The sequence below is a fragment of the Phyllostomus hastatus genome, unplaced genomic scaffold (assembly GCF_019186645.2).
Source record: "Phyllostomus hastatus isolate PE091 unplaced genomic scaffold, TTU_PhHast_1.1 phas_contig_1021, whole genome shotgun sequence".
NCBI classification, from domain to species: domain Eukaryota; kingdom Metazoa; phylum Chordata; class Mammalia; order Chiroptera; family Phyllostomidae; genus Phyllostomus; species Phyllostomus hastatus.
In genome coordinates this window covers 511,322-629,158 of record NW_025333505.1, presented here as the reverse complement: position 1 = coordinate 629,158, position 117,837 = coordinate 511,322, and the positions used below count along the sequence as shown (strand labels likewise).

Sequence of the window (117,837 nt, the reverse complement as noted above, 5' to 3'; positions counted from 1 at the left end):
GCCCTGTGGCCCCTCCACTCCAGTTCTAACAGGTTCTATCCGGTTCTGACCAGTTCAAGATGGACTTGAGCGACGGCTGGGGAACTCCCCGAGTCCCAGCCAGCGGCACGGGTGCCCCTGCCCCTGTCTGAAGAGCCCCCGCCTTGGGGCCGCCGTTCGAGCTCAGGCACCTGCCGGTGAGTTGGCGTGTTGGGGAGCTGTTCCCAGCGTGGGGCCTGGGCTGCAGCCTGCCTGTCCCCCAGCTGCTCCTCTGTTCTCCGTCTGCAGTGAGCCCCGCGGCCGGCGCGTCACATCATGTCACTCGTCGCGTCACCCGCCTTCTGGCCGGAAGACAGAAGACACGGCGGGAGCCGGGAGCAGGGCCGCTCTCCTCCTCAGCCTCGAAGCTCCAAGCATAGACGGTGGCACAGCCCAGAGGAGCACACGGAGGTGAGTTCTCACGGGTTTCCCGGAGTGGTCTGGCACATAACAGGTTTTTTTTGAAGGTTTGAACACACACAGTATAAAAAGAGTAGTTAAGCACTTGGGTCATGGCTTCCACACCTGTTTATAGGCATCTTTCTCACACGATTCCCAGAAGAAAGCAGGGGGACCACCCGGGCACCTCCCCGCCCCCCACGTCCCGAGGGCCCCGGGCCCTGGACTGGGGAGCAAGCGAGGCTGCAGCTCACCTTCCCTCCCTGCAGCTCCAGAGGTCGGGCCCCATGGTGGGGGCGGAGGGTCATTCAGTGAGATCGCGTGGCCGCCCTTGAGTCCCTCCAGGACGGGAGTGCCCTGGGGTCAGCCCCTCGGCCGAGTGAGGGTTCGGCGCAGGCGGCCGAGGACCAGGGGCGGGCGACCCGGCCGTCCCCCACGTCCTCCGATGCCGTCCCTGCGCCTGGCCCTCCCCTCAGGCCACTGGGCTGCGTCACGGGGCAATTCACAACTTTTTCACGTCACTCCCCAAACGAGGTCCTCGCCTAACGACGGTCAGGAGCCTCCACACTCGAGCCAGAGGGTCCAGGCCCCGTGTGCTGGCCTGCCGAGAGGCGGGGGGAGACACTGCCACCGAGTGTCCTGGGAGGGCCCGGCTGCTCCCGCAACCCCCGCCCCGCGGGCCCACTTCCTCTCACCCAGGGGGCTGACCAGGCGAGGAGGACCTTCCCCAAACGAATGTTGGCCGGCAGCCGGGGTCAGAGGCCTCCTGGGCACGGGCGGGACCGCAGGCCCGGCCCTTGCCTCCATGGGGACACAGGACAGGGAGACGCTGGCCCAGGAACCAGCAGGGGAACAGCTGACACAGGGACACGCAGCAGCACCTGGGGTTTGCAGCACTTTCACTGACGGGTCAGCCACTCAACGATGCCCGGCCTCGCTGCTGAACACCGGTCTCTGGTTTCCAGAAAAAACTCAGGACTCCACCACGAGCAGGTGGGGACGTGCACGGGAGCTGAACCTGCTTCCGAAGACTCGCCTTCTCCTCGTCTCGCAGCGGCCACCGCAGCTCTCCCTGGCCGCCCGGTGGCCGACCAGGCGGTGATTAATCACAGGGGTGAGTGGACTGACACCGAACACACTTGGTGGAGGCGGGAGTGTCTGCACGAGCCGACCCGCCCGGACGACTGCAGCCTCGCGGGCGTCTGCAGCAGGGGCCCAGGGCCCTTCCTCGCCCACCTGTCCGCACGTCTGCGTGCTGCGACCTGACTCGCGGGGCAGCAGACGGACACCCGGGCTCCGGGTCCCTGAGCAGGTGCACGGGAGGCTGGAGGCCGCGTGCACCGGGGCAATATTGAGAAACGATTAAGCAGCAGTTTCTGGGTAGATGATGGTTGATACTGGAAAACATGACAAAATACCGGTTGAAAAGAGGGGCCAAGCAGAACAGTGTCGTTTCACACTGCAGAGGCTGGTCAGCGGGCAGCCCCTGCGGTCAGTCAGACAACAACACGTCTGAGCTCTGCCACGGCCCCCGGGGCGGTGCCACGCCCTCCCAGTGCCGCGCTCACCGGCAGGGAGGCAGACGGCACGCGGCGGCGGGTCCCGCCAGCGCGCCGCTGGAGCTCGGAAACACCTGACTGCTCCCCGGGGCACTGCCCCCCCTTCCCTTAGGCCGTCAAACTGGAAAATGGCTGTCAGGTGTGAGTGACTCAAAGTGACTTCTTTTTTCAGGTCACACCGGCAGAAAGTGTATTTCCTGGAGAGCCACGGAGTTCCAGTGACGAGTGTCTGTGTGCCGTGAGATGAAAAGCGCGGAAGACCCCTGGTGTGCGGTGATCGTGGCGGGGGACGGGCGTGGGAAGGAGGGGAGAGCAAACTTGTTAACCAGCTTTTTGGGGTCCACGTTTTGCCTTCGGTAATTGGGTATTTGACTACCTTACGTCTTGCTCTGAGCCCCTCCTCCCCACCCTGGCCCCCCCCACATAAAGGCCAGTCTAAAAGGAAAGTCCACAGTGACCAGCTATCATGAAGACGCCCAGGATCCCACAGGACAGAGTGTGTGTGTGTGTCCTGTAGCGAGTGCGTCAGGAAGAGGCGCGTGTCCAGCCAGGGCACAGAGAGCTTGTTGCGTGTGAACAGTGACAGCTCTCCATCAGCACCTCTCCGCGTGGCCGTGCACAGTGCACCTGGGAGGGAGGGAGACGGGGCTGTAAAACGGAGCGTGGCCGAGACTGGCGTGTGAGACAGCTGTGTCTGCTGCCGGCCGCGGGGGCAGCTTCATGTGGGACTCGCAGTGCTAGGGCTGGTGCACCGGCGCGACACTAGCCACAGCCTTGCCAGCGCCTGCACGGTGGGCACCGAAGCCTTAAGCGCCATCGCGTCATAGAGCAGAAAGCAGGCACACGCAGACTGACTGCGGCCGTCTCCATCTCCAGAGGTGCCCAGGTCAGTGTGTCCCGGTGGCCGAGGGAGGTTTTTTTGTTTGTTTTTTTAAACCCCCTTCAGGAAGCTCGAGAACTGGTTTGCCTGTGGACACCACCTTCTGTAGGTAGGTAAGGGACACCCCCACCCCCGCAGTGTCCAGACTGAAGAACTTGGAGCGCCCCAAGGCCAGGGCCGCCGTCGGGCTGGAGGCGGAGGCACCTGGGGAACTGACCGTCCAGGCCTCTTGGCTGACCTCCCACCCCAACCCCGGTCTCAGGGTGCAGACAGTGTCACTCCCTCAGTTATTAATAAGTGTAACTAGGCAAAATACACAGTAGCACATGTAGCACATGTGTGTATTACACACGTGTATACAGCGGTAGGCAAAAGTAGGTTTAAAAGTTGAGGTACAAATAATACAAGAATAAACAACTGTTTCGTGACTCACGACTATAAATCTACTTTTGCCAACACCACGACTATAAACCTACTTTTGCCAACACCCCGTGTTGAACATATGATGTTGTGATAAGCAAATTAATGCTAATAAGCAAAACCAAAGGTGTTTACTGTGCGAGTTCGGTCACAGGCCTTTTCTAACAGCAGCTGAGGCTCGCGATGGATGCCAGCCAACCCCAAGCAGAACTTCAAGTATTCTTTATTCAAAGTTCAAAAATGTACCACACTGCGTCATTGCAAAAATTCACTGGTACAAAACACTTTGCAGCTGGTGAGAAGGCAATAAAAAGTTGATTTTTAAACTCATTACTATAAATTATTCTTACAGTACTTTGCAAACTCAGGATTTCACACTGCATTTTCCTCTCTGCATTGCCCGCAGTACTCGAGGGTCCTGAAGCTAAAGGCAGCCGTCCCAGAAGAGGAGGGGAGGTAGCAGACGTCAAGGGATCTCCATCTCGCGCTCGATGCCCACGTACTTCAGCGCGTCAGCCTGGCTGTATCTGGAAGGCAGGAGACAGGCATGGCCGCAGCCCGTCCAGGTGAGCGCAAGCCCAGCCACCCACTCACCAGAGACAGGCACAAACACCCAGTGTGTCCCCGGCACTGTCACACCTGCTTTAGATTGTGCTTTCAAAGTGCCAACACCTGGGCCCCAGTTCAGGAACAACTCAGAACGCCAACACGGAGCTTCTGGATGGGCCGCATGAGTGGGACATGGGCTCAGCCACGGGGTTTACCCAGACTGGCATCTGACTGCCTTCAAGTAAGTGGTAGGCAGCTTGTCAGCCTGACCCTCGGCCTGACCGTAAATGGCCAGCCTGGTGCCTAACGCTATGACGCACCACGGGCCCCGTGTCCTCAGCTTCTGGAGCTGCCGGGAGACCCCGAGTCTGCCTGCACTGAAACGTCACAGACGCGCCCAGCACGCCCTCCCGGGAGCACGTCTGGCCCCACAGCCTGCAGCAGGGTGAAAACCGGGGCTTCCTGCGTGCTTTTTGTTTGTTTTTAAAAGAACCAGTGCTTGTATAACAGAAACGATATCCTCCAACTCCTGCCGAGGCCAAGAATGACCCAAAATCAGTCCCTCCAACACCACCAGGCCCAGTGAAACGCAAAAAGACAGCCTCTGCCCCCAGCTCCCAGTCCAGGAGGGAGAGCCCCCAGGTTACACCAGAGCCTGCTCTGTTACCAACCTGTAATCAAAAAACAGCTCTTCTCCAGTCTGGATGGCTCTCTTCGCAAAGATCCCTATCCTGTGGTCACCGTTCACCATCATCACTGCAAGGAGACAGGCTGGGGTCAGCGCGCCGGGACAGATTTTACGGGGTCACTACAGGAATCTTGAGTCCAGAAGCACCTACCTTTTGCATAGCAATTTGGATTGACTGAATGATTTGCAAAACGGATTTTGTTACCCTTGCGGGTTGCGTCCACCACAAAATCTAAGGAAAAAATGAGCACAATGCAGTAAACAATTGCAGCTTCAGCTCAGTAAACACTAAGGTACTACGATTCTGGAAATACTTGGGGTTTGCCTTCAATAGCAAGTAAATCACGCAGTATGAAATGACATTTGTAAGAAAATGCTGCTCTAGGTAAAATTGCTAATTCAGGACAACTGTCTCTCAAATACTGTTACCTAACTGTAAATATGTATTAGTAAGCAAAATATTGCAAAAAAATGGAATCTGACTTAAATTCTTCACATTAAGAAAATAAGCATTTTAAGTAAAAAGTCAATCTTTATCCTGTTTGTGGAACCTGTTCACAGAAAACCCCACCCTCGTTTCAGCCCAGGGTCAGTGAAACACTGTGGGTGCGCGCCACCTGCTCTCATTGCGGATCACCCCCACGCCCAGGGACGCCACCGCTTGGGAAAAACAGCACCCTTCAGCCCCTGCTGCGTGTCCTCCAGGAACGCCGGAAATGCCGGAGAGGCTCCGGAACACAGCGCCCCCGGGGTGAGAGGCAGGCACTGGAGGACGTGCGCCCGGCTGGCTCGAGACCCCAGCCGTCAGGACGCAGCAGTGGGAGCCCCAGCATCTCCTGGGGCTCAGAGAGGGGCCGCGTCCCCTGACCCAGAACCGCTCTGCCACAAAGGGGTTCCTCCCTGCAAGCGACGGCAACAGCCCACGCATATGCCTCTGCCGGGGAGGAGGGCTCCCAGGGCCACGCGGGCCCGACTCGGAAACATACCGTTGTTCAGGTTGAAGAGAAAGCTGCACATGTACTTGTCGTACACCTTGCCTCTCCTGTCGGCCTCGTCCTGGGAAATTATCTGAGGACGAGACGGCGCCGGGTTAGGGAGCGAACCAGGCGGGGACACGGGCACACACTCTTCGGCAGAGCTGGCCCTGCTGAGCTCCGTCTGCCGTGCGGACGCCGGGGACTTCGACCCGGACGCACTTCCCCATCAAAGGGAGCAGACTTGGAGAGAGTGCTGGGCGAACACCTCCTCTACCCTTTTCTACCCACTGGAAAATGCGGACAGTGCCGTTTCAGGGACCGCAACTGAGCGGCCTAAGGTAAACGACCCTCACTGCTGGGTCCTTGAATTGAGGCCGGGGGTTTAAGTAGGACAGACTCTTCCCGAGCAAACCTCCTGCCCCCCCCTTGTCCCCAGAGAAAGCTGCGTGACCAGGACTCAAACAGCCCAGGGACCCACGACGAAGCGGCTGCACACTTGGGCCTTACCTCCCCGCAGTACTCGGAGATGAACTCGTTCTTCTGGACAGGGTCTTTGATGAAGATGCCCCAGCCTGCCACGTCGGACGGCGCCAGCAGGAGATGCTAGAGAGTGGAGCACAGCCGTTTAGTCAGAGCAGGGCCCGGCGGCCTGCCTGCACGGGAGACCACGGGGCGAGTGTGACTCCTCAGGCCCCTTCTCAAGTCGGGGGCAGGAAGCCACCAGGTCGCCCCCTTCCATCCAAGGGGTGACACACCGCGAGGACACCACTTTGGGTGTTTGTGAATAAGCGGAATATAAGCTTTACCGGCCCCCAAAACCATGGTGGCACCGGGCCCTCTGCTGGCCATCCAACAGGGCACCTGCGAGGGCCGCCCTTGACCCCCTTAATGATGCACCTCCAGTGTGGATTTCACACGAGGACGCCAAATCTGCCGTCTCCACACCGCCCCTCACTTCCTCTCACCAGCTCCTCCACTTCCCATTCGGGCCCTTGGCTGCGTTAGTGCCACGGAAGCCGAGCTCAGCTGTTCCTGCACTGCAGCTCCTCAGAGACAGCCTGGAGGACTGCCAGGAGGTGCTGTCTCATCTCGCCGGCCCAGCAGACGCCAAGATGACGAACACGGCCAGTTCCAGTCAGGGTGCATCAGGAATGAACCCCTCACTTTGCACCAGGTTCATTATGACGCAGTCCCACTAAACTTCTTGTGTCTTTTAGAAAGGCCCCTGATCACCCGGGCTCCCACTCTGTTCCTACTCTAATCCAGTCCCACTCCCGTCAGGGGACTTTCCCGAACAACTTCCTGATCAGAAACTGAATTAGCTCAGTAACATTGTGAAGCTGTGAAGCAAATGAAACCCAGTTGGTAAGAAAGTATCTACAGCTGTCTTCCGAGTGCCAAGTAGTGCCACTGCGAATAGCGAATAGCGTTGCCCCCTTTCTGAGCAGAGCTGGCCCCACAAGGTGAGTGTGGGGTGGGGGAGAAATGATGGGGTGTCAGGGCTCATGGGTATGCCGTGCATCACTGTGACAGAAGGACCTCGATGGATGTTAACCACCCAGGAAAAGCTGTCCAAACACTTGGAAACATCAGAGCCAAAAATCAAGGCACTGCCAGAACCAGACCTCCTGGTGGAAGGGGCAGGGCGTCTAGCTGCACGGTGTGCGCTTCGCCGCATCGCGGGCAGCCGGGACCCGAGGTGGAGGGAACGGCAGGGCCTGGGGCTCCTGCCAGGTCCACTGACTCTGGATTCCCCAACCTGGAACACGGGCTGCTGAGGACACTGCCTCGGGGAGCTACGAGGACTGACGAGTGAACACACAGCACTTACCCCAGGCCAGCTACATGGTAAGTAGTAAATGCCAGCTATTATAAGAGTTATTAATTGGAGAAATGCACCATCCACCCTAAAAAAGTAAGACACTGCATGTGGTCCCTGCAATTACAAAGCACCTGCGTGCAGCCCCCAGTCCTGTGATCCCGGCTGTGATGTTTCCAAGGCGATTAAAGGAACAGTGCCTGCAAAGACTACTGGGGGAAACTGCACCTCTTGCTCTGCACAAAAAGGAAACTTGGCTACTATATAAAAATCTCTAGATTCTGACAGGAACACATTTGCATTAAGGAGACTAAGTAAATGACTGCTTCCATTAACTAAAAAATTCAGCCTTGGCTGGTGTGGCTCAGTGGACTGAGTGCCAGCCCGTGAACCAGGGGGTTGCCAGTTCGCTTCCCGGTTGAGACACATGCCTGGGTTGCAGGCCAGGTCAGATCGCTGGTGGGGGGGCACATGGGAGGCAGCCACACACTGATGTTTCTCTCCCTTTCTCCCCTCCCTTCTCCTCTGTATAAAATGCATAAGGAAAATCTTGAAAAAAGGGTTTCAAATCATCTACTGAACTAGGAAAAAAGAACATCTCTTACTCCAAACAGAGAAAGCTGGTCCTGGTCCCTTCTACCCTACAGAGCACGGGCTGCCACCTGGAGGCCCCGCCCCAGGCCCTACCTTCTTGGAGCCCCGCTGGATGCTGCAGTTCTTGCAGGACACGTTCTTGCTGTCCCAGTGGTCAGCAGCTCCGCAGGTCAGACACAGGTCGGGGTCGCACTCCCGCACGGCCAGGTAGCAGGGGCACTGCTTGGTGTTGCACTGCGCCTTGCAGCGGCAGCCGGGGAAGCGGTTCTGACCTGCAGAGACCATCTCCGCGGTTACTGCCACGTGACGGCGTGGAGCCCTCCCAGCAGCCTCCCCGTCCCACTGCACCTGAGGAGAAACGCCCTGCGTGCCCAAGCTTCCGTGTGGCTTCGTTCAGGAGAGAGTCCCCACCCCGACGACGAGCTCCTCTGTGCTGAGCACTGGACCCTCGACTCGGACGGCTCCCAGGGCCCACAAGGTACTGGGACAGCTACTCCTAGACTCCCTTACATTCTGGGCCAGCGCTACTACGGTTTAACTTAAACCACCAAAGAAAAAACAGCTCCTTTAGCCCCGTTTTGCCTAACCTGTCCACATGACACATCAGCCAGGACACTGGCTGGACACGGGCGCTGGGGGCTCTGGGCCCCGCACTCTGGGTCTCCCCAAGGAAAACCAGCAGGAGCTGCCATGCCGCGTCGACTTTGCTTACTATTTCAGTCCTCATGCAACTGCATTAAAGCAACAGATACTTACACTCTGAACTACACTGACAAAACTTTTCACAAAAATTCTGTGCTATCACGCAAGGGCACGAACTGTCGCAAGGCTGCCGCGGATGGTCACAGGGCTGGTAGTTGTAAACGTGGTTCGAGGAGCCGTCTGCATCAAGACAACAGCGTGCGGGTCAGTCGGCAGGGGGAGGGGGCACGCACGAGCGAGCACACACCCCTCCCGCGTCCCCGCAGGGCGGCAGGTTTCCCTGCCCGACGCCCACTCCTGTCCACACGACGATGGCCTGAAGGAACTAGGGCACTGTCCCCACGTCTCAGGTCCCCAGGGTGCTGCACCTTTAACCACCGGAGGACTGGCTGGCAACAGAACCTACAGACGTCCTCCATGCATCAGAGGACCCTCAACTCTAACCCCGTCACTATTCTGAACACGACAGGCATCTTAGGTCCCTGGGGTGCAGTGGAAAGGCACCGACCTTTTTTCAGCTGTATCTTCCTGCAGTGGGCAGCCCACAACCTGCAAGACAAAGAAGCAAACGGTCTTCCCCAGGAAGCGAGGGAGCGTGGCCGGCGCACAGGAGCTCCTGAAACGGGTCCGTCTGTGCCATCAAGAGGGCAGCGCCTTCCGTCCGAGTGACTGACCAAAGGGGCACTCGGTCCCCAGTTTGCGTGTGCCAGGTGGCAGTGACCGGGAAGCCGCGTGACCACCAGGCCCCGCTGTGCGCCGAGAAGCCCTTCGTAAGCAGGCCGTCAGGACTGGGGCGGCCAGGCCTTCCCGTGCAGGGCAGTCCACCTACTGGGTTCGTGCTGAGGCGGTAACACTGGCACTTCTTCAATCAACCCACTGGGCTACGTGGTCAGATAGTGCAACCAAAAAACTTGGAGGTTACTACCAAAGCCTAACGCCTGTCGGAGAGACAGCTAAGTTCTTCCAGCCCCAAACCACTGAGGTGGGACAGCACGCAGGAGTTTCAAAGGGCAGTCTGGACGCTCCCCGACCCAGCACCCACCTCTGCTTCTCTCTGAGGAGCCGGGGGGCAGCGGGGATGAAAGCCGGCAGTCCAGCCACTGTCTGCTCGCTCTGCACCCACAATCGAGCCGCCTCCCCACACATGGCCACAGGCTTCGGGGCAGGGGACACACCCACGGCCTGAGCCCGTCCACCACGGTGACCAGTGCACCGCCACACACCCGGGAGATTCCCGCTCCTCAAACACAAACCAGCTCAGAGCTCTCGTCACCACTCCAAGATTCATGCTCAGGAAAACACTCAGAACACATTGATTGTTTGTGTAGCCTTAGCTGCAGAAGATACTAGGTTTTTCTCGACTAAACACAGCAGAGTGAGCTTGCTTCTTCTGGCTCTTAAACCAGGCCTGCACACGCTGCTGTGCTCTGACCGAAGTGCACACCCGCACTGCCGTGCAAGCTCCACCTGTTTTTAAGGCACTTTAGGTTCCTTTTATTACAGACAAGGTGGAGGCGGCCAGCCACTGCCCTTGGTCATGCCTGGCCCACGGCGTCCTGGTGGCATCTCAGCACGGCCGCAGGCAGACTTACCGGTGTTTCCTCTTCTTCTTCCTCGGAGGCGTGTCGACATCCTCGGCAGGAGCCGGAGCGATGATACTGGACTCCTTGACCCGGAACTCATACACCTGGCGAGAGGCCCATCAGGGTGAGCAGACTCACAGCCTTACACTGGTCCCCACCAGGAACACGGTCTCTGCCGTGATACTGCGTGGGTGCTGGGGACAGCGGAGCCGATGCTGTCCCCACCCTCGGGCAGCTTCGATGACATTATGGTCAAGGGTCCCAAGGCTGAATCTAGATCCTTACTGGCTCTTTAGGTCGATTGTCACCCAGCCTGAAACAGCTAAAGGCTGAAACCAGTTCACCCTCAGTACACGGACAAAACTCCTTCCCAGGAGCGAGCAGAAGGTAACGATAACTGAGAGACGCCCTCGCATTCGGACAACGGCTGCACGTGCTCCCCAGCCCTGAGGCTCTTCAGACCTGCTCACCTGCCTGCACGTTTTGGTCCCGATCAGCCTGGCGATGGCACAGAAGTTGTCGTAGTAGGTGCCGATGAGGACCCGGAACATGGAGGCCTCAGCCCCGCTCCACTCCACGTTCTCCGGGGGCTCGCTGTTCGGCTTCATCTTTATCGGGGTCTGACACCGAGAATTCGCTTCTGCAAGCCAAGGGAGGCCCCAGTCAGAAGCGGCCCCAGGACAGCAGGGCACACGCAGGACGCTCGCGCCCGCCCAGGCAGGAAGCAGGCGGTGAATCGTGTCTGAGCACGAGCGGAGGCTGCCGAGTGTCACCAGGCCGTCGTACGGGACCTGTGCGCCTGGGCCCCCTCCGCAAGGAAGGCGAACGGGCTGCCCTACTGGTGTTTGTGGTTAAGCCGCAGGGCAGACGGGCACCTGACTCCGGTCAGGAGGAGGACCGGCACGACCCACAGGACCGCAAGGACACTAACCTGAGTGGCCTGCACCTCACGGGCCCTGACTGAGAACAGCGGAGAGGATGACACACTGGACAGAAATGGCAGCTCCGAACCCCAACCACCCAGTCGGCACACACTGCGGCGGGCCACATAGTGCAGCGGGCCGGGGCGGGAAGGGCTGCGAGCACTCAGCCCCAGCCCTCCTGGAGCACACTCTGCGCACGGACAGAAGTCCCGCCCTCCTGAGGACTGAGCCCCCAGGGGAAGTGCTCCCCCCGGCCGAGCGGGCGGGCCTCACCAGAGGAGCTGGAGGTCTCGTCTTTCTTCTCCTCCTCCTCCTTATCGTTATTCTCGCCGCCAGTCTCGGCCCCAGCTTCCCGGTCGCTGTCCGTGTCCTTGGACTCCAGCACATTGATGGTGGGGGTGCTGGGCCTGCTGCTGTTGTTGGGAAGCCGCCCCCGTCTGCGGCCGCCCGGGCGCTTCGGTGGCGTCTTGATCCGCTCGGCGGTGAGGGCGGCGGCGAACTCCTTTGCTCCCTCCTAGAGTGAAACATGGAGGCCTCAAGGTCAAGTTCTACAGCTCATCTTCATGAGGGAAAAAAACCTGCACAAGCAAGTTAGTCAAGAAATTCAACACGATATCCACGTTCTACAATTAATTGGTTGCATATCTACGCACGCTTGTTTCCTTTCCATCTCCTCGGACAGTTGGGAAACCTCAGACGGGCTCTCGTTCTATATATTGCTAGAGTGGTGTGACATCAGTGTATTTGTGAAATACACTGATTAGTACGTCAAAAAATAAAATATGCTTTACGTAACATACAGTCCCTTTAATAAAAAGTGAATCTTGGTGAGAATCACATACTTATTGTGCACCTGGCGGCAAACACCCCCGTCCTGGGGTTTCTAAGCGCATGCGCTGCGGCCGCCTTGCAGGGCACAGGGACGCAAAGCGCAGGAGCATGCCCAACGCGGCCGCGGCCTGCCCTGCCACGAGACCCCGTCCCTCCTGCGAGGGGCGCGTGGCCCCGGGAAGACACGGCGGGAGCCTGAGGACAAGGCTGGGCACAGGGGAGACATTCTGCACTGCGAAGGGTGGCGCCCCGTCTCAGAAGTGTGGAAGACCGGCAGGAGCACGGATCACAGAAGACCCAGAGAGACGCTTCAGATGAGCCACATAAAACTACGCAGCAGTGCTCGAGAACCCGTGTTTAGTGAAGGGAGAAGTCTGAGAGCAGCCAACAGTTCTATACTTCATTCTACAAAAACCAAATTGCTTAAAAATAGGATACCTTCTGTAGGTGCCATTCAATGAATCTTCTGTCCAAAATCCAACAGGCAATATATACCCACTTAGTTCCTAGGTAGGAGTGGCTTGGTTCAAAAAGGGGAAATGGTAAAAATAAGATAGTAGCCATAAAAAATTTTTTTAAAAAACTACTTTTCTACCTCTTGTTTTCCTAAGCCTTTACCCTTTCTCTACCTGTGGGCCCTGAAACACGGCTTAAACCACAGGGGCCTGAAGCTCCCAGAAAGGCCCCGGCTCTGAGAGAGGCTCAGACCGGACGTGGGTCTGGTGGTGAGGTGGCTACCTGTGCTGCACACGCTCCTGAACTTCGTGGGAGGTGTACTCTAAGCCCTGGATCCTAAAACCTGGAACTGTTGCTGAAGAGAGTAGCACAGACACACACAGACTAATCGAGACCAGCGTAGGACTGGAGTGTGCGTGTGCAGTTCGTCGGAGACACGACCCAGGTCGGACCCCCTGCCTCCCCTGTGGCCAGGAGAAGCGCGCGGGAGCCACAGAGCTTACGGGGACGTGCGCGCCTCCCCAGGGTCAGAGTCCTCCTCCAGCGCCCTCCGGCCCGCGCGGCACTCAGGCTTACCAGGTGCTGGTAACACTGGGGCCCACAGGGCTTGTTGTCCAGAGCTGTTTCTGTGTTCTTCCGCTTGTAAGTGTTGGGTGTTGCATGGAAAGCTGCAAATAAAGGTAGTCATATTTGGATATTTTCTACACTATTTACTTCTTCATCTTCCCCAGTTTCAATGGAAAAAGTTAATGATTACATCCCAGTCTTGCTACTCTGTGGTTCACACCGCAGAACCTCCCTTCCGGCTCCCAGTGACCCTCCCTGCGCGCCCCCAGCGACTCCCACGGAGCACCCACGCTCCTGCCCCCGACCGAGCCAGGGCTCAAACACTGCATTCTGGAATGACTAGTGGTTGGTTCTTCTCCTTGCAAGTATAATTGACGCATGTAAACGCTAAATTCTCACCATAAACATTCATTTGAGTCATTAATATCGCCATAGAAACAATTGATATGTCCTCTACAATGAAACCAGATTTCCTATTTTTTACCAAAAGAATTCTGACATCTACAATTTTTTAACTTCTAAAGGTCATCAATCTGTCAAGTGGGGAGAAAAATAGAATACCACTTACTAAAAACTGATTTTTTTCAAAATCCTCACCCAAAGATATGTTTGTTGGTTTAGAGAGGAGGGGAAAGACAGGGGGAGAGAGAAACGTCACCTGTTTGCCTCCCATTTGCGCTCTGACCAGAGATCGAACCCGAAACCTAGGCGTGTGCCCTGACGGGGAGTCGAGCCCATAACCATTTTGGTGTACAGGACGGTGCTCCGACAACTGAGCCACCTGGCCAGGGCAGGCTTGAAATATTTTTAATAACTTACTTCAAGTATTATGATGCCAATTTGAGAAGTTAGCTTCCTAGAAATCTAAAATAGTTCTAGACATTTCTAGAAGAGGGAATTCTTTGTTACAGTTTTCTGAATGATAAACTTGTTTGACATTCTGCTGAGGGAATCTAGTCATGAAACTGGTGTTTTAATTTACTGAAGTACCTTTGATTATAAGCATGTTAATTTTTCCTTCATAGCCTGCACTGGTTCCTGTCTCACGCTGGAGACTGTGCACTGTCCCCCAGCTCGCACTCAGGACAGTGGCGGCCACTGCCCTCACCTGAGCCGCGTGTGAGCCGTTCTGCCCACAGACACACGTGCGCCTTTACCTGCCACGGCGTCAGGGTGAGCGCAGCAATCTGTAAACACAGCACGTGCCAGAGGCGGCACCAAACTGAAGACAAGTCCCCCAAACACGTGTTACTCACTACGGGCACTAACTCTGGCTAATGACGGCCTTGCGTTTTGGGCTGATGTGACTCCTGCCGCCGATGCGGCCTTGACCGTCCACAGGCTCAGTCTGGCGTTACAGGGGTCCTCACCTGTTCAGAATGGAACCCACGGCTCAGTCAGTCATACGGCATCAGGCTCTGCTCTGGGGACAAACTCAAACACTTGAGAAGAATTTGAGCCTTGAACTTCTACTTTAAAAACATAACTCGGTTGTCTTTTTTTTCTCCCCTTATTAGTCTGTCTTTATTTTCCTTAAAGTTCTGTGGAGAGTACAGCCTTTTACAAACATTTTTTAAATGACTTGTTTCGTGAATATGTCACTTGTTCTCATCCCAATTAAAGCAGTTTACATCCTGTGTAGTTCTGAACGCCCCCTGGACGCTGGCACTCACAGGCCCTCCTGAGCTCTCACTGCTGCGCACTCACACCTGGGCAGCGGACCAGTGGGCTGCAATGGGAATTTTAAGTTCCAAACAGTTTTAAGCTATTTTATCTGACCTGTATTTTCCTGTAACAAGGTGCTGACTGAAGGGTCTCACTAGGTCCTTGAATTGTGTAGGATTCAGAGAAAATGCATTTTAGAATTGTGAGGCTCTCCTCTTTACACGTGAAAAGCAGTTTTAAACCCTGGCTGGGTGACTTGGTTGGAGCATCGTTCCACACACCAAACATGGCCACGAGTTCAAGCCTCCCCCACACCCCCCACTTCCTCTCACTCTCAGGTCAATAAACATATCCTCCGGTGAGGAGGGTTTTTTTAATATATTTCAAGCTAAATATAAAGAGAAAAAGGTTATATGAAATTCCATTATCAAGACAATTAAGCCAAAACACCTTTAAATTTTATAAGGACAGAACACGAATATTGAGGGTTTTATTTCTTTTAATGTGAAAAGCAACCTATAAAATCTTGATGAAAAATCTATCTAAAGGTTTTCAAGCAGAAATAAAAAGGATCACATACAATTCCAGCTAGTCTCTACACCTGTCTTTGAGATGACCCTGGCAACACTAAAAATTGGCTAAAATGCACTGAGTGGCCCCTTAGAGCCCCACAGCGTCTCACCAAATTCCGCGCTGCCTCCCACACACGACCAGTGGTCCGAGGAGCAGCCCTGGAACAAGCGCCAGCGCCCCCCCATCTCCAGGGGTTTACAAAGTAGGAGCGGGACACAGGGAATGTCCATGGAGCCACCTGTCTGGCAGCAAGTGTGACCAGACCCTCCCTCGCCGCCTTCGCCTCAGGGACCAAGAGAAGGGCTTCACAGCTCTGGGACCACACACACGTCGTCACCATCACACCCCGCTTCTCTTCCACACCCACTCCAGCTCGTGCTCTCGCGACCAACGCTCCGACCAGGACAAAGGGTCGGCTTCACACACGGACTGCTGCTCAGAGCACGACTCTCGTCTCTTCTGGTTAGAACTCAGTATTAAGAACAACTCCTTACTGAACAGTGAAACCATGTAAATTCTCCTGTGTATAATCAGACCTTTACTGAAAAGCACCTCAGAAAACACCAGTGCTGACATCTGAGCAAGGGACAGCAGTGACAGCCGCTGACGGTGGTCCCGGGCTCGAAGCACACACACACTGACCGAGCAGCTTCAGGCACTGTCGCCCTCACCCCCGCGAAGCCACCGGGCATGACGGTGTCCTCCTGCCCATTTCCCAGGCCAGGAAAACTGAGGCCGAGGGAGGCTCAGTCACTCTGATGAGTCCACAACCAACAGAACTCCAGTACACCTGAATCTCCTTAACCATCACACCGCTGAAACACTGGAAAAGTCAGCCACCAGCTATAAACTTGGAATAGCTTCCTTGAAATCCCAACCCTTTAAAATGTTAAAATCTCCAGTCAACATTAATACACGTTCCAAAAAGAACATTCAAACAGACTGTCACGTAATTTCAAAAAAGACAAACTGACACAATTGGGTTTTATGCATAAAATGGATTCTTCTGCAGGCTGTTCAGACACCAGCTTATCAAACATTCCGTTCAAAGCTCTACTTCAGTCCCACACACGCATATGCAGACAAACCCACTCATATTTCCTTCACGACCAGAAATGTATTACCAAAGCCACACCAGACAGTAAATTTTAGGCTGGAACAATGGTTTGGGGCTTTTTTTTTACTCACTTATTTTTTAATCCTCACCTGAGGACATTTTTTCATTGCTTTTAGAGCAAGGATGAGAGAGAGAAGCATCGACTGGCTGACTGGCTGCCTCATACACACTGGGACTCCAAGTGCCCAGACTGGGGACGGAACCGACGGCCTAGTGTGTGTCCTGACCGGGAGGGAACGGAGCCCTCCGCCTCCCGGTTACCTAGGCGGTGCTCCCACCGAGCCACACCAGAGCTGGGCTAGAGCTTCTATAAAGAAACTGCTGTGATTACAACCTTGTGGAACAACCGGTTTCCAATTTACAAAATGGACTAGGGCCTATAAGTTACCTGGAATACAAAGTGGAATCAGCTCGCTGACCAAACCATTTACCCTTCAGTGAAAGTATTCCAGTCCCTCTGACAGGAGACATGCAGTCAGAGACGTGGAACCTCTAACACCCTCCCCAGATCAAACGGGAGATGCCCCTAACCACTAGAGGACAGTAAGGCCTGACATCAGTGAGCTGGCTTTATATTTCGCTGTTGGTAGCCTAACATCCAAAAAGGCCTTTGTAACCAAAAGTTTTGAAAATTCTCCCTTAAACAATGAGTTAAGGAGAAAATATAAAGCATTTCTTATCATTACTCAAAACATATAGTAATAATACCAAGTATTAGAACTGAAGAGGAAAGTTTGAAGCGGTGCTCTAGACAATTCAGTGTTAAACATATATCCAAAAAAAGGAAAGGATGAAAACAAAATGTTTTCATGAAAGAATGTAAACATAATCAGACTCATCAATAGAAAAACAGAGCTTCTGGCCAAGATGGAGGCATAGGTAGACACACTGTGCCTCCTCACAGAACCAAAACAAGGACCAAACAACAACAACAACAACAACAACAAACCACCAGAACTGCTGGAAAATCAAGCAGCAGGGAAGTCCGAAAACCAAGGCGTTAAGGAAGAAACATTCACCCAAACCAGTAGGAGGGGCGGAGATGGGCAGCCAGATGGAGAGGACTCGTGGCAAGGCGGCGGCAAGGCGGTGGCTGGCGGACCGGGCAGTCCCACATTCACACGTGGATAAACTGGGAGGAACAACTGGGGAGAGAGACAGACCCGCAACCCAGGGCTCCAGTGCCGGGAAATAAAGCCCCAAACCTCTGACTGAAAACACCTGTGGGGGCTGAGGCAGAAGTGGGAGAAACTCCCAGCCTCACAGGAGAGGGCGCTAGAGAGACCCACAAACTCACCCACGCGAGAGCCAGGGCCCAATTTGCTTGTGGGAAGCGGAGGAAGTGACTGAAAACTAGAAGAGAGCAAGCAGCACTGTTCCCTCTCAGATGCCTTCCCCAACGGACAGCGTCACAATGCAGCAACTGGGTTGCCCTGCTCTGCTGAACACCTACGGCTCCACCCCTTACAACGTTAACAGGTGCACCGAGACAAAGGAACATGCCCCAAATGAAAGAACAGACCAAAGCTCCAGAAAAATACAACTGAGCAACTAAGAGATAGCCAACCTGATCAGATGCAGAGTTCAAAACACTGGTAATCAGGATGCTCACAGAATTGTTGAGTATGGTCAAAAAATAGAGGAAACAGTGAAGGCTATGCAGAGTGAAACAAAGAACAATGTATAGGAAACCAACAGTGAAGGGAAGGAAAATGGGACTCAAATCAATAGTCTGGACCAGTACGAAGAAATAAACATTCAACTAGAACAGAATAAAGAAATAAGAATTTAAAAATGAGTAGAGGCTTAGGAACCTCCAGGACATCTTTAAACGTTCCAACATCCAAATCATAGTGGGTGCCAGAAGGAGAAGAGGAAGAGCAAGAAATTGAAAACTTATTTAAAAAAATAATGAAGGAGAACTTCCCCAATCTGGCAAAGGAAATAACTTTCAGGAAGTCCAGAAAGCTGGAATCCCAAAGAAGTTGGACGAGGAGGAACACACCAAGGCACATCATAATTACGTTACCCAAGAATAAAGATAAGGACAGAATCTTAAAAGCAGCAAGAGAAAAGGAGACAGTTATCTACAAAAGAGTTCCCATAAGACTCTCAGCTGATTTCTCAAAAGAAACCTTGCAGGCAAGAAGGGGCTGGAAAAAAGTATTCAAAGTCATGAAAGGCAAGGACCTACATCCCAGATTGCTCTATCCAGCAAAGCTATCATTTAGAATGAAAGGGTAAATAAAGTGCTTCCCAGACAAGGTCAAGTTCAAGGAGTTCATCATCACCAAGCCATTATTATGTGAAGTGTTAAAAGGACTGATCTAAGAACCAGAAGATCAAAACTATGAACAGTAAAATGACAACAAATTCACAACTATCAACAACTGAACCTAAACAAACAAACTAAGCAAACAACCAGAATAGAAGCAGAATCACAGAAAGAGAGATCACATAGAGGGTTACCAGTGGGGTAGGGGAACAAAGGAAGAAAAGGTAGAGGGAATAAGAAGCATAAATGGTAGGAATAAGAAGCACAAAATAGACAGGGGGAGGTCAAGAATAGTATGGGAAATGGTGCAGCCAAACAACCTATATGTACGACCCATGGACATGAACTACGGTAGGGGAATGCTGGCGGAAGTGGGGGCTGCAGGGAGTAAGGGAACAAAGGGGAGAAAAAATGGGACAACTGTAATGGCATAAAAATCAATAAAATATATTTTTAAGAAATAGTAAAACTAGAAGGAGGATCCAAGATGGAGGCGTAGGTGGTTGCACTGTACCTCCTCGCGCAACCAAAACTAAGGACAACAAGAATTTACAAACAAAAAACAACCAGAACAGAGAGAAATGAACCGAACGGAAGTCTGAATACCATACATCCAGTCGGGTAAGGAGGGGCGGATTCGGAGGCCTACGGAGAGGGGTCGAGGGGTCGAGGGGTCCCGGCAGGAAAAATCGGTGGCTGGCAGACCGCGCAGGGCGCAGACCGCAGCTGACGGACCAGTGGCAGGCCCTGGGCGCGGGAGGCAACGAGCAGACCCAGTGAGGCGCGCAAGGCAGCTGGCCGTCCGCAGCCACACAATCCCATACAGACAAAATAAGCGAAAACGGGCAGCGCGACACAGACCGCGCAACCCAGGGACCCAGCGCCGGGAAACAGAGCCTGAAGACACCGATTGAAAACACCTGTGGGGGCTGAGGCTGGGAGATTCTCTCAGCCTCACAGGAGGCTCCCTGGAGAAACCCACAGAGTCCGAGAGAGTGCACAAGCCCACCCGCCCGGGAGCCAGCACCAGAGGGGACCAAACATTACCGTTTGCTTGTGGGAAGCCGCAAGGGGGACTGGAGTCCTGGTGAGAGCAGAGCGGGCGCCATTGTTCCCTCTTGGACCCCGCCCCCACATACAACGTCACAACCCAGCGACTGAGGTGCCCCGCCCTGGAGAACACCTAAGGCTCCGCTCCTCATACGTAACAGGTGCCACCAGACCAAAGGAAAACAATAAAATAGATGGCTCAGCGTTAAAAGCCCCAGAGCCAATTTTTTTAAGTGACCGAGAAACAGCCAACCTATCAGATGCACAGTTCAAAGCACTGGTGATCAGAATGCTCACAGAATTGGTGGACTTTGGTCATAAATTAGATGAACAAATGCAGATTACAGTACGTGAAATGAAGAAAAATGCACACAGAACCAATAGTGATGGAAAGAAAACTGGGTTTCAAATCAATGGAAGGGACCAGAAGGAGGAAAGGAACAACCAAACAGAAAAGAATGAAGAAACAAGAATTCAAAAAAGTGAGGAGAGGCTTAGGGACCTCCAGGACACCTTTAAACGTTCCAATATCCAAATTATAGGGGTACCAGAAGGGGAAGAGGAAGAGCAACAAGTGGAAAACTTATTTGAACAAATAATAAAGGAGAACTTCCCTAATATGGCAAAGGAAATAGACTTCCAGGAAGTCCAGGAAGCTCAGAGAGTCCCAAAGAGGATGGACCCAAGGAGGAACACGCCAAGGCACATCATAATTACATTACCCAAGATAAAGATGAAGGAGCGAATTCTAGGAGCAGCCACAGATAAGGGGACAGTCACCTACAAAGGAGTTCCCATCAGACTGTCAGCTGATTTCTCAAAAGAGACCTTGCAGGCAAGAAGAGGCTGGAAAGAAGTATTCCAAGTCATGAAAGACAAGAACCTATATCCCAGATTACTCTATGCAGCAAAGCTTTCCTTTAGAATGGAAGGGGAAATAAAGTGCTTCCCAGACAAGGTCAAGTTAAAGGAGCTCATCATCACCAAGCCCTTATTATATGACATGTTAAAGGGACTTATCTAAGAAAAAGAAAATAAAAAATATGAACAGTAAAAAAAGACATCAAACTCACAGTAACAACCACACCTAAAACAAAAGCAAACTAAGCAAACAAAGAGAACAGGAGCGGAACCACAGAAACGGAGATCACATGGAGGGTTAGCAACAGGGGAGTGGGAGGAGGAGAGAGGGGGAAAAGATACAGAGAATAAGTAGCATAGACAATAAGTAGAAAATGGACAGGGGGAGGGCAGGAATGGTGTGGGAAATGTATAAGTTAAAGAACTTATGACACATGGACATGAACTAAAGGGGGGGAATGGGGGTGGGAGGGGGTGGGCAGGGGGAGGGGAGTGAAGGGGGAGAATGGGACAACTGTAATAGCATAATCAATAAAATATATTTTTAAAATGTGGAAAAAAATAGTAAAATACAGTAGTTGAATCTGAGGGGAAAATATGAAAAACAGGTTTTTGAAGATAAAATATATAAACCACTTAATCTCAAGGCAAAAACCAGAAAATACATAATAAAAGAATAATCACCAAAATAAAAGAATCAGAAGATGCAAATCAACTTTATACTAATAAATTTCAATACGTGGAAAAAGGGATAATTTTCCGAAATGACAGAAAACTTATCTACTAAGCACCATTGTTACTTAACAATGTCATGGAGATACAAGCCTACATAGCTAGGCAAGAAAAAGAAATTAAAGTTACCAAGTTGGGAAAGAAGATGAAACACCATTAATAACCGCAGAACTTTCTGGCCAACCCAATACACGAGCTACATGAAGAAAATCTGAGGTCATTTAAGGACACAAACTTAATTTTTATTTTTAAATGTCAATTTCCCTTTAATTCATAAATTTAATGAGATTCCAATAAACATACCACCTGAACTTTTTTAATTAGACAAACTGACTAAAATTTGTATTAAAATAATACACAATTCTAGCAGGAGATCTCTGAAGAATGCCTCTGGACAGACAGACAGACTGAAGGAGCAGAACACAAAGGCCAGAAGCAGACCCCGGGACCCAAGGGCAACGAGGGCAGGCTCTCACGGCGAGCGAGAGAGGAGCTCGCTGATCCCTGGGTATGAGGCAACCAGGCCACCTCAAAGGTGGGAGGGTCGCTGGAGTCTATCGGAATTCCCAATGGACCGGAGAGTTAAATGGAAAAAATGAAGCCTAAAACATACCTGAAAAAAAAAGTAGGACACCATTTATAATCTTGGAGTAGGGAAAGCAAGCTGATAAATTCAACTACCCTTAAAATTTCAATAAACACTGCTTATGGGAATTTTAGACTTTGCGGCTGTCCAGACAGGAGTAACACCCACAACATTAAGTCAGAAAAGAAAAACGCCTGAATAACATGGCACCACTGGGAGAGGGCAGTCGGGAAAAACGACGTTTGTATTTGCCAGAAGAAACCACTGAAAGATACAGGAGAGGTACGGAGACTCCACTGGACACCTTTTAACACAATTTTGAAATATAAGTAATGTGAATGATGACCTATTTAAAAAATAACAATACCTAAACACAAGCCAAGTACTATTTTAAGTATTTTACAGACAGTAATAAATTTAGTCCTCATAACAGCTTATAAAGTATATATACTGGGATGGCCAAAACATTTGTTCCATTTTTTCCATAACATGGCTCTAGTAGTGCTTAGTTGTCTTTAACTTTATTCAAAAACAATTTTGTTAGATTGCATGGTAACAGCTGTCACACCAACATGCATTGTTATACAGTCATTTTAATATTGAAGATGGAAAATATTCAACATTTCCAGCATTATGTTTTATTATTTCAAGAAAGGTAAAAATACAACTGAAACACAAAAAAAGATCTGTGCCATGTATGGAGGGGGCGCTGTGACTGATCGACCGTGTCAAAAGTGGTGTGCAAAGTTTTGTGCTGGAGATTTCTTGCTGGGTGATCTCCAGTCAGGCAGACCAGCTCAAGTTGACAGCAATCAAATCAAGACATTAATTAAGAACAATCAATGTTATACCATGCAAGAGATAGCCTACATACACAAGATATTCAAATCAATAAAGTTACTGGTGAAAATGAAAAATGTGTCTTATTTTACAGAAAAAACCACATGGATTTTTTGGCCAAGACAATATATAGTCTCATCATGTAGACAAAAAAAAGGAAGCACAAAACGCTGTCCTTATTCTAAGTGTAGTAGCTGACTTAATGGTGTGCTTTACCCAAGGGAAACACACAGTGAGAAGCACTGTGTCAGGTGCGATGACGGACCGTGTGGCGACTGCGTGCGGAGGACACTGGCTCTGCGACAGGAGGGCGGCACGGCCACAGCTGGACCCCCACTGCCCAGCACTTCCAGTGGGCAGCCCTTCGGTCCCACAGAAGCCGACGCCCCAAGACTGAAATAGGTCTCTCTCTCTTTCTCCCCAGCTTGAATGGGATAATCAACAGGCTCAAGGTTCATCAAAATCACTCAACTCTGAACAGCCCAATAAAATAACCCGTAATATTTAAAAGTGGCATCCTGCTTCCTTGGTTCATTTGTACAGCAAAAAGGGACGTGAAATGCTGCATCTACAACCAGCAAACTGAAGGGACCACTTCACTCCATTATTCCGCTACGGTGCTATGTGAATACAACTTACAATATTCTTTTCTTCAGAGTGTGTGTGTGTGTGTGTGTGTGTGTGTGTGTGTGTGTGTGTTGTTGATGTTAGAGAGACACTGATGCGTCGTTCCACTTACTGACGCGTTCGCTGGCGGACTCCTGCATGTGCCCTGACCGAGATCAAACGCACGACCGTGGCGTACCAGGGTTGTTCCACTCCCACCAACTGAACTCCCTGGCCAGGGCTACAATATGCTTAGTAAGAATTGGACATATTTTATAAAATGACCATGTGTAAAGGGCAATTAAGCGCAATTCAAAACGACTATTGCAAGGGCTGCGTGAAGACAACACTGCCACACCCAAGTAAGACACGTGTTGGACAAACACCCAATGGCCACGATTCTCAACGCTGCCAAGTCGCCCATTTTCACTAGATAGGAGATACAATAATTCTAAAAACCTACTTTAAGCTTTTCTAACTTAACCACTAATACTTCACACACACAGCCCTGACCAGCAAGGCTCAGTGGGCTGGGCGTCGTCCCGCAAACCTAATGGTCACCAGTTTGATTCCCAGTCAGGGCCCATGCCTGGGCTGCAGGCCAGGTCCCAGGTTGGGGGCGTATGATCAGTGTTTCTCTCCCTCTCTTTCTCCCTCCCTTCCCCTCTCTCTAAAAATAAATAAATAAATATTTCACACACAGAAATTATTACTTCCAGACCAAGCTACACATCACACAACAAATCCCAAGCTCTAGCAGATCGAAGTAGACAGAGCAAAACTCAACATGAGGCAAGAACTAGCTGCTTGGGCAGGCTACCTCACATTAAGACACGTGACAGGAAAATGAGGGGGAAAATTCCGTGAGAGGCGGGATCGGGAACTGAAAACAAAGAAGCGACACAGGACCACTCAGTGCAGGGAGATCACACAGGTCCGAAGCCCCCATTCACACAGGTCCGAAGCCCCTACCGCATTACCTTGCCACCAACATCACACTACCTGTAACAGGGAGAACGCTAAGCGATATTAGGTAAACTAGGCTGAGTAAACTGGGCGGCATCAAACATACTTTCAAAGTATGTTCCTCAGAAGTAGTTGGTACTTTTGAAACTGTTCTTAAAGAAGCTCCAGTACCAAGAAACCTCATTCCCCAGCATGTCAGAAAAATTAAGTTATATTGCTATGTGCCATACTTCAATTTCATTAGGAACATTTTATGCTTTACCTGTATTCAAATGAGGGGTTTCTTTTAAAGAACCAAAAAAGAAAAAACATTTAGCATTAGGCAGATAACAGCGTATGTAACCATCATATTAGCCAATTTCCTCAACAAAACTTGCCCGTCAGTGCTGCATGGCTAGCACTTCCGGGAAAACCACGGACCTGTGTGCGCCCCACGCTAGTGGGAGGTGGCAGCTCGACAAAGCGTGCCCAAGACTCTGGAGCAACCCTCAAACAGCCAATTAAAAAATAACTGGACACTGCCCTGGCCAGGTGGCTCAGTTGGCTGGAGCATGAGTGCCCAGTCAGGGTGCATACCTGAGTTGCAGGTTCGATCCCCAGTAGGGCATGTACAAGAGGCAATTTCTCTCTCACACTGATGCTTCTCTCTCCCCACCCCTCTAAAATCAATAAACATATACTTGGATAAAGATTTAAACAATAATAACGAGACACTGAAGCCAACATTTTTTTGAACTTAACTGACACAACAAATTGTAAGTTCTAGTTGTGAAGAACGACTGCAGCTTTCGAGCGGCCCTAAGACCCCACCCCACAACGGAGGCAGAAAGCGGAAACGTACAGTAGTGGCACTTACGGTGGAGGAAGCAGTCGTACTTGAAGCACCGCCGGCAGAAGAGCGTGTGGAAGGAGTGCAGGCTCTGCTCCCTCTGAACGGATTTGGCGTTTGGTCCGTCTATGTTTGGGGTGCACTCGGGAGGGAGGGCCCCTGGGAGCTGCTGCTCGGTGAGTTCCTTATACCTGACGGGACCAAGAACACAAGTCAATGGGAAGGGAAGGTTCACATTTTAAAAATAAAGTTTCTCAACAGATTCCATGTGTTGTTTTTTTTTTAAATCTTTCCTGAAGCATAGAAGAAAAGTCCACAACCATCTTGTGAAGAAACAACTGAACATTACACGTGACACATCAAGAATGGAATTCACAAGGTGCAGCCTGGGAAATGTTCTTGTATTAAGCTGCCCACCACCGCACCAAAATCCCTGCGAGTGTCCGGAGAAGCCCCCCTGCACGGACGACTGCTGCCCGCTATGTGCGCGTCTGCTCTGTCGACAGCAAAGGTCTGGGGGCCAGAGGGCCGCGGGCTCCGGCATCACTCCGAGCACCTTGGCAAACGTGTGACAAACGGAGTGAGCGGACCCTAGGCAACACCAGTTCCCTCTCCGATTAACCGCATGGCAAGCGGCATCCCAGACGAGCTGAGACGGCCTCAAGAGAACACATCTTACTTTTCCTTCAGTTCTTCTGCCGTGCCCTTATCTGGAAACATGGAGGAAATGGCTTCAAAAATTTTGTCAGAAGGAAATTTCCGAGGTGGGCGGCTTTCTTTATCTACACAGGGAAATACAAAAGGAGAAAAAGAATGAAAGTAAACAAGTTTTCAGTCTTTCATTTTCTCCACAGCACTGTATGTAACACAGCTCATCTTCTAAGAAATTATCAGCTTTGTGTTCCACTTCTAACATAATTTCCATGTACCGATGGCATAACAGTAGGTCACACAAACAAAAGTTTTAACCAGACTGGGAGACAGAAAAATATGGGTTCGAATCCCAGCTCTGCTGCTAAGTGTTTCTGTGACCGTGGCTGGCCACTGACCCGGATGTGTTTCCACATCTGGAAATGGATGCACAGAACTACATGAATCACTAAGGTGCCTGTTATAAAAAATTTATGCTTCTCTGAAACTGCACTTTTCCCTCAAATCCTTCTATATTGTCTTAATGAGCTTTGCCAAGTCTCCACCAACTCTTGGCTCTGCCTGGGGACCCTGGTTTTGGGTGTGGGGGTGAAAAGCATAGGCCCTGGAGCCACCAGAGCTGGTCACCATCATGGTGTGCTGGGCTGTCCCTCCCCAAGAGTGTGAACTTAAAAGTCACTTCACTGCATTAAACCTTTCTCCTCCATGACGACACAGATCCACCCTGCAGGGCATTCTGAGGACTGAGCTGGCGCACACAAGGTGAGGAGCACATGCCTAGCACACAGAAATGATCAGTGTGTTATCGAATGATCACTGGGATGGCCCCGTGAAACCCGAAACACAGAATACTCTTTTGCTAGCCAGAGGAAATAAAGATGCTCAAGTGCAGAGTACAAAGTTGCAAATAACACTCTAATTTCCATTATACTGCTATCGATGTGATTGTAAACCCCCCCCCAAAAAGGAGTTAAGATCCACTCGTACTCGACTGTTTTTTTCTTAAACTGCTGTAATGGCCACACACAAACCTAAGAGACATACCGTCTCGGTTCTCCTCCAGATCCTTCTGTTTTTCTTCTCTCTCATCAGGCTCATCTCCATCATCGTCGTCATCCTCATCATTGTACTGACCAAGAGCGTTCACCAATTCCACAAAGATCTCATCATTTATGAACCCACATTCTGAAATTCACCAAGTCAGACATCGTAAACATACAGGGGGAAGTGGCAACGACAAGAGCATGTGTGTGTCATCTTCCAATCTGGAACAGCCAGAGCCCACCAAACGGCACTGCAACGCTCCTGTCAAAATGAGGGGAAATGACCCTCTCCGGGACTGGCCAAAGGCCAAGTTGGGAACAGAATTTGCCTTCAGCACCTGTCATTTTCTCGTTCCTCATCCCTCCCCCAAACATTCCCAGTGCCTCCGCTGTAACCTGATTCACTAGAAACTAACTGTGGCCTTGGCCTCCTTCAAATCAGTGTTCCTGGCAGACCTCGCTTTCCACTAGTGATGAGGATGGCTGGTGATAGTGCACGAATCACCCTCCTGCCAGAACCAGCTGGCAGGCTCTCGGGGACACAGGACACCGAAGCCAGGACTCCGCCCGTGGAATCCAGGTGCTGCAGTGGCCTGGTGGGGAAGCTACGTGAGAGTGGGGGGGCCTTTGGGATCCCACGTCCCACAGGCAGAGCTTCGGCTCTTCTTACTTTCACTGCCGAAGGATCTTAAAATCTAGGGATGCTCAAACGGTTACATTTAATTTATGTTATTGATCTAATTTATGTTATAACCCACTATGCATAAATTTCACATGGCAAACATGGTCCTTCAATTTATAAATAGGGAAAACAATGAAAATTTTAGGCTTGTGAGACAGACCAGCCCAGCACAAAACTTAATTTATACATTAAAAAAATATTTTCCATATCTATGCTTAAAAAAAATCAAATTATCTCACAACCCCTCAGCCCCCTTTTCCAGGAGAATAAACCCATGGCTCACCTCTATCCCCGTGTACTTTTCCATCGTAATTTTTTATTAGTTCTTCAATGAAAGTTCCATCCTGGTCTAAAACTTCATCCCCCATGTAAGGAATATTGTGTAAAACAGTTTCATCTTCCACCTAAAAGTTAAAAAATAGTAAGTTTAAAAAACACCCTTATCTATTGAAAGTTTTAAAAATCAACGTGATAAATGAAAATTGTGACAATTTTTTTCACAAGCAGGTATCTTTACTCGGATCTCCAGACCTGAAATAATAGACAGCAAACTCTCTAAAAATGAAACACCTCTCCTGCCCTGTGACAAGCTGTGACTCGGTTGGATATCATCCTTCAAACCAAAATGTTACGAGTTTGATTCCTGGTCCCAGCACAAGCCTAGGTTGCAGGTTCGGTTCCCAGGTGGGACACGTCAGAGAGGCAACAGACCAATGTTTCTTGCATCAATACTTCTCTCCGTTTTCCACTCCCTCTTGCCCTCTCTCTATAAAATCAATAAGCACATCCTCTGGCGAGGGTTTAAAAAAAAAAGATCCCATTCTCTAGTAAGTATAACTGAAACAAATTCAAAGAAAACTACTGAGCTTACCTAATCTAACATGCCATCAATCATTAAAATTTCCCATTATTTTATCTACATGCTCTTATTTCCACTGATAGTGTCTTACAATTGATGAAATAAAAAACACTACCATAAGAGTTTCTAAATTTCACTTGATCTAGTTACTGACATTCAATCTAATAAAAGTCTAGGGTTAATTCAACAGAGTATCCATGGTCCACTGAAGTTTATGCCGAAAGGATTTACTCATTTACATAAGAAAATTCTAGAATAACAAAAAATATGTCAACACGGGGCTGAATATAATGCACACCAGAAGTGATAATGCTGAGGAAAATGACAGATGAGTTTATGTCAAGATTTGGAAGACCGCAGGGAGGATGAGGTGCCAGCCTAGCTGGGAAGAGCCAGAGACAAGCCCAGAGAAGGCGGGGTACTTCGGCACACAGGGGACAGAAAGCAAGCTGGCAGCTGTGGGAGGAAGAGAGCTTTCAGCAGAGGACAGAAGGGCAGTAATGACACATCAGGACCCGAGGGCTCTAAAGTCCGTACTGAAGAACACTAACGAACAGTGAGGACAGCTCTAAGTCTTAGGCCTTTAAACAGGGCTGTCCTGGTTAAAAACAGAATTTTAGAATGATAATTCCGATAAACAGAAAGGACAAGCTAACTCCTGAACCAGGAGGTCAGGGCGCCTACTTCAAGTGTGAGGTGCCTTGCCCCAGCCGGGTGGCCGAGCTGGCTGGACCGGGGACCCGCACACGGAAAGGCGGCGTGTTCAGTTCCGGCCAGAGCACACACCTCCCAGGTCCTGGGTTTGGCCCTGGTCAGGGACACACGGGGGCAACCCTTCAACGTTTCTCTCTCCCGTCGGTACTTCTTCCTCCCTTCCTGCCTCTCTGAAATCAGTAAAAACACGTCCTCGTGGGAGGTGCCTCAGGCTGGGACCGAGACCGACAGGGAAGAAGACACAGGGGCTGTCGAGTACTGGAGTGGCAGTAGTTAAGAAAGGGAGTATTCCCCAGTAATCCCTGGACAACAAACTGAAGACAACTGCGGAGTTCATACCATAGACAGAGAAAAGGAAAATCGGGGCGGGGGGGCCGGGGGGGCGGGGAGTACATAGTGTATAAATGAAAGTTCAAATTTTAATGTGCTGATCTATTCAGATTCAAGCTTGTGTACAACTGGAGTCCAGTTTTCATTACATCTCACTTGCCCTAGTCCTGTTTAAACTAGGCAGGTTCATTTTTCTGGATGCGAGAAAAAATTAAGTGACAATGGCTATTTTGTCTTCCCAATCATATCCATATAATCCTGTCCCCACAACACACCCAGCATAATAAAGACAGTCTGCCTAATGTGCTTGGTCAGTGTCCAGGAGAACCCATGGATGGCTCACAAATAGTATGTATTGGCAAGTTTAAACACAACATTCTTTCAGAATTTCAGTCTGTGAAAATGTGAAACTTCCCTTAAGCTCTTGCAATATGAGCCTCAACTAAATGTTTCTGGTTCTGACTGGTGTGGCTCAGTTGGTTGGACATCAGCCCATGAACTAAGGGTACCGGTTCAATTCCCGGTCAGGGCACTAGCCTGGGTTGCAGGCCAGGTCCCCTGCTGGGAGCGGGCGAAAGGCAAGTGACTGATGTGTCTCCACCTTTCTTTCTCCCTGCCTTCCTCTCTCTCTCAAAATAAATACTTTTTTTAAAAAAACCTAAATGTTTTTGAATAAAGCCTTAAACACACAAATGTATGCAACTGCGGAAGAGTATCCAAATTCTGCCTTTAACCCTCCCCTATAAAATCTTTAAAAGTTATTAAGACAATAAAATACAAGCAATTCTCTATAAGCTCACCAAAGATGTTCATCAACATTATTACCCTTACTATTTTATATATCAAGTAACAGAACTATATTTTTATGCTTGTTCCCCTGGAGTAGCTATCTTTTCTGTGAAGTCTGTTATATGTAAGGATATCTTCAACTCTTGTATCTTTAAATGAGAAAAATCTTATTTAACCCATTTGCATTCTAGATTTACTTATATAGCACAGAGCTCAATTTTAGTTTTAACATTGTGAAAATATTAAAAGAATCTTGTAACTTTTTTCTTTTTTTTCTCCTGCTAGGAAAAAAAGAAACCAATCATATGAAAGCTTGGGAAAAAATAACACTATTTCATATATCCAGTAATAAAACCACATTTCTATTGAACGAGTCAAGAATGCACACTCAAAGTTCTCTTCTGCTCCGTCCTCCACCCCACTTCTATGCGGAACTACGCACTAGCATCTCGCTATGAAGGCTGTGGGGCTGGGGGGTTACCTGTGGCGATGCTTGCGTTTTATAAGCCCTAAGACTATTCCACAGTGCACATTGTCACTTAATAACATGCTGCCTAAATTGCTGTAAAGAAGTTCTCAATTAACAAAACCTCAAAGTCAGACTGACCTCTTCCAGGCTAAAAACTGTAAACTTCATCTGTTAAGTATGTTTACATCTATCAATCCCAGGTGTGGTTTTTGCTTAATGCTTTTCCTTTGAAGAATATTTTAAAACTCGAAAGGACTAGGAAAAGAGCAACACTACAAATGCTTAAAACAGATACATATAAAAATCGGTTTAAAAACACTACTCTGATCATTTTGATAGCTTTTTTTACTCATATTATCTTGCCATTTATTTAGAATAGTGATTATCAAATAAGCAGAAGCTACATTATTTACACACCATGAAATTCTGCTGTAGGGGAGACCAAGAATACATTATGGGCACTGAGGCGACTGCATTCAGCGTCTTTAAAGGGATGACTTGTGTTGGGAAGCCCAAGTCACTGGTCACCGAACACTAGAACAGAAAAAATAAAACGACCTGTAAGAACAGACAACCTGAAGCTATAGCAATTGTATCATTAAGAGATGCTGCCTACTTACATAATTTTTAAATGGAAATTTTTTAATTTAAAAATGACTGTCTTTACCTAAGGCAGTACAGTTCATAAAACCCAAAAATAATTCTCTCCTCTTTTACTTAGGATAAAAAAATGCTTCAGATTTTGCAAATTTTTAATTAACAAATTTTTAATTCCACCCCTTCTCATACTTACCAATCAAAACCTGTATTTACATTAGCCTCAGATTAACTGCTCAAAATTTCTTCCACACCTCAACCATATGGATTAATAATATAGATACCATATATGCCACTTAGATCTAGCTTAGTAAGAACAGGGAAACTTGTTAGGTTAAGCTTTATCTTTATCTTCCCTTTTAAAAAGCCCAGGTGTCATGTGCTGAGTTATCAGGTGATACACAAACATTAAAGGGTAACAGAGCTGGGTTTCAATCACAGCAAAATGGACCGAATCAATTCGGCAAAGCACATTCTCTAAACTAATAATAATAATAAGAGTCAATGTTATCAAGCCTTTTGCACGTGTTAGGCACCACTTTACACACACCAGGTCTGACCATATTCAGTCCTCATTGCAACCCTGAGAGATGGGGCCCACCCTTCGCCCCCGTTTTACAAGCGAGAAAACAAAGGTGAAGAAGGTAGAGGGTAAATAACCGGCTCAAAGTCACACCGATGGGGCTGGAATGTAAGCCCAGCGAGTCTGACTCCGGAGCCCTGCACACGCGGCCGTGACAGCTCACCCCTACAGGGTGTCCGTGCCTGCGCTCCCTGCGAAGACCGTATTTCATCCAATCCACGATGACACCAATCTCGAGGCATGCCTTTATCTTCTGTGTCACAACCACTGTTCCAGTTAAACTGTAACATAATGCTTTCTTATTGCAGAGATTCTAAAATGCATGATGGCTTCAGATGTTAAAATGTTAGAAAGTTTGCATCTTTGATTCTATGAAATACGGTAAAAATCTGTGCCCAGATAACCACAACAGTTTCCATCCCGTCCAGGGATCCAGATTTTCTTAAAGAGTAAGTACCTTTACCCAATTATCAGGCCTCCAGAGCCTTCTCAAGAATACCCTGGACACGCATGCATAATCTATAATCAATGAAAATAGAGCAAAAAAATAGTAGAATTGAAGTGGTAAAATAAAGCAAATAATAATGCTATATACACATAATTATTAATCACTTAATTTTTATTTAAGAGGTCTTAAAAATAGCAGGACTAGATTTGGTGACATCAGAGTGGACACTGTTGGCACAGAGGCCACGCCTGGCCCTCGGCATTTCGCCAGGCCAGGGGTCATCTGTCAACAGTCAGAGTCACTGCAGCACAAACACAGTCCCTTCCTCAGTGGAAGGGAAGGTTAAAGATAGAGTAGTTAGGGAGAACTGTGACAGTGATTCATCCATTAATTTGCTTTCCAAAAGGGCAAAGATAAAGATAATACCAGAAAGCTTCACACTCCCAAACCCACAATCTTTCCCAGTCCCCCTCTTTAGTCTCTGATGCAATTCTTCATCCATCCGTCCAACCACCCAGTAGTAACAGTAGTTAACATTTATTGAGCACGTACTATGTTGCAGGCACTGTGCTAAGTGCTTTCTAGACATTATCTTAACCACTCATCTCAGCCGTTAGCTTCACAACCTCACAAATGAGGAGACTGAGGTTCAGAGAAGTGAAACCACTAGCCTAGTCAGAAAGGTAGTAAACGACCAGGCCAGGCCAGGACGGAGGCCTAATTCTGACTCCGGCACGGAGAGCTTCATCAATGTTACAGACGTGGAGTGGGCACCCCACGCACCTCCTCCCCCAGACCCTCCTCTGAGTCCTGGCCCTGCCGAGGCTTCCTTCCTTCCTGAACAGGAATACTGACCCGGTAACTCTGGGGCAAGTATCATACACTGTCCAGTGATTTTAAGTACGGAGTAACTTTTGTTTCTTGCAAAACTATGAGTTTTTTACTTTTATTTTAAATTTGGCAGGGGTAATCATTCTCTGGCTTTAATTCTGAAGATTAGCCCCCTGTTAAGCCTGGGGTTTGGGGCGGTGCATGCAGGGGAGTGGGTGGCCTCTCCAACCTGTGGCTGATTTACCTGCTTTAACATTAAATCCAAGACCACACCTAAGGTCAGACAGCCAGGTATTCTATTCGACTACTAGGCGGGAGGAATGCTGGCGTCGCTTCATCTGGTTGCTCCAGCCATGGAGAAAGTGCTCTGGGTCTACTGCATGAAGCCACCTGAGTCTTCTCGTGAACCAAAGAACTGACAGAAGCACAGAGATAAGACGGCAAAGGCTAACCTCGGTGCTACCTCCACCCGCACCTGCCGTCCTCCCACGGGCCATCGCGTCAGTACAGCCACACGAGAGTCGCCAAGCTCTCGGGAGGGCAGACGCGGCAGAGGCAGAGTGTGGCTTTACCTCTCTGTCTCACAATGATACTCAGCACAGTGTCTCAAAAAAGAGTAGGCACTCAAAAAATGTTTCTGGAATACACAGACTGCATTTGCTGATTCTCCCTAATGGAGAACTCATTATTTGAATTTCTCTTTAAAGCTAAGAGAGCGTCTAGTTAGGAAACTAAAGGTCTACATCGCTTAATTATCTGCATAGTATCTCCAGAAACCTATCCCACTCTTTAGCTATCAACCTTAACTAATAACCATTTCTCTCACTCATGAAATAATATTCAAATGCAAAAGCATTTGTTGGTAAAAACAAGTTTGGGAATTCTTATTGACTTATAGGAAAATTATTCAAAAATCCCAGTTACTTACCAGTAACTTTTTTTCTTTGAAAATGTATCATCCTTGACAGTTTATGTAATTAAGCCTCCTATCACACAGAGCAATGACAAGGATTTTGACCTTGCGGGTCTCCACAGCATTTTACCTGATCAGAGGCGCGTGTCCTGCACTCAGGAGCTCACTAGGAGACCACCTATAGCAACAAATAGATTCTCTAATTCTAGTTTCAACTTGAGCATCACAAGGAAGTTACCATATATGATTTATCATCAGTGATAAAGAAAAAAAAAACTACATTAAGTATCAAGGATGCTACATTTTCAGAGAAACACAACTTACTGGTAAGTAACCAGGTTCCTCTGAGGATGGATAGACTTACATCAACCAGCTGGTACAATAGGCGACTGTGTGGCTGGACCACTGGGAGCTGGAGAGGGAAGTCAAGCCAAAAATAGGAGTTGTAGGAGTACACAACCAAACTGAGACTCTTGGCAGAAGGCTGGTTCCAAGTTAAAACTGTGTTATGGAAAATCGTAGAGGGAAGAGCAGGTGAATGGCCTGCAGGGAAGGGAAAGAAATTAACACACCCTACTATGTGCCAAGCACTGTGCTACAGACTTTACCAAAGTTAACTTCTTTACGACTCACCACTACCCTAGGAGGCAGATAACTCCCCGTCTTACAGTGGCACATCCCACAGGACAGCAGCCATAGCTCTCCGGGCTCGGAACAACCTTAACATCGGAAGGGTCAAGTCCGACTTTGTGTAGTAGGAGGGAAAATACAGTCAGTTAACCAAATTAAAAGTACTCTTGGATACTGGTTGGTCCGTTTGATTCACTCCAGAGACACGGTGAACTGCTGGCATTGTCTAATATCCTTTCGCTTTTCTAAGCGAAACAATAAGGACTGTCTCACATTTAAGGTGTGGGAAAGAACAGGTCAGGAGGAAGCATCAGCCACCACCCAACTCCGGAGAAAAGCTGGCCATCGTTTCTGGAACTACCCATGTTCTTCGAGATCAGAGTAAAGACAACACAGCCAAGTTCTAAATTCACTCGCCCTTCCGGTGAAATGAGAGCGTATGGAACTTGAGTTCAGACTGCTCTTACATGAAGAAAGTGCTGAAGAAAACTGTCGGGATCAAGCCTGGGTCAAGTTAAGAGAAGCTCAATAGTAAGTGACTCATTACCAGGTTAGGAGGATGCTTAGGAGAAGGTGATTCAAACAGACGAGTGGCTACATCAGGCAAGTGTCAGAAGCAAAAATGCAAAGAAAAAAGTCCTGATTGACACAGATGTTTTTAATACAAGCACCTAATCAAGGGTCATGGAACTAAGGAAAGAAGGAGTGGTTCGCTCTAACTTGCACACTATTTCTATTTTGTTGTTAAACATTTGTTATGCTGCAGAGCCATCTGGACTGGGGATACCACCTCCACCCTGCGACACAAGGCTCTTCCCGCAAGTTCACATAAGCATAATAGAAAGAGGTCATCCTGTACGCATTGGCTCTTACACTTCTGGGGGCAACGGGGGCCCATATGTAGCATTTAACACACAACATATAACATCTGGAATACAAACTCAGGGAATTCAGACACTTAAAGCTCTTCCCTGCATCCTAGCTTCAGACACCTGGTCCTGAATGAAAGACATCATAAATCTACAAACCTAGTAAATACATCAACTGTTAGAACCCCACACAGTCTGGGTCTGAAGGGGCTGTTAGGGTGAATCGCCTCCTCATAATCTGCAGTTTTGCTAAAATACTGGAGGTCAGACACAGAACCTAAGCTGGTAAAAGTACAAAAACACTCAACAAAGGACATTAAGCAGGTAACAGAGCCATGATCATCCATTACATGCAAACTCAAGTACCTAATTCAAGAACAGTCCTGTGAGTGGAAAATAAGACCATTGTGTCATGGAAAAACAAACAAAAACTAAGAAACCGAGCAAAGAATATTATACAAGTCCTCAGTTTCCATAAGCTATGGCAACACATTGCTGTGAAGTCTTGCTTCCATGGGGTCAGGGTCAGGGTCAGGCTTAGGCTACAGAGCAGCAGAGGCCCCAGTTAAAGAGCAGCAAGACTGGCACCCAGCCAGAGTGCCCAAGGAGAATCACCAAGTCCTTGCTCGGGTGGTAAACCTGCTCAGGTGACCACCAATCAGATTGATCTTTGCAAAAGAGATTTCTAAATGCTATGCAGCCACTCAATGGCTATTTAGTAATAGTGTTAAAACAACTGTAAAGCTAAACAGAAAAAATTTAAAAGTCAAACATCCGCTTACTATGCCAAAGGAAATTCCTGATTTGTTAAATGACAGTAAAATATAAAAATGAAAACAATCCTAATGGTAAGGACGGACAGATCATTTATAACCTTGAAGTACAGACAGACTTTCTAAGCCTTTAAGAATCACAGAAATCAAAAGATGAGATTCTAACTTAACTACACAAACTTTTAAAACTTCTGCATAACCGAAGTATACCAGAGATAACATCAAAATGAGAGGGGGAAATCCGCAAAACCTGACCAAACACTAGTATCTGTGACGTACGTACAAGAAGTCCTTTAAAATCTTAAGGAAAAAATCCAACCTAATTTTAAAGGATCCAAGACCATAATAGGCCAATTTGTACAAGAAATATGAACGACAGACACCCAACCTCACTCAATAATTTAATAAAGGCAAACTGTAGTCATTTCTCACCCACTGCACTGACAAAGATTAAAAGGATAACATTTGATGCTGGGAATATAAGCAGACACTGGCCAGAGCAGAAAGCTGGAGCCTTTGGGTGGCAATGTAGTGGTAATCCCTATCAAAATTTTAAACATCATATCCTCAACTTTTCCTACGAAAGTACTCAAGAGATGCAAAGATGCATATGAAGAATATTCACCACAACGCTAATTACAAAAGTGAGACATAAAAACCGAAATGTCCACCAGTTGACAGCAGGGCAGTCAATCGCGGTTTCTGCACAGCACCCAGCGCTGTGCACTGGCAGGGAGCCGAGGACCCGGACAGGGCTGTGAAGTGATGGCCCAAATGGCAGGCCTGCTTCACCTGGGAGTAACTTTTCAAAATAGAATATATATTATCATTATTACTAACACGTTACAGACATAGAACTCTCAAAGAATAAAAGTCATGGGGATTGAACTGCTTTATGTATTTCTTTATCTGAATTCTTCAAGTTATCACTTTGCAATGCCCTTTTAATTGGAAAGATGAAAAACAGGAATCCCACTGACCCAACAGATATTCTCACATTAGCTGGTATAAAACTGGCACATCAGTTGCCAAGGCAGCTCATGAAATCTACCCAAACCTCCCAAAATGGTACAAATGATATTCTTTTATAAAATCTAATAGGAAAAAAACAGAATCCTAAGCAGTGAATTTAAATCAATCTACATTATCAAGCTAAATAAATTGTGCCAAAGTTCTAGGTCTAATAAAATTTCCTTATTTCTTCATAGCAATAAGCATTGTTTAACACTGCAGACTAGGCAAGCATTTCTTTTGGTTTTGGCTTGTTCTGTGTGCTTTTAAAATACCTGTCAAAATTTGGTTTTGCATTTTGGGGAAAAAAATCTTTGTAATAGTCAATTTAACAATAATTTTTAAACACAAACATATAAACAGCATCCCAGAATAAAAACAATAAATTAAATGCAACTTGTCCTGGCCAGTGTGGCTCAGTTGGTTAGAGCTTTACCCCATAACCAAAAAGTGGTGGGTTCTATTCCCAGTCAGGATACATACCTAGGTTGTGGGTTTGATCCCCAAACCCTGGTCAGGGTGAATGCAAAGAGCAACCAAATGATGCTTCTCCTTGCATTGATGTTTCTCTCTCCCCCTTCCTCTCCCTCTAAAAGCAATTTAAAAAAATGCCCTGACTGGTATGGCTGAGTGGACTGGGAGTCGCCCTACAAACCAAAAGGTTGCTAGTTCGATTCCCAGTCAGGGCACATGCCTGGGTTGCAGGTCAGGTCCCCAGTAGGGGGCACACAAGAGGCAACCACACACTGATGTTTCTCTCCCTCTCTTTCTCCCTCCCTTCCCGTATAAAAATAAATAAAATCTTTAAAATATAAACTCAAAACATTGTAAGCGACCTTTCTTTTTTGTTAAATGACCCTTTGGAAGTGCATTAAATGCTTTTACTAGATTAGTTTCCTTTTGAAAGAGAAGAAACGCTTCCTTTACAGTCATTTAAGAAATGCTCCATCTATTTCAGCTGAAAGAAAGCCAGAAAGGAAGCGAAGGCTGCAGTGATTTGAAAAGCTACATGGGTGGAAGGATTGGCAGAGTTGATACAAGACTAATCCTCCAAGAAAATACCAACAAATGGTTAAGAGAGGCAAACAGTAGAAGAAAGCAACTTAAAAACCAGTTCTATCAGGAACCAAGAAAGGATGGATATATTGAGCCTGAAAGTCAAAACAGACACTTGGGAGAGACATCCGTTTATTTTTAAGACATGACAAAAGCAACCTCGCTCCCTCCCAACCTGCTCAACGGACTCAGGAGACTCCAGACCTATTGGTAATGTAATCCTACAATTTACAAAGGAAAGAGTACATGTCAGTGTGTTGAAAGTTGAGAGTATGTTTAAGAGAACACTAAAATTATATACTGGGTATACTAACATATATTTTCTTTGTAACCAATAATTAAATTTATTTACAGCTAATTTAGGAAAGTGTATTACCAAGTCAATAAATAATGTCAAGTGTTTACACGTAAACAAAACAATGTTATTCTTCTCCTTTAACAAAAATAAATCCAAACTGCAAATATATTAAAGAACTTACACATTCTACGTTATTTTGATAGAAGTCTCTCCAAAAAAAATATACAAATGTCAAAAGATAGGTGATGAACTTAAAATCATTTCAGGCATCACTAGGAAGAGCAAGCCCATGTACTGAAAAGCCCAAGACATTTAATTCCTCCTGAACAGGAGGACCAGGAGGCCTTCCTGACCCTGCTTGTCTGTCAAGCATTCTCAAGAAGCCCCACGTTTCAACACACATGAAAAATTCTCACTCCTGTAGTACAGAAGACACAGAATTCTTTCAAGAACATGATGTTCTCCTGGGAATCTGAAAATGCTTATTAGCGGGGCATTTTTAAATTACAAAGCCAATCACACCACTTGCCCGGAAGACAGACATCATTTGAGGAAGCCTCTTTCAGTCATAATAGGGAGAGGCAATAAAAGCTTGACATGAAGAATCGATGAAGAGGAAAGTGCTTTGTGTTTTTTAAGCAAGAAATAAATAAATGTTCAAAAAGAAATGCACTAGTCAGAACTAGAAGAGTAATTCTTAAACCAGTTTCTTCATTAAAACTGTAAGAACAGACTCACTGACCGAAGAGATGACACCCACGTGAAGACAAGGAATGAAAGTCGCCGGGAAACGCTGTTGATGAATGGCCACATGCTGTGGCAATAAGGCACGTGTCCCTCAGCTTGTATGTTTCACTTAATGACATTTTTAAGCGTCTTAAGATCAACCGAAGAACAACAAATAAATAAATAAATAAATGGCATCTATTACAGTCACTGACTTCAGTAAGTCAGAAGTATTCTTTAAAAGCACAAAAACAGACACATATTTTGCAGGTAACACTGCTTAAGGTTCTGTAACCTCACTGAGCAACAGGTACCAAAGTGTCTTAAAAGCACATTAAGAAAACAATATTCTACAGATGTTGTCTCCAGGTTCAGCTGCAAGAGCTACTTAATCTGAAGTCAGCATCTACAGCAGTCACTTCATTAGACCAGAAAGTAAACTTGTCAGACATTCTTTACTAAAATAACCTAGATATAATCAGTCACTTTAAAACGAAGTGCATGTACCAGTACAGAAAAGAAGCAAGTAGAAGACGTGTGAGAGATGGAAAACTGTCGTTGAAATCACCGTCATGCCACAAGGATTTAAACTGGGGACGGGATGCATAAAGGACCAGCGTACGAAAATGAGCAGTGTCCCAGCACCATTTCCAAGTGCTGAAAGCCAGGGACTGGGTGTCTGGGTCAACACGCAGTCCCAACCCTGCCAGGCCTGCTGCTGGGAAAGTCTGCCCAACAGGCTGACTCTTACTTATCCTCCTGCTTCTAACCTACTTCACACTCTGACTTTTAGAGCCTATGAAAGAAATCAATATATACCTGAAAAGGCTCAAACTGGAGGAAAAAAATGGGTGTATTCTTATCTGAAAAGTAAGGCAATTAGACAGAGATTATTAAGTTCCTTTCCAGCTCTTAAGATTTTATTAGTTATAACAGCAAAAAGCTTGTCACAAACTGTATAAACCTTCAATTCCCAAAAGTCAGGAACGATGGCCTGAAAGGAGGTGAGGATGGGGGAGTAAAAGAAAAGTCCTCTGAAGCAGACTGGTTATCAAGAGCTGCTCAAAACCAACGTGCCTGACCGGGCCAGAGCTCCATGCCACAGAAACTGAGCTCCTGAGGCTGGATTACTTCCCTCCTTTCCCCTCCTATTTTGTGAAAATGGTGTTTCTCAACCTGCAAGGGGTACTAAGTTTAGAAAACAGTTTTATTAAAATCCTAATTTCTTCTCACACTCTCTCACATAAATTCACAATAAAAAGTTAGCTTTACATGCAATGATGTTTATCTCCATTTGACGAAATCAAAAAGAAATTTTCAACTCGTAAATATTCATTTGACTATAATTGTATTCTTAAATTTAATGCCAAAAATTACATTATGAGCAACTGAAGTTGTACGTAAATAACGAACTTCACTATTTTCTTAATGTATCTGAGCAAAGTGTACTCTTCTGGGCCCACATCAGATCATCAGAGCAAGCAAAACGGGCTGAACTCTCCTAAGGCTCAGCTTCCTCCTCTGGGGAAGGCGCAGCTCAGCCACCGCGGAGACCGAGGGGAGCGGCGCGTGCACAGCGCCTGCACGGTGCCCGGAGTCGTGGCTGCTAGCTTTTGTTGTTAATGTAAGCTGGGCTTGTGACAGCATTTTGAGATTTGCAATGGATGGCAAAAATAAGTATTCCATGTGTTTCTACTTTATTTCCCCAAATTTCTAAGATTTATTCCTCCAGGGAGGGGGGAAAAAATGAGGATTTTTTTGTCTTTCACCTCAAAATTTTCAAAAGGTCACCAGACAAAACTTTTCAAAAGAACTACTAGAAACCACTTGCTTAACCCTTTCAAGACCATTCTGACTGGCATAGAAAAAAACCCTTTCATCCTCAGTACATCAGTGAACAGTCATGACCTCCGACACACAGGCCTGGCCTGGCCCAGATGGCGCAGGCGTGCTCATGGCATATCATACGTATGCGCACACGTGCTGGTCAGACCTGACAAAACGCATGAATGGCTAAGAACATCCCAAGTCAGGCGTCACCAGTGAGACCGCCCGCCGTCACGAAGTCAGCACCAGGACCGTGTCTGTGGCACCCTGGGCTACTGTGACAGTGCCGACAAGTCTCTGAAGCCAGCGCATCAGAGCCACAGGTCTCAGACTGGAGCAAAGTAGTGCTTGATTACCACCATGTTACATTAAAAATGGCTACTCACTGACATGTATTTTAGAACAAATTCCATAGTTTAGGTCAGCAATTTTCAACTTTTTCATGTCATTCCACACATAAACTATAATTACTAAAATTCTGCAGCACACCAAAAAATACATTTTTTGTGGATTGGACAAAAATAATAGGTATAATTTTGATTCGATCATACTGGACAGCTACTGTTTTGTTGGCTGTAGTCATTTTCTTACTTAACAATCTAAGGGAAAAGGGGTCAACGCCCCTGACTACCTAGTTAGGTATTGTAATTTTTTTAAAAGATTTTATTTATTGTTTAGAGAGAAGGGTAGGGAAGGAGAGAGAGAGGGAGAGAAACATGGGTATGCGAGAGAAACATCAATAGGCTGCCTCTCGCACACCCCCAACCGGGGACCTAGCCTGCAACCCAGGCCTGTGCCCTGACTAGGAATCGAACTAGTGACCTTTTGGTTCACAGGTCAATACTCAACCCACTAAGCCACCACCCAGGGAGGGTACTGAATGTTTTTAAAACTTCTTGTGGCACACCAGTTGAAAATTGCTGGTTTACACAGGTGCTCAGGTCAACAATTACCTACTACATGGGGTAATCTAAATTTCAAATCACTTTTTCCCTCTTTCTGCTTAAGCCCATTCAGACAGCATAACATACCCTATGCCATCTTCCTATATAACACAGGTGCTTAAACAGAAATGCTTTAACATGGGTCTACACTGTTTAAGTGTCCACATTATCTTTCATCTTGTTGCCCCTGTTTTCCTGTTACTGAATCATACAATCTACCACAGACTTATCACCTTTCTTTAAGATTTTTTTGTAGGAATTAATATCTCATTCATTTGGAAATGCTATAGAAAAGGACATTCCAAATCCTCAATACTGAATTTAAAAATTTTTATAGAAGCCCTGGTTGAATGACTTAGTTGGTTGGAGAATCATCCTGTACACCAAAAGGTTGTAGGTTCGATCCCCAGTCAGGGCATGTATGGGAGGTAACTGATAGATGTTTCTCTTTCTCTCCCTCCCTCTCTCTCTAAAATCAATACACATATCCTAGGGTGACAACTTTTTAATTCTTATTAAAAGAACGTTAGAATTTAAACAAAATGTGGAAAACTTTGTCTATAAATTGGAAGACAAAGGAGAGAGTTCTTACAGCATGGCTAACTCGTATTAGTGGAGGGAAAAAAGACAAGTGAGTCAGAAAGCCTTGATCTAAATAGTGATCTGATGAGGACATTGAAGAGTAGTTAATTAAAAGATACTTTTCAACAACAGTCCTTAAAAATCTAGCAACCTTCCTACTAACAGTGGAAAGTATGTCAAACACTAGAGCTCCCGTACAGGTATTAGCGTTACCTAAGGCAGACATTAACAGTTACACAGGAGGAGAAATGGCAATAAAAAGATGGGCATCCGGAAGTCAGTGGCTTTCTCTCAACAAGCAACAGCGCTCGCCAGCAGACAGCAGAGCGCACCGAGAAGGACCGCAGCGCGCGAGTTCACCAACCTCCCTGGTCCCGCGCAATGAGCTCACAGAAGTCAGGATGTGCACGGGCTGGATCCTTCGCTGCTTCCACTCTTGGTTTAAGATCTCTGTTCTTTCCACAATTTTCTGACGATTGGAACTAAACATACTCTTTAAAAAAATGAAGGAGGGGGGAAAAATTGTTCATTTTTAGAACATTTGTAATATCTCTACTGCAGGTTAATATCTAGTGATTTTTCAAAAATATCAGGAATATTCCCTCTAATGCATAAAGATTTTTAAGTGAACTGTGGTCTCCCACATTTAAATAATACAAACACACCACACCTGTTATTTTATTGCAAATGGGAGGGGAACGGGGAATTATTTCCATCCTCTGCTGACTTCGTATTTTTAAAAAACGACAGTGACTTTAGAAACACAAAACCACGCACAGCCCTGGATGTGCGGGCCCGGAGTCCACACCCGCGATGCAGAGGTATGCAGAAAAGGCAGTGAATTTCAAGTAGGCTGGAAATCTTGCCCTTATCACTAAAGGTGCATGGTACAATTTTTATGTTAAGACAGATAAGAACCTGAGCTTCCCAGTCTTCACTGATCATAATGCAAATACAGCCTTGGCTGAAAATGTACCATTTCAAATTAAAACTTATCTTTAGGGAGAAAAAAGCTATCTTCAATTGTACAAGCATTTTCACAAAAGACAAGGAAAGTGATACCTTGACTTCGTCAGCTCGCCGGAACCTCTTGAGCTGCCGCAGCCGCATGTACTCGGACTTCACACGCTTCCGCCAGCAAACTGGCCCCTTCTCGGACTTCTTCCCAGTCTGGCCCATGATTATTCTAAAAGCAATGGTTTCATACCAAAATCACTAATCTAACCAGCTGAATACGGTCACTTGTGTTTTAGTCCCCAGCAAACCGACAATAAACAAAAGAAGTAATACATAATTGTACTGTAGGCATTTGCAGAAGGGTGCTCACTTGATCTGTATGGTTAAATCCTTAAAACATTTCATTCAAAGTACTATAAAGCTTTATTTATCACAACTTTTAAAAGATATATTTACAAAGATTCCTCACTCCTAGAGACCAGCCATCTCATAGAAACATGATCCCATTACAGGAATTAAGTGTACTATTTAAACAAGCTAGTTTTTAATCTATGGTATCCACACTGTGGAGTGCCACAATGTAGAATGACCCTAAGTTTTCATCATTACATCACTGGCAAAGCTGAGTAATATAATTAAAAATGACAAATCCAAAAAAGTAAAATCTACATACAGCACTAAAAGCAGAAACAGTACAACCCACAATAAATACAAAAATTAAAGTATTCCCCCTAAACAGTTTGAAACTATGATTCTCACCTTAAACACTGTGATAATAAAAGTGTGGATTTTTGCCTCTTGTGCTACGTTTGTTCACACGAGGGGCCCCTCTGCCAGCAAGAAAAAAAAGGAATGCGGCCAATGCAAAGTCAAGCCCACTGTCTCGTCTTCAGTCTCAGGCTCTGGGAACCAGCCCGCTCCACTGTGGGGACAACCTACAGTTCACCAGATGCCTCATTCACATGAGAGTCCCCACTTTGAGTCTAAGCAAGTGTCCTCTTCTGGAACGTTTACTTCTCAAACTATTAAACCATACCTGTATCTTCAAAAGATGAGAACGTGGGGAGGGTTGGGTGGGTGGGTTGGGATGGGAGTAAAAGATAGAAAATTGTACTGCAACAACAATTTAAATAAAATAAAATAAAAAAGATGAGGACAGTTCTCTGGCAGACGGTGCAGAGGTGCCACATTCAGGAGTTTTGCTTTAATTCCACTAAGAGCAGTGGAAAGCCACTGAGTGTTTTAAGTAACAGGGGAGGGGAGGTTTCCACCTTGGAAGGGCCAGGTGACTACAGAGCAGGAGGGGAGGTGGAGAAACAGAAGCGCAAGGTGAGGCCAGGGTACACTGGACTGCAATACAGTCTCCGGACAAGAGTGGACATCAGGTCTACCACCACACTGGTGATGGAGAGAAAAGGAATTCGAGGATTACTCCGGAGAAAACCTGGTGATGATTTAAATGTGGGGGAAGATGACTTTCTGGCTTGAATAATTGAGTAAGGTTTCATTTGCCTACCTGCTCACACAAAACCCTCACGCACAAAGAAAACTGTCTCAGACCAGATTTGGAGAAAGAACCCCAAGGTCGGGGTAACTCTCAGTAATAACACTCACCACCAAACAGTGACAAAGAACACAAATGGTAGATTATTCAGAGCTGAAAGCAGGACAAAGAAAGCATGTAATACGTGATGATTATGGCCCAAGCAATGAATATACAAAGATGAATGAAACACAGACCTTGCCCTTTTGGCGCTGATACTCTACCTAAAAAAGCCAAAAGAAATTCCAATGTAAGATTTATCTGAGGGGGCAATACCGGACAGACGAGACTGCAGAGGGACAGCAGGAAAGGCGACAACAGAGCCTCACCAGTTGAGATGGAGTTCAAAACCCAAGAAAGAAGGACAGAAACTCTGAGGTATGAGCAACACACCTGGAGGTGGGGCTGTCCGAGGCCTACAGACCCCAAACTCCAAGGTCTGGACAAATGAGAAAAACAAAGAGATTTCAGAATCTGAGATAAACACAGTTAAATGAGGTCACAGAGACAGGAGTACTCCCGTGAACAGTGAAAAATGTGGCCTTGCCCCGGGGTGCTGAAGTGGAACAAAGGCAGCAGTCCTTAGAACTGAGAAGACAATGACCGTCTCTGAGGGAAAGCGGGGAAGTCAGGAGGGAAAAAGAAAGCCATAAAGATGGGGAAGAGGGCAAAAGACACCAAAATTAAGAAGAAATTGCCCCCCCAGCTAGTATGGCTCAGTGACTAGAGTGCTGGCCTGTGACGCAAGAGGTCACTGCTTCTATTCCCAGGTGGGGCACAAGCCCAGGATGCGGGCAGGGGCCCAGGGAGGGGCTGTGAGAGGCAACCACACATTGATGTTTCTCTCCCTCTCTTTCTCCCTCCCTTCCCCTCTGTCAAAAAACAAATAAATCTTTAAAAGAAGAAATTGGAGCGTCCTTAAAAAACAATTTTGTGGCAACTGTTTGCATTCAATAATGCTAGTTAACAGAGGAGCTCAAGTAATACTATGCAAATTACTTTAGACATTTAACACTTCAAAGGCCTAGCAAGTAGAAAAAAAAGGAACCTGATAAAAAGTGATTATCTGTTGCTTCATTAGCTCATAAACTATTTCACATCGATCTGCCACCTTGACAAATTCTTGATCCTTGGAGGCAACACCCAATAAAACCTACAGCACGGCATGAGTTCTCACTGATGTCCCACACGGGTGCTGTCCCAGTTCTTCCCGGCGGGCACAGGAGCTCTGTCTTGGTAAAGCGGTCTCACTAGCTAGCACTACGTGTTTCTGCACCAGAGCCCTCCTTGTCTGACATTCTGGAGCGACTTCACGCTGTCTCCACCTCAGTTACGATGCAGTGTGTCACAACAACAGTCTCTGACCAAGTTTAACTAAACTAAACAAGCTGTGAGATCAGCAACAGAACATTTCAAAACGGAGCCTAGAACCAACCTCTCTTGAAAGAGGGCAAATACAGATAAATTTCCACATTTACAGAGTTCACAAAGCTCTTCCAAACAAAGTACATGAGTGGAGGTTTTAGTCTACAGGATGAGCCTATAATTGCACAACTGAGAGAAAATGAAGAAAATCAGAGTAATTCATTTAGGAGAAATTATCAAAAATATGATCTAAGAAATAACTCTAGACGTGCCCAGACTGTTCTTTGGAAGTAGGGAATGACCAGCAGATCTGTGAAGAATAGAACATGAGGCTCCATTTCGAAGACTATTGTACAAAGAACAAACTCTCTCCTGCTATCGTAGCATTCATAATGTTAAAATCACATTTTCGTGTTCTTCACTCCACCTCACCCCCACATGATTCTTCAGTAGCAAGACCCATTTTTACTCATTTATGAAGTCCCAGGGCCTGGCTGTGCGCTTGGCAGAGCAGACTTTAAAGCAAGCGCACAAACAGGTTTGTTAGTGTGCACCAATCACGAGGAGCTCATCAGGTCCGCCTGAGTCCCGGGTGTGACAAGGAAGGGTGGCCACCATGCCTGCGCATGGAAAATGGTCAGCTGTGCCCTGTCACCCAACCCCTGAAGAGATGAGTCTCAGGAGCAACAGAACCCCGCGGTCCCGCTGCCCTGCCAATCAAGAGTCCCGAGTACAAATCTGGAGCTTCTTGAATGTCTTTCTAAGACAGCTGGTAGTGCCTCAAAACCACTCCATTCACACAACAGGGACGACGCCCCTCCCTCAAAGCTGGCGGCGTGCGGACCTGCCCAGCTGCACACCTGTCAGGTCGTTGGCCTCAGACGTAGGCTGCCCTCAGACCCCAGTCGGGGTTCTGATTCCGTTTTCCATCACATCATAGCCAAGTATTGAGATATAGCTCTGAATATGCATGTATTAGCAAAAAGAAACCTTTATTGAAATGACTTACCACTAAATGGAAAGGAATTTGTGAACACACCCAATTTTCAAATTTCTCAATCACAAAATTTGTTTTGTTTCATAAGTGAAATAAATAGCACTAGTATGGTCTTTATCCAGGACATGAAAACACCTTCTCTTATTCAAAACAGATTATGGTACAGCCCGAGTCACTGAAACAAGATTCCGTACAGTGAAACCAAAACAAGAGTTACAGTGGATTTCAAAGGGCAAACCAGATTATAGCAGATGACCATCAAAACCTTAACATAATGAAGTAAAGCCTTATGGAATTACAAAACAAATAAAATTAAGAAAAATTATATAGCCCGGCCCGTGTGGCCCAGTTGGTTGGAGCATCGTCCCGTGCACTGAAAGGTCGTGGATTCAATTCCCAGTCAAGGCACATACATACCTAGGTTGCGGGTTCAATCCCCAGTTGGGGCGTGTGCAGGAGGCAACCAACCAATGTTTCTCTCACATCAATGTTTCTCTTTCTCTCTTCCTTTCTCTCTGGAATCAATAAAAAACTTTTTTTAAGTTAAGTTAAAAAAAAAAAAAAAGCCCTGGCTGGTGTGGCTCAGTGGCTCTTTAAAAAAAAAAAAAAAAAGAAAGAAAAGGCAAACTTATACAGTCTAGAGCCTGTGTTGTTTATCAAACTCTAACCAACTCTAATACCCCAACACCACATCCTTGTAACCTAGCTCTGCCCCACTAGAGCAGACACGGGTGGTTCTGCCACCCTCTGGGGACTTCCCACCACCCCTCTGAGGACCACCACTGCTACGGGAGGAAGCCTGGGGTCCTGGCCTGGCCAAGGCCCACTGCTCCCTGCAGAGTCACCAGTACCATGCTGTACACATGACCAGAAGTGGTCCAGCCACAGTGAGAATCTCAGAAAAGATTCGCAACAGGAAAGAGCTTCCTCCACCCTCCCAAGTATCTACAACCCTGGTGATGTGGCCAAGACACAGCTTGCTACCTCTCAGGTGACAGGGCCGCACAGCCCCAAGAATCAGCAATCTTCTCTGTCAGGTCCAGCCCCGGCCCACTTGAGATGGCCTTCACCCTAAGAAGACACTCCTGCCCCTCCTTAGTAAGTTGCCAATGACTGAGGGATTTTTTTGTTGTTTTTTAAGTTTCCTGGGCATTTTTCAGGGCCCTTGATGTCTTTCTTTAAAGGTTCTTAATTCCTAAAGGATTTGCCAAACCAAGGCATTAGCCATCTCTCTAGTCTTGCTGAGTTCTGTTCCTACTTATCGGAAGAAAACTAGGCAATAAATTGCATGTACTCCTTATCCTTCCCAAATAAATTAACAGCATTCGCTCTGACTCTTAACTGAATACCACACTAAATAAGGTCAAATCCAAACCCAACAAAATTTAAGTATACAATTGCACTATGCTTGATGTCCTTTTCGGACTAAAATGTCTTACTTCACAACAAGACTGTCCTAAAATTGCCTATTTTGGAAAGTTACCAGTCTTCAATAGTGCTTTTTATGTTTAAAATTCTTTGAGAACATCTGTTAGTCTCATTTAACAATTTCATTTATTTTTTAAGTAAAAATTCATTGCTTTAATAAACTCTAAAGTAAATTAATAGTCAACAGATTTTGTAGGTAAAGATAAAGAGAACAATATAAAGAGAACCTAGACAGACAGAGAGATGTAACTTTTGGTGAGAGACAAAAATTAATGACTTAGGAGAAGCAGACCTTATGAGCGAAGGAAAATACACAACACCTACACCCCACGAAAAGGGAGACTGTGAGCGAGCGAGCGAGGACTCCGAGAGGCAGATCAGAAGCCGCCGCACTGCACCCTGCACCACACCCTGCACTCAGGACTCAGCAAGTTCCTGGGGCCCGAGAGTGCTGCGAGGACTCCCAGGCCGGGCAACGCTCTAGCTCGGAGAGGGAAGAGAGCCACCATGATTAGTAACGGCTGCTAGGAACACGGGACAGAAAGCGTGAGAAACAGTACTCCCCATTCCAAACTCAGTTCAACAATAAACTAGCAAGTCGACAGCAAATTCTAAGTCCTATTAAATTCTAAATCATATCCAGTCTTAAACAAAAGACAAGAGCACAGACAGACTCCAAACCCAGCCTTTCTGGGTTCAGACCCCAGGTCTCCCACATACCAGCTGTTCATGAACTTGGCCAAGTTACTAAACATCTTTGTGCCTCTCTCCCCTCATGAAAAAGAGATTACCACAAGAGTATCTACCTCACGGAGGTGTTATGAGAAACAAATTTATGTAAGATGCACAGGACAGTGCCATAATATTGGCTACGAACTACACAAATAGCAGAATACAATAGGAATTATAACATTCACATAAAAAAGTTAAGTTAGACAACAATCCAGTGTAAAAAGCCATTTTTTAAAACTTTAGACTGTATGCAAATACAAACAAAGACGGATGTCAATGGACCTCAGAAAGGCCTGGACAGAAAGGCAGGGAGACTATACAATGAATCTAACTATATAGAACTTTATGAGACAGCCTCATGAAACAGCGTGAAAAAGGAGCCTCCCCTAGGCAACTTTAAAAATCTGTGTTTGGACTGGATAGAGGAAAGCTAAAAATAAAAACAGCCCTGGCTGGTGTGGCTCAGTGGAATGAGCACTGGCCTGCGAATTGAAAGGTCACTGGTTCAATTCCCAGTCAGGGAATATGCCTGGGTTGTGCTGTTGGGGGCATGTGAGAGGCAACTGCTCAATGTATCTCTCACATGTTTCTCTCCCTCTTTCTCACTCCCATCCCCTCTCTAAAGATAAATTAATAAATAATTTTTTTAAAAAAAGATAAAAAAGAACTATGCATCAACACTGTACTCTAGTTGTTAAATTTCTCACAGGGGTTCCAATTACAAATAAGCAAGGGGTGGAGATGGACCAGAGTCAGAGATATCGGTATGAACTCATTTATTTTAAGACATGTGCACACAGGTTCAGAAATACAGACACGCACATACACGTGGCTCAGCAGACATATGTTTACTTCCAAGCTCCATTCACAGAGGGCCTAGAAGCCGGGGCACTGCAGGAGCACACCCGGCACCCGTATCTTTTGTTCTAAATACCATTCTCCGGTGCAAGGCAGCAGAGCAGTAAAAAAATGGCTGGTTCTAGGGCTGGGACAGGGCAAAAACAACAGCCTGTAGCAGAAAGTAAGGAATTACTCCAAAGAGGAAGGGAAGGGAACGTGTCACAGGCAATGACCAGATACTGAGGGAACAACTCCCCATGGCCAAAGCCTGAATAATCTGAACAGCAAAATAAATCACAATGGTATTTTAAAACCAAATAAATAAAATTAAGTATTCGTGAGTCTGTGATGTAATACATGATTAAATGACTAAGTAAATGGAGAAGAAGAGACAAATCTCCCTTACAGGGAACCCCAACAGCACAGTGCGTGCGGACACTCCCTCACCTGGCAGGTAGCACTCGACCCCCTTCCCCAGGAGGGTACACTAGGCTCAGTGAGCTGCTCCCAACAGTAAATAGTGTCACAGGGGAGAAACCCAGAGGACACCGCTGGCCAAGTGGTCAAGGTTAAAGCGTCAGTGATAAGGGCTGTCACTGTCACGTGCCCCCGATAAACCTCATAAGCCATAACCTCAGTCTAATCGCACTAAAACCACCAGCCCAGCCCAAACTGAAGGACATTTCTACAAAACATCTGACCAGTACTGCTCAGGACTATCAAGGTCACAACAAGGAAAGACAGAAACTGTCATAGATAGGAAGAGACTAAGGGAACAATGAAATGCGATGTGGTGCCTTGGACTGGATCCTAGAACAGAAAAGAAAAAAAACTGGTAAAATCCGAATGAAATCTCTGGTTTAGTTAACTGTAACATACTAACATTGGTTTCTTAATTTTGACAAATGTACCGTGATTATAGAAAACTAAAATTATTCAAAAATAGTCTTTTTGAAGAGAATCAAGTTACACAATAACCATTATGTAAAGACATCCTTTTCTAAATGACAACCACTTTTTAAAATAATAAACAGAACAGAAATATATTTGAAAAAGTTAAAATGCTTTACAGAACGTTAAATAGAAGGGAAACTGTGCAGATCAGAATGATTTAAAAACGTGAGGTTAGAAATGCCCCAGCTGGGAGACAGCAGTAAGCACTCAGCACAGGAAAGAGCATCTGAACTGGCATCTGAGTAGAGAGAGGTGCTAATATCCATTCAGTCATCCAATCAGTATTTGCTGAACATCTAATACATGGTAGGCACTATTATAGAAACTGAAGACTTAGCGATAAATACAACAACCAAGAATCTGTGACCTCGTAGAACTTAAAATCTGCTTGAAAGGGAACAATCAAACTAAGAAGTGTTTCACATGTAAGATGGAGTTGAGTGCTAGGGAAAGACAGGGAAGTGAGGCAAGGCAGGTATGGGAAGGCTGGCAAACAGGAGACCATGCTGAGGCTCTCAGGACCCGGTGCGCGTCGCAAAGCCAGGGGGAGGACGGACGCAGAGACCCCACCAACGTGCACTTCGTTCCCATCAACTAGCAACAATTTGTTAACAGCAAACCCGAAGTGAAGTATGCAATAAAATATTTTCTAGTCAAGATCCCAAAAGTGATCGGATTATCTATCTGACACAGACTTCGATAACTCCACAAGGCTCCAGTGAGCAGTGCTTTTACAGAATATTCAACTGCCATTAAAACTCACATTCAAGGGACTGCTAGGTGTCAACTGTCCAGGTTAACTACTGGGTTGGCCAAAAAGTATATGGCTTTTTCTGTAAAATAAAAGACACATTTTCCACTTTCACCAATAACTTTATTGATTTGGATATTCTGAGTATATCGGCTGTCTCCCACTATTGGCTTCTAGTGGGTAGAGGCCAGGGGTGCTGCTAAACATCTTCCAATGCATAAGACAGCCCCACAGTGAAGAATTATTTGGCCAAAGTGTCAATAGTACCAAAAAACTTTACAAACCACTTCTGACACATTCAGTTGGTCACAGCACGTTCTCCATACACTGCACAAATCTTTTATTGAGTTGTGTTTTTATCTTTCTTGAAATAATAAAGTATAATATACTGAACATGTCACTTATTTTCTTCCACCTTCAATATTAAAATGGCTGCACAAAAATTCAACAATTCTGATTTTTTTTAATGCATGCTGGTATGACAGCTGTCACAATACACTATCGAAATTGTTCTGAATGAAGTTAAAGACAACTAAGTACTACTAAAGCCATCGTATGAAAAAGACTAAATGAACTTTTTGGCCAACCCAATGCTACTACATCTGATTATCCTGAACAAATGAAGACTAAAAGTTAACATGATTTTATAAAATATATTTATGCTAATAGCCATTCTCTATGTGAGTACTGTTAAACCAAATTAAAGAAATATAATAAAACTGGGTCCTGAGACTGCCATGTGATTCTGTAAGCTCTAATGTCAACTACCCAGTTTTCCCAAATAGCATCATTAAATATGTGTTGCCAATTTGATTGTGTTTAATTTGTAACGCTGCTTTGGTTTTACACTTACAGGTGTAAAGAGTTTACACCTGTACATTTTTAGGGAACATATTTAATAAAATAAAGTCAAGTCAACCCTGTTCCATTCAACACTCAAGTTGAAAAAACTATGTTATAAAAAACTGAAGTACTGAAATAATTCAGGAATAAAGTGATTAAGTGTTCCAACTGGGTTGATGGCAGTGTGAATGGAGAAAAGGGATGGCAAGGATAACCTCAAATTAAAATGCGAGATGGCCCTTGCCGAGTAGCTCAGTTGGTTGGGGCCTCATCTAGATGCACCAACGTTGTGGGTTTGATCCTGGTCAGGGCACATGCTAAAATCAATCAATGAATTCATGAATGGGTGGAGTGACAGATCAATGTTTATGTTTCTCTCTGTCTCTTTCCCCACCCCTTCCTCTCTAAAATTAAAAAAAAAAAAAATTAAAGCCAGATGTACTCATACAAGAGACAAAAAAACTTTTCTTGATGACAAGAAACTTGAAACTAATGATCCACACTGAAGCGTCCCTCACACGCAGTCACCGGCACAGACAGACAGACGGGTGGGGCTGGAGCCCCATCCGCCACTCTGGGGCAGTCTGCTCAGGACTCCTTCAGCCTATATGGGCTCCATCTATCGATATTTGACATATTGGAAATTAAAAACAAAAATTCTTAAAATATTAACTCATTTAAAAACATCACCAGCCAATTATGTTAATACAAATAACAGATTTTTAAAATTATTTTCCTTCTTAAAAATATCAGTGAGTGACACTGTTCTACATTTTTGACAATTTCTTCAATATCTGTTTTAGTAGAAGACAGCTGGATTCTCCTATCTGCTTCAGCATTCAATCTGCTCCAACATGTTGTTTTGGTTAAAGAATATGAAGGAAATCTATTCTCAAACAGATATCTAGCAAAAATGGGAAGAATATTTGACAGCCTTTTCAGGGTAACTGTGGATCTACCTCAGGCTTTGATGTTACACCAACACTGTTCTATGAAAAAGTGGCTAGTTGACCTCGTAAATGAATCTCATAGGTGCTTTTCCAAGACAACAACTACTTTTCTATAAACAATGGCAGTTTCTTGAAAGATCAGCTGCATCTGAAACTGTATCAAATAAGCTTTCTTACTCTGCTACATTCAAGTTCATTGGCCTTATTAACTTTAAATGGATCTTCGACCCATGCATGACTCTGTATCATTCCTCATTTGAAAAATACTGGCCCACTGAATCATGCAGATTTTCTAGAAGCAGACATATTTCAAAACATTGTATTTATTAAACTCACTGATCTCCTCATAAGTCTTTAAGTATTTACTGGGAAGCTGTCCAGCTCACAGTGACAGATACAAGTTTTCCAAAAATTCTAAGTTTTGTTTGAAAGCTTAAATGTTATCAGCAAGACAAAGGTCACTTGTTTCCCTTGAAGTGACAGGTTCACTTTGTCGAAAAATCTTTCCCAAATACCCAAGCCTGAATAATCACAGTTCGTCTGTCCGCCCCTTTTAAGTAAAAATGGTGTTCTCTGAGGAAAAAGCAGCTAGTGTAGCTTGCCACTTAATCGCCTAAGTGCTTTTGCTAGAGAATCGTCATACTTTGGGGTATGAAGTAGAAACGCCTTACGTATATTTCCATCTTGCACAGAATGTTAAAAATGTTTGCACTCAGGATTGTGTTAATAAAATCAATAACTTTTATCACTTTATCAAGGACAAGCTCCAGTAAAAATGTCTTTTTTTACTCTAAGTGCTAAGGTGCCAACTGGTTTTACACACCTTTCTTATTTGTGTATATGTCAACACAGTAAAAAAAAAATTAAAGCAAATAACATCTTAGTATTATTTCAAAAATAGTTCTAACATCACAGACCCCCTGAGGTCCACAGACCACACTTTAAGTCCAGCTGCCACAAGTTTATCCAGAACCGTATGAATCAAAAATCACAACAATACTCTGCACTTTTTCCAGTTGCCTAGCGGAGAGCCTAGAACAGGCAATATAGTAAAATTATATATTTTTAAGATGTAAGAATGAAAGCCTAGAAACCACCAATCTTGCAACTAAAAAAGTAAAAAAGGAAACAAAAGTCTACATGAAGAACATTTAATGAGGGATACTTCGCACTGTCAAGCTACAGAATCCAAATGATAGTCTGCCCTGCATGCGTGCCAAACTAAGAGACTAATGACTGACAAAACTTGTCTTACGCACCCGGCTTGTTGCACCCATCCGTCCCCCCTTTGCCACTGACTGTCAGATCTCACCACCAGTCACAGCCACTCCTCCGACTCTCTGCTGCCTGAACCCGCCCCATCCTACCCACCGGCTCCCCACAGACTTAGAATTCACCCTATCCCCATGGAGGAAAGCTAAACTGCATTCTTGTTCCAGGGGCCCTTCATTTCCTAGAATGCCTGTTTTTATTTAAAAAGAAGGAAAAGGACAAAAAACGCCCAAGCTCACAAGTGAGGAACCCAAACATTCCCAAATGACTTGCAAAATGCTAGAAGAAACTTCTGAAACTTCAGTTTGAAGGACTTGGAAAGCCAGGAATAGAGTTATTATCAACCAGTCAGTAAGAATTTATGGAGCATTCAAAAAATGCTAAATCCTCTGAGAGACACAACGGTGAAAGATACAACAGGCGACTTAAGTGACTAAACTTTAGTGGGTCACTTGTACATGTGACTACAGAGGAGAAAGTATTATGAACAGCAGTTGTTTTCATGGCGTATTTAGGAAACAGATGCAGCCGTGACTAGTAACAAGGAAAAAAATAGACATCATATTTTAGCCCTGGTTTAAGTAGTGCTAAAAAGCACAATAGTGTTAAAAGGCACAGGAACATTACAAATATGTGGCAATCTTAGCTGAATGATAGACATTAAATAGATTAGCTCGAATGACATTAACTCGACTGTTACAGCTACAGTGAGTAGATTGCATTAAGGTATCTTCCACAAAAATAAGACCTCGTTCCTCCTCCCAACAGAAGAGTAAACTAAACTCACAAGTTCACCAGAGTCTATCGACCAGCACTCCTGTGTTTATTGCAGTTATATCTGTTTTACAAAAACAAGTTCAAGAAAAGAAATGGCCATATAAATTTATGCCAACTGGAGAAGCGATCGATCACAAATGTTTTAAAGAATCTGCTTGAAGAATATATAAAACAGGTTAACTAAGCTGACTTCTAGAGGTTCAAGTTTTCCTTGAAAACTATGCTAATCTATTTAATAAGCTAACTCCTCTCATTTTGTTAGAAATGTACTCAGTTTACTGAGACACTGTTGGAAGAGAAATAGAACAAACAACTATGAACCAGAAGAAACTAAAACTATGATCTATAACTCATTACAATTCAAGGATGAGCCATGAGATGCATATTATTTCTTTAGCACTCCACCTGACACAAGCAAACGTAATGAAAAGGTAGGTAAGTCCAGTGACAGATATTCTTCCTCCTAGGAAGTCTATTTTAAATCTTAGACCTCAAGTAAGCCAACACCTAACACAAATTTAACAACACACATTGAACAAAATTTTAAGAGAGTCTGGGTTTCAGTAAAAACAAGGAGTCTGCCCACTACTCCAGCCAACCAGTGTGTGCATGTGAGTGTGAGCTAGGCGACAGGGATCTGCTGTTCCTACGACCTGCTCTGAGTGTCTTTCACTGCATTTAGCAACTCAGAGCAATTCTAGTGCTAAACAATGAGCATTTTTCATACATCCTTGGCCCAAGCACAAACCAACAACTCTGTTCAACTGAACAGTGGTCTGTTCTCATACTGACAGAGTAGACAGGTAGGCAGACATGAGCAGAGCAGGAAAGACAGGCCAGGTATAAAATGTCACCCGAGCGGAAAGTCCCAGGTGCCTGGCAGTGGGCAAAACTAGAGAAAACAACTATTATAGGCTAGGACTTGCCCCCAGGATGACTCTTCCTCCCCTAGCGTGTCATTAGTCATTAGGTTTAGAGCCCCTTAGAGGACAAACAAGGGGGCAGAGAACAGCCTCATACAACTCCCAGGCAATAACAGGAGGCCAACATGGACAGCACAGACTGACAGGTCAGCTTCAAGAAGTAGTCAGCCCCTCCCAGCTACAAGGAGCCCTTGCCGACATCCCACGGTAGCTCTTACATCACTGCAAACTTCTGTTGCCGTGACTCGGTTGTCTCTGTGTCTTCCCAGGAGAGTGGTCTTCTAAAGCGTGCCTGCATCTTCCTTCTTCAGGCGAGTATCCTCCCTTCCTCTTTCCTAGACTCTAGGGGTCCCCGTGAGACTTGCACCAGACAGAGCAGCAGTGGGCTGCGGCAGCTCATCCAGGGCTAGCCCCTGAGCCTGTCTGTGCGGGCTCTTCCTTTGCTTCTGTACTTACTTCTGAGTCCACACCGTCGAGCATGGCTCACTCCTGCCTCTTTGTGCACTCAGTCTCCTTTCTCAGGACCTACGACCAGGGAAGCCATGAACAGCAGCTGTTCGTTAGTTGCTTTCTGAGTCTGAACAAAACCTTTTGCCACACAAATGAGAGCCTGAATTCGTTGTGCTCCGAAAATCAGGGGCACTTCCTCCCTCTGGCTCACATTCCGGGTATGCTTAGGTGACTGAGAACCTATGTGGAGGTGTCAGAGGGCATCCCTCACCAGGAGCAGGAGCCCCCGGGGAATTCCATCACAACTGTAATTAGATAATTGACTTGTCTGGGGACTCGCACACAAAGGCTGGCTACCTAGCGTGAGCCTTCTCGGCATTATTAGACAGCCAGAGAGAGAAACCGAGGCATGTAAGAGGGTTAAAGCTACTCAGGAGGTGACAGCCCCAAGGAGCTCAACCCGCAAGCAGCACACTCAATCCACTACACAACATCCCCAGAAATCTGTTCAGACTCCACAGACCTCAAAGTGAGACACCATGCCTGCAAGGCCAAAAACTCGCGCCTGCTCCCTGGCTCCATCCCTCTTCCCACGTCTTTGCCGATCCTTCTTTCACACACATCCCAGCCTCTCGACCTCTGGGCTCAAGACACACACCCACCCCTTTCTCTCTGTGCACCTCCAGGTTTCCTCTGACAACAGGAGCTCTCGGATCCCCCCGTCCTATCTGTTCCTGGGGTCCTACTGTATGGGCCTCACCTCTTAGCACTGCGAGACCTCAGGGCATCTCCCAAGGTCCACGTCTTTACTACCTGGTCTCCTAACACCAAGGCTGGCCAACGGCCTGCTTGGCCCTCGATGCCGTGGTGAGCATGAGCATGAGTCTCGCTGACAAGCCCTGCTTCTGGTCTACCGCGCCTTCAGGACACCCTCTCTCGTTGGCTTCTTCAGCACCTCATCCATCTCCCACGTTTCTTTCCTTGGACCAACTGGTCTTCCACCAACTTCCCTCTATAACCAGTTCCCACTTTGGCATGGGGCAAACTTTCCCTGCACCCTGCCATATCCAGAGACACCCAGCAATTTGTGATCTTCCTAGAGTAGGCCGACGGGACTCGCCCCCACAGCCAGGCTCCCGCCTCCATCTGGCCAGCCCAGCTATGTATGTGGGTCAGCAGGGATCTTCCCTGACCCCTCCCAGGTACCCGCCCCCGTCTTTTAAAGCACCCCTTCCGCATACTCCCTTAAGACCCCTGAGACCAGAAAAGGGGCCACCCTCAGCAACTCCTACACCCCTCTAATCATCTTTGCATTATTGAGTTCCGTGAGAGCCTTAGGGACGGCTGGCCGAGGACCCTATCTTTTTTCCTAGGAGTGCCTGCCCTCTCCCTACTAGGGGTGCCGGGAACATGAAAGACCACTAGCTTGACTACTGAAGACCAGAGCTACAGGACGAGTTTTTCACCTGAGGTGACAGAGCTATTAGGCATTCCTCCTACAAACAGACATAAAGGGGAGGGGGGACCTCCAGCAGGCCAGCTAGGGTGGGGAGCATCAAGTGAGGAACACCTCACTTGAGGTACAGACCACACTCATTATCAGTGACACAAGCAAACGTAATGAAAACGTAGTATGGAGCTAAGGCCACCTGTCTGAGTGCAGTCAAACGTCAGAGTTCCTACAGCTACCACTTGCGACCACTGGTAAGGCTGCCCTCGGAGCACAGGTTAAGTACTCCACACCCTGGGTAGCTCATGGGTGCCAGCGTGCAGGGTACCCACCCCACTATACTTCAGAATAGCCCAAAACAGCTCAGACACTTGCAGGGACACCTCTAACCCTTGGCTTATCACATATCTGTCTCCGTAGATGGGAAACCAGTCCATCATACCTCGAGGGACCCTTTGGGGTGCATACTTGCCAAATGGGAGAAATTTGACCGAGTCCCTCAAGAAAAAGAGGCTAATCTTGTTTTGCAACATGGCCTGGCCCCAGTATAAACTGGGCGATAGGAAGGTTTGACCAGTTCATGGCACCATTAGTTTTAATATCATCTTACAGCAAGACCTGTTCTGTCATTCCCAAAGAAACGGGACGGAGGGTGCACGTATCCAAGCCTTCACGGCTCTCAGGGATGATCCTACACTGTCTGTGCACTACGTGTAAACTGGACCCCTCTGTAATTGCTATACTTTACGCACAGCTCCTAACTCCCTTACCTCCCCAGGAAGAAGCTTCTCCTTCTCCTTGCCTCCCTTGGCCCCAGAGGAAGAAGAGGGAATCACCAGTCAGACTCCAGTTCCCCGGTCCCCACACCTGGGACCTCTCGTATCTGCTCTAACCTGCCCTTTACAAGAAGTATCGACACCAACAGGAATCCCTATTAGAGTACACGTCTCTTCTCCATGAAAGATTTACAACAGATCCAACAGGACCTAGGAAAATTCTCAGAAGACCAAGAGAGATACACTGAAAAATTCCAGGGGTTAATCCAAAGCTTTGACCTAACCTGGAGGCGAGCTCTATAATCCTCAATCAATCTTTAACTAAGGAAGAGACAAGATTGCAGAGGTTGCCATTCAATTTGGGGATGGCTTACATATGACAGACCCCCAATACCCTATAGGGATGACTGCTGTACCAGCCATTGATCCCCAACAGAACTATAATGCCCCTCAAGGAGCCTGGAACCAACCAGGACCACTGTTTAGTATGCCTTCTAGGGGGGCTGAAACAGAGTCCATCTAAACCAATTAATTGCACAAAGATAGCAACTATAAGCCTGGGCCACAGGAGATTCCCAACACCTTCCTAGAGATTAAGGGAAGCCACCACTGAACATACCAACTTAGATCCTGAGCCAGAGGCAGGCCAACTTGTCTTACAAGATCTATTATAACCAGGCCACCCCCAATACCCAGAAAAAATTTCAAAAGCTCTCTGTAGAACCCAGATTCCTACCCCAGACCTCCTTACTAAGGCAGCCTCATCTGAAGGGAGGTAGAGAGGGAGAGAAATATTGATGTGTAAGAGACAGCAATTGGTTGCCTCTCGCACACGCACCCAGACTTAAGGACCAGGCCCACAACCTAGGCATGTGCCTTGACTGGGAATCGAATCTGTGACCTTTCACTTTGCAGGACGATGCCCAACCAACTGAGCTACAGCAGCCAGGGCTCATACGACTTCTATAACAAGGATCTAGAGAAGCAGAAGAGGCTCCTCTTGAAGGAGAGGTGTAGAGATCAGAGACAGGCTCAGTTATTAGCCATGCTCCAATCCAGCTACTCAGGTAGAGTGGGTCCTGGTTGCCCTGGAAGCAGGCCTCCCATTCGCCGCCACAAACTGCTAGATCTGCAGAAAAATGGGCATTGGAAGGAGTACCCCCAGTGGGGTAAGCCTCCCAGCCCCTGGGCACTCTGCCTTGACTGTGGGCAGTGGAGAAGGGACTGCCCCAGGAATCACAGGGATCCTGTGTCGGACCCATCCCCACTTATGCCCCTAGACTGAAGGAGCTGTGGGGCACCATTCAGCTCCCAGACAGAACACCATCATCACAGGACGGAGTCCAGGGCAACCTTGGAGGTCGCAGATAAGACCGGTGCTACCAGAGCCACATTCTCATTCTAACAACCTTCTCTGGACCCCTCTCCCTGTGGCCTCTCGCCTGGTACTAGGCACGGATGGTAAGCCAACCAACAAACAGCTCATTCTTCCAACCTGCTGCCACTGGGAGGGCCTCCTATTTTCCTACCAATTAATTTAGTTAGTTATTCCTGAATGCCCCAGCCCTCTGCTTGGCCGAGATCTTTTAGAAAAACTAGGAGCCCAATCGACTTTCCAAGGAGAGCGGGAGTCTTTACCAAATTTTATAGTTTTCTGTTCCCATCAGGATCCTCAAAATTCTAAGAAAAAAAAACTAAGTTAAAAGTTAAATTCCCAGGTAAACCCTGAGGTTTGGGAAAATAAAATACCAGATGAGCTAAGACTCCTAGCCTGGTCCAGATCTACTTAAAGGGCCCCAACAACTACCCAAGAAAAATGGCAATATACCCTAAGAGACCAGAGTTAAGAAAAGACCCCCGAGGTCCTCATGAACAGGCTCCACCAACATAGTCTCCTCAGACCCTGCAATTCCCCCTGTAATACTCCTATTTTGGTCACAAGAAAATCAAATGGTGACTAGAGGATAGTCCTGGATCTCCAAATAATAAATGAGGCTGTAACCCCACACCACAAAAACCATCCCTAACCCATACACCATCCTGACAAATTACACCTGGAAGTACCTGGTTTTCCACTCTGTATCCAGAAGGCGCATTCTTCTGCACCCCAGCACACCCTGGCTCCCCACGTCTCTGCACAGTGCCCCAGAGTGGAAGGAGACACACAACTGACCCAGCCTGCCCTGGCCCAGGGAAGTCCCCTCTTCTCCAGTCAGGCCCTCAGCTGCAGCCTCCAGGATCTACCCCTACATACTCCAGGATGTGGAGGACCCACTCAACTCCCCCACAGGAAAAGGCCCAAGAGCATGCCCAAGAAACCCTAAATTTCAGCCTCCCCGGGCTACAAAGTATCTTGGCAGGAAGTCAATCAATCTCCCAGGAGGCTGCGTGGACATAATTCCCACTCCTGGAGAACAAAGCCTCTCCCATTCCTGGGTACAGGCAACCGAAGGGTTACCACCCAGTCCCAGGTGACCGAATACTGCCGGTTGTGGGCACGAGAATATGGACCACCAGCAAGACCCCTTCCACAAGGCTCTGGAAGAAGGAACCGACCTAGGGCCCTTACCAGGAAGGGGAGCAACAGTGGGCATTTGAGAAAACAGAACTGGAACTCACCGAGGCTCCCACCCTTGGTCTACCCCAAACTGACAAACCCTTCCAAGTGTTTGTTACAGAAAAACAGAAGTCTTATCCCAATCCTTAGAAACAATACTCAGCCCTACAGGCTATTTTTCTAAGACTTTCTTGAAATAAAAAAGCATAATACACCAAAAATGGTGTGTATCTTCATCCATCTTCAATATTAAAATGGCTGCACAAAAATTCACCAACTTTGATAATTTTTTTAAATGCACACTGTCACAATACAGTCTAACAAAATTGTTTAGAATGAAGTTAAAGACAACTAAGTGCTATCAGTGCCATCTTACAGAAAAAACAAACTTTCAGCCAATCCAATACATGGGCAACCTCCAATATTCAGATCTCCTATTGGATTCCGAATCCCTTACTTAAACGAATATATTACCTCCCTCAGACAGGTTCAAAGGTCCATCCAGGGATGTGGCAACAAAAGACCCCCTCCCCCAGGGCTGATAACCCAGGAGGGACGGCCTTTCCTGCTGGGAACTCAAGTATTCACACATACCTGGGAGGACGGGCCCCTGGAGACCAGCTAACTCCACGTTGGAAGGCCCTTCCCTGCACTGTTTCCCGCTCCTGTAGCCATCAGGGTCCCCAGGACCGCGAGCTGGCTACACCACGCCGGAGTCAACCCTACGTACCAGAAGACCCGACACCCACTCAACACCCAGACTACTCCTGAGAGTCAACTGGAGCCCTCGAACTCCTCTCTGAACAGGCTGCCAAATCAGCAGCTTGCACGCCTTACTCAAACTCTGGGAAGGCCGCCCCTTGCCGACTCCGGACACCACTGCAACCTCCTTCCACGCCCAGGCCTCACCATCCCTCTGACAGAGAGCAAGGATCACTTGGTTCTGAAGGAAGAAAACTCATTCCTCTTCAGCAGGAAGTAGCTACAGAAGAGATCCAACGCCCCTTTCTCTTAAGAGAATTCAGAGTCAAGCATCCTTCAGGAGAAAATGATGGAGTAGGCAGGTAGGCAGGCATGAGCAGAGTGGGAAAGATAGGCCAGGTACAGAACATCACCAGGGTGGAAAGTCCCAGGTGCCTGGCAGTGGGAAAACTGGAGAAAACAACTTACTAGGCTAGGACCTCGCCCCCAGGGTGACCCTCCCTCCCCTAGCATGTCATTAGCCATGCGGTTTAGACCCCCGTAGAGGAGGAGCCAGGGGCCAGAGAACAGCCTCAGAGACTCCCATACAACACTCCCTTACACTGAGAGGAGTCGAACAGGAGTTGGCAGGACGGGCTCCCATAGGTCAGCCTAAGGAAAGAAGTAGTTAGCCAAGGAGTCCTTGCCAGACTCAAGGGCAGCTCTTTGAGCCAAGAATTCTTGGCTCTGAATACTTTTCTTAGCTGAACTCAAGAACCAAGGTCCAACATCACTGTTAGCAGTACTAGAGAAAGATGGGCTGGTTTTGGACTGCAAAAGAAAGTATTTATGAAACAGCATCTTCCTAGGAACCTTTCATGGGTAATTCTGCTAACATGCTATTGCTGCCTTGTACACTGACCTTATATTCAAAACCCCAAATAAGACACAATTCTCTGTTCTGATGACAGAATCAAAAGTGGATTCACACTACTAATCCCAGAACCCCACCCTTTTGGGTTCTCATAGAGGCTTCACTGCACAGGCACAGTTGATTAAATCAATGGCCACTGGTGATTGGGCTGTCATCCAGTCCCTCTTCCCTCCCCAGAGGCGGGAGAAGGGGGTCTGAAAGGTCCTCTCATCTGATCAGTTCCTGAAAGCCAGCCCCATCCTTAAGTTCCAGAAATCACCTCCAACAGAACTCGGGTGTGGTTGAAAAGGGTTTGTTATGAATATCAAAAGATACCTTTATCCTTGGCTCTTACCACTTTGTAAATTCCAAGGATTTTAAAAGCTCTGTGCCAGAAACAAGATGAAGCCCAATTATATATTTATTATACAGTATTCCAATTTGATTGTTTACAAAGCTAGTTTAGTCATATTCATCATAGTCCTAAAAACCTTTAAGGTGTTATTATGCCTATAATGCAGAAACAAAAGAGAGAAAAAATAAACTTACAATCAGCATTAGATGTTTTTTATTGGTCAATTAAATATCAGCTAGGGAGACTCACAATTACCTGTCTGTGATAGCAATATGAACTCAAGTCCAGTATTTCTCAAACTCTCCAGAGAAATAGTTCTAAATGGGTAACAAACCAAGCATCTCACAATCCAGTATTTGAGCTAAAAAGGGCCCAAGGTAGCAAAAGCCTATTCCCTAAAAGACCTTGATCCTACAGGCTGTGTGAACCTGGACAAGTCACTTACCCTCACCACGCTCCTATTTCTTTATCTGCAAAGCAGAGATCCCCTCTTTGAGGTCGATGACAGTGAGGTCCGCAGAGGTCCTGGCCAAGGATATACAACTAGCCCACCGGCAGAGCCCAGCCTGGAGCCTGTGTTCTCCGCACAGCGCCCAGCTGCTCGTGGCAAGCCACCCTTTAAAAATGCCTTTGTAGTGCAGCCTGAGCTCTGTACTTCAGACAAACACTCTCCAAGGGCACTACTACTTCCAGGGCACCGTGGGACGACTCATCGTTTCCTTTCTCTAGGCCTGCTTGAAGCAACATTTCTGCCATTTAAAAGTCCTGACGGGTATTTCTCAAACTTTTCTGAGCCATGGATAATTTGCCTGACAACATATCTCCTAGTACCCATTAAAGTTTAACTAACTTTGCAAATTCTGCTTTCACTATTAAGTAATTTGCATATGAAAACATTTTAAATCAAAATTTTATAAGAATACTCACACTGCAGCTTTTTGCTACCTAATGATAGATCAATACACATACTGTTAAAAAATTATAAAGTTCAGCCTTGCCAGGTGGCTCAGATGGTTGGAATATCATCCCTTATACCAAAAAAGTCAGGGGACTGATCCCCCGATCAGGGCACACACCTAGGTTGCAGGTTCAATCCCTGGTCGGGGTACATATGGGAGATAACTGATGGATGTTTCTCTCTCTCTTTCTCCCCCTTCCTCTGGCTCTAAAATCAATAAACATGTTCTTAGATGAGGGTTTTAAAAAATTATAAAGTTCATCTTAATAGAACTTTTAAAATATTCAAAGGACAGTTAATACTTTTCTCATTTAGCAAGTAATATATGGTATTTGCTTTTAAGTGATTAGAACGCATGATTTTCAACAAATTTCAAAAGTTAAATGTTTGGTTCTGAGGTTGCATGTTTACTGGGCACAAGGCAGGCTCTCAATAAATAGCAGATAGTCCTATTATCTGTAGGCATATGGTAGGTAGTCATGTACCTACAAATACAGCAACATTTCAATATTGGCTATGGCATCAAAAACATACAAAAGCTGCTTAATGATTGATATTTTCTACTGTTAAAAGAAGATCAAATAATTTTCTTAAACGTTTGTGTTTGGCTTACAAAGCACTGCTCAGATGATCTTTAGTATCAAAAACCAAGGCACTAAAATTGATAGCCATGAATGTTTGTCTTTCTTACACTTTTTAAAAATTTACTAGAGACAACTTGATAATGCTATATATAAATTAAGCTCATCTGAATGCAACTGAGGGATAAAGATCATCCTTAAATAAGTTTGAAGAATCATTATTTTCTGCTTGTTTTCCAACATCAGAGTTCAAGCTCTTTGACTTTAATCATTATATTAAAGACATAAATTAACATTTTAGAATAGTACCTGAGAGCAAGTAGCAAAGTTCACTGTGGGTGACACATAGTAGAGCCTGGCAAAATTCACTCAATAAAATCTCGGAAGTTCTGCTTTAGGGGTGGTGGTGCTATTTCAATAATCATTTATTGAGTTGCTGCTAAAGAAGAGCTCTCCCAAGTTTTCAGGGCTCCGGTCCTAAATCGACCTCACAAAAATTTTCTTCCATCTACTAGGTGCAAAACCCTTTTCTAACCTCTACCATATAGATGAGTAAAACAGCTTAAAATGAAGGGGAGAGGGAGAGAGAAAAACCAAGGGGATGTGTTGTATTTCCTTCTAAGCAGGAGATAAGCTATCTGGTTTGGCTGGGAGAGGGTGGGGGTGTTTTGAACCAAACAGGCTAAAGAGCATCTTGAAATGCTAAAATGGCAGGGAAGATATTTCAGAAAGAGGACAGAGCACAGACAGGCCATGTGGAACTTCCTAGAGACCAGCACAGGGCAAAGGTATAAGAAAACTGCAGAGATAAGCCTAGCGAAGGGCATCTGGACTGCTCTCTAGATTGCCAGGAAGGAGAGCTTCACGAGTCCACCTGAATCCACAGCCATGGGAATGACACGGAGCTGGGCAATGACACGGCCCATCCCCTGGAGCAGTGCATGGCACCACACAGATGCCTGAAGGCTTGCACTTTTACCCCCTTTGTTCATCAAGGAGAAGAAGGGGTCGCATATTACTTGTATAATGAAAACAATAAAAATGAAAATTATTACAGAGGTAAACTAGGTAATGAGCAAAGAACTGGTATTTTGTAGAAATAAAATAGTATGCAGAAACCAAGTATATATATTTTGGAAAGCCATCTCTTTTATATAATAAAAATTTTACTTAATTGTCAAAACTGGTACACCAAGTTTGGCAATTTTATCATCACACCAGAGTCTACAATCAAGATTACTTTTATTTTACTTTAAATATTCTCTTTTACCCTCTGAAGGAAAAAAAAAATCAAGAAAAACTTTACTCACTAATAAATGAAAAGCTCTGAATTCCCTAAAATTGAAAATGTAAAAAAATTACCAAATATTATCACTTTCAAAACTAGGTTAGCTTAACTTAAAAAATTCCTCATGCCACACACCTAATATTATCTATACAAATATCATTTTCATTTCCATAGTTCCGCAAAAACAACATTTTATTGCACTAACAACTAGATGACTTATGGATTAAGAACAAATTTGCTTTCACATAATTTAGCTGATTTTAAACAATTAACCTTCCAGTATTAACATTATTCAACTTGATCTGTACATTAACAAAAATACACAAAATCAATGTAGAAAATTAGAAAGAAAACACTTGCAAGAAATCTGACGGATAATATATACCCAGAATATGTACAGACCTCTTACAACTCAGTGAAGCAAACCCAAATTTTAAAATGGGCAAAAAGCTTGACCAGAAAGAGTATGCAAATGGCCAATAAGCTCTTCCAAAGATGTTCCACATCCCCTCGCCAGGCAGCTCAGCTGGTTCAAGCATCGCACCCCTCCCCATTCACCAGGGTTGCGGGGTTCACCCTCCAGTCAGGGCTCATGCAAGAATCAACCAACGAATATGTAAGTAAGTGGAACAAGTGTATGTCTGTCTATCTGTCTCTCTCTAAAATCAATGCATCACTGATCACCCGGTGCACACAAATTAAAACCACAGTGAGAACCTTAACACTCACTAGATGGCCAAAATTTCAAAGACTGGCAATACCAAGTGCCGATGGGGGCATGGAGCCACTGAGTCCTGCTACAGCTACAACTGAAATTGTAACTCTTCAAGCAAAACAACACAGTCACTGGGGAAAAGTTTGGCAGTTCTTACAAAGTGTTATCTACCACACAACCCAGCCGACCAACTACAAGGTGTTGACTCAAGAAAAATTAAAAGGTCCACAAAAGACCTATACAAATGATCATAGCAACTTTAGTAATAACAGTCCCAAACTGCAAACAGCCCAGGGGTCCAATCAACAGGTAAATGAGTGAAAAGAGTATACCCTTAAAATGGAAGACTACTCAGAATTTTTTTTAAAGTATTAATACAAGCAACATAAATAAATCTCAAAACACAATGGATGAAAGAAGCCAATCATAAAAGAGGATATACTGTGTAATTCCATTTATATGAATTCTTGAACAGGAAAAATCTAATGGGAATTTGAGATTGTGAAGGAGCATAAAAGAACTTTCAGATTATAGCAATGTCTATCCTGACTGAGGTAATGGTTATACAGGTATATACATTTGTCAAAAACTCTTCAAACTGTATCCTTCAAATGTACGTCTTTTATTATACAGGGTCAGGCAGAAGTAACACCTACTTGAGTGTGGTTGGTAGAGTAATAATATGAGTGTGATAATTTATAGTTTTAATTTGAACATTTCACCTAAAATATCATATGGTGTGCTTGTGTGTTATTATGCTACAGAATTACATGCTTATGATTTTGTAATAAAAAGGGGCGTTATTTGTGCCAGACCTGTAAGTAAAAATTGCACTTCAATAAAGCTGTTTAATTAAAAAATGGATATCCTTCTAGAAAGCAATTTGACATCTATTAAAACTTGAAATGTGCATACTCAGTGGAGAGTTGTCACACAAATGTTCAGATATGTGTTCACTTCTCTTTTGAGGAGTGTTGGGAACCGCCCTGCCTGGTTTCAGAAGCTGTACCAGTACCACCAGTACCACCACCACCACCACCACTACCACCACCCCCATTACCCCCACCCCCCCCACCAAAGGCTAAGGCTGAGTGAGCAACCTTGGGACCATAAGCCACTAAGGAGACAAAGCTTATCTCCCTGGCAGGAGCGCCACTTCTGCTTTTACTTCATCCATAACTGGCCCCCAATGCTTGGTCGGGTAGCCAATGACGAGTAAGATTCCCCAAGGGGGGAACTACCTAAGACAGGCACCACCACGTGAGAGGTCCCCAAGGAAGGACTTTGGGGGGTACAGCAAAAGGGAGTGATGGACCCTCACCCCTCGGCTTTGACATAGCCTGAGTCTTCATTCAGTCTGCAAGAAGTCTCCTAATCTCTTGGCTGCCTTACTTCCCTTGCGCCACCTAAGCCTGAAACAATGACAGAGGGTGGTGCAGCCCTATGCTGGAAAGGGCGGGTTCTCCAGGTGATCAGGCCTAAGAAAGAATATGTAAAATCCTGTGAAACCTGCTTTGTTTGGAATGCCCTCAATTAAATGATAAGGGTCCAAGCAAGAAGTAAGTTTGTTCCTCAAAGTTTCACAGCTCTTTAGCTATCTGACCCGGACCCAAAATAGGCCCTCAGAGTTCTTTGTTATCTATTGTTTGATCCTTACTGCCTGAAAATGATTAATGAGCTTTATCTGCATTCCTGTGCAAATGAACCCAATAAAAGCCCATTGAGGAATCCGCTCCAGGCCCTTCTCCTTTGAGAGATCTGCCATGTTTCCTCCCCAAGCAGATCATGTCTTGGTAGACTTATTCTCATCTGTGGCGGCTGGGGGGGGGGGGTGTCCCTGCGGGTGGAACCCCCCCAGAAGAGAGGACGCCACGTCCATCAGAGGGGTGGTACACTGTGACACATTCATAAAAACTGAAATACTACATATTCTGCACACAACACAGCCTGACAGCTTAGAGCAGGGAGCAGCAATTTTTTTCTGCAAAGGGCCACATCAACAATACTTTAGGATGGTGCAGTAGACCACATCCAGTCTCCCTGTATATTCTTTTTGGGGTGCTTTGTTGTTGACTTATAACTCTTTTAAGAAATGCTAAAATCACTGGCAGTTAGTGGACCTTACTGCACCCCCCTCCTGGAGGAAAAAAAAAAAAAAGGTTAAGATCAGAGCTTTGAAACCAAAGTGCCCAAATTCAAATCCTTACTCTACCACTAGTTGTTCCCCAATCTCTCAATCTCCTATTATTTATAGTATTTATATAAAATGAACACACTTAAAATAATGCCAAGCACATAGCAAGCCCTAACAAAATATCAGCTATTTTCTAATGAAATAGAGCTCTCTGCACTGACCTTTAAAAAAAGTTGTTTTAGCACTAAATAACTTAATCCAATTTTTGTAAAATATATGTACAAATACATATTCATATGAATACACTGGAAAGTTTAGGGAAAATATACACCAAATTGTTACGGGTAGGGAATAGGATTACAGGAATCAATATGCTTTCACTTTATAAATGCCTAAACTGAACACAAAATTTGTATTTAACCAAGAGACATTTCTTAATAAACAAATAGATAAAGCATTTGTAACACCACTTTCTTGACTTACTGGCCCTGAGCACATATTTAAACTTGAGTATTTAGTTCTGTTAATGAGAATACACATCAACTCATAAAACAATACTGGCACAATAACTAAAAATAATTTATCAAACACTTTGTCCCAGGTGTAGTGCTAAAGGTTTCACAAGCAGTAATTCATTTAATCCTCTCAACAACCTTTTGGATTAAATACTGTCTGTCATTATGATTAATTTATGGACAGGGAAACTTATACATCAAGGACAACTTACCTAGGCTGCAACCTGACAGCTCTGGAGCTGGAACTCAAGCAAAGCAACTCCAAAGACCATGCTCTTAAAACACTGTCCTCCCACCCCGGTTGGTGTGGCTCAGCTGGTTGGAGCGTCACTCTGTAAACTGAAAGGTTGTGGGTTTGACCCCTGGGCAGGGTACATGCCTACGTTGCAGGTTTGATCCCAATTGGGGGTACATATGAGAGGCAACCTATCGTTTCTCTCTCACATCAGTGTTTCTCTCCCTCTCTCTCTCTCCCTCTCATCCCATTTCTCTAAAAATCAACAAGCATGTCCTTGTGTAAGAATATTTAAAAAAAGAAAAAATACTGTCCTCCCCACCAACTCAGAGTGCACACCATTACAGGCTAAGAAAGATATCCACAATCATCTTTTGCACCAGCTCGCACCTCCCAAAAAACTAGTTATATACTCTTACATATAACTTTTCTGACTGATTCAAACAAACCAACATGATTTGAATCATCTTGGAACCCATGTGACTTTAATCATCCAGGAGATCAGCAGATAACATGGAGTAGATAATAGGAAGACAAACAGAATTCAAGTATGGACTCTGGGTGCAAATTCCTAGCTAGATAATCCTTGGTAAGCTCTTAGCCCCTCAAGACAGCAATTTTCTTATCTGTTCAAGTTTTCAGACTAAGTTCTTAATTTTTTTTATTGTAAAATATACATGACATAACATTTACCATTTTAACAATTTGTAAGTGTACAATTCAGTAACATTAAACACATTCAAAATGTCACCAACCATCATATCTGTCCAAAACTTTTTCATCATCCCAAACAGAAACTCTGTACCCCAAATGAACACTAACCTCCCATCCCCCTTCCCTTAGTCCCTGGTAACCTCTGTTCCACTCTGTCTCTATGAATTGGCCTATTCTACAATTTTTTTCCTTTTGTGTCTTCCTCATTTCACTTAAAATGTTTTCAGAGTTCATCTTTGTTGTGGCATGTATGAAAATTGCATTCTTTAGTGGCTAAATCATATTCCATTGTATGTGTATACCATTCATCTGTTGATGGATACAGGGTAGTTTTTACAAGAATTAAAAATAAAGTATCTGATGTGAATGTTACAATAAAAATCAAACAAATGAATAAAGCACTGGCAAATATAGGCACTTTAATGTCTTCTTTTCACTTCGTTTTTGTCATATTTTTGCACCAAGTGTGGAACAATGGCAAAATATGGAACAGTGCAACCATCTCAGAAACTTATTAGCTATGCCTTTAGAAAGATTATTGGATTTGTTAATCTACATTTATCACATCATTTTAAAAGAAATGATGATGAGTATTGCAATAAATGATCCATATTTACACTGATAGGCACTATTTCCTTCCATTTTAGCTTCAAAACCTACCTCAAATTAATTACCCCAATAAAGAACTCATTCATTATAACTGGACACCTTGCAATTAAAAGGTTTACTATTCTCAACCATTCTTCCCTCCTTATACTTTTGTACAAGGATCATCAGTATTGTCAAATTAAGCAGAAACTATATATGCTAAGTATCCAGATGACTCAAGCTTTTCTCTAGCTGCCCAAAATACCAAACATGAATACCAACAGTCACACCTAAAAATATCCAATTTTCAATCACAGATCAATAGAAGTATCAGAAACCTTGGAACCTGTTCATCTTGACACATTTTTCTTTGTAATTACTGCCTCTCCAAGAGGGAGAAAACATACCTTCTAAAGTTCCTCACAACACAAATATTAATATATCCTCTTTCCTTTGTGAGTTCCTTTGTCAAATTATTTCTCTACATTTCTTATTTTCTTCATTCATTCAACTATTAAGCTCCTGTTCTCTAGCAACTACCAGGTGTTCAGAAGAAAACAGGACAGAGCCTCTGCTGTAAGGCACTTCAGAGCGTAGTGAAGAAGCTGGCCGCATAAGCAAGTGATCGCAACCCAATTTGATACATGCTATAACACAAGTATGAACAAAGCCCTGTGGAACAGAAGAGTGCCTGAGAATTCAGGGAAGGCCTCTACAGGGTAAAGGTATCATCTGACCCTGAACCTGCCTCTGAGTTGAATGAGCTGTTCCTCTCCACTCATGCTCTCATCCAAACTAGAGATTGCACCTGACCATACAGAATCCTTCATAATTCAGAGAAAACGTTTTCATCGTTTGTACTGACAGACTTCAAGGCAAATCCATAAATCATTTCTAATTGACCCCAGATTGCATTAGCTCCTTAGAGAATTTTCCCTTCTCTTGGTTTTTAAGAAGCAAATCAACTTTCTTAATCACTGTTTATTTAGGCCAATAGACAAATCAATTCACATTCCTGAGGAAATTTCCCTAAAATTTTTAAGTGATCAACACAAAGATAATGCCTTATATATGCATACAAGGCAAAGCTGGTATAACAGCATCAGAACTTTTTTTTGCCTAACTACACTAAATCACAAGTGAGTTGTTTGTTGTTGTTTTTTTTAAATCACGGCTAGTTTAACTGTCTAAATACATTCTCAATTTAATCAGAAATAATGTTTAAAGCAATTTTTAAACCAATTCCCCAAAAAGACTTTTAAAAAATAGCTCATGGCAAGTATAAAGACAGTAATTATCAAATACAGAATACACAAGAAGGGAAAAATTTTAATTTCTTGGCCTAAAAGAGCCAAATTTCTGCCAAAGTCTGCATATCTAGCTCATTTCATAACAATGGACAAAATTATCTGCAGGACTTTTTAATATATAATTATCGGCAAGTAATCTAAATGTAAACATTACTGAACAATCCAGCACCGAGGGTAGCACCTGTAATGTCTGTTCAATTGTGTCCAACTCTGTCAAATCTATGTAATAAAGACTTTCACACTGCATTTCTTTGTCTCCATTTTTATGAAACCGTAAGGTATTAGGTGCACAGTAAATCTTTATCAGACAGAACAATGCAAATCAGAAGAGTGCCTATGTGGTTCTAAACTCCTTTTCTTTGAATATATTTACTTTTAACAAAACAATAAGAATTTAAAATGCATTTCCCTAAGTGTTTCTGGGACTTCATATATTATGTTCCCTAATACACCTCCAAAAAGAGAGTAGGATTCCTTCTATCCTGGACTAGAATCCTATCTATTCCTAACTTTAGAGACTATGAAAAGGAAATAAAATATATCTTAAATACTTTCATTTTCTTGCAAATAAAATTATCAATAAACTAGTCATTTGTTCCACATTTTATTCCTACACATGAAACAGTTGCTAATGCTCATGAAGAGAATTGGAAAATAAACTCCAAAACCCCTAGAAATACCGGTTACATTTAACTGTATCAGCTTTAGTGTTTACTAAAGATTTTTTCGATTGTTTCATGAAATTATACTCTTGACCTTTGAAACCTAGGAAAGTAAACCTTGTAGTAAAATATTTTTAAACACCAATGACAGATTTTTATGTCCCAACGAATTTAAATTTTACAGACTCTGACTGATAAACAAAGGACGTTTAGCTTAACTGTGGACAGCACACATTCACTTTCTTAGGCAACAAACACTTCTGCGTCCAATCTTTTCTGACTCACCCAGGCTATTGTTCATTGGGAGACAAGACCAATTAATAAAACAGAACTGCTAACCATACCATCTAAACACACATTTGTCACAAGCGTTTTATTTTGATCAACTATCACTACCATCTCGTCCTCATTCAACCCCCGGGGATTCGGGGGAATACTCGCGGACTAAATGACAGTTGATTTCGTTAGCACCTGTCGCCATTCTCAGATCAACTTGGCCAAAACAGCTAGTAATTTCTTTTTTTTTTTAAATCATGATTCCTTAGAAAGTGGTAACTCGCTGGCCGTGAGTTCACCAAGTTTTCCCAAAATATCGTGCTTCCCGATTCCTCTCGTTTTCGAAAAGTGACCCCGTGGCACAGACTTGTCTGTCGTTGGAGGGAGGGGGTGCACCACGACGCGGGAACTAGACGGGAAGCCCACCAAACGAACAAAACCAAGAAAGGGGAGAACAGCTCGACCCTCCCCTCAAACTTAACAGAAAGCGAGACGGGAAGGCAAAGGCAGTCCGGCACGGCCACGGGGTTTTCAGGCTGCTCTGGGGGAAATGTCACAGGTGCGGCACTCGGAGTCCCGTCCCCGATGGCCGTCCCGGCCACCGCGGCCCCGCCGGCCCGCGCGCCCGAGGGGAGGGGGCGTGGGGTCAAGCCCGCCCACCCGCGCCCGCACGCCCCTCTCCCGCCCGCTGTCAGGCCCCAGTGTCACTGCCCCTTCCTCACGCCGAGCTCCCCTGAGACACAGTCCGTCCTTTGTCTGAGTGCTCACTCGGCGGCGAGGTCCCACCAACTTGTGTGTGTCCCGTCCCACCCGGCGCTCCACACAAAGGAGACTTGGGCTCCGGCAGCCAGACCGCCCCGGACACCCCGGCACCCCGGCTCGGCCCCGCGCCTCCGGAGGGGCGGGCGTGCGAGAAGACCCCTCCGCACGCCCCCCGCGGCGGCGCCCGCTCCAGCCCCCGCCCCGGGTTTACGGAGAGTCCCGCACTGCCCGCCCGCGGGGTGGCGCGGGCCAGCCCTGACTCACGGCCCCCTTCCGAGGGGCGTCCCCTCACCCCGCCTGCAAAAGCGGCGCCCGGGGAGAGCCCGCTGAGGGCGACACCCGGACGGGCAAAGAAGGTCCCGGCGGGAAGGTCCCGGCGCCGCCGCCGCCTCGCGCGGGGCTCCGGAGCCATGCCGGCCGGCGGGCCGCCCAACAGCGGCGCGTTACCTGAGCCCCAGCCCGCGCCGCTCCCGCGCGCCGCTCCCGCGCGCTGCCACTACTGCCGCCGCCGCCGCCGCCGCCGCCGCCGGGGCTCCACCGCCTTCTGCGTCCCAGTGGGTGTCGGACGCTCCCGGACCGAGCGCCAAACCCGGCAGCCCAATCGCCATCGCTTTTATTTGGCCCCCCCGTCCAACCAAGCGCCGCCCCGATTGGCGGGACGCGAGCGGGCTCCCGTCCAATCACAGGACCCGCCGGGCGCCGAGGCGCCGAGCCAGCCCCACGCAGAGGCGCCCGCGGGACTCGGCCGGGCTGGGCCGGTGGCGCGCGTGCGCGTGCGCGAGTGTGGGAGCCGAGGGACGCGGCCGCTTGGCCGCAGAGTGGAAGCGCCGTGCAGGCTCTTTGTTCTTTCACTGAAGGCTCGGCGCCTTTCAGGAAGGGCGCGAGGAGCGCGTGGACCCCTAAGTGCGGTCCGCGGGCGGAAGGCAGACAGGGAGGGGTGGCGGGAACCGGTCGGTTGGCGGGACGGCGCGCTCGCAGCGCTTGGCGGGAACCGCCGTCTCGGAGTTCCCGGGCCGGAGGGGGCGGGGCGGGGCCGAACGCCAAGTTTGAACCAGTTCAAAACTCCAGTGTGGTAACGGTTTCAACTGCCGCGCTCTTTTCCCCGCGCGCGGAGCCGAGGCCCGGGCCGGCCGGAGGGAGGCTCTTTGGGGTCCCCCGCGCGTCCCTAGCGAGGAGCTGCGACCCTCCCGCGCTCACGCGGGCTCGATGCGCCCCTAGCCGAGCCGTGCGCACTACCCGCTACTCGTGTCGGCTGCTGCCCCTTTGGCCGGTCCCCGATCCCCCGGGCCCGCTGTTGGAGCCCGCAGTGCCCATCGCCTTAGAAACCTGGGCAAGGGCGACGTTACAGTTAGTTTGAATTCCTCACTCAAAGCGCCGTGTTGAGATCCTTCCACTGTTTGTAATTCCAAGCACGTGTCCACGTTAAAAATCATTTATCCAGAATAAATGTGGTTCACTGGCCTCATGGTAACGCCCCTGGAAAGTGTTAAGATGGTTACAAGTTTTCAATTACTTAGAAGTGATATTGGGGTAAACTTGTCTCAATCCAGAGGAATTAAGACTATTTCTCTTAGGATGCAATCTCCCTTTTTGTCTAACCTGGCATTGAGGTTAAGGTTATTCCGGCTTTATATTTAATAGGATGCAGCTACAGGGCAAAATAACCACTCACCCATGAAACCTGGGATCCCACTTTGAGCGTTCAGACTGGGGAAAACATGGTCAACGAACTGTTGCGTTAAAACCCTACAGAAATCCTGCTTTTTATATTCTAATTACATTTTTAAATGACAGAGTTTTTAATAAACTACAATTCATTTGATGTAGCCCATAACTTCCCCACCTGTCCAAAACCGCCATTCCATTCCACACACATACTATGAACAAATCCAACATCGGAAATGTATGTGGAGGAAAGCCAAAACGTAAACTAAAAACAATCATGTGCCCAAATAAAAGCACAGTTAGGAATAAATGATAAGAATGCAAAAGAGGATTATGCATCTGAGACATGACTATAAAATAATGTGACAACAATCACCAATACCTTCATATTCCACAGTAAAAGGTTTCCACCTACACCAGTAGTTAACGCTTAATTTTTAACCAGCAATTTAAATCTCCAAAGTCAACTGCTTATCCCTAAGTTACTTCTCAAACTGCTGATTTTTATCTGCTCTTATATTAAATATTAAAACAACATGGGCATCTTTTAAAAGAAATATCAAGGAAATTAGCAGGAATTACCAGAAAGCAATATCTAAACAAATCCAGCACAGTGTGAAACATCATGAATTTCTAAGGCATTTAGAATCAAGGGATGATGTGGGATCAAGATGTTCCCCCAAAAAAAATTCTTGGAAAAGGAAATTTTAGCTGGACCTTGAAGAAAGCGTGAGATGTAGGTTGAGTGGGCTGGGAGCCGGGGGAGGGGGAAGGTGGGGGTGGTGGCAGTTGAGATGGGAATGAACGTCTTGGCAGAGTGGTTGCACCGAGTAGCACTAATGCTGAGAGTTCCAGTTGGGAAAGGGTAAAAGAGTAGACAGCTAAGTAAGGCTCTATGAAGTATAATACATTAAATGTAATTTGTATAATGTGCATGCTTACTATAACATGAAGGCTGAGCTGCAACAGGAAGGAGGGATGCCAGTAGGTCACAAAATTGTCCTAATGTGGTGGTGACATTACCCAGTTAAGCAAGCTATTTTAGGTCGCGGTGATGGCAGGAAAAAGGGATAATCTGAAAATAGTTGTAAAAGGACTTTATTGTACATGGAGGACATACGGTATCTTGCAGCTCCATTTTGTATATTGACAAAGGAAAGTTGGGAGGGAGAAATACAGTTGACCCTTGAACAATGTGGGAGTTAAGGGCACCAACACACACACACACACACACACACACACACACACACAATCGAAATCCGCATTGTGGACGGAAAAGAGGCCGCGTACTAACCCTCACAAACTCAGGGGAGGTCTGCATAGCGGGCCTTAGACTCACAGTACCAGGTAGGATGGTCTGAAATGAAAACTTGCTAACTAAAAGCGAGTCATGAGGGGTAGTCACGTCCTAGGCCGGTATCTTCCTTGACAAAGGTCAATCTTTACCTTGCCTGAGCCTATTATCTTTTTACATCTATGATAACATACCTTCGGAATGCCTGAGTATAATACGCCTTTGGAATGTCAGAGTAAACCCCTTTTCCCAGACCCTTCAGGGCACAATCTCCCGCCAGAACACAAGACCACAGAACCCCTCACTGTGATCTTGCTCTGCCCCACACCGTCTCCGAGTGCCGTAAAGGGTAACTGTTAACTGTCTCATACCCACCAATGCAAAACAAGAATGTGTCTATCCATTTTACTCTGTGTCCATCTCAGAGATTTCCCCACTTTGCTTTCTCCTGCCTCCGTAATCTACCACCAACGGGTTTCACAGAACCCCCTTTTATCTCCCTCTTTGATTCTGACAAATAAAATAAGTGGTAAAACTGCCATTTTCTGGAGCATTTTTCCAATCTGTTGAGATTTTACTTCCTGGTGAGTGTCATCAGTTTGGCTCAAATAAACTCATAAAATTGGGTACAGGTTAGAATATTTCTTATGCCAACAACATAAAAATTCTGATTCCCCAAAAACTTAACCGCTAGTAGCCTACTGTTGACAGGAAGCCTTACTGATAACATAGTCGATTAACACATATTTTATATGTGTTATGGTATGTGTGTGTTATATGTATATATGCATGTATGTTATGTGTATTATATATGGTGTTCCTACAATAAAATAATCTAGAAAAAATGTTAGTAAGGGAATCATAAAGTTCATCTGAGTATTTTCTAATCGTTGCAAATCTCCAAAATAATATTCAATATATTTATTGGAAAAAAAAACACCCTGGCCAGGTGGCTCAGTTTGTTGGAGCCTCATCCTGGACACCAAAAGGTGGCAGTTGGATTTCCAGTCAGGGCACAGACCTAAGCTGCGGGTTGTTGACCGGTCGGGGTGCAAGCTGGTTGTAGGCAACTGATATTTCTCTCCCTCTCTCTCTCTCTCATTCTCTCTCTCTCTCTCTCCCCTCCACTTTCTAACAATTCAACAAACATATCCTCAGGTGAGGATTACATAAATAAATAAATAAATACAAAGAAAGAAAGAAATACACACACACACACACAAATGGCCCCACATAGTTGAAACATTTGTTGTTCAAGAGTCGATTACATTTCGTTTTCCGTACTAAGAAAACCCCTTTGAAGATCTCCAGGCAGGGAAGGCAAGACGATGTGTGTGAGCGTGTGAGTGTGAGTGTGTGCGCGCACGTGTTGTGCGCCTGCCCGTGGAGCTCCGGTGCTCCCAGGCCAGTGGCCAAAGGGGCCTGGATGGAGCAGAAAGCCAGGCTGAACACAAAGGTGCACGTGAGCATGATGACAGTCACCGGTCTTCTCCATGTCTGCGTAAAGATGCTCAGATGACAGTGATGACACTGAGAATGGTGGCCGTTCTGTCCTCTGTCGCAGACAGAGACTCACTAGCACAGAGAAGGGACAAAACCAAAATCGCAGTTTAACTCAGAAGTCGGGATGCAGCTCCGCCTTATTCACAGTCTTAGGCCCCCGGGCCCAGGGTCTCCGACTGCTCACACGCCATAACATGCCCCAGGGTTTTCCTAGGAGAGCAGGAGAAGGTCAAGTGCCAAGTTCAGGCTATCAGCACCCAGACCTTCTCTTTCAACCCCCTGAAACCAACTTACTTCTCACACACTCATTTCTTCTCCCATGCAACAAGTATTTACGGAGCAGTTACTAAGTGACTGATCTAGGAGCTAGGAATACAATGTGAGCAAAAGAAAAATCTCTACATTGGTGGAGCTGAGTTTTTTTAGCAGAGAGAAACAAACAAACAAATTATATTGCGTATGAGATAGTGATAAATAAAATGGAAAAAAACAACATAGGATGGAAGGGGGAAGTACTGTAATTTTAAAATTGCTCCATCAGGGAAGGCCTCCCTGAGACAGTGAAACATGAAGAAAAACTTGAAGGAGGCGACAAGAATGTTCTAAGCACAGACAACAGAAAGTGCCTGGGCCTGGCATGGGAGACTGCCTGGGCGTTCTAGAAACAGGCAGGGGGAGGGGGGAGAGTGGAGGCCAAGAGGTGAGGGGCCCTTGGGGGCCATTGTTAGGACTTTAAGGGAGAGGATTTCAAGGGAGCTGATAGTTCAGACAAGACCATTCTCGCTGCTGTGTTGAGAGCAGCCTGAAGCGGAGCAGGGGCCAAATCAGAAGACAGCTACAAGTTCAATGTCATCATCCAGGCAGGAAATGACGGTGGTGGGGAACCAAACTGGCAGTCATGGAGCTGAGGGAGGGAAATCTTCACAATACGGATCCATGTGGAGGTATGGGGAATAGGATGTGCCGAGTAAGGTGCAAAAAAGAAGCTGAAAACAAGCTGGTGGGTGAGCAAGTGAGTCAGAACGGAGCCGGAGGCTGCAGGGGCCATGGGGATGGAGGTTTGGGGATCAGAGGTGAGTCTGGGACACAGTAAGTTTGAGATGCCTGTTTTCAATCAAATAGCGATGTCAAGATGGTAAGTTATTGTTGGAAGAAAAACTCATCCTCTAGCCCTGGCTGGTGTGGTTCAGTGGATTGAGTGCTGGCCTGCAAATCAAAAGGTCATTGGTTTGATTCCCAGTCAGGGCGTATGCCTGAGTTGCTAGGCCTGGCCCCCAGTAGGGGGCACACAAGAGGCAACCACACATTAATGCTTCTGTCCCTCTCTTTTTCCCCTCTCTCTAAAATAAAATCTTTAAAAAAACAAAACAAAACAAAAAAATCCTTGTCCTCTACCAACTTAGGCCCTCATTATCATTATCGGGGCCTGCAAATTCATTGCTAAGAGAAAAGTTGATTACGGCTTACAGGAGTGATTACCCAGAGTAACTCTCCGAACAGCTAGAGGTAAAGATTTATACACCAGTTTAATAAAGAGCAGGGGGAAGGGTTTTGAATCTTCGAAGGATGAAAGGTTCTGAAGAGGCCTGTTTAAACAACTTTTTTGAGGGGAGCAGGGAGGGAGAATGTCCCAGTACCCAAGGTCCATCAGGTACCGCCTTGACGGGAGATGGGGGGCGGGGGGGGGTGCGTAGAAGGGGGGGTGCGGGGGGTGCAGCTCTCCTAAAGCTCTGCTTTACTCAGACATGGGAAGTTCTTTCAGTATCTGTTGCAGCTCAGAGGTTTTCACTTTGAAGTAATCTTTACACCATTTCTGGTATAAAGAAATCCCTGCCTTATACAGGTCTCGAGTCCAGGGCGAGGCTGTGACCAGGGGTCATCAGCATATAAGTGGTATTTCAAACCAGGGGAAGGAGTGTAGACAAGAAGTCCAAGGTACCCGAACAGGGAAAAATTGAGGAGGGGAGGAGAAACTGCTGGAGACAGGGGAGCACTGGGCAGAGCAGGGAAGCTGGTATTCTGGAAGCCGAGGGAAGAAAGGGTTTCAAAGAGGAAAGAGTGACCATTGCATCAAGTGCAGACAGGGCCAGCAAGGTGTCTGAGACTCGCCCCTTGGATTTAGCAATATGAAGGTCACCGGTGACTTTGCTAAAACAGTTCCAGTGGCCTGGCTGGAGTGGATTCCATAGCAAAATAGAGAAGATTGGACAGAACAACTAGAGGCAACTCTCTTAAGGGTTTTGCTAAAAAGGAAGGGAGAGAAAATACAGCTGGAAGGGTACATGGGATCCAGAGAAAGATGTTAAGAGCTTTAAGAAACATCACACACCCTTTGGTCCGCTGATGACGGACCCATCCAATGGAGATGGGGAAACTGATGAGTCAGGAAGAAGGATATGGCCGACGCAACATCCTTGAGTGTGTTAGAAGGGAGAGACTCCCACGTCGCACAGCTGAAAGGAGACAGAGGGTGTGGCCGGGCTGGGAGGGTGACTGGGACAGAGGCAGAGTGTTTGGACATGAATGCAGGCACGGGGTAGATCTGACAGAAGTTTACGTCTGATTGCACAGACACCCGCCAGAAATCACCGGACGGAGAACGGCACTGTCCAAATACGTGCGCGTTTGGTTTGGGGGAAAAAAATGTCTAGACCGTTATGTTGCTATCCACTCCCCCTTCTCGGTCTTCAAAGAATTTCCCGGGGGCCAACAGAGATACAAAACTGATGGTTTTGGTTTTAGGCGCATGGAATACAGAGCCAAAGTGAAAAAACTAAAAGGTTTTTAGAGGACACATGAAGAGCCATTAGGATATAAACTTTGGTAAGAAGTTTGAGCTCGTCGAACATAATTCCTATGTTACCTATGTCGTGCCACATAAACATTCATGATTCAAAGTAGCCTGGTCCTTTCTAGAATAAGGGTCCAACAGTCACACTGTAGAAAGCCAGAGGGAAGTGTGGGTAGGCAGCCTCAAAAATGTTCCCAATTATCACCACCCCCCGCTATGCCCGCCTTTGTGTGATCCCCTCCCCCACCCCCCGAGCCTGCCCTGGACCTGGTGATTTGCTTCCAACTAACAGAGTGTGGCCGCGAGGGTAAAGGGATGTCACTTCCGAAATTCTGGATGAGATGAGCTGCCACATCAGCGCTCTGTCCTCCACTCCTGCCACCCTGAATTCCAGACACACCGTCCTTCCCAAACACAAATTCAGCTCAATCGACCAAGACACTACTACCGATTCACACGAAGGCCTTTAAAAGAGCAATTTGATAAAGTCGAATGAATGGACCAAAACAGACTTAAACAATTAGGCTAGAAATGACCTGGGAGTTTTAGAGGGATTCAAGTGTGAGCTGAGGAATGGTTGGCCAAAGTGTGGTTATACATGATTCCTGGGCAGAATACCATTTCACAGAGGTGACCCTTGTCCCGTAAAGGACTACCGAGGATGTGGGGAAGCCGAGAGCTGATGAATCTTCCCATAATTATGACAAGAGGGAGGATCCAGGACTAAAATACTTTGTGAACTAGAGAACACGGTTGTAGGAAGAAAACTGAAAAGGAAGAAAATGAAACTGATCCCATGGTTGTGCACATAGACACTCCCAACCCATCTCCCATCAAAGTACTAGAATTAACAGGAGAAGCTGGCAAGGTCACTGGGTTTACGGCTAGGGTACAGAAATCAATTATATATACCAACAATAAACAAAGACAAAACTAAAGTTTTGAAGTGAAACCATTTACGTTTCGAAAACTATCATATACCTAAGGAAGAAATTCAGTGAAAAGTGTGTAAGACCCTCACCCTGACTGGCGTAGCTCAGTGGATTGAGCATGGGCTGCGAACCAATGTCGCAGGTTCGATTCCCAGTCAGGGCACATGCCTGGGTTGCAGGCCATGACCCCCATCAACTGGACATTGATGTTTCTCTCTCTCCCTCCCTTCCCTCTCTAAAAATAAATAAATAAAATATTAAAGTGTGTAAGACCCATGTGCTGAATGTTATAAAACAATGTTGAGGGAAACTACAAAAGGCCCAAGTAAAGAGAAGACACGTTTCCATCATTTAAATTAGGAGAGGGAGTCAGAACAATGCCTGCCAAAACCCCGGCAGGGTTCACGGACGTGAGTGTGTGTGCACTTAGATGGGTGTGGAAACCGACAAGGTGATTCTGTGGACACACAGGAGCCGCCTACGAAACCCGACAAGCTCGGGGGAGGCCTGCGTGGCAGCCGTACAAACTCCCAGACCTCAAGTAACTGCAGAAGAATGTCTGAAACTCAAACTTCATTAACTAAAAGCAGCTCCCCGGGGGGCAGTCCTCGTCCTAGGCCAGACTCTTCCCCGACAGAAGTCAGCCTCTGCCTTGATGGGGCCCGTCCATGGTCCGTTGGAACCTTTGAGAACAGACCTTTGGAATGTCCAGGGAACTTCCCTTTCTCCGCGCCCCCGCCAGCCCCCTCACTGTTATTGCTACCATGCAAATTCTCCACTGCTAACGCCCCTGTACCCACCTGTGCCAAAGAAGGCTGGGTCGATCATTTTACCTTTTTACCTAAATTCACAGGTTCCCTCCACTTTGCTCTCTCCTGCCTCCCATCTCTCACCAGTGGGTTTCACGTAACCCCCTTACGTCTTCTCTTCGGATCGTGACGCACAAAATAGAGTGCAAAACTGTGCATTTTCCAGAGCATTTTTTTCTCAGTCCATGCGGATTTCTGCTTCCTGGCAATTGTCGTCAGTTTGGCTCAAATAAGCTCACAAAAATCCTCCACAGGTTCCAACGTTTCTTACACCGACAAGTCTGAAATGCACGTCAAGGACTAAAGGCCAAGAAGGGCCGAGACAAACTTGAAGAAGAAGAATGAAGCTGAGAGTCTTCACTACCAGACACGAAAACCTAGCTCTTGAAAGCGGTGATAAGGCAATGACAGTGACACAAAGATGGGCAAGTAGAAAAACCGGGAAAACACGGGGACCACAAACAGGCCACGCCCACATGGTTACCGGAGTTACAACAGAGGCGACCCGGCACTGCAAGGGACAGAGGACTGTCTTTCCCTCATTGGCACGGGATACCTTACGGAGGAAGAAAATCTTGGTCTCCAATCTCACCCCACCTGGATCACTTATTTAAACATGAAAAAAAAAACCACACACAGAAAAACAGCTTTATGATCTCAAAGTGGGCAAAATGGGACACAAGTGATCACTATAGAAGAAAAAATCAAAATTGAGAACTTCTATTCATCTCAAGACACCATTAAGATACTGAAAAGGCAGACCAAGAATAAATCTACAACACCCATATCTGACCAAAGACTTGCCATTAGATTACATAAAGAACTCTTGCAAAAAAATTTGAAAAAGAAGACAAACTGCTAGGAAATGGCAAAAAAAAAACCCACCTTAAACTGGCACCCCAAAAGAGTGAATATATATATATATATATATATATATATATCCAATAAACATATTAAAAGGTGCTTAATTTCGCTAGCTATCAGAGAATGCAAATAAAACCATAATGTAATACCACTACATTTTTATTTTTTTTAAAGATTTCATTTATTTCTTTTTAGAGAGAGGGGAAGGGAGGGAGAAAGAAACATCAATTGTGTGGTTGCCTCTTGTGCGCCCTCTGTTGGGGACCTGGCCTGCAACCCAGGCATGAGCCCTGACTGGAAATCAAACCAGCAATAGGGCAACATTTGAGCCACAAAGATTTGAGCCACATCAGCCAGGGCAACATTTTGAAACGCTTGTTAACTTAAACTAGTATCCTTAGTAGATAAATGTAACTGAGCTGACAGTCGGTCTGGTCACTGGGCAAACGAGACATTCTGAGACCTCATGAAAGAGTTCAGTGTGGAGACTGAGACTGGTTGTGTCCGCTCCTCACTGACTAGTCACCAGCAGCAGCAGAGGACGTTCTAAGAGTCTTCACTGCTGCTCACGCACTGCAGGGCGGGGGTGGCATCTGCAGTCCCCCGGGGCCCAGCAAGTGGCAGGGAGGATGGCAGCACATAACCTGCCCAGCTGGGACCGCCAGATGCAGCGTGGCGCTACAGTGCTGCACGACCCGGCGGCTGCGTCTCCAGCTCACAATTCCTTCACCTGTGAGGGAAATACACACGTGTAGAAACTGCTACCTTATGTTAAACCCCAGCCCAGAGATGAGCAGTCTCATCATAAAACTTGATGTCAGGGGGTTGTTTTGTTAGCTATTCTGTCACTTAAAATCTTTTTTTTTTTTTAGAGAGAGGGGAAGAGAGATAGGAAGAGAGGGAAGAAACATGATTTGGTTCCCTCTTGCATGCCCCCAATGGGGGACCTGGCCCGCAACCCAGGCATGTGCCCTGACCAGGAATCAAACCGGCAACTCTTTGATTTGCAGGCCAATGCTCAACCCACTGAGCCACACCAGGCAGAGCTCACTTAAAAATCTTATAACCCACTTTAATTGCTTAAAGATGAGAGTTGCACTTGTATACGTAGTTACAGCTTAACAGGAACTGGCTTTGCCTTTAAGAAGAACGAAGAACAGTATAGATTTGAACAATGATTTGTCAACAGGCGTAAATGCAGAGGCCAGTTGTTTAAGTATGAAGCAACAGGTGTTTTAGTTTGTTAAAATACATTTCGTGGCCACTCTGTGTTTAGCACTAATTCCAACCACATCCAGCAGGTCACTCGACCTCGCACTCTGAGGCACTCCCTGCACTGCCAGCCACTGACCCAGGATGCCAGGCTCCATGGAAACAGCTGCGCCGACAGCTTCCCCGATGCCGCCTTCTGGGTGGTGACCCTCCACTGCGGTAACTCGGCCACCTGTGCCTTTCGCATCGGAGATGATGGTGGCAGCATTCAGGGGCTTAGTGGTAAACAGGTCGATGCCGTGGATCGAAATATCTGGTTTGGAAAGAGCATCAGCAGCCGCCAAGACTTCACGCAGAGTAACTCCAGCTCCAATAACTGTGACCTTGTCGTTGACGCTGTGGTGAATGACCTTGGCTGGTCCAGTCTCACAACTTTCTTGTGGGGTGTAAATAACGTCAGTTTCTGGTCAGTTGGTCCGAATGCAGCACATCCCCTTGGTATGGGCCGCCAGGAACACAGCATGCTCTGTCGAGACTGCATCACTTGGACAGAAAACGGTGCGGCTGGGAACGGCTCTGAACGTGGCCACATCCTCCAGGGCCATCTGGGAGGGGCCGTCTCCATCAGCGGAAACCCTGCAGTGGGACCCAACAAGTTTGCTTTGAGAGATGGCTCCGATCCGGATCTGATCAAGTGCTCGGGTCAAAAAGGCAGCGAAGGTGCTAACAAAAGCAATGGTCCGACCACGAGCGGTGCATCCCAGCACCACATTCACCTTGCTTTGCTGGGCAAGAAAACTCTCACCAGAGCACTCAGGGTGCTTTTTCTGGAACATCTCAGAGAAGGTGGAGTTCCTGGTGCCACCGTCCAGCACAAGGACTCTATGATTTGCATGGCCCAGCTTGGCCCAAGCCAAACCACATGCTTTTCGAGTATTCACCTTGTCTCTGACTTTGTGAGCGCGGGGGTGGGGGAAGAGGTCGTCTCTATGTCCGTGATGTTGATTTGAAGCAAGCCTCCGACAGGGGGTTCTTGTTCGAGATGCCTCTTGGTCTCTGTCTGGCTCTCAATTTGATAATTGCATCTATTCTTTCTGTTGGCATTGGCTCTCCATGCTGATTTTCGGCGTCCTCAGTGCTTAGAATGTCCTGGCCCTTGAAGGTCTTGGCAATTACAAAAGTGGACTTGTTATTCACTTGAGTGGCTTGCCAGAATACCTCCCACAGTACCTCAACGTCGTGGCCATCCATCACGTAAGCATTCTACCCAAAGGCTTCACAGAGCTTCCAAGAGGTGTCTATGCAGTTCTCAAAGGGCAAGACGCCACTGTAGCCCAGGTTGTTCACGTCAAAGACGGCTATGAGATTATCCAGCCTCTAGTAGGAACTGAAGGCCAATGACCCCGGAGGGAGTCCCCCCGAGACTCACCATCTCTCAAGAGGCAAAGCACCCGGTAGCTGGTGTTAGGGTGGTCAGTGACACGGGCTGAGAAAGGATTCACAAAGAGAAGAAAAGGCAGAGAACACCTTTTTATTCACTTTCCAAGGGGGGAAAGGGGCGTGGTGTGGAGAGACCCACCAGCAGTGAAATGTGGGGGCTTTGAGTTTTTACTGGATTATAACTGAACCATAAAAGGCTGGGGCAGTGGCTGCTGCATGGCCCCTGGGCTGTTAGGGGTGTTGCAACACGGGAGGTTTTCGTTGGCTTCCCATGCGCTGCAGTCTGCTCCAGTGTTATCTCTTGCCTGTGGCTGTTGGCAGTGGAGTGCGGTGGTTAATCACTTCTGCTCTTGTTTTCCAGTAATTTCCAGTCCTGGGGACAAAAGCTCGAAAGAGTAAAATGGCAGTCACGTTTAACAAGGTCGTAGGCTTGCTCAGCCAATAGCATCACCTTTGTCCTTTCAGCTAACCTTGTCCACGTACTTGCCAGTACATAGCGCCCCACACGCCCCCAGGCCTTGTCCAAGCCACCCAATTGCCATATCCACAAATGCCAATTGCCCTGGCTAGCTAGCGTAGCTCAGTGGATTGAGTGCGGGCTGTGAACCAAAGCATCGCAGGTTCGATTCCTAGTCAGGGCACATGCCTGGGTTGCAGGTCATGGCCCCCAGAAACCACACATTTGATGTTTCTCTCTCTCTCTCTCTCTCTTTCTCCCTCCCTTCCCTCTCTAAAAATAAAAATAAAAATAAATAAAATCTTAAAGAAAAAAAAATGCCAGTTGCTTGCAGAGGAGGAACGGGTCATTTTAAGGGTTCTCTGGGTCCTCCTGTCTGTATCTCTCGACGTGAAAGAACAGCGCTGATATGGTCTCGGCAGCTCTGCTGCACGATGCAGGGTGGCTGGAGCTCAACGTGCAGGTGGCCCTGGTGGAGTGGACATGCAAGCAACTGCACCCTAGCACCTGCAAGGCATCCGTGTCAGTCTTGGCTTCATCGGCCACGACGACGCTGGCCTCAGCGTTGGCCACAGCTTCACCCCGTCCACCACCCGAGGAGAAAATGGCCGCAACCAAAAATGCTGTACACTGTGAACAATAGTGTACACTGGTATAACTGGTTTGGAAGATTGATAACTCGAACAAATAATAATGCTCTATAACCTAGCGATCCTGCTCATAGCTATGTATCTAGCAGCTATGTATGTAGGTAGATACATAGGTAGGTTGGTAGGCAAATAAGTTACCAAAAGACATGTACAAGAATGTCCATAAGAGCAAGATTCCTGCCCCGGCTGGTGTGGTTCAGTGGATTGAGCACTGGCCTATGAACCAAAGGGTCGCCGGTTTGATTCCCAGTCAGGGCACATGCCTGGGTTGTGGGCCCAGTCCCCAGTAGGGGGAGCACGATAGAGGCCACCACACATTGATGGTTCCCTCTCTTTCTCCCTCCCTTCCTCTCTCTCTAAAAATAAATAAGTAAAAGCCCTGGCTGGCGTAGCTCAGTGGATTGAGTGCGGGCTGTGAACCAAAGTGTCACAGGTTCAATTCCCAGTCAGGGTACATGCCTGGGTTGCAGGCCATGACCCCTAGCAACTGCACATTGATGTTTCTCTCTCTCTCTCTATCTCCCTCCCTTCCCTCTCTAAAATTAAATAAATAAAATCTTTAAAAAAAAAATAAATAAGTAAAATCTTTTTTTAAAAAGCACAATTTCTAATAGCTACAAACTGGAAATTTCCAAATTTCCATCGACAGTAGAATGAATAAATTGTGAGAAATTTATCTAATGGAATATCCTACAACAGTGCAAATGAATAATCAACAAGTACATACAATAGGAAAGAATCGGATACATGTGGCTTCCAGTGAAAGGAAAAAGAGATAGGTGTCGTGTTACTTTGTTTATTTAAAGTTCCATAGACAAGTCAGTGTACTTGTCTACGATGACTTTAGAATCCGCGGAGTCACCTCTCCGTGGTGAGGGTAGTGATCGGAGCCGGCAGGAGGGCCCTTGCTGGGGAGCTGGAGCTGATCACACTGTAGTCCCAGCTCTGGGTTCTGGGTAAACAGGTCCATTCCCCATATGAAATTTATTTAGGCCCCGGCTGGTGTGGTTCAGCGGGTTGAACGCCGGCTTGCGAACCAAAAGGTCATGGGTTAGATTCCTGATCAGGGCACCTGCCTGGGTTGTGGGCCAGGTTACCAGTTGAGGGTGTGTGAGAGGCAACTGATCCGTGTTTCTCTCCCTCTCTCCCTCCCTTTCCCTCGCTCAGAAAAACACCCAAATCTTATTTAAGTCATTTCTCTGTGTGTGTTTGCTTCAATAGTGAGTTGCTGTTTTTAAAAAGGATCAGGAAAGTGAGAAAAAAAAAAACAGCAAAGAAGATTTAGAGTAAACAATGAAGAAGGAGGAAAACCAGGATGCAATGTCTTGAAAGCCACATAAAAGTAGTTTATTTAGAAGGGAGAGGTGTATCTGGAATATATAAAGAACTCTAACAACTCAGCAGTAAAAAGGCCTACCTCTCATTGAAAATGGGTGAAGGATTTGAATAGACATTTCTCCAAAGCAGATATATGAATAGCTAAAAAGCACACAAAAAAGATGCATAACCTTATTAGTCATTACGGAAACGCAAATCAGAACCACAATGAGATCGCAGTCCCCGCACTGGGATGGCTGTGTTCGAAAAGACAGGCGGTATAACACGGCGCGCGAGGGTCCGGGCAGATCGGAGCCCTCACGCACCGCGGCTGAAGGGTGAATCGGCGCAGCCTGCGTGCGGTAATAGTCCGGCAGTTCCGCCAAGGGCTGAACAGAGGGAGTCGCCGTGTGAATCAGCAACCGCACTCCTAGGAGTACACCCAGGAGAGATACAAATAAAATACATACCCAGGTAAACACCTGTGCATGGACACTCATAGCCACGTGGGAGTTCAGAAAAAGCCACCGAGAGACGTGCCCCTGGGGCGTGCGGATTGCTTTGAGCTCAAGTCTCAAGAAAAATTTCTGCCCCTCCCTTAACTACCTAGAACTCAAATGGGGGGCCTTGCCCATAATAAGAGATTATCAGGGATAACCTCTTGGGAACATAGCTGTAGGGCAAGGCAGACTCCTAATCACTACCCCCTGCTCCCTGCAGAAACCTGAGACGCCCCCGAGGCCCCTGACCCCAGCCCCAGCTCAGAGAGCCACAGCCACCTGCCTTCCCTTTCTGTCTTTGAATTCCTCACATATGTGGGGCCTCTGACCTTCCCACGTCTGCAGGATTCGCACACCTTATGTACATAAATTTAGTTATTTTCTCTTGTTAGTCTTTCTCATGCCGGTTTGATTATTAGACCGGTGGAAAGAACCTTGAGGGCAGAGGGAAGGACCCTCCCCCACAGCAGCACTCTTCATTAGAGCCAAAAAGTGAAAGAAACCCAAATGTCCAGCGACTGGTGCATTAATGGATAAGCAAAGTCCGATGCACCCACACAGTAGAATATTGTCCGGCAACAAACAGGAATGAAGTGCTGATACGTGCTGCAACCTGGATGGAACTCAAAAACGTCATAGTAAGGAGAGAAGGTAGACACAAAAGGCTACACATTGCGTGGTGCCATTGATAAGCAGGTCTAGAATGAGCAAACCTGTAGAGACAGAAAGCAGAGCAGCCGTTGCCCGGACGGAGGCGGAGGCGGAGGAGAGAGCGGGAGGCAAGAGGAGCGACTGATAAACTGTCAAGGTCTTTTCGGGGGTGATGGAAATGCTCTACAAGTAGGTTATGGCGATGCTTGTACAAGTCTGTAAATATACCAGCAAACCCTGAATTGTACAGTGTAAAAGGGCGAACTTTGTGGTGTATACATTCTATCTCAAAGTTATTTTTAAAAAGAAGGAAGGAGTGCTCACACAGGGGAACAAAGATAAGAAAACTGGTGTAAACTCCCCCCCCCCCCCCCACTAAAAGATCCTGCTTCCAGTAAAGGTCGAGACAACTTATTCAGGGATAAAAGAAATCCTCTGTACATGAACAATGAAGACCCCTGAGCCGTGAGTCAAAGCCGAAGTAAGGAAAGGCGCCCAGGAAGCCAGTTGCTTGAAAATAAAATCTTAAGACCCCAAACGGCAACAAAACGGTGTTGCTCTAGTATCAAACTTAAAACAAAAACCTTTGAGGGGTCTACAAAAGGAAACGCTACAAGCTTTTTTGATCGCTGCACCTAAAAGGATAAGAGGCGGGGGTGGGGGCCGGGGCCGGGGGAGGGCAGGCACGCTGCTGAAGTCAGACCAGTCGGTGCTCTCTGGGCTGAAAGCACAGAGGTCGAGAAGTGAGTCAAATGTTCAAATCCTCTGAAAACACGTGTGACCTGAGCAAAGCGAATCCAGGTTTCCCCACTGAATCCGAAGATGTTTCCGTTTTAAAAGCTCGGCTTACATTCTCTACAACGTATATTAAAAATAATTAAGAATTGTTTCACCTTGGCTGGTGTGGCTCAGTGGCTTGAGTGCCAACCTGCAAACCAAAAGGTCGCAGGTTCGATTCCCAGTCGGGCACATGTCTGGGTTGTGGGCCACGTTCCCTAGTTGGGGAAGTGTGAGAGGCAACCAACTGATATACCTCTCACACAATAATCTTTCTCTTCTCTTTCTCCCTCCCTCCCCCTCTCTAAGAAGTAAATAAAAAAAATCTAAACATAAAAAGTAAACACATATTGGCATATACGAACCTGTGTGTATGTGCACACATACGCAGTAAGTATATGTCTATTATTCATCTTTTAAAAATTGTTTTATTTAGTAAGTGGCAAGCTTTAAAAAACTCATTACCTAAAAACACAGCATAATTAGAGAAAGCTGAAAGAGTTTAAAATGTTTGCATAAGTGTTTTAAAGTCTGAGCCATACAGGCCCACTCATTTACTCACTCAAAGGACGTTCACCTAATGCGGGCTCTGGCCCATGCCCTGCTGAGACAAGATCAGGACCACAGATGAGGCAGGAAGGGGCGGGACCTAAGATTCTCAGGAAAGCGAGGAGGCAAGGAAAGGAAGGACAGAGGGGATGGCTCCTTCTCTCGGCCTCTCAGTGTCACCACTGCCTTGGACCTCAAAACCAGTGCGTGTCAGCAGGACCCTGGAGCCAGGACCAGGCTCCGTGAGGTTCTGAGAGAGGGATGCCTGAGTGACTGGATGGGGTGGGTGAGCTCTGAGGTCGAACTCTCTGGAGAATAGATCTTGCCAACAACAAGATCCTGAGCCGGATTTTCTCCCTCTGTTCCTCATCCGGGATGGCGCCCCTCCTCAAACTCTTGTACGAGGCCTGTCCAGGAAGTATCCAGCCATGTCATGTGAAAAACAGAGACATTTATTGAAGCAGATACAAGAAACATTGCACACAGGACAATGACACCTCAGTCCCCTTCAAAGTTGGCACCTTGGGGCCTCACACAGTTCTCCCAATTGCCATTTAGCTGCCCCATCATATTTTCCTGAATCTCCTCAATGGTCTGAAATCTCTTCCCTTTCAAAGATGATTTTAGTTTGGGGAAAAACCAGAAGTCACAGGGCACCAAATCTGTGATGTAGGGGAGCTGAGTCACCTGGGCGATTTGATGTTTCAGCAAAAAACTCTGCGCCAGATGTGATGCATGAGCGGGCATGTTGTTGCGATGAAGCTGCCCATCACCAGTTGCCCCTAGCTGCAGCCTTCTGAGTCATCCAAACAGTCTCTGCAGAGGAATGTTCAAGCTTAATGCAAAGTTTGATGCACATTCGTCGCTCTACTCGCTCAGTCATTTTGAATGTGACGGCCACACAGTGCATATGCTCACTCAACGGCATCTACCGTCCCCACTGTAGAGTGACATTGTCATTGTTCACGTATGCACATTCCAGTCCACTCGCCCTGGCTGCCAGGTTACGTGGATGTTGCACAAACTGCTCTTGTTATATTAACAACAGCTGGACTTTTTCTGGACAGCCCTCGTATGTCCTCAGTGGGTTAGAGCTTCACAGTTCTCCATCCACCTGTGTCCTTGCACACCCATGGGCCAGGAGCAGGGCACACACTCAGAGCAGGCCAACACTGTGGCCTTGGCTGGCCCAGGACACCAGGCTGGTCAGAAAAGTAAGGCAATTCCTCTCTCTTTTGCCACTATTGACACGTTGCTTTGCGATTCTTAGGGCTTTAGTGAATGTTGTCGAAAGACATTTCCTACCATTAAATAAAGAGCATGTTCTGATTCCATATTTTTAATATAAGAAACGTTTCCAACTGCAGAAATTCATTCCTAACTTGAGGAGAAAATATTTTCTCACTGATGAAACTGATCAAACTGGTGTATAATCTTTCAGGAAGAGAAGCAGCAGAAGTAGTAAAACTTCAGCTGGGAACCATATGTTTTTAAAAAGCAGCCATTTTATTTTTATTTTTATTTTATTTCAAAAGCAGCCATTTTATTTTTATTTTTATTTTATTTCAAAAGCAGCCACGTTAAAGGGAGGGCAATATAGCAATGACAGAGCTGATTGATTCTGCAACATTGTCATGCATCTCACCTGGGAAACTTTTGCAAAAAAATCACTGAGTTTAGAACAGTGTACTGAAAATGGACTTTATAAGTTACTTGTTGAATATAGTATTTTCATGCAAAGAGTATCCTAGGATAACCCTTTTAGAGATTTTAAAATTTTATTTTTATTTTTAAAGAGAGGGGAAAGGAGAGAAAAAGGGGGAGAGAAACATCAATATGTGATTCCCTTTTGCATGCCCCCTACTGGGGACCTGGCCTGCCACCCAGGCATGTGCCCTGACTGGGAATCAAACCCATGATCCTTTGGTTTGCAGGCAGGTACTCAAATCCACTGATCCACAGTAGCCAGGACTTTTTTTTTAATCCTCATGTGAGGACATGTTTATTGATTTGAGAAAGAGGGTACTGGAGGGAGAGAGACATCCATATGAGAAAGAAACATTGATCAGCTGCCACCCCTACCCCTGTGGAACAGGCCCCGATCGGGGACCAAACCCACAACCCAGGCATATGCCCTGACCAGGAACTGAACCTGTGACCTTTTGGTTCACGGGACAACACTCCAACCAAGTGAGCCACACCAGCCAGGGCATCATAGGATAATAATAAAAGAATAATCCACCCTGGCTGCTGTGGTTCAGTTGGTTGGGTCTTGTCCCACAAAGCGAAAGGTCACCAGTTTGATTCCCAGTCAGGGCACAGGCCTGGGCTGCAGGTTCAGTCCCTGGTCGGGGCCGTGCATGAGGCAACAGATCAGTGTTTCTCTCTCCCATCGATGTTTCTGTCCCTCTCTTTCTCCCTCCCTTCCCCTCTCTCTACAAAACAACTAAATATGATCTTTAAAAATATATATATATGAGGTAAACCTACATATAGTGATATGTTTAACTCTGCCATGATGCAGTATAAAATGAAAAAAAGTACACCAGTAAAGAGTATGGGCCACGTGATCCCATTTATGTAAAGACAAGTGAGCTGTGTGTGCAAATGCACACGTACACAAAGGAAAGTGCACAGAAAGGCGCTGGAGGGATGCGCACAAAGCGGTGACAGCGCAGGGGCGGCGGCACGTGTGACATTTAAAAAGTGATCGTGGCCCCGGCCAGGTGGCTCAGAAGGTCGGGGCGTCGCCCTGTGTACCGAAAGGTCAGGGCACGTGCCTGGGTGGCGGGTCTCACCCCCTCGGGGGGCACGTGCAAGAGGCAACGGACGGACGTTTCTCTCGTCTGTCCTCCTTCCTGTCTCCCCAAAACCCATGAACACATCCTCGGGCGGGGGTTCTAACAAAGCAAACGTGCACAGTGCACTTTTCACTTAGAGATCATATTTTTTATAGACGACTTCTTAGATTCTGAGAGATATAGTATTGTAAAACAGTCAGATACCATAAAACAGAATAATTAAGAAAACAAAAGTCACCAGAGATAGCCTCTTACTTTATTCTATTTATATATGTGTGTGTATCCATATAGATACACATATTTGTATATCTAGTATTTTAAGGCAAAATTGACATATTGTGTATCTATCTTACAGCCTGAATGATTTTTGTTTAATATTTTATCATGAACATGTCATGTGCTTAGAATTTGAGAACATGATTTTTTTCATTATGAAATAACTCAAACATACAAGAAGCATAGAAACTCATACACTGAACACGCATGGACCCACCACCCAGCTGAAGAACAAACATCACGCCTAGGAAACTCCACTTGCACAGTCACTCCCCCCCCCACTCCCCTCCCCCGCTCCAGGAGCAGCACAGCAACCTGAGTTGGACATTTGCGACTTCCATGCAGGTTTTTCTATGTGCGGACAAAGAAATATATAGTATTTCTTCCCTAAAAACATAGCTTTCAGGGCCTGATTCATGTTCTAAATTACAGATAGGCTGTAATTATTCCACGGGTCCCCCGTTGCTGGGCCTTTTGGGACAAACAGCATTTTTACATGTCCTTTTGTCCGTGAAGTCAGTTAAAACAAGTCGCCACGGAGAGGGGCAGTCTTTTCGGTGGCATCGCTCGCATGGATTCCCAGACTCCTAAGCCGGCCGCTCACTCCCCAGGTCTTCACCGGGCTCCGTGGTGAGAGACCGTGTGGTCTGAGGAAGCCCCGCGAAAAGGCCTTCGCAGGCCTGGGGAGCCAGAGCAGGCTGCGTTGGAGCTGAGCGCGCGTCCCGCGTGTGTTTTGGGGCCTCGGCCTGTGGACCCCGCCCCGCATCAGTCGTGCAACCTGCGCACTGAGAGCGAGGAGCCACGTGGTCCCCACTGGTTGCCAGACCGGCACCGCTGACTCCTCTTTCCGAATCCAACTCTTGCTCCTCTAGAATGCGGTAATTCCCTACCGACTGCTCTAATCTAATCAAGATCTCCCGTTCTCTCCAGGTTTAAGGTTCTCCGAAGGCCAGACATCTGTCACCTGACTGACATTTCGTCAAAACGACAGTCACTTCAGGGAAGCCACTGCTACGTGTGTCAACTAGCAGGAAGCATGACAAGAGAACAATACTCATCTTTCAGTGAATAAGCCAGAACTTCTGTGCTCTCAGCAGCAGTGGACTTTCAGGAGTAACATATTCTAGCCATTGCTCAAAAAATCTTTTTTTTCCTTTTCTTAGTTGAATTGATTGGAGTGACACCAGTTAATAAAATTATATAGGTTTAGGTGTATAACTCTATGACATATCACCTGTATATTGCATTTCATGTTCACCACCCAAAGTCAAGTCTCCTCCACCGTCATTTGTCCCCCCTTTACCCTCCCCCACCCCCTTCCCCTCTGGTGGTCACCGTGGCAATGAGTTCTCTTTTCTTTTTTTTCTTTTGTTTTTTTGCTTTATCCCTTCACCTTTATCACCCAGCCCTCCACCCCCTCCCCTCTGACAGCTGTCAGTCTGTTCTATGTATATTTGAGTCTGTTCCTATTTTGTTAGTTCATTTTATTCATTAGATTCCACGTATGAGTGAAATCATATAGTACTTGTCTTTCTCTGGCTGGCTTATGTCACTTAGCGTAATAGTATTCCATTGTGCAAACGTACCACAGCTTTCTTATCCACTCATCTACTGATGGGCACTTGGGCTGCTTCCACGTCTTGGCGATTGTGAACAGCACTGCAAGGAACGTAGGGGTACATGTATTCATTTGACTTAGTGTTTGCAAACCTCCTTTTGAAACTGCCTTAAGAAACTGAACGTCCTAAATGGTGACGAATGTTTTCCCTTGGACAGCAGGCTGTATTCACAAAAGCACCCAACAGGAGTTGGGAGCCGGAGCTGGAGCTGGAACGATGGAGCCAGGGACCAGGGTCGAGGGACACCAGCACCCGGCACCCAGCTGTTGGCTGTTCACAACCACCATCTGTTCTCATTGGTCAGAGTGTGGGCCATCTCAGTTACAAAAATAATGTGAATCACACGCCTTCTGGGGGCTTGATCACCCTCCCATTTCCACGAGCCATCCCTCAAGCACACCGCCCCAAATACGACACTCTGGTTGGAGAAGGAACACACACGCCCCAGTTGCGGAGTGACTGTGGGCCCCTGGTTCCCATGGAAGCCCCCCGACTTCAGGGGCGCCGTGCACTGTCTCCAGTTCACACCCAAAGTCTTCTTCCTAAGAACAGTCTTTTTAGAGGAATTATTTGTATAGCTTAAAACAGGAAAAGGGCAAGTTCTCAAATGACTGTTGGAAACGTTTCAAAGCCCAGAGGTTCGTTCTGTTCAGATCCGCGTGCAAAGGAGGAAGTGGGGAGCTGCAGGGTTAGAGTCAGATCCAGAAGGAGGGTCCTTGAGGGTTTGCATCCTGGGAGGGTTTGCATTCAAACAGGGCTCCGGGGGCCCAGCTAGCACCCCGTTCCAGGAAAGGACGCAGCAGAGCACATTACAGAAGCAAGGAGGGAAATAAAGGAAAGGTTCTTAAGAGGCATTGGGTCACGAAGAGCTCCCTGCACACTCCTCAGCTGGGACAGGGGGTGAGGGGCCCTGGGGCTGGGACCTGCCAGGCAGGAACGGGAGCGAGGTTTCAGGCTGCTGGTCCTCTGCAGGCGTGGCTGGCCCGGGCCGCACTGGTTGGAGAGGCCAGTGAGTCCCAGTGAGTATTTCGAAAATTCACATTTGTTTTGTAAAATCCATTCTTCTGCTAACAACCCAAATGGTCAGGATGTAATAGTGCTCGAATGCAATTTAGATGAGCAATTTTCTATACTACAAAACACACACACATGTCTTACAGACGCATGCATGGTCTTACTTTATAGCACGTATGTATGTTGCCCAGTATCAGTTTGGCAGCCGCGATGGCGGTGTCTTCACGGAGGCAGCAGGGCAAGCACGAGAGTGCTCAATGACACTAACTAGGTTCAAATCCTGGTCCTGTTAGCTGTGCCTCCCAGGACTTAAGTTCGTCATTTGCGAAACAGAAATAATAAACAATTCCTCCTCCACGGGGTTGCTGTGAAGATTAAAGTCGAAGAAAGCCCTCGAAGAGCATGGCTAATTATATTCGCTATTGCTGTTCAAAGGACCAGCCATTAGCACACAATGAATCTTGTGCACAGAGAGTCGAGGACAGAATCATTGTCCTCATTCCACAGAAATACGAGGCTAGCTCTAGAAAGGCATACACATAGGATACAGGTGGACGATGACCTATTTACAGGTGTCTTTGAGTCGATTCTTCTAGCCTAAACATGTTCGGGATGAGAAATTTCACCCTTCACAGTAGGAGTCCCAGGCATCTTTCCCTTAATTTGTAGTTCCGTCGGGTTCTAAGAACTGTGTCAGAACAATGTCAGAAGCAGGTCCTTTGTCACCAACTCGCTTGCCTTTCACAGCATCATTGTTTTCAATCCTCCCCCCTCCCTTTCCTGTGAGCTTTGCCTTGTGGCTCTGCAGTGCCTCCCAGCCAGCAGCGAAGTTCATTTCTGCTCCGTGGATACTGGGCTTGGCCTTATGACTCAAGTTTGGCCAACGGCACATTAGTGGAGGTGATACAAGCAAAGGCGTGACGTATGCACCTGGACTTGCCCTGCTGCATCCTGCCCTTCTGTCACCGCCGTGAGAAAAACATGTCCCAGCCAGCCTGCTGGTCCAACAGACGTGACACAGACCTCGATCCAACATTCAACTTGGAGCCAAACCCAGACAAGCGCCGGCTAGACCAACCAGCCGCGGACACTGGTGAGGACATCGGTGCTGTTTAAACCACTGAGTTTTGGAGGGTTTGTTACATGGCAAAGCTGGCTGATAAACTCCCAACCCTTTCACCTGTAGTGCATGTGGATAGTCCACAAATGGAGCGAGAGAGGTTTGTAACACAGTATATAAATTTGTATAAATAGCATAGAAATATATCTGACTAAACTTACTGGAGACGGGCTAACAATTCAGTGGCGTTTTCCTTCCTCAAATTTTCTAAATGACTTATAGGTCAAAATGGTGTTTTATCAGAGTACAAAAAAATTTAAACCCTAATTAGTGGTTTGTCTTTTATGTTAGTACAGAGGCTGTAAGATGAAACAGCACACAAATTTACGAAGATAGAAACGTCTGGAACCAAAAAGCACGGAAGCCTGAAATTGACCTCTACTTCAGTGGGAAGTCGAGGTATAGCCTCTGCCTCTTTATTTATTTTGTTCATTGATTTCAAGATTACTAATCAAAAATAAGGTGAAGTCTACTATCCATTATATCAGGAAGAGAATTATTTAAGTTCAGAGAATCACTCTTTTTCTCCTGATTTTCCCCATATATTTCCTGAAAGCACATTTAGTGGGCTGTAATAATAAATAGGGTTTGTGTTATCCAGTGAAAACATCACCTAGCTACTAGTTGTGCATTTGAACCAACAGAATCAGCTGACCTGACTTTAACCTGAAAAGGATTATTTACTGTATCTAGTAAAGTACATTTGGCTGCAAGTAGCAGAAACCCTCTACTAACTGTAACGTGAGCCAGAAGAATATCTATTGCTTACTTAATGAGAAACTCAGACACAGTCCATATCAGAATTGGCCTGCCAATTTATCACTGTCATTAAGGACTCAGACTCCTTCTGTCTCTCCATTTTGCATATTGGCCTATCGCCCACAATGCACGTTGCCTCAAGGTCACAAGATGGCTGCTGTAGTGCCAACCATCACATGTAACTTCAAAGCAGAAAGCAAAGGAAAGGGGTAGAGTCAGCCACTAGTTTCTCATGGAGAAAGAAAGCAAAACCACTCCAGAATCTTCCCTGCAGACTTCCTCTTACATCTCATTGCCAAGAAATGGAACATGAGCCCATGACTGTAAAAACAAAGTTAGTGAAAGGGAGGCTGGGAAGTTTGCAAGCTCATAAAAGAGGATCTGATGGTCATGATTAGTTTTGAAATATCCCGAGTCACTCCATCCGGCCGGGCCCACTGTCTCCTTAAGCAAAATCAGGGCTCTGTCTGCAGAAGGAAGAGAAAAATGAGTCTGGGCACACCACGTCCACACATTGCCTTAGCTGTGTTCCGCTGTCTTCGCAGTCTGGGGGAGGCAGGAAAGCAGAGAACACGGGATTGTGGTTTTGCCTTTGGTTTCCTTCATTGCTGTTGCTTTTGTTTTGTGGGACAAGCTGAACTTCTCTGAGCATCTGAGTAACTAACAGGTACTGCCCTGCTCTCCAGTTTTCAAACAGGGCATGTCACCGAGTGCCCAGAGCCCCTGAAACCCATCCACGGGTGACTGAGTCAAGAAATCCACCCGAAGTCAGCTCAGTCTTTCAACATGGTCCCCACAGCACGCAGCATCCGGGGTCCGCTCTGCAGTTCCCAGCGCCGCCGTGCTGCGGGTCTGAGGGCTGCTGTCCCGAGGGTGGTGGCGTCACCCCTCTCTGCAGCTGAACTTGCGGTCGCCGCCCTGACAGCATCGAAAGTGGTTCATTGTGTCAAAAATAAAACAATTAAAAGTGAAAACTTTGTTCCTACGTCAAAGCGTTATCATTATCAAGTATCTAATTGCAGAATATTGCCCACAGTCCCCTGCATGGGTCCAGCTCCCGTGGCTAAGAACCTGAGACAATCTGCCGATAATCTCATTTGGGTCAAGGGGAGGTGGAGTGGATAATGTTATTAAGTAGTTATATAATATGTGATGACTTTTATTTATTTTTATTGAATGTATTGGGGTGACATTGGTTAATAAAATTATATAAGTTTCAGGCGTACAATTCTATAACACATCCTCTGTATACTGTATTGTGTGTTCACCACCCCAGGTCAGGTCTCCTTCCTTCCATCAGAGGGTAGAAGTGTAAAAATTATTTTGAAGTCGAATCCTGACTCCATGTTTTAAAAAAGTAAAATCGGACATGGCCCGGGACGTCCCCAATCCCATCCGACACACCTTGCGAAAACAGAACAGGGTCTTTTAAATCGAGCTGTTATCACAGAACATCGTGTCAGGTTCAGGCACACGAAACAATGATTTGAGAAACGGGCGTACTGCTTGTCTCCGCTTTGACTCTAAAATCAGGACATTGACTTCCATGCCTGGCATGTGGGACCTGCAGCCTTGCTGCGCAGTCACCTCCGGTAATGGCGTGAGACGAATTTCTGGTCATAACAGAATGGTGATTCCAGACTCATTGTTAGGCAGAGCGGGGGAAAGCTATAAAGAGAATAATAGAACAGAAAATGTAAATAATTTTTTTCTTTTTCCTGACATTAGAAGAATTTGCTTTTCGATTTTCTGTCCTTCTTTGTCAGGCCAACACAGCAGACTTGTGCGACTCAGTGCTTGCTGAAAAATCGAAGCTCTGGTTCAACGCCTCACGTTTCCCCTCCAACAACGGACACTCTCCCCGCGCCTGCCCTGGGTCTCCGCGGGAGTCTGTACTTTGCGCTCTCAGGAATCAGTGTGTGAGCAGCCATGAAACCTCCCCCAAGGGAGATGCAGGGACCAAGGAAGAGAGCCCTCTGGGCCTGATTTTCGGTGGACAGAGGGCGGAGTGCAGCCCTGAGCTGAGCCCTTGGCCCCCACCCCCTTCCCCGTGGACCCACGGTTCGTCCAAGGAGCGTCTGGGATCCTGTTTCCTCCCGTCCTTGGGCCCAGTGATGTAAAGCAGACGCCCGTTGCAGGCTGCCGGCGATCTCGGCCTTACACAGGCCCCTTACCCAGGCCCCTTACCCTTCCTTCTAGCCCCGCCGCTGCGCACGCCGCCCGCGGCCCCAAGTTACCCGGAGCTCTATCGGCTTGAGAGAGAGGACTCCAGTCTTTACAGGGCGACCCTCCTAAGGTTCTCGGTTCCAAGGATAAGAGGACTGAATTTCTCCCTGAACAGAACCACAACTACAGCACCGTCACATCTACTTTTATTGCTTTCTTTTCCTTTCCTTTTTCCTTCCTTCCTTCTTTCCTTTCTTCCTTCCTTCCTTCCTTCTTCTCTCCCTCCCTCCCTTCCTTCTTTTCTTCCTTCCTTCTCACCCACCCTCCCTCCTTCCTTTCTTTCTTTTCCATCTATGCTTTCTTTCCCCCTCTTTCTACACCATTTTATAGCAGAATCCTGCTGTACTAGTCATTTAAAAGCTATTTTACTCTGGTATTCAAGATGTCCCATATACCAGGGCTTGTAGCTCATTTGATGAGAATTTATTTCCATACGTCTGAACTAACAATTCCAAAGACTCCAATGCATATAAAGTTAATAAACCTGAACTCTGCTTGATAGCATGACTGTGGCGAATGCCACAAATTGAAATCACTGTTGCAGCCCAAATATATTCCCATTTTAAAAGGAGGTGGCTTTCCTAACCAAATAAACGCTGGCCCTGCAGTGAGCAGCCTGGGCGTGGGGGCGGGGTGCACGGGGAGGGCTAGTTCTGGGCCCACAGGACATCTGGGTTAAGACAGCCACACAAGGTCTCCAGCTGGTTCCGTGGGGCTGCCCCGGGGACAGCCCAGAGTGGGCAGGATTCAGAGTGACCCTGGACGACACAGGTTCTTGCATCGGAGAGGAGGGGGTGGGGACCAGGCAGCTACCCAGTGCCTGACACTCACTTCAGGTGCATCCTTTCCTTTCATCCTCACGGTGCACATATGAGGGAGGGAGGTTTCCCTTTACAGGTGGGGAAACTGAGTTCTATGGGAACTGCGTGGTCAGCGGTCTTTGGCCGTCGGCCACCTGGTGGCTCAGACCCTCTCTGAGGGTCTCACTCTGCCCTTTTCCGTCTTTGGCGTTGGGCCTCACCAATAGAAGGCACTCATTTAATACCTAAATAATCAGCCCTTCCTGACCGTCTTTCTACTGGGCTCTAATAAGACCCTAACTAATTAAGGGTGCTCACTGCCTCCTTCCAGGCAGGGGATTACCCATAAGCCTCCAGTTCCCTGATACCAATCAGGGCCACATGGCGCGGCCGCATCTGAGCCTCAGCACCCCCGCCCCCACATCTGTAAGAGGCCCCTGGGGTCGGGTTCCTGGTCCCGCAGCCCAAGCCCGACAGCGGGCAACTCAAGCTTTCTTCATAGGGTTTCTGCAAGCAAGGCAAACACGTGACCTCTGGTGTCTGTCCTCCATCCCACTCACGCCCGCCCCCTCCAGGTATCTTAACAATAACATCGTGCCCCGTGTCCTCAGGAGCGTTTGATAAGAGCAAGCACAGATGGCCCAGGGATTGGAGTCCTATTAATTTTGACCTTACATCTACGTTAGGCAAATTAATTCCTCCTGGGGCTGAGATTTATACGTATCTCACAATCAATCACTATAACAACGAGGAGAGAACCTTTGCATTTTCTGTTCTGGTGGACTCAGTTATACCCTTTGGCACCTAAAAAGGCAAAAAGGTTGTTTCTCAAAATACTGGCGAGGGGGAGGGAGTTTGTACAGGATCAGGTAACACTGGGGAGTTTCCCCTGCTCCCGGCCCACCTCCAGCTGCTGCCCTGCTCCTCCTCCTCAGACCTTCCAGTGCTAACTAGTACGTGTTGAACTAGTGTTTTTTGCTGCTGATTCTGAAAAACTCTAGACAGAAGAGAAGGTGAAAGAAGTAGTACAAAGATTGTATATATTTACTTTTAGAGACAGGGGAAGGGAGGGAGAGAAGCATCGATTGGCTGCCTCTCGTCCACGACAGCCTGGGACTGGACCTGCCCCGAGTGGAAATAGAACCAGACCTTCCACTCTGCGGGACCACACCCCACCCACTGAGCCACACCGGTCAGGGTAGGATACGTTTATCAGAGCTGAGGACAGCAAGACCAGGAAGGGCTCAGCTTAGAACAAGCACCAGGGGAGCCTTGCCTGGGCTGCCTTAGCAGTGAAACGAAAGGGGGCTTTGGGCACCGGTGCAGGGGGTCGGCTGGGACAGCGGCCAGCTGCCTTAGAGGGTAGGAGACAGGCGCCTGTGGGTAAAGCGAAGGGAAAGGAAACGGCCCGGGCTGCTCCCCAGAGAGCTCATGTGCTGGGTCCTTTGTCTTTCTCTTTAACTCTCTTGCAGGTGGGAATCTCAGCAAAGGTCTCAGGGGAGGGTCTCAGTGGATTATTACCACTTCTGCAGGCGTGCTTTCAGGATCAAGGTGTCCACTGCTTGGTCAGCGCCAGGCAAGGGGTCTTTGGTCACTGCAGTTGGTTCTGGAGTCACCCGCCTGGCTTTGCTGCTTTTCTGGGCCCGGAGCTGACGCACAACCGGGACCTAGACATTATGTTCAGCCACTGTGTTCAGCTGTCTGTGTCAGTTTCCCTGCGCCACTTGCCAAGGAATCTGCCTAGCCTCTTTCCTATCCTGTCTCATCCCTGCAGTGTGTCTGTCCCAGGACGCTGCGGGGGCGGGGCGGGGTACTCAGGCCCAGACAGTGTCTCAGGCCAACCATCCCGTGGGAAAAGGAAACGTGTCTAGAGACACCCACGGCCGGGATGGCTTCGAGACCCAGAATCCCACCCCTCCCACACGCGGAGAGGAGAAAGGAAGAGGAAGAAGGGAGACTTCTAGACTCCCTCTCCCTAGGCTGCAGGCACCTTTTTCCTGCTGAACTTGTCGAGTTCCTACTAATTTCCTTGTCTCAGCAGCCAGTACACGTGGGCCCCCAGGAGGCGTTGAAGGAAGCTCGTTGAATAAAGAATTGTGAGGCCCTCAGGGACAGCGTGTGCTCATCAGCCTGGAAGTCCCTGAACGCGGCGTCACAGTTACAGTAAGTGATCCAAACGCAGGGAGGGAGGAAATGCCCCACCCCGCCCCCAGCCTCCTGAGCTGTAACCCCGGGGTGAGAAAGGCTCTGGGGGCACGGGGTCAGAGACGCTCCCTTTGTCACTTGGAGCCCCTGGGGGCCTCATTAGCTCTCCTGGGCCCCAAGGTAGGCAGTTGCTACCCTGAGAAATATTTCCTGCAGCTCAGTCTGGCTCACCAGAATCACCAGTGCGGGGCGGCGGCTCGGCACATCTCAGAGAACTGCCCCTCAGTCACTAACACTTGGCTTTAAAGTGTGTTACGCTCCTTGGAGGGGGTGGCTAAGACAGCAGAGGCCGCCCCAGTTTCCGGCCAGGGCCTTGCTGGCTGAGCAGTTCCCACGTCCTGTCTCTCTGGAGTGGCTGTTCTCGGGAAACTGCCACGCTGGCAGAAACCCACATCACTCGGAGAGGCCGCACGTATGTGCTCGGGTCCACAGCCCCAGCCCAGCCCCCGGCCAACGACAGCATCAACGGTGGCCCTGTGACTGGGCCACCTGGGACATCCACCAAACCTTCCAGGGGCTCCGGTCCCAGCCGTCATGTGAGAGAGCCTGACAGAGAAGGACCCGCTGAGCCCAGTCAACCCCCAGAGACGTGAGCACTGTGTTCGCTCCTGGGGCTGCCTCACCCCAGGACCCCCAGGACCCCCAGGACCTCCAGGACCCCAGACTGTGTGGCTCCAAACGACCTTGTCTCACAGCTCTCGAGCCCAGAGGTCTGAAACCAAGGTGTCCGCAGGGCTGCGCTGCCTCTGGAACTTCTAGGGGAGGGTCCTTCCTTCTCTCTCCCGGCAGCAGGGGCCCCAGGCCCACCTTGGCCTCTCGGGAGCATCACTGCAGCCTCTGCCTCCTTCTTCACGTGGCCACACGGCCGTCTTCCCTCCAGGTGTCCCTGTGTCCGAATTTCCCTCCTCTCATAAGGACGCCAGTTCTATGGGGTTCGGGCCCAGCCTGGCGGCTGCATCTGAACTTAAGAGCATCTGCAAAGACCCTATTTCCAAGTAAGTTTTATTCAGAGGCACTGGTGGTTAGGACATGTGTGGGGTTTTTTTTTTGGCGGGGGTGGGGGTTACTCAATTTAACTCATAACAACAGGTGAGAATAAATTGTTGTAAGCCCCTTTGTTTTGGAGAAGTTTGTTCTGCAACAAGAGAAACCAGAACACTGGCTGACACTCCCTCCGTGCACAGCTGCAATGTAAACTAGGTGTCTAAGGGAAGTCGGTTTATGGTTCACAAGTGGATGTGCAGGCCCTGACCCATGTGGCTCAGTTGCTTGGACATCATTCTGCAAGCGAAGGGGCGTGGGTTCGATTCCCAGACAGGGTACGTGCCTGGGTGGTGGGTTCGGTCCCCGTCGGGGCTAGTGCGAGAGGTGACTGATTGATGTTTCTCTCTCACATCGATGTTTCTCTCTTTCTCCTTCCCCTTCCCTCTCTCTAAAACTAAATAAATCTTTATTTAAAAAGCAGATCTGCAGGTAACGGAAATAAATAGAAGTTTGACTTGGTTTTAGTACAGAATTGTTTTAATTTTTTTCTCTCCTTACGGTATTTTGTTCATTAATCTCTAGGTACTTTTGTACAAAATTCACTGTCTTCATTCTAAGCCTACTGTCTATGAGGAGTGTGTGGGAGCTGGAAGGCTTGTGCCTGTCCCTGACTAGCTGTGTGATCTCAGGCAGATTAACCCGCCTCTCTGGGCATTCCTGTCACTCATCCAACCACCACTTATCAGGACCCTGCAACGCGCTGGCGGAAGGGGATCGAGCGTTCACACAGCCCAGCCCCTCGCTTCACAGACCAGGAAGCTGGGCCCGGGGCGGCGGGGGGAGCTGCCAGTCACACGGCAGCTGCACGCTGACACGTTTCATCTGTGAAGTGACGGGTTTGGGACAAATGTCCTCAAAGGCTCATCCTAGTCATTAAACCGGTTCTGATTCTAAAACCATAAATCTATACTTTACCCATTTTGAATTTAAAAAAAAACACACACACGACGTTTGATTCAGCTGAGTGAGTGCATTTCTGAGCCTCAGAAACCGTGGCTGCAAAACTGGGCCGCCACGATTTCCTTGACTTTGATGCTCATGAATTATGAAGCCGGTGAATAGAAAGTTTCGTCGAACCCTCAGCAGCTGCGGTGATTCTTTTTTTCTCCTTTTGGTTTGCATGACTTTGATGATCCTGTTTTTACTAATCTTAATGATGTCTCCCAACTTTTAAAAAGCCCCCAGAATACCTCATCAGGGCAAAGTTGAGTCACGGGGCTCCCGTGCAAAGAGCCCAGCCTTAGAAAGTACACTCTGTGGCTGATTTAATAGAAAAGAAATAACTCTACGAGACCAACATGGAAAAAAAAAAAGGTGAGTATACGAGTACACTCATGTATCATTTCTTTGAAAACAGGAAGAAATCTGCAACGCATGGGTATGTGTTAGCACGGACTGAGGGTCAAGTCCAAGTGTGCCTGGTCCCAGAGTAGACAGCCTTCGGGGTCCGCAGGCGCGTTTGTGTCGATGAATTGCTTCTGGACGTGAAAGGCACATCTTGTAAGATCCAAGTAGACAGTAACGCAAAGCACGTGCTGGGTGACAAGATGCTTCCATAATGTGCCACGAGAAGACAGTTTAAGACTGTGTTTTGGCCAAAACGTCCTACGGTGAGAAAGTGTTTCGGAGTCGTCAGGGTGTGGTGTCAGCCTCTGTGGGCTTTGAATGTTGCAAGTCTGTTCCAGGAGCTCGCGGGGAGGCATAGGGGACCGTCTCTTTGCCGGCGGGCACTCATCGGCTTCTCCCTCTCGGTTCCCAAATTCTCCTTCCGTGTGCTCACGTGCGGTCATTGTCAGTTTCCCGTGCACGTCCCCATCCAGGCGTGCGTGTCTGTGGAAGAGAAACAATGTCTGAACTCTCTGGGTGCCCCCCTTATCTGCTGGTGCCTGGGGTGCCACCTTCCTCCAGCCCCTCCCATGACAGCAGCGGAGACGCGGAGGGAGGTGTGGGCAGGAAGAGGCAGGTGGAATAACATGGATGGGGGACAGAACAGATTTCTCCTCCCAGGCAGCTATGGGTAGTTAACAGACTTGTTATTCATCCGCACCTTCTCCTGTCCACCCCTGTCCCCTGTGTGGGCACTCCCGGGCCCTGGACGGCCGGGCAAGGTTGTCCCCCGGGGCCTCCCTGCTGCAGCCAGGAGCACAGCTGTCCCTCTGTCCCAGTACCGCACCTGTGCTGACTCAGAACACGAAGTGAGAGCAGCCTGGGACAGGTCCTCGCAGCTTCTGCGAAACCCAGAGCATGACTCACACCCGGCAGTTGTGCAAGAGAGGGAGGTGTGTTCTCCAGAGAGAGAGTGCTGGAAGCAGACATCCGATGGGGCTCCTCTGAGAACTGCCATTCCTGACCCACCGGCCCCGGGACCCCGGGGCCATGGCCCCCCTTCAGCCCTCCCCGTTCCCGGAACAGGGACAGGTGAGGGTCGGTGTTCCGGTTCCCTGAGCCAGGTCAGCGGTGCCAGGGGCCAGGTGTGTGGCCCTGCTCCAGGTTAGGACAGGAAGATAAGAGCCAGCTGGACAATTACGTTTTCAAAAAAATATGTTTATTGATTTTAGAGAGAGGAAGGGAGGGAGAAGCAGCGATGTGAGAGAGAAACAATTGATTGGTTGCCTCCCACATGCATCCCAACACGGAATCAAACCTGCAACCCAGGCACGTGCCCTGACAGGGGATCAAACCCCCAACCCTTTGGTGGAGGTGACGATGTTCTCACCAACTGAGCCACACTGGCCAGGGCCAATTACTTTTTAAGGTGCAGCTGGAATTTGTTGGGTGAGATCCTTCCCTACAGTTCCAGCCAGAGCTGGGCTGGCTGCACTGCCGCTGCCTCGGAAGTTGTACTAGAAGCTTCTCCACAAATTATTTATTCCCTTCTTCTCTGATAGTTGTGTTTGCTGTTGTTTTCTCGTGAATGCGTGGGGGCCTGGTGCTGCCTTGCAAACAGCTTTGGGTCTCACAAAATGCACACTGCTCCCGGGGGGCGGGGGGGCAAGCTCTCTGGGGGCCTCTTTCTTTTTTTTCCTTCTAGTTTCCTCTCCCGCTGCTTGATGGTAAGGGCACCTGGGAAGGGCCCAGTAAATACTGGCCAAACCAGTGAGTGGCTGTCACATTTGCATGGCACTTTCCATTTCACAAAGCAGTTTCACTTAATCCTCTGGGGAGAGGCAGGCCCCGCCCCACACTCATTCACGGGTCTGGCGGCTGAGAGCTCAGGTGAGCCCCACTCTTCCGAGGGGGGGGGCAGGTGTGTCGTGTCAGGCTGCAGCACAGAAACCAAAAGAACTGAGGCAATGCTCTGGGTTCTCAGTGACCCGGGGCAGAGCCCTTCAACGGAGGCGTTCAGGAGAGAACTAACCTACGGGTATAGTATTATTCGGGTCCCCACGGTAGCCTTGTGGACAGGGCAACCTCCCCATTTCACAGATGGGAAGATGGGGGCCCAGAGATACCAACTCACTTTCCCAGGCTCACACGGGCAGGCCAGGCCGTGAGAGGGTGAGCTTCAGGACCCGGTCTCACCGCCTGCAGGGGATAATTTCCCCGTGTCATTTGATTCCACCTCTTTGCTCCGTTTTCCCGGGCTGCTTCTTGCCTGCCGCTGACTGGGAAGCCTCCCAGATTTCAAGGATTAGAGAGTTCTGGTTGTGATTTGTTTGGCAACCTTACTGGGTCAGAGAGTTCAAAGTAAGTAGGTAGGTAGGAGCCGCCTTCTTGGACTGCGGTCTGGGGACCCGGGGCCAAAAATGTTACCAGTCTGCTGAGAGAGAAACACAACGCTGAGATCGACACCTTGAAAACTTTAAGGCGGGGTTTTTCAACATCGGCACCAATGATATCTTGAGCCCAACAGGTCCTTAGTGTGGAGGGGTGGGGGCCGCCTTGGGCACCGTAGGATGTGGGGCAGCATCCCTGACCTCTACCCAGGAAATGCCAGGCAGTACCACCCTCCCGGCTGTGACAGCCAAGAACGTTCCCAGATATAGCCAAGTGTCCCCTGGGGGGCCAAGTCACAGCTCCCCACCCCAGTTGAGAAACACCGTTTGAAAGCAATTTGACAGAGGAATTTTATGTCTGTTCGATCTAATAATAAAAATATTGGGCCCTGAAGTCTTCGTTGTTTGTTAATTTCATTTTCCCAGTAATTCGTTTTTATTGATTTTATTAAAGTATCAGTCTGCAAGGCAGTGGGGAAATAAAGAGCAAAACAAAGCTTCCCTTTCACCATCTGTGGTGCAAGTAGCCCTGTCTGGGGGAAGCACACAGCCAAGACACCCCAGATCTTCTCCGTTCCTGGCCCGTCTTGACCAGCAGGAGCTGCGGTCTGTGGACCTAAAGACAGCCTTCTAATGCTTTCATTTACTCTTCAACATGCAGCACAGGCAGCCAGATTACTTTCGAGCTCTTTGCAATACTATTTTTATTGTCTACGCTATCAGCTTCAGCTCTGTATATTAATCTTTCTCTGATTAATCTTTCTCTGAACATGGTCTATAAGAATTCACATATCCCTGAAATATGTAACTACCTTCCAAAATGTCCCACTCTGCCTGCTCCCCCTCGTGACCACTGTGAAGAGAGACAGTCTTCCAGAATTTTAGGTATGGGTGTGTGTACCTATAAATGTACACACATGTGTGTTTTTAAACAAATGGGGCTGTGCTGTATATTCTATCCTGCTACTATCATTCTTCCATGTTCGAGGTTACATGCACAATGCCAGACAAAGGTTTCTATATGGAAACAAGAACAATTCCGAGGAATCTATTTGCAAAGCAAAGAATGTCTCCACATGTAAACCTTTTCAGGTTTTAGAAAGAGTGCACACCCACCGATGTGTAGCCATATGGCTTTCTCTCCTTCAAGTTCACCCAAAAGGATTGTTCTCATGCAGTATTTATTAAAACGTATGTTTTCTGTCTAACGTTATTGAACAAAACAAATACTTCCCTGGACCAACATAACCATCTTAACTGTAAATTGCATTACGTGAAATGCAATCAATATTCTTCGGGTATGCAAGGCTCCTAACATATAATTCTAAACCACATTAATAGACACAGAAGCCTGCCTAAGAGGCTTCTGTAACAGGCTTTGTCTTGTCTAGCTATTGTTCAGATGTCTTCACTCAAACCCTGCATCCTGAACTCAGCATTAATTGCCAAGAGAGCAGGGAAGATGTCATTTAAAAAACAAACAAACAAACAAACCGAAAACACAATTGACAATCACAGGTAAAGAAATGGCAAATTTCAGGTTCGGACACCCAGATCAAACATTCCTTCACGGAAAATCTTTTGAGCTTATTTTAGAGTCTGCGCTCTGGGCTGGGTTCTGGAGGGGGGGGGAGGGGGCGGGATGCAGAGATGGTTAAAATGTAGTCTCTGCCCTGGCAGAGACTTCTTAGGAGGTGGCTTGTCTCTTTAAGAAAGAATATACTTTAAAACATGTTGCTGTTTGGTGATTTAAGCTCATGCGCTGGGTATGAAGCTACATTTTTGCTGCTTAAGTTCATACTAATATCTCCTGTTCAGTGTAGACATCACTCGCCTAACACAGAATTTCTTTAAGTTTTCTTAAAGTAAATTTCTGCTAAATGAATCTTTCTGTTCAAAAAATCAGGCCTTCTGCAAAATCAAAAACAAAACAGAAAACAAAAAAGCACTGCCTCTGAATGTAAGAAAGTTATCATTAAAAAAGCAAGCATCCAAAGTCACATAGGGTGAAAATGCATGCTTCAGAGTGCCCAGCATTTAGCAAGTACTTGGTACATTTTCATTGTTGAATTAACATAGTAACAGTAATAATAATAATATCGGCCATATTTTTTAAGTTCCCTTTTGTCCACAAAAAGCTTACCCATTCACAAAATGTGACCCCAGAAATGTCAGCACAAGCCCACCGCAAAGGGAGCCAGCCATATGGAAGCTCATCTGGAAACGCTGCCAGCAGCTGCCCCTCCCAGCCTCCCAGCCCTGCACCACTGGAGACGTTGCCGTTTCTGGAGCTTTGGGGTTTGGTTAAGTTCTGCTTCACCCTCAGACCTCCCTACGTATGTAGCTAATACCTCTGAAGCAGTTTTCCATAGGTTTGGCTTTCATTCCACTTCTAGAATTTACTTGCATCTTACCAATTTACTCGGTAAACAGGTAAGTACACAGAGAGTGGATTAGTTCCCTAAGACTACAGAATCCCACATCCAAGCCTTAGCATGAGCCGTCTGGTGACTAATCGGGTGAATCGGACCCAGCAAACACCACTCTGCCTCTCATGGGGTGGCAGGTCAAAGACATCCAGAGCTTTCCCTGTCATTGCCAGGCAACCAGAGATACCACGGGGACGCACCGCCTAACAGAAAAGACAGTCGTAGCAGCACAGGTACATTTAAAACCGTCGGAAGAGCTGAATCTGTGATGACGCACCGCTGGAGCAGATGTGGAAACAAGCACTAACTGTAGTGCATAAACCTTTCCTACTAGTTCTTACCTTTTCCCACAACCGCTTTTATGCTCGCTCTCCTCTCATCCCAGAACTTCGTTAAAGAGGTCATCTGCAGCCCTGGCTGGTGTAGCTCAGTGGATTGAGCGCGGGCTGCAAACCAAAGCGTCGCAGGTTCGATTCCCAGTCAGGGCACATGCCTGGGTTGCAGGCCATGACCCCCAGCAACCGCACATTGATGTCTCTCTCTCTCTCTCCCTCCCTTCCCTCTCTAAAAATAAATAAATAAAATCTTAACTAGGTGTTTATAAAAAAAAACAAAAACACAGTTCCCTCCTCACTTTCGGGCGGTGCCACGGGCCTCTCTCCTATCTGCAAACCCTCTTTCCTTTGCTCTCTGCACACAGCCCAACGCCAGTGCCCTTCCTGGATGTGTGTTGGCTTTGACCTTCTTTGCCTTCCCCAGAGCCAGCAAGGGAGCTCCTCAGCCTCTCCTCTACACGGCACCTGCCAACTCCCAGCCAGGCCTTCCCTGCTCTAAGCTCTCTGGCAACCTGGCGCCCTGGTGGACGACCAGGCCCAAATCCCCTTTGTCATGCCACGTCACCCAAGGTGGGCTGGGCAGTTTCCCAAGGTAAAGACTTGAGCCACCGTGCAGCTCTCTTGAAAAAAAGAATATGGCCATGCCTTCCCAAACGGGCCACCTGCCCATGGGCCTCCATCAGCGAGCCCCCGGTACTGTTTATAAGGAGAATCAGGACTCCAGTTTTATGGGAAAGGAGATCCTCGATGTTCTCCCACGTTCTCAAGGGCATCCCTGGCGCCACAGTAGAAGCATAAGAACCACTGACGTTACGTGTTAGAATCTCCTCTGAATTTCAGCGCTGGCCAGAGGTCAGAGTTCAACTGGCTCTTCATCCGTTCCCTCGTCAGAATTAGGACAACAGGGCCTGAACTGAACGTGATCCGCACTGAACAGGAACGGGATCCTCCAGGGTGGATGCTTCCTTCGCCAGGGCAGATCGCTAGGGGAGTGTGCACCTAAGCGGCGGAGGCTTCTTGGGGAAATGCCATGGTCGAACTATGGTTCAAGGTCATGGCCTTGGCTTTTCACCATCAGGTTGTTTTCAGGATCACATTGCTGACAGAAGCCAAGGCGACTCACGTAGAGTTTTGGGAGAACGGGGCAGCCCTTGCCTGCGGAACTGCTGGAGAATCCCCAAGTCTCCCTCGGTCAGAACAGCTGGCCACGTAACACCTTTTCCGAACACCAGCTCCCCCTCCCGACCTCCCCTGATGGCTGAACGGTGGCCCCTCCAAAGCATCTCCATTCAGAACCTGTGAATGTGGCCTTATTGGGACAAAGGGTGCTTAGGGATGTACTTGAGAACCTGGCAATGAGATCTCCCTGGAGTAGGTTGAGCCCTAACCCCAGGTAGGTTGAGGGAGAGGAGAAGCACCCTCATAAGAGGGGAGGGGCAACATGAGGACAGAGGCCGAGACCACAGAGCCGTGTCTACCAGCCAAGGGACACTGGCAGCCACCAGAAGCTGGGAGACATTCATGGAATGCACCCTCCCTCAGAGCCTGTGGAAGGAACCCACCCTGTGAACGGCTTGATTTCCGACTTCTAGCCTCCAGACTGTGAGAACACATTTTATTTTTTTAAGATTTTATTTATTTATTTTTAGAGAGGGAAGGGAGGGAGAAAGAGAGAGAGAGAGAGAGAAACATCCATGTGCAGTTGCTGGGGGTTGTAGCCTGCAACCCAGGCATGTGCCCTGACTGGGAATCAAACCTGCGACACTTTGGTTCGCAGCCTGCATTCAATCCACTGAGCTACGCCAGCCAGGGCTGAGAACACATTTCTTTTCTCATAAGCCACCCAGCCGGTCATTTGTTACGGGGGTCCTCTCAGGTGCACACGCCCCCTCTTTCTGTGGACGTACTGCATTCTCCCACTTCCACTTCTGTCCCTCTTCTGTCCGTTCTCAACAGAACAGCTGGCAGCAGGGCCATTCTGCTAAAAGCACCTGATGGCTTCCCTCCTCGCCTGGTACTGTCCCCGTCACGCTCTCCTCCTTGGTGGGCACGCTCCGATGGCCAGGGAACCAGATGGCTCATTGCCTCACCCCCTTCAGCTGTTCATTTAAAATCCCCTCTGACCTGGCCGGGCAGCTCAGTTGGTCAGAGCATCGCCTTGATGGTCAATGTTGAGGGTCCGATCCCTGATCAGGACACACACAAAGATCAACCAGTACCAGTAACTGGAAAAACAAATCGATTCTCTCTCTTTCCCTACCTCTCTTCTCTCTCTCTCTGTCTCTCTCCTTCTCTCTCTCTCTCTCCCTACCCCTCTTCTCTCTGTCTCTCTCTCTGTCTCTCTCCTTCTCTCTCTCTCTCTCATTGTTTCCTCTTTTTTTAAAATCCCACCTGTGCCCCGACCAGTGTGGCTCAGTTTGTTGGGTGACGTCCTAGGAAACAGAAAGGCACCAGTTCAATTCCCAGGGCACATGCCTGGGCTGTAGGTTTGGTCCCCGGTGAGGGTGCAGATGAGAAGCAAGTGATCAAACTGATTAACGTTTCTCTCTCACATAGATGTTTCTCTCCCTTTCTTTCTTTCTCCCTCCCTTCCCTTCTAAAAATAATAACAATAAATAAAATCTGAAAAATGAAATCCCCTCTGTGAGATCTTCCCTGACCACCCTGTTTCAAATGGCACCTGCCATGCTCCCTTGCTGCCTCTTTGCTTAATTTTTCCCCCAACGACACACTACCATCTCACATGCTATGCCTTGTAGTTACTTATGTTACCTTTTTGTCTGTGTGGCCCCACCCCTTAGTTGAATGAATGAATGAATGAATGACTTGGTGCCATTCATCCAGGGGAACTCTCTACGTCACCTTCGGCTCTTCCATTTTAGGTCTCACTCCCCACATCCCAATTCACCCAAACTTGCCGGTTCTTCCTTGTGAGTGGCCTCAAACCTCTCCCCTCCTCCTTTTGGTCACGGCTACTGCCACCATTTTTCCCAGTGACTCAAGAGTTCGCTTCCTAAAGCGTCTAAATAATGCCTTGGGTCTTCTTCCCTCGGTATAGCCTAAACCCTAAATTGCCACTATCGTGGTAATGTCCCTGAATATAGCACTTTGTTAATATCTCTCTTCAACCAAAAAAAAAAAAAAAAAAAGGAGGGGGGAGCCTGCAATGGCTCTGAAAGACGACATTATGAGGGACCTTTATCTTCCTCTTCACACTTTTCTGTTTTTCTAATTCTTCTACATTAAAGGTATACTCTTCTTACTAGAATAAGCTGTTGAAGCTAAAACCCGCCGAGGGTTCCCTCTGGCCTACACGACAGCCCTCCGACCCCAGCGCAGCCCCCACTGTCTGTCTGAGGCCCTGAGCGCCCCTCTCTTCCCCTCCAATAGGCCCACCCTCTCCGTGCACGCCAAGCTGAACCACGGCCGACCTCGCTCCAGTGAGAAAGTCTCCCTTGGACCCCATTAAAGGAAACCAGATGTGCCGGGCAATTCCAAGGCACGAGGGGCTGCGGACGTGGTCAGATGGAACACATGTGTTACAGCCGCACATCTGACCAAGTTAAGAATTCCCAAAGGCAAGCACTCCAGGTCCCGGTCACGTTCCTCATTCCTGAACTCTGGAATGCCTTCCCCTCGCTCCGTGATTCGTAATTTGAGTTGGGGATGTTGTACTGATTTTTCTCGCTGCTTGCTTTTTTAACACTGGCACAATCGCTGTGCTTTTTACTATTCAACAGACCGTAAGAAATCTAAAATGCAAGCCCTCCTCTGATGATAAATGAAATTGATTTTTCAAAACCGTTTGGATTCACCAGAAGCAACTGCCTTTTAACACTTGTCTGAACTCCTACCTAATTATTTTTAGGGCTTTGGGCTAGAAAGCAAATTGCATTATGTTCTTCTAAAAGTATATACTTACACAACCGTCTGTAATCCCTTCAAAGCAATCTTTGCAAGTCACTACTGGAATACAGAACGTTATAAATTCTATTAGATCATAGAATTACAGGGCTGGAAGTGATCTTGAGAACTGACAGAGCCCAGATCCGACAGATTCCCACTGTCCTCAAAACCACATCTGAACTATGCCAGAAAAATAAATGACCAAATGTACTCAATCCAAAATTCCTTTCCGCTTCCACCTCCCCAAGCCGTAAAAATATTTTCATGTACAATGAGAACAAATCCATAAACATTTAAATTCAAAAAGGGAATTGGGAAAGAACTTTCCAGTGCCGGGGTCCAGGATGATCCGCCTCACTGTGCACATCTGTAGGAATCTCATGTGGATCCTCTGGGCCACTCGCCTTGTCAGTCACTGGGTCGCCAGACAGAGAAGCCCCCGGAGCCAAATGGAGTCAACTGAGTTGACCCCACTCACATAACCATGATAGAAGCTAGCAGAAAAAAGAGACAATTTGGGACCTTTACATTAAACCAATGGCTTTGTATTACCAAGGCCAGGTTAATTCTACCTTGGGCAAATGCACAGAAGCTTTTTTTTTTTTTTTTTTTAACGTGGTCAAGGCAGGTCAGGACCCACCCAGAAATGAAATGTACACTAGCAGTCCCAGCGTCACCTTCATGGCCACCAGCCTCCCAACCCCGGCCCTGCTTGCTTTTCCCCTCTCTCCCCAGCCATTCAGCCCCATAGAACCCCTCAATTAGAACAGCCGCACAGATGCGCTCAGCGTTCATTCATCCAGCCTGCGGTTTCTGAGGTCCTCCTGCCCTAAGCACTTTACGGGATGTGTTCTCCTCCCAGCCTCGCTGCGTGACTCTGATGTGGGTACCGCGATAACCATCGACGATCATCGCTCAGCTGATACAGGAATGGAGGCACAGAGAAGTGCAGTCACTTCCCCAGGGTCACGGAGCTGGTAAGTAGTAGATGGAACAAACAGACTCGCACCCAGGAAGCCCAGCTCCCACGGGGCCACGTGGTCAGGCTGCCTCCTTCGGTTCTCTCGCAGGCCTGGGGACCCCTGGTGGCTGCTCCCAGCAGCGAGAGGAAGAGGAAGAGAGCCGGCCTGGTCTCCTCTGGGGGTGGGGAATAGCTTCTCCAAGGGCCAGACAGTGAAGTTCAGGCCAGCACACAGGAGAGCCAGCCATGGAAAGAGACAGAGAAGAACGCTTC

General features: G+C 47.0%; 2 protein-coding genes and 1 pseudogene across 18 annotated transcripts in view; all 3 read right to left on the bottom strand.

The window, feature by feature from the left end:
* Positions 1-3,483: 3,483 nt before the first annotated feature.
* EZH2 (enhancer of zeste 2 polycomb repressive complex 2 subunit) lies at positions 3,484-75,538 on the bottom strand. 15 transcript variants are annotated; one of them, XM_045833639.1, is made up of 23 exons: positions 75,390-75,538; positions 43,753-43,876; positions 43,082-43,183; positions 34,339-34,386; positions 31,020-31,136; positions 27,725-27,845; positions 26,761-26,901; positions 25,745-25,847; positions 25,093-25,256; positions 14,235-14,335; positions 12,975-13,066; positions 12,381-12,462; positions 11,385-11,625; positions 10,659-10,828; positions 10,198-10,292; positions 9,114-9,154; positions 8,660-8,785; positions 7,997-8,175; positions 5,998-6,093; positions 5,500-5,581; positions 4,665-4,745; positions 4,497-4,581; positions 3,484-3,803 (listed from the first exon to the last, which is right to left on the bottom strand). In XM_045833639.1, the coding sequence occupies exons 2-23, from the start codon at positions 43,867-43,869 to the stop codon at positions 3,743-3,745; spliced, it is 2,445 nt and encodes an 814-aa protein (XP_045689595.1). In that variant the 5' UTR covers positions 43,870-43,876; positions 75,390-75,538; the 3' UTR covers positions 3,484-3,742. The 15 variants fall into 15 exon arrangements, with proteins under 15 accessions (XP_045689595.1, XP_045689587.1, XP_045689605.1 ...); XM_045833631.1 differs by lacking the exon at positions 75,390-75,538 and adding an exon at positions 47,970-48,026; XM_045833649.1 differs by lacking the exons at positions 34,339-34,386; positions 75,390-75,538 and adding an exon at positions 47,970-48,026 and having other exon boundaries at positions 43,055-43,183.
* Positions 75,539-86,035: 10,497 nt separating this feature from the next.
* Positions 86,036-90,376, bottom strand: LOC123815315 (annotated as a pseudogene).
* Positions 90,377-107,201: 16,825 nt separating this feature from the next.
* Positions 107,202-117,837, bottom strand: part of LOC123815609 — a 23,178-nt gene continuing 12,542 nt past the window's right edge. For 2 of the 3 annotated variants that reach the window (XR_006785148.1, XM_045834005.1), the window contains exon 2: positions 107,202-108,047. Coding sequence is in view for 1 of the 3 variants with exons in the window: in XM_045834005.1 (XP_045689961.1) it covers positions 107,603-108,047 (445 nt within the window). In the remaining 2 variants the exon portion in view is untranslated. Of the gene's footprint in view, positions 108,048-108,808; positions 109,975-117,837 lie in introns of those variants that run through there. The other variant, XR_006785149.1, reaches the window with a different exon arrangement.

What these genes read in the sequence shown, in the direction of transcription:
- EZH2 (XM_045833639.1), bottom strand. Translation starts at nt 43,869, where the DNA reads ATGGGCCAGACTGGGAAGAAGTCCGAGAAGGGGCCAGTTTGCTGGCGG. An exon ending in CCCTACAGCAGAATTTCATG is followed by an intron (nt 27,846 to 31,019) that starts GTGTGTAAATAA and finishes TTTAACTTTTAG; the next exon opens with GTGGAAGATGAAACTGTTTT. An exon ending in CAAGGCCGTCATTAGCCAGA is followed by an intron (nt 13,067 to 14,234) that starts GTTAGTGCCCGT and finishes CTTTATTTGCAG; the next exon opens with CTTTCCATGCAACACCCAAC.